The sequence below is a fragment of the Solanum lycopersicum genome, chromosome 5, assembly GCF_036512215.1.
Source record: "Solanum lycopersicum chromosome 5, SLM_r2.1".
Classification (NCBI taxonomy): Eukaryota; Viridiplantae; Streptophyta; class Magnoliopsida; order Solanales; family Solanaceae; genus Solanum; species Solanum lycopersicum.
Window position 1 is genome coordinate 63,915,381 of NC_090804.1, and position 144,179 is coordinate 64,059,559.

At 33.2% G+C, this 144,179-nt stretch overlaps 10 protein-coding genes, 1 long non-coding RNA gene and 1 other non-coding gene across 19 annotated transcripts in view; 6 read left to right on the forward strand and 6 right to left on the reverse strand.

The window, feature by feature from the left end:
• The first annotated feature begins 24,837 nt into the window (after positions 1-24,837).
• Positions 24,838-27,618, forward strand: LOC101247327 (transcription factor MTB2). The gene has a single exon (XM_010323205.4). The coding sequence runs from the start codon at positions 25,626-25,628 to the stop codon at positions 27,363-27,365; it is 1,740 nt and encodes a 579-aa protein (XP_010321507.1). The 5' UTR covers positions 24,838-25,625; the 3' UTR covers positions 27,366-27,618.
• Positions 27,619-31,216: 3,598 nt separating this feature from the next.
• Positions 31,217-33,487, forward strand: LOC138348612 (uncharacterized). Its single transcript, XR_011221404.1, has 2 exons — positions 31,217-32,794; positions 32,911-33,487. It is a non-coding gene; the product is annotated as an uncharacterized lncRNA (long non-coding RNA).
• A 1,513-nt stretch (positions 33,488-35,000) lies between these two features.
• Positions 35,001-35,417, forward strand: LOC138348977 (uncharacterized mitochondrial protein AtMg00810-like). The gene has a single exon (XM_069298599.1). It carries the CDS (start codon positions 35,001-35,003, stop codon positions 35,415-35,417), a length of 417 nt encoding a protein of 138 aa, XP_069154700.1.
• A 9,280-nt stretch (positions 35,418-44,697) lies between these two features.
• TRNAQ-CUG (transfer RNA glutamine (anticodon CUG)) lies at positions 44,698-44,769 on the reverse strand. The gene has a single exon. It is a non-coding gene; the product is annotated as a tRNA-Gln (tRNA).
• Positions 44,770-45,987: 1,218 nt separating this feature from the next.
• LOC101247025 (cyclic pyranopterin monophosphate synthase, mitochondrial) lies at positions 45,988-48,562 on the forward strand. Its single transcript, XM_004240023.5, has 3 exons — positions 45,988-46,212; positions 46,401-46,546; positions 47,688-48,562. The coding sequence occupies exons 2-3, from the start codon at positions 46,433-46,435 to the stop codon at positions 48,282-48,284; spliced, it is 711 nt and encodes a 236-aa protein (XP_004240071.1). The 5' UTR covers positions 45,988-46,212; positions 46,401-46,432; the 3' UTR covers positions 48,285-48,562.
• A 4,127-nt stretch (positions 48,563-52,689) lies between these two features.
• Positions 52,690-57,420, forward strand: LOC101246723 (E3 ubiquitin ligase SINA3). The gene is made up of 3 exons (XM_004240022.5): positions 52,690-53,243; positions 55,873-56,259; positions 56,689-57,420. The coding sequence occupies exons 1-3, from the start codon at positions 52,998-53,000 to the stop codon at positions 57,049-57,051; spliced, it is 996 nt and encodes a 331-aa protein (XP_004240070.1). The 5' UTR covers positions 52,690-52,997; the 3' UTR covers positions 57,052-57,420.
• Positions 57,421-58,306: 886 nt separating this feature from the next.
• Positions 58,307-61,429, reverse strand: LOC101246431 (phosphatidylinositol 4-kinase gamma 4-like). Its single transcript, XM_004240021.5, has 2 exons — positions 59,742-61,429; positions 58,307-59,003 (listed from the first exon to the last, which is right to left on the reverse strand). Exons 1-2 carry the CDS (start codon positions 61,071-61,073, stop codon positions 58,629-58,631), a joined length of 1,707 nt encoding a protein of 568 aa, XP_004240069.2. The 5' UTR covers positions 61,074-61,429; the 3' UTR covers positions 58,307-58,628.
• A 4,801-nt stretch (positions 61,430-66,230) lies between these two features.
• On the forward strand, positions 66,231-77,517 carry LOC101246142 (dynamin-related protein 5A). The gene is made up of 16 exons (XM_004240020.5): positions 66,231-66,697; positions 68,038-68,101; positions 68,176-68,280; positions 68,467-68,568; positions 69,181-69,231; positions 69,397-69,458; positions 69,668-69,758; positions 71,555-71,619; positions 74,008-74,202; positions 74,434-74,553; positions 74,722-74,792; positions 74,886-75,111; positions 76,253-76,303; positions 76,421-76,649; positions 76,813-76,952; positions 77,075-77,517. The coding sequence occupies exons 1-16, from the start codon at positions 66,569-66,571 to the stop codon at positions 77,201-77,203; spliced, it is 1,830 nt and encodes a 609-aa protein (XP_004240068.1). The 5' UTR covers positions 66,231-66,568; the 3' UTR covers positions 77,204-77,517.
• Positions 77,518-78,412: 895 nt separating this feature from the next.
• Positions 78,413-97,026, reverse strand: LOC101267609 (protein REDUCED CHLOROPLAST COVERAGE 1). Of its 5 annotated transcripts, none has more exons than XM_010323203.4 (25): positions 96,855-97,026; positions 96,383-96,460; positions 96,194-96,255; positions 95,287-95,379; positions 93,969-94,041; positions 93,572-93,889; positions 90,780-90,844; positions 90,504-90,635; positions 90,360-90,401; positions 89,714-90,238; positions 89,461-89,618; positions 88,175-88,676; positions 87,991-88,053; positions 87,801-87,902; positions 86,957-87,274; positions 86,210-86,302; positions 85,994-86,095; positions 85,713-85,817; positions 85,454-85,587; positions 84,638-84,821; positions 83,260-83,391; positions 82,785-82,897; positions 81,787-81,877; positions 78,705-81,045; positions 78,413-78,600 (listed from the first exon to the last, which is right to left on the reverse strand). In XM_010323203.4, exons 2-24 carry the CDS (start codon positions 96,444-96,446, stop codon positions 78,934-78,936), a joined length of 5,583 nt encoding a protein of 1,860 aa, XP_010321505.2. In that variant the 5' UTR covers positions 96,447-96,460; positions 96,855-97,026; the 3' UTR covers positions 78,413-78,600; positions 78,705-78,933. The 5 variants fall into 5 exon arrangements, with proteins under 5 accessions (XP_010321505.2, XP_010321501.2, XP_010321504.2 ...); XM_010323199.4 differs by having other exon boundaries at positions 90,360-90,419; positions 96,855-96,995; XM_010323202.4 differs by having other exon boundaries at positions 90,360-90,419; positions 96,383-96,469; positions 96,855-96,991.
• Positions 97,027-108,541: 11,515 nt separating this feature from the next.
• On the reverse strand, positions 108,542-110,316 carry LOC104647683 (serine/threonine-protein kinase BLUS1-like). Its single transcript, XM_010323315.4, has 2 exons — positions 109,305-110,316; positions 108,542-109,213 (listed from the first exon to the last, which is right to left on the reverse strand). The coding sequence occupies exons 1-2, from the start codon at positions 109,998-110,000 to the stop codon at positions 108,722-108,724; spliced, it is 1,188 nt and encodes a 395-aa protein (XP_010321617.1). The 5' UTR covers positions 110,001-110,316; the 3' UTR covers positions 108,542-108,721.
• Positions 110,317-111,908: 1,592 nt separating this feature from the next.
• LOC101245655 (putative casein kinase II subunit beta-4) lies at positions 111,909-121,168 on the reverse strand. 2 transcript variants are annotated; one of them, XM_004240018.5, is made up of 5 exons: positions 120,593-121,168; positions 118,886-119,104; positions 112,980-113,089; positions 112,684-112,849; positions 111,909-112,486 (listed from the first exon to the last, which is right to left on the reverse strand). In XM_004240018.5, exons 1-5 carry the CDS (start codon positions 120,837-120,839, stop codon positions 112,356-112,358), a joined length of 873 nt encoding a protein of 290 aa, XP_004240066.1. In that variant the 5' UTR covers positions 120,840-121,168; the 3' UTR covers positions 111,909-112,355. The 2 variants fall into 2 exon arrangements, with proteins under 2 accessions (XP_004240066.1, XP_004240067.1); XM_004240019.5 differs by having other exon boundaries at positions 112,980-113,074; positions 120,593-121,098.
• A 20,809-nt stretch (positions 121,169-141,977) lies between these two features.
• The window catches only part of LOC104647588 (uncharacterized), a 7,429-nt gene continuing 5,227 nt past the window's right edge, over positions 141,978-144,179 (reverse strand). For 2 of the 3 annotated variants that reach the window (XM_010323198.4, XM_069298150.1), the window contains one exon: positions 144,015-144,179. This exon is cut by the window's right edge and continues 39 nt beyond it. In XM_010323198.4, the coding sequence (XP_010321500.1) occupies positions 144,161-144,179 (19 nt within the window). In that variant the 3' untranslated portion in view covers positions 144,015-144,160. Of the gene's footprint in view, positions 142,110-144,014 lie in introns of those variants that run through there. The other variant, XM_069298151.1, reaches the window with a different exon arrangement.

The following is a 144,179-nucleotide window of genomic DNA, read 5'->3' on the forward strand; positions in this document are numbered from 1 at the left end:
GTGAGAAAAAACCTAGTGAATGAAAAAGAGTACACACATCTCATAGTACACTTTGAATGTTGCCTCATTAAAAACCTTACTAGAAAAACCCAACTTGGGACAAAACCATAGTTAAGGAAAAGAATACAACGCATATTTCACTCCCCTTGATGAAAACTTTACTTGATATGACATTCCAATCTTGTATCTCAATTTCTCAGACGTTGATGTTGGCAATACCTTAGTGAATAAATCAGCAAGATTATCACTTCAACGGATTTGTTGAACTTCTATCTCACCATTTTGTTGAAGATCATGCGTGAAAAAGAGTTTTGCTGAAATATGCTTTGTCTGGTTTCCTTTGATGTATCCTCCTTTCAATTGAGTTATACATGCAGCATTATCTTCGTACATTGTGGTTGATATATTCTTTTTCAATGAAAAATCATACATTTCTTAAATATGGTGGATCATTGATCTCAATCAGACGCACTCTCGACTTGCTTCATGGATGACTATTATTTCTGCATGATTTGAACAAGTGGCTACGAACTTTTGCTTCTTTGATTGCCACGATACTGTCGTGTCTCCACATGTAAACAAACAGTGTATTTGTGATCGAGTTTTATGCGGATAAGATAATTACACTGCATCTGCATAACCAATCAGTTTTAACTTGGATTCATTGGAATAGAATAAACTCATGTCCATGGTCCCTCGAAGATATCGAAGTATGTGTTTAACACCATTCCGATGTCTTTTTGTTGGTGAGGAACTGAATCTTTCCAGTAGACTTACTGCAAAATAGATATCTGGTTATTAGTGCCCCGACTGTACTAAGGTAAGGAGTTTCATCACTAAGCAGCTCTTCATTCTTCTCTTGAGGTCGAAATGGATCTGTATTGATGTTAAGCGATCTTACCACCATTGGAGTACTCAATGGATGTGAGTTATCCATGTAAAAATGCTTTAATATCTTTTCTGTGTACGTTGATTAATGAACAAGTATTCCATTTGACAAATTCTCAATATGTAGGCCAAGACAAAATTTTGTCTTTCCAAGATCATTCATCTCAAATTCTCTTTTCAGACACTCAACAGCTTCTAAAAACTCTTTACGAGTGCCAATGATGTTCAAATCATCAACATACACAACTATTATAACAAATTCAAACTCCGATCGTTTAATGAAAATACAGTGAAAAATTGGGTCATTTTTGTACCCTTTCTTTAACAAATATTCACCCAGCTGATTGTACCACATCCTCCCTGATTGTTTCAATCCATATAGAGATTTCTGAAGCTTTATTGAAAAAGTTTCTCTTAAATCTTTGTATGCTTCACACACTTTGAATGCTTCAGAAATTTTCATGAAAATATTGTGGTATAATGAGTCATATAGATAGGTTGTGACAACGTCCATTAGACGCATTTTAAGTTTTTCATGAACTGCCAGATTTATGAGATATCTGAAGGTGATTGCATTTACCACAGGAAAATATGTCTCCATATAATCAATGTCAGGTCTTTGAAAAAAATCTTGAGTAACGAATCGGGCTTTATATCTCACAACTTCACCTTTCTCATTTCTTTTTCTTACAAAAATCCATTTGTACCCCACTGGCTTGATACCTTCAGGTGTTCGAATTATTGGTCCAGAAACTTCACGTTTTACTAGTAAAGTCAATTCTGCTTGAATTGCATCCTTCCATATTGGCCAATCATTTCTCTGTCTACATTTGTGAACAAATTTTGGCTCAAAATCTTCATCTTGTTGCATTATGTCAATAGCAACATTATAGGCAAATATGTTGTCAATTACAACATTATTTCGATTCTACAACTTTCTCGTCGAGACATAATTCATTGAAATTTCATTGTTATCAGAAGTTTAAACCTCCACGAATATTTCATCATGTGTTATGACTTGGATTTCATCTTGAGAAATTTTATTTCAACCATAATCATCTTGATCATTTATTTATTTTCTCTTTCAAGAATTTCTATCCTTGGAACCAATTGGTTTACCACGTTTTAAAAGTGGTCTAGACTCATTTATTTTAACAATTTGTTTCGTCGGAACATCAACTTGAATTGGAGCATTAGCAGATGAAATATGTGATTTAGTAATCCTTGGAAGATTAGTAAAAGCATCTGGCAGCTCATTCGCAATATTCTGTAAATAAATTATTCTTTGAACTTCTTGCTCACATTGATTTGTTCGAGGATCCAGATGAGATAGAGATAATAAATTCCAATATATCTCTTTTCCCAACTGCTTATGTTCTCCCCCTAATGTTGGGTATACTGATTCATCAAAATAACAATCAGCAAATCTTGCCTTAAACAAATCTCCAGTCATAGGCTCCAAATATTTTATGATTGAAGGAGATTCATACCCAAAATATATCTCCAACCTTCTTTGGGGCTCCTTCTTTGTGCCTTGTGGTGGATCGATTGGGACATACACCGCATATCCAAAAATTGTAAGATGAAAAATGTTTGGCTCTTGACCAAATGTCAATTGTAACGAGGATAATTCATGATAAATTGTTGGCTTTATGCGCACAAGTGTTGCTGCATGTAAAATAGCATGCCCCACATAGACACAAACAACTTTGTTATCATTAGCAATGACTTAACTTTTAATTGCAGACGTTTAATCAATGATTCTGCTAGACCGTTCTGAATATAAAAAATGCGCAACTGGATGTTCAATTGTTATACCAGTAGATATACAATAATCATTAAATGTCTGAGATGTAAACTCATCAGCATTATCTAGACGGATTGTCTTTATTCTATAGTCTGGAAATTGTGCTTTCAATCTTATTATTTGAGCCAACAATCTCGCAAAATTCATGTTGCGAGTTGATAATAAAGACACATGTGACCATCTTGTAGAAGCATCTATCAAGACCATATAATATTTAAAGGATCCACACGCAGGTTGAATTGATCCACATATATCATCCTATATACGTTCCTGAAATGCAGGGGATTCAATTTCAACCTTAAATGTTGATGGTTTAATGATAAACTTTCCTTGAGAACAAGCACCATAAGAGAATTCTTTTGATTAAAGGATATTTGGGCTCTTTAAGGTGTGCCCATGTGAATTTTCAATGATTTTACGCATCATATTAAATCCGGGATGGCCCAACTGGTCATGTCAAATAATAAAATCATTAAAATTAGTAAACCTTTTGTTTACTATGGCATGTTATTCAACTGTACTTATACTTGTATAGTACAACCCAGAACAAAGTGCAGGTAATTTTTCATGCACAATTTTCTTCTCTACATTAATTGTAGTAATCTAAAGGTATTCAACCTTTCCATCATTAGCCGTCTCAACATGATAGTCATTTTGATGAATAACTTTGAAACTTAATAATTTTCTTTGAGACTTACTACAATATAATGCATTATCAATGACCAATATTGTCCCTCCAGGTAGTAATAAGGTCGTTCTTCCAGAGCCCTCAATTAATTTTGTACTACATGATATTGTGTTGACATATGTCATTTTCATAACCAAATTAGAAAAGTATTTCTTTTCTTTTAATATTTTATGCGCTGTAGCACTATCAAGAAGGCATACATCTCCATTACTCATCTTGAATCCAACTGACAATTGGAGATTTCTATTAATTTTCATTAAAATAAAAATGCATTAAAAGAAGTACGAAAAAAAACTAACAACGAAAATTTAAATACCTCAACATGAAGAACATGATAATTAAAAACACATAATAAAATATTGAGTAAAATATTAACAGGCTTCATTTCCCAGCTAAAAGATTAAACATCATTTTCGATCTTCAAAGAAGTCATCAACTTCCATATGAGTAATGTCACCAAGGCCATCAAAAACATTATCCTTTAAAGCCAAATTTGCTTCAACATACTTATCATATTTCTAAGATGTTCTCGACTTATCATCATCTTTAAGAGTCATATGTGACTCATCTCGAGCATTGAAAGAGAAAGCACCACTGTTATTTTTTTTAAAGGAATTTTGGTAGAGATTAACAAAATGCTCATGTGTGCACATTCATTCTTACAATGGGCTTTCATGTCACAAGACGACAATTACTTTTTGATGGGTTCTTTTGAGAACTCATGTTGTTCTCCCGTATGACCACCACCTCGACGATTGGTGTATCGCCTCTTTTCTTTGTCACATCCCGGTGCATTATTATAGCCCCAATGATTATCTCTTTTTACTTCAAATTGATCACGTGCTTCCACCATATTTGCTTCCGGTAATGGAGCAGTTCCAGTGGGACGAGCTTCATGATTTTTAATTAAAAAACATTATGTTGCTCAGCCACCAGGAGACATGAGATCAGTTCAGAGTATTTCTAAAAACTCTTTTCATGATATTGTTGCTGCAATATCACATTTGAGTCATGGAAAGTAGTAAGTGACTTTTCCATGTGTCCTCATCTTTTATAAATTTCCCACATAATTTCAATTGGGAGGTTATCCTGAATACAACAGAGTTGTATTGAATTACGATCTTAAAATCTTGAAACCTTAAATGCATCCACTCATAATGAGCTCTTAGCAACATTGTTGCCTTCAGGTGGTCATATCTCCCTTTGAATCAATCCACAATTGAAGTGGACATTTTACCATCAGATATTCAATCTTCAAGGCCCTCATCAAGATGATGACGAAGGAAAATCATAGTCTTCGCCTTATCTTGGCTTGATATTTCATTTCCCTGAGTAATGGTGACATCAAGACCTTTAGTAGCTAAGTTAATCTTAGCATCGAGTACCCATGAAAGATAATTCTTTCCAGAAATATCAAATGCCACAAACTCAAGTTTGGATAAATTCGACATAATGAGATTATGAGAGAATATGTGAATTAAATAAAAATATTTATATAATACCTTTGCAAGTAGAAACTTCGTTCTGATAACGTATTACAAAAGAAGCTCAGAATAATATAATGTAATAAGAAGAAAAAGACAAGAAGCATAAGATGGAGGACAGAACTTTTATTATTCAAGTGTGTGTTAAAAATGGTGAGTGATTCTCTATTTATAGTGTTGAGATATCACTTCAAAAGTCATCTAATTAATAGATACATAGTTATCTTGGAAGTTCTTATTACCTTGGAAGCACTTATACATAAATCCAATAAATATAGATAAATCTAATGGATAATCCACATATACTATACAATGAATTTATAACATTAGCAATAATATTATATAAGCAGAAGTTAATGTCTTAAGGAAATTTGAAATTATATTAACAAGTATCACCACTCATTTTTGTATGTGTGTGTGTGTGTGTATCTGTGTGTGTGTGTGTGTCTGTGTGTGTATAACAGCAACTCATACTTCGAAAGAGATCTTCACCATAAAATATAACAGCAACTCGACCTAAACTATATTCCTGAATGGACACTCGAGATTCTTTTAGAATATCTCATAAAAACAAATGAAATATGTAGATTGACTTAAGACCACATTTTCAATTTGTTGGAATAACACCTATCCTGGTTGCCATAATGGAATTTTTATCGTGGTCAAACTTTATAACTTGCTTAAAACTCAAAATATCAAGACCTAAATCACTCTCAAACACCTAGAGATCAGCATGAATCCTGAAGGAATATTGATTGTATTGAAGAGTTAACCTAATAAGGGAATACATGGGAGATATATATAGGAGATATAGGAAGGAGTACTAATCCTAATAGGACTAGGATTAAGGAGTACTAATCCTAATAGGACTAGGATTAGTACACAATAAATACTAATATTATTTAATACTATTTATTTAATACTATCTGTTATTATCCCCCCTCAAGCTGAGCTGAGCGGAAGCGAACGGAAGCTTGGAACTGAGGTATGTGCTATCGGCTCGAGAGAGGCTTGGTGAGAATATCAGCCGGTTGTTCTTCAGTGGGTACATACTGCACAGTTATGGTGCCGGCCTGAACTTCATCATGAACAAAGAGACAATCGGTATCAACATGCTTCATTCTGCTGTGTAGGACGGAATTTTTGGCCACACAGATGGTTGATTTATTGTCACAATAGAAAGCAGGAACAGTGTGAGTGGTGCGGAGTTCGCGAAGAATATATGTGACCCACATGGTCTCAGCAGCAAGAAGAGCAAGGGCGCGGTATTCAGCTTCAGTCGAGGACCGAGAGACCTTGGGTTGTTTTTTTGTACACCAGGAGATCAGGTTCGGCCCCAAAAAACGAGAGACCCCGATGTAGATTTTCTGTCATTTTTATCATTCGCACAATCTGAATTTGAGAAACCCCGAAGCTCCAAGTCCCCGGGTCGAATGAGTAAACCATGACCAAGAGTGCCAAAAATGTATCTGAGAATGCGTTTTAGACAATGGTAATCATGTTCACTTGGTTTATGCATGCGCTGAGCAACTCGGTTGACAGCAAACTGGATTTCAGGACGGGTAATGGCCAGATACTGTAGAGCCCCAATGAGGCTGCGGAAGTGGGTTATATCGGCAAAGGGGGTGTCGGCTCCATTCATAGATGAAGAGACTGCCATCGGTGTTGGTTGACTGGTGCATTTTTCCAGTCCAGCTTTCTGCAACAGATCTCGAGCATATTTTGACTGATGAAGAAACAAGCCGCTGCCTGTCCGAGAAACCTCCATTCCCAGAAAATAATGTAACGGGCCAAGGTCCTTCATTTTGAAGGCAGTATGCATAGCTCGAGTGACATCCTGAATGAGAGCTGCAGTAGAGCCTGTAATAATGATATCATCTACATAGACAAGAAGAATGACTGTACCGTGTGCTGAATGTCAAGTAAACAGACTCGTGTCGTGTACGCAACACGTGAAGTCGAGTTGCTGGAGGAATATTTTCAGACGTGTGTACCAAGCACGGGGGGCTTGCTTGAGCCCATACAGAGACTTCTGGAGTTTGCAAACATATTGAGGGAAGCGGGGATCAACATAGCCCGGTGGTTGCGTCATGTAGATAGTTTCATCAAGCATGCCATGAAGAAAAGCATTGGAAACATCCAACTGATTGATGAGCCAATTATTGCGCACGGCGAGTGACAGTACCAGGCGAATGGTTTCCTGCCGAATAACAGGACTGAATGTCTCGGAGTAATCAAGCCCATACTCCTGATTGTAGCCTTTAGCAACCAAACGATCCTTGTACCTGGAAATACTGTCATCTGCATTGTGTTTAATTTTGTACACCCATTTACAGCCCACTAGGTGTCGCCCATGGGGCTTAGGTATAAGAACCCAAGTTTTCTAATCAGTCAAAGCCTTAAACTCGTCATCCATAGCATGATGCCAATAAGCATTTTTTGAGGCAACAGAGTAGGTTGTTGGTTCACTATCGGGAAGGGGTGTATTTGGTAGTATGGTAGCCTGAAAGGTTTTGGGTTTAAAGATATCGGCTTTGCCACGGGTTAACATGGGATGAGTATTGGGAGGTGGCACGGGCGGTGGTGATTTGGGGGTAGCCGGGAAGGACCCAAAACGGATCGGGCTGGAGATGTTGTGGGTATGGGGTGGTTCGGGTTGGTTGTGAGTGTGGGTGGTGGTTGCGGGTGTATTGTGGGTGACGGTCGAAAGGGTGATGAGGGGTGGTTAGGTAGTGGGTGGAGGTGTGGGGAAAGGTGGTGAGGGACCTTGTGAGTATGTTGGAAAAAGGAGAAGGACGCCAATGAATGATGTATTTGTGGATGAGGAAATAGACTTGTAGGGAAACTCATTTTCGACAAATTTGACATGACGAGATATGTAGACTTTATGAGTTTGTGGGTCAAGACAGCGATAACCCTTGGAGGTAGGATGATAGCCCAAAAAAATACAAGGACGGGATCAGGGTTGTAATTTGTGAGTAATATGAGGGCGTAGCCAAGGGTAGGCAAGACACCCAAAGACGCGGAGGATGGTATAATTGGGAAGTTCTTGGTAAAGGAGTTGATAGGGTGATTTGTTGGAGAGGGTGTGACTGGGCATTCTGTCAATGAGGTAGTTTGCGGTGGCTAGAGCTTCTACCCAAAAGAAGACAGGGAGATGAGATTGATGTAGAAGAGTAACCACCGTTTCAATGAGATGGCGATGCTTACGCTCATCCACCCCATTCTGTTCGGAGTGTATTGACAGGAGGTTTGATGTATAATTCCCAGGGATTGCAGAAACTGGCCAAAGATGTTATTTACATATTCCTTTCCATTGTCACTTAGAAAAAGTTTAACATGAGAATTGAATTGTGTTTTGACCATTTTTTCAAAAGTGACAAAGGTGGTGTATGCCTGTGATTTGTGTTTTAGTAAGTACAACCAAGTGTATTTTGTAGAATCATCCACAAAACAAATATAATAACGAAAACCAGTAAATGAAGGAACAGCAGTAGGACCCCATAGGTCAGAATGAATAAGTTGAAAAGGTGCAGTTGTACGCTTCTCAGATAAAGTAAAAGGTAATTTATGAGATTTAGCAATTGAACAGGAGTCACAATTGTTTACATGAATGGAAGAAAAAACTAATTGAGACATTAAAGAATTTATTATTTAGGTAGACGGGTGACCCAGACGACTGTGCCACAACAGACTGTGACCATCAGCCGAAAGAGCCACCGGAGCCACAGGAACGCTTTCTGAAACTGGGTAGGCAGACGAACTTGTACCAGGAAGAACGTACAGATCATGCTCACAGGGGCCCTGAAAAATCACCCTCTTGGGAGTATTGTCTAGGATCTGAAAATCATTAGAGGTGAACAAGAGTGAGCAATTATTGTCTTTTGTGAATTGGTGAACTGAAAGGAGATTGGTTTTAATAGAAGGGACGTGGGTAAGGTTACCTAGGTGAAAGATAGCGGTGGGGGTTTTAATGGTACCCGTGCCAGTGTGAGAAATATTAAGGGACTCACCGTTGCCAACAGTAATACCATTGGAGCCATGATATGGATTTGGAGCGTTAAGCTTGGATAGATCAGAAGTAACGTGCATGTTGGCCCCAGTATCCAACAGCCATTCAGAGGAAGGCCGGCTTGAGATGCATAATTGGCACGGTTATCACTATTTCGGCTCTCCTCATACTGAAACCAGCAACGAACAGCGGTGTGTCCTGTTTTCTGACAGATTTGACAAGTTGGATGATCTCGCTCGTAAGTGCTCTGCCCGCCGCTGGAAGATGATTGCCCGCCGCTGCCGAAGGAGTGCAGGCTGTTGTTGCTGCCGTGCTGCTAACCGTCGTACGGCGGACGACTGCCCTGCCGACCGCCGCGCCCGCGGCCTTCGCTGTTTCTGCCGTAGCCGCCGCGGCTCCCCTGCCGGCCGCCATCATGCCCCCCGCGATAGTTCTGGCTTGCGGTGAGGGCGGTGGCCGGCTCCATAACAACGGCTTCTCAGAGAAAAAGTTTGATCTCTAGATCTACGTTGATTTCTTCACTTTTTAGCCACGAGAAGAGAGTATCCAGGTCAACGGGCGTTGGACTGATGCGAACCGCCTGTTTAATGGAGGAGTAAGCTGATGGGAGCCCCCGAACAACGCACATGACGAGATCTTTTTTGGGAATGATTTCGTTCACGGTGTCGAGGGCTGTGATGATGGTAGAGACCTCGTCTAAATACTCCGCCATAGTTTTCGTGCCTTTGGTAATTGTGTGGAGACGATCACGCAATTGAAAAATATGAGAGTGGGAAATTGATGCATAGCATGTTGCGAGGGCCGTCCACAGGGCTGAAGCAGTTGTGTAGGATCGAACGTGTTTCTGAACCGTGGGAAAGATGACCACAATCAAACATGATCGGATCTGGCCATCCACGGCTTTCCAGGCAGCATGGGCCGGATTGGTTTTTTCTGATTTGTCCGTGGCGGTGATGACTGCCGGCGGCGGTTCTGTGCTTCCATCGATGTATTTGAGAAGGTAATTGGCCTCAATGGCTGTAAGAACGGTGATTTTCCATGTAGGGTAATTTATGTCTGATAATTTTTTGGGAATCAGGGCATGAAGATGCCTGAGAAGGAGTTTAACGCCAGAAGGAAGTGAATCGAGAGGATCCACCTCGGTTGTCATGGCTGCCGCCGCCCAAGAGAAGAGAGGGAACGATCGGTGCCCTAAAGAGAGAAAAAAAACCTAGAGAAAAGAAGATCTAGGTTTTCTGGCTCTTGATACCATGAAGGAATATTGATTGTATTGAAGAGTTAACCTAATAAGGGAATACATGGGAGATATATATAGGAGATATAGGAAGGATAACTAATCCTAATAGGACTAGGATTAAGGAGTATTAATTCTAATAGGACTAGGATTAGTACACAGTAAATACTAATATTATTTAATATTATTTATTTAATACTATCTGTTATTAAATCCTTCAATTCAGCCTAAAATCACCTTCTGAACTGTCAAAATTCAAATTCAAGCTCGTTAACCTAGAAAATTGACTTTGATCAAACATTCCAATTTTAAAACTTAAAAACTCACCCAATACTCTTATGCCAAGACTCATGCCACCCAAATTTGTGTTAGATATATGAAAATGACTTGTGATAAGATATCAACAAGCATGGCTTTTAGGTGGAGTCACAAAATTCTGCAACCAAAGAGGTGGTCGACTAGCCTGGTTGATCTCCTAACTGGCACAACCACATTAGATTGAGTTGAAGGCAAGACATCAAAAACTTCTGGGACAACTTCTGTAGGGAGAGAAGCATCATGTATAGGCAAGTCAGATGCTGGAGATGGAGGTTTAGAGGAGCAAGGACCATAGTCAAAGCCTTGTGAACTAAATTCAATCACTGGAGCTATAAGATTAGCAGAAACATGCATGTCTTTGGAGGGAAATATATATTCTTTGAAATACTACATGTCTGTTGACAAAGAAGTGTTGAGCATGTATGTCATAAATAATGTAGCCCTTTTGAGTGGAGGAATAACCCATAAACACTGCAGGTACAGCCTTGGGTGAAAATTTATCACTGACTTTGGGACTAGAAACATAATATAAGCACCCAAACACTCTAATGTATGATAGGGAAGGAGAGTGCAAATAAAGTTTTTCATATGGAGTTTTGTGAGCAAGTATTTTGGATAGAAGCCTGTTAAGAATGTAAACAGCAGTGCCCTGGCCATGTTCAAGATAATTTTATGTTTCCTCTCAGCAATGTCATTCTGCTGAGGAGTATATACACACGAACTATGATGAGTGATGCCCATATTACTTAGTAAAGATTGTACCGCAGTGTTAAAGAATTCACCACCATTATGAGTTCTTAAGGTTTTGACATTAGTAGAGAACATATTCTGTACATTCTTGAGAAAATGTTTAAGTACAATCACAATGTCAACTTTAGAAGCAACCAGAAAAATCCAAGCATATCTACTATAATCATCCACAATGGTGACAAAGAAACTTTTATTATTATGAGTGGGCACTCTATATGTTCCCCAAAGATCACATGCACTAGTTCAAATACATGTTTTGACACATGATTTCTCTGAGTAAAAGGAAGTTTTGTATGTTTAGCTAGAGGACAGACAGGGCAATGAAATACATCCTTACTAGTTAAAGTGCTAACACCATCATGCTTCTTGATGACATCAACTGAAGCATGACCTAGTCTTCTGTGCCATACATCAATAGACTCAAACTTTTTTACTGAGTTAACAGAACTAACAGACTTAACAGAATACTTGACAGTCGACTCTAAAGCATGACTACCACTTCTATTGACCAGCTATTTTAGAGCTTGATTTGATCCTTCTTGTAGTATATAGAGTCCATGCTCTTATTTACCAATCCCCTTCACCTTACCAGTTTAAAGGTCCTGAAACAAACAGAAGTTAGGGAAAAAACCTACCATACAGTTCAATTCTTTAGTAATCTTTGACACAGACAATAGATTAATATTGAAGTCAGGTAAGAATAGGAAATTAGAAATAGGTTTGTTGTCAAGTACACAAGTGCTTCCAATATGTGACAGTTACATCTTTACCATTAGGTAAGTGAACCTTATTTGCAGTATGAGCTGGAGATACATTAGCCTTGTCTAAACTGTCCAAGGAGGATGTAATATGATGTGTTGCTCCAGTATCTATTATCCACTATCTACCTCTATAATCACAAGAAAAAACTTTGAGAAAGCTACCTGCATTAGTTACAGAGGTTACATTTGTAGAAGAGACTCCCTTGTATTGTTACCACCAGGTTTGGACAGTAGTTGTAATATCTATTTTTATTGATTTTGAGTGAAGAATGTACAATGATGAGAACCTGTTCCTGTGATTGCATAATTCCGATTATTAGTCCTCTAACCTCTTGTCCAAGGTCAACCTGATTAGCGTACATACGCTTTCTTTTAGACTGAATGTCAGCAGGATATCCAACAATTTTGTAACACTAATTCTTTGAATGACCTTTACAACCACAATGTTCGCAAACAAGAACAATTTTTTAGGCTTTGTAACCAGCTCTAGTAGCATTATATCCTCTTCCTCCTCTAGACACAATAGTGTTACCTCCATTATAATCATTACTAGATGATGAACCAACACAATCACCAGATCATTTTGAAGTGCTAGCACCAGTACTATAAGTACTATTTTTGTGAAAGTACATAACGGTGCCTTCTATTACTCCTGAACTAACAAAAATCACCAAGTTCCTTTGACTCTCTTGATCAATTAAGAGAGCATATGCTTTGTTAAGTGTAGGAATATGACTCATCATGAGAATCTGACTCCTAGAAGGAGAATCTGACTCATTTAACCCCATGAGAAACTATAACAACCTCTGATAATCACAATGTTCATCAAATTTCTTTGTTTCGGGATATGGACAACTAGGACAAGGCATGAGAGCATCATATTAAAGCCATAGATCTCTTAGTCATGAATGATAATCAACAATAGACGATGTACCCTAAACTAGAGTATGAATCTCTCTATGCAGTTGAAAGATCCTAGAATACTGTATCAAACCTCTATGCAGTTGAAAGATCCTAGAACCATTCACTGTATCAAACCTTTCCTTTAGATCTAACCAAACTTTTTGTATATCAGAGGCATAAACAACAGAGCTAAGAAGCCCGGTCGGACAACATTCATAATCCAACTCAACACTATACCATTGCATTTCTCCCACTAATCATGTAATGCAGGCTCAAAAATAGACTTAGAAAACCTGACATCAACAAATACTAGTTTGTTGCGACCTACTAAGCCAATTTAAAGGAACGTTTCCATAAAGCATAATTCTCTGATCCATTCAATTGTAAGGAGATGAGAGAACTACCTGGAGCTTCAGTATGCTGAAGGAAAAGAGGATGATTATGATCGATCAGTGGAAACAGGGTAGAACTTGAGATGTTACTAGTCTGTGCTGATGGATCTCCATCAACTGCCATTGCTGCTTTCTAGAATTGGAGTTATCGTCTTTCGATTCATCTTTACACCTGATGAATCTGAACACATCACAGAACAGAGAAAGCTCCTACAATCAGAAGCTCTAATACCATGTAAACTCCATGATAGGAGAGTAATTGCAGCACTCTTTGAGAGAGAATTTTAGAAAAGAAGAGAAGAGAGAATTGTATTGAATGAATCTGTGTTACATTGAATGTGGACATATTGCTCTATTTATAGTAGTCACACACAACTGACTTTTGTAACTAACTATATGACAACTGACTAATTCTAACAAACTCAGAATATTAGCTAACTAACCAACTTATACAGTCAACTAACTAATCAACCAACAAATTTTTTTAATCATTTTCATATATCTAACACTCCTCCTCAAGCTTATGGTTGAAATATGTTCTTCATTCCAAGTTGACTTAACAATTGATTATGTTGTGCCTTTCCCAGACTCTTGGTGAGTAGATCAGCTAGCTGATGTTTCGTGTTGATATGCCTAGTCTTCAATATGCCCTGACAATTTTATTTTTTTTTTTAAAAAAGAAAATAATATTTGTACTGCATTCTGAAACTACAATATTTGACTATTGATTTCTAATCACATTCACAAAGTTAACTCAATTTTTTATCTCCAAAAGTTAGGGTTTTTAACATTTATTGTTGATCTAATTGTTGCTATCCAATATCAGGCCTCCTTTGTGTACTCTTTTCTCTCCCTTTTCATTTTTTCCTATTTGTTTTCTTATTCATTTTTGGTGAATTAAATACTTATATTTGTTCGTTAATTTGATAATTGTTACTTTAAGTTAAAATCGTTTTTCTTTTTAAAATTTCAGAACCCACTGACATGAAATTTTGACTCTGCATCTAAAGATAGAGGAAGTTTTTTTTTGTTTCAATTTCTACTTATTTTACATTATTTATTATATTTTAATTTATGTGATACCATTTGACTAGACACATTCCAAAGAAAATATCTTAAATTTATGATCTAATATAAAGTTCAGACATTTATATGATTATAAATTATTTTTTATTTAATTATATTTTATTGTAAAAATATGACATGTTTTAAAATAAATTAGAAAGAAAAAATATGTCACACCAAATAAAATTTGGGCCCTCTTTGGTGTTATGGCAACATTGGATTCTAAAGGATCCTACGGAATGGTATCTCAAGCTCTTATGTACCATTTTTCCTTACACTTTTGTCTCTTCAAATATTGACAAAAATTTAAGCCACACTTTTGCTGATGAATAGTCACTTCAAAAAATTTGGCGAGGTCATAGATTTTAAATATTTTTTATTTTAATTCGATATTTATATATTTAAAATTATAAAATAATTTTATACACGTTTTTATATTACAAAATGAAGTAATTGCAATAGGCATTATAGAGAGGATAAAATATGTACTTCCAGAATCTTTGTAGTATGATGGACCCCGGTGAAGGTAGGGAACCATATTTTCGATAAAAGAAATATAATTCGATAAAAAATTACTTTAATTCGATGTGTAAGATTCTTGAATCAAATCATGACTATCAAAATATTATATACTTAATTAATCATTCTAACTTCAAAAGTTATATTGAATTGAAAAAATAAGTATAAGATGTTTTCTAATTTTGAAATATAACTTTTTAGCTGAATTTAAAATTTTCATGACAAAATAATAATTTTCACATAAAATGTAAAAGGAATAATTTTTATGGCAAAACAGGTCCTTAAATCTATGTTTGACATTTACTTGAAAACGCAGAACAACTTGTAAATAATAATGGTATATAACTATATATAATTTACAAATAAAAGTTCTGATTATAAGTTTTTGATTTTTACTAAGTAGCCAAAAACTTTATTTGTAAAAAATACAATATATTTTTTAATACTAAGAAAAATAATGACTCAAATGAAAATAAAGAAAATAAATTTCACCATCATATTTCATATTAATTGGGTTCTTTCCATCTTTATAACACATTAGTTAACGAACATAAAGAAATATACATTTTAAAATTCACTTCTTTTACTTTAAAAAAAATATTAGCCTAGTACGGAATCCACTCTAGATTCTCATTAATTTCCTATTTAGCGCATTAATAGGTACGTAATCCATCCTATAATTGCAAAGACAAATAATCCATATAGATAATGAAGTAAAAAATTTCCAAAGTTAGTATTCATTTAATTATAATTATAAAATAAAATCACTAAGCAGTAGTATATTTCCTATTTTAAAGACAGTAAAATTATGGGTGGTAAAAAGGTTTTAAGCTAAATTTAAGCGAATTAAAATGAATTGAATGAAAATAATTATAAATAAGTGGATTATTGACCTACTCAACAATTATTTGGTCAAAAACATATATCATAATTTTTATACATGCAATGAAGAACAACTTCTATATATTACTGCTTAAACAAGAAAAAAACAATTTGATAATCTTATTTAACGATTAATTACAATAAATTCTTAAGAAAAATCGTTATTTTATATAAATTACTCAGAGATGAATTTTCATTTCTTTTTCAGTGCTTAAGAAAATAAAATAGCATATGACTGAAGTTTTACAACTATATATATATGTACTCGTTTTTCATCTTAGGTTATATATTGATGTTTTTTGAATTTTGAGATTCAAACGAATTTATTTTTAAGCACAAATTTTTCATATGTCATTCGAATATTCAAAACTGTAATCTATTGATCATGACTTATAATACTTATTACATAGTTTTCAAATATATGTAAATCTTACTTCTAAAATTATATTAAAAGAAAAGGACAAAAGACAGAAATCATATACTTTTAAGATAAAATTATCATTTGTCCCTAATAAGTTTATAATTACAAAATCCCTCAAATTGATAATATAATATAAGCGCTAATACATTAACCTGATACGCGAGATACATTAATCGTTAAGTAAGATGCATTACATTTTATAAATGATACACTAATCTAATGTACATTTTATACGTGATACACTAATCTGATGCGTGAGATACATTAATCTGATGCAGTGAAATACATTAATTTGATGTACTGATACATTAATTGATGCGTGAAAATGAAGAATTTATAAAACTAACAGGGGATAATGGTAATAAAAGAACTTAAAGGTGAGATTTTTATCCTTTTTCGGATGGTGGTGATTTTACTTGCTCCATTATTGAAAAGGAACAAGTGTTTTTTTTTTTTGGTTGAAGTGCTTTAAATATATATTTACCTTTGCATGACAAATTTTGTTTTGTATTTTTACGAAATTAATTTGTGGTCATGTGATAGAATGGAAATGTTGAACACTACCACTCGTAGATGATATACGTGAAAGCTACCTGCGATGCTGATAAAATGAGTTCATATTTATTTAATTTGATCATTTTTTTATAGGTCGAATAAATGAATAGATGGATGCTATTTATAAGCGTAAAAATATGTATATTCTTTAATAAATAATAATTACATTTATGGATAAATTAACCATGAGTGAGATTATATTTGTTATATAAGATTAAGTAAAGGTTATAAATACTGATGATTTAGTAAACATGAGTATTTTTTTTTTAACATTAAGTCCGCAAAGATAGAGAAGATCAAGATATATAGCCTAATGAATTATCTTGTTTATTTTGCATGTATTGCTTGTATTATAAATGATAATAATAATGAATCATTAAACTTGACACAAGTTATTAGTTGCACACTTAAATTATTAACCTTAAACTTGCTTAAAGATAGCTCCGCTCTTCACCCAAACATAACATTAGAAATAATCGAAGGATCAGAACATCACAAGTTTGAACTATATAATATTTTGCAAAAATATAAGATAAAATTGTGTATAACAAAACTTTGCGACGGAAGCAAAGTGCTCAGTCTTGTTCACCCTTTCAGCTAAGTATCCCACTTTTTTCTTGAAGGAAACCGAGATTCTAATATATTCCTTTTTCAACTCAAACATATAGCAAAAACTTAATAAATCAAACTATCTTTTTTTCATAAAGAGGAAGGAGTGGACTATATGCAAAATTGTATTGAATTGAATGGGGCTGCGTGTAGAGATTTGGAGGGTCATTTTCTGGTAGGGGTGTGCATCGGTCGGTTCGGTTCGATTTTACATATAATCGGTTCGGTTAATCAATTTTTGGTTTTAAAATATGCTAACCCAATAACAAATCAATAAGAAATTTTTTATCGGTTTTTGATGTTATCGGTTCGGTTTCGGTTAACCCAATAAGAGAATGTCGATCAAATAAAATATAATAGTACGTATGTTATTAGTTACATGTTACCAACTTACCGCCAAAACATAATAGAAAATTTTGAATGTTGATCAAATTACTAACATTCACAAACTTGCAAAAGTTATCGCCTACAATTACGAACTAGAATTAAAACTAAAATAAAATATTTCAATGAGACAATCTTGAACAGTTGCTTGATCCACCAGATAATCAACAAAGTTCTCACCAATTTCCTAACCAAAAAATCACATAGCCTGAAAAGCTAATATTGAATCTATTTATGTATTAAATTATGTATATTTAATATTGAGGAAGGGTAAAGTAGTAAATTACCATCGTCTTATTGGGTTATCGGTTTACCCAATAACCCAATAGGAAAAATCAAAACCGACCCAATAACCCAATAATTATTTTTTCTTAACTCATTAAAAACCCAATAACCCAATAACATTTTATCGGTTCGATTTATTGGTCGGTTCGATTTTTGCACACCCCTATTTTCTGGGACAAAATATTATAACACCACAAACCTTTTCCTGTACGAACTCATAATCTATATAATCATAGTACGTATTCAAAATTTAAAATTTATATATAATATTTTATAATTTAATATTATAATAGTAATTGAGTATATAACACTAAATATTCATAAACATTCAGTAAATTTCCTTATATATATAAGATAAAAACAAAAGCTAAGCTATTGAATTTACGTAAATCTATTAGCAGTAAATTACATTTAATCCACCCTGTTTTATCTGGTCCCATTATAGATAAAATATTGTTGGTGTTAAGGGGAGGTTCACATGTGGGTGTTAACACGAGATGCAAGTGACCTACTTTGTTGTTTTATGGTTTTTTATAGTAACATAAATCACTTTACTACTAGCTAGCTATAAGTCTTTGAGATCAAAGGCGAAGCTAGAATGTAGAGTGTTGGTTCGATCGAATTCAATAATATTAATTCTAATCCTATATTAATGATAAACGTTTATTGAATATATACAAATTGTTAATTTGAAATGAGAAACTTGCAAAAAATTTACTAGGTTAGAAGCTAATTATTTAGATATATTTTAGTTTGCAATAGATGCATCCAGATTCATGTATATCATGAAATACACGAGGTTAATAGTTTTTTTAAGCGTAAATATATATCTATTTACAACTTAAATTAAAGGTAAATTTTAAGATATTTATTAACCTGTCATGGTCTTTGTGGAAAGGGCGTGGAACACATGATTTCTTTAGATGTATTAATTCACTTGTTGCAAAATATGACCACTAACTGCTTTTCCAAAGTTAATTTTACTATTCTTCGAGGTTAGATTAGGTTAGACGACCAATTCGATATTTTATATATTTTTTAGGAAAAATTACATAAATTGATACATTTTAATAAATAATTACTGACTTTAGCAATACTTTTTATTTATTACCATTTATAGCAATACCATGTTAAATAGTTAATATGAATCAAAAGTGAATTATGTATGCAGTATACATGAATTATAATTGCTTTTTGAAATATATTATGTTTGTTTGGTAAAAATTTGCCACAATGTATAAGTATATTAAAATGTGTGATAAATGTATTACCCATCATTAAAACTTGTATATGTAAATAAAAAAAGTGTTCTTTGTAATATGTACTAAACTTGTATTATAAATGAATTAAAAGTGACAAAGTAAAAAAAAAAAGTTATTGCTAGAAATGATAAATATTTATTTATTTTAGTATATTTATGTAAGTTTCCCTTTTTTTTTATATTCAAACACTATATGAAAAATACTACAAATCACAACTTTTATCATGCCAATTCAATAGAAAAAAATATATTTTAAAATGTTAATCAAAATTCATATAACTGGACTCTTGAAAAATAAAACATGACAACGAATTTAAAGCAAAGTAAATAACCAGTTGGGGTATCTCTTTCCCCCCCCCTTAAAGTACCAAACAAGGTATATTGCATGTCTTAAAGTTAGACTTGCCTTGAAAAAAAAAAAAGCAAATATAATTGAATTTAAAGATTTAACCTAAGCTAATTTAGATATATATTTATGCATTTTTCTCTTAGATTTATATATAAGAGTTTATGGGCCTTGTAGTACCCAACTATTATTCTTCTTTAATGGCTATGAACTTAAAACTTGAGCTATGCCAATTCCAAATATTTAAATGTGAATGGTTAATGACTTATTAACTAGAATAGTAGCTCACTTATGTCCATTTTAATTTAACCCCATTTTCAAGGGCTTCTTACGTAATTGTACATGTGACAAAAGTTCTCTCAACAAAAATGATTGTACGTATATGTAATGTATATGTGTGTATCAATATTTTACAAGTAGTTATGTAATGTATCATTGTTGTATAAATAGTTATGTAATGTATCAATATTGTATAAATAGGGTATAATCATGTGCATATGATGTACAACTATATATGTGTATACATTCATATACAATATTTACTTACACATTAATATCAAATTTTAAAGTAATATCATCATTGTGAGTTGCCCAATGTGAAGTCTGTGTATTAAAAATTAGTGAGGAGTTTTATCTTGATATAGAAGATAAGTTTAGTGTATACAATTCAATTCCCATTTATATCATCTAATAAAATTTATACCTTTATTCTTAAAAATATTATCTTTTTATTTAAAAAACATGCAAATTTTAATCATTTTTTAATATTGAAAGACATCGATTCTTTAATTTTGTTGTCATTTCAAAATTGAGGTGAAGTCAATATATAGTAGGAGCATGATACACACTCACACATAGGTGCAACTAATCATTTAACTTCAAATAGTAGAAACATGATACACACTAATATTGACTCATGATAAACACACCTCAATTAATAAGAATCATTCTTCTCTTTCCCTCTTTATTATTGTAGTTTGTGATTAATTGCTTTGCATTATTATCAAATTATTTTTTTAATTTTTGTATAATCAAAAAATCAATTAGACTTTAATTAATTATTTTACTTGGGATCCCAATCCTATAAGTATTTGGTTAACCTAGAAAATAAATTTAAGGTTAGATAACATCCCTAGGAGTTTGTTTTGTTGCCAAATTAACAGTAATAATTATCAACTAAAAATTATCTTTGAAATTTAAAGATATAAATTACTTTTTAGTTGCATATTATAATAAAAATGTGGTGCAATGGAGCGAATTATTTTTTTTTCTTAATCAGAATTCTTAGTTTCGAGCTCTGGTGTAAGAAAAATCTTGGTGGGGTTCGTTTTCCTCGAATATACCCTTCACAATAAGAATCTAATTAATTCAGTTCTAATATGAGTATCAGATATTGAATGAAAAATTGAGTTAATTAAGAATGAATGAAAAAACTTTCATTTATTTATTTATTATCTCTATTGCACCAAATGATTTATGGTTACATATAAAATTATATATTATTTATTGCAAAATTAATTTTTGTCGTACAATTCTAGTATAATTAGATCGTAGAGGGTAGAGTAAATGACCTTTACATATTTTAGGTGGAAAAGCATGTTTAATCTGAATTGAAAAACATTTATTTGATCAATTTTCAAAATAAAAATTTTAGATTTTTATATTTGAATTACAAAATGTGATTTTGAAATTTGAATCAATAATTTTTTTTAAAAAAATAAAAAGTTGACCATTTTGATTAAAAGTGGGTCAATTAGTATTTGGACATGCATCTCACTTAGAAAAAAAATATTAAGTTCAGTGAGAGAAAGTCTCAAAAATTATTCTGAGCCTAAATTTTTAAATTTAAAATATTTGTAGATCAAATTTTAGAAGTCTTCAAAAATTGAGCCATAATTTATTGTCAAATTATGTCACGCTCCAACTCATCGGGTCATGCGGACAATCCCTCTAATACCTAGATAAACATTAAGACCATGGAAGTAAGCAAAATTCAATTTATCACCTTATTTTAAATACAAAATAATTCTTAATTCTTATAACAATAAAATATCTCTGAAAATACACAGAATCCTTCTTAGCACTAGTCTAAACAGGTATAAGAGTTTCTAATAGAATGCAATATCTGAAAACAATAAGACACAAACCCAACTCTAGAGAGACGTAAAAATTGTCGGAGAGCGTCATTTTCTACCCTTAAGAAATCTTACTAATACTGTAATCAATTTATGACAAGTGTCTTAATAAGTGTAGTATAGAACAAAAAACACGTAATGATAAGCATCATCGATCGACATAAATTCACCATCTAATATTATGTAAATAATCGAAGAAAACGTGAAACTTGAAAATATAACCACCCTTACTATTACGTAATATTACCTTTGAATTCATATATTCTAACTCAAGTCAACAATAATTACTCTATAATTTTTTCAATTAGTTTGTACTATCCAAGAATCCCTAAAATATCACTACGATGTTTTTCACATAAGCCTTTTCAGACATTTAAACACAAAATTTTGAGCATTCATGGATCAACATTTAACATATATATTATGAAGTGTAAAATTATGCTCACTCGTAGAACGAACACATGTGAACAATCAAACATGTACCACTTGTGGCATCCAATTTAATCAATATATTGTAGATAGTCATATCCTAATCAATGGATATATAAATATGCCACATCAGACATGGTATTCGAGTCAATTGATAATATGTACCACGCGTAATATCTGAGTCAATCAAGAGATATCATGTACCATGCGTGGTAATTGAGCCAATCAATAATATGTACTAGGTGTCGCACCTGACTCAGTCGAGAGATATTTTGTGCTAGATATGGTATACGAACCAAATAATAATATGTACCGGTTGTGGTACCCGAGTCAACCGAGTATCACGCGTCACATAATCACAATGAGTACGATCACATTTTTAAAACACCATCAAACAGGACAATTTTATAATATGAGATCGCAACAAGATATCATTTTAATTTAATCCTTCTCATCTCCCTAATAACCACGTATTGTACAAGTAATACCAATGAAACTGTAAACTAAAAATAAAATCGATCATCATCTACCCGAAACAAGTCTTCTTATACAATTTTCATTTCATAGTCTAGTTACCCATAGATTACCAGCCCTAGAACAATACCTAATAATTATCATAAGGTCAAAATGGTACAATCTTAGTCTTCACAAGAGCCCTTCAAACACTTAAACACAAAATTCTTGCCATGGATCAACATGTAACAATTACATTATGAAGAGTAAAATCCGATTCACTCATAGATTGAACACACAGATGAACAATCAACATATAACAAACATAAAATCTAGCAAATTGTTATATTACATATATCATGAGTTGTATCTGAGTCAATTGATAAATATCTTGTAACTGACGTGATACCTGAATCAATCGATAATATGTATCATGTGTGATATTTGAGCCAATTAATAATATGTATCAGATATTGTACCTGAGATAACCTAGAGACCTCTTGTTATAAGCATGGTACTCGAGCCAATCGATAATATGTACCAGGCATGGTACTCAATCCAACCAAGAATCACACATCACATTATCACAATCACAATGAATACAATCACACTTGTAAAACACTACAAATATGACAAGTTCACTATATGAGATTGACAATACGATAACATTTCAATTTCATTCTTTTCATTTCTCATAACCACATGTTGTAAAAGTAATACTATCGAAATAATTAACATGCACATATAACGTAAATGAGAAACAAATTCAACCATCACCTACTTGAGGTGACTCTTCCTATATGATTCTTTTTCAACTGAACAAAAGAGTAAAATAATAAAACGTGTGTTTTCTACTACAACAGAGGTGCCATAACTAAAAAATGTTCGATATGATGAATGATATTGAGGTCGGATCAAATTCAAATTTTAAAATTTTCGTCATATCATCTTAAATTTAATTTGACAGTATATTTCAAAAAAATTTATAATTACATACCAAGTTGTTTTTTATTAACGACATAATATATAGTTACAAACACCAAGTACATGGCTCGAATTTGATTGAAGAGTTGCTCGAAGAAGAAAAATGCACATGTCACTCAAATCTATCAAAGAGATTTTTAAAGATAAAGTATTTAAATATTGATTCATGACATATAATCACTAATCAAGCAACTCGAATTTGATTGAAAAGTTCCTCAAAAAGTAACATGCACGCTTGGTTCAAATCTAATCAAATTTAATGATCAAATAAATTTTAAATAAAAATCTTTAAAATTTGAACAAATTTATGATCAAACTTTAAAGTCTAATTCTTAACCCTATAGTTACCTATCAAATAACTCATACTTGATTAAATAGTTGCTCAAAGAAGGAAATACACATACCATACAAATTTAATCAAATATAATTGTCATATTTAAAAGCTATTTTCTTTTCTTTTTTTAAAAAAAAAACAGATAAAATATAATGATTGTATTTTTTTTAGAAAATAAGTTAAAAAAATCAAATATATTATAAAAACTAAATTAAATATAACGGTCATACTTAAAGCTTTTTTCTTAAAAAAAAACTAAAAAAAAAACTTATCAAATATAATGATCAAATGTATTTCAGAAACCAATAATCACTAAGTAAATGACTCAAATTAATCGAAGAGTTGCTCAAACGATTAACTTAAAATCAAATATATTATAAAAAATTAATCAAATATAATGGTCATATTTAAAAGCTTTTTTTTTCTTTTAAAAGACAAAAAAGATTAATCAAATATAATGATCGAATGTATTTTAGAAAATAAGTTAAAGAAACACTAAATAAATGACTCAAATATAATTGAACAAATTATTCAAATTTGATCAAATAAATTTTAAGAAAGTAAATCTTTAAAATATAATCAAATTTTATATCCAAAATCATTTTAAGAATAAGTCTTAAAATCACTAACCAAACTCGAATTCTATTGAAAAATTGCTCCAAAAAAATAAAAAATGCACATTATTCAAATATGATCAACTTTAAAAATATTAGAACCAATTTAATTAAATATATTTTAAATAAATAAAATATAAATTTAACCCATAAATCTAATTATCACTAATTAAATAAAAAGTTTAATTCCCAAAAAGTAAAATACACACGCCATAAATGTGGGTGCACATGTTTGTGTCATCCCATCTTACAAAACGTGTCAAAGTGAAACTTCCCTTTTTCCTCATTCAATAAAATCCCTTTTTAAAAATAAATACTCACACAAAAGGCATGCCGACTGTTTCTCATATATATATTTAAAAAATTAAAAATAAGTTAAAACTTATATGACTTAAACCTTGTTTGATTTAATTTATGTAAATTTAAGTACTTTAACAAATTTATTTCAAAATAACAAAGAATTATAAATTTAGAATTGTAAGTCACGAGTGTTATGCTTATAAGTCACGAGTTATAAGCCTATCGAAAATAGATTCTTACTACAAGCCCAACCATGGTTATCTATTTAACCCTTTAAAAACCTAAAACCATAGTTTATACAAAACATGCAGTTTGGATTTAGAAGAGACATACCCTTAATGCCCTCTTCTCCAATCTCCTATCTTCCCTCTTTTCTTTGCAAAGATGAAAAAAAAAAGTTGATGTTTGAGCAAAAATTTGAATTTTTTGGTTTGAGGATTTCAAATTCCTCACAAGGGTGATAAGAGTTTTTGCTTGCTCTACTGCTTCTTGAACTGCAAAAACTGGTTTGTTTCTCTTTTTATGTTCATTTTTATATCGAAGTTTATATGATATTTTGTCTTTATATAGTTAATTGTTACTTGGGGTTTCAAGATTTTGAGATCTGAATGTGGGGTTGTTGAATTTTGGGTATTTAAAGAAGAAAGATTGAATCTTTTTGAGGTTGAGGGGCGAGATAGATTTTGTTTTGGATTTGATTGAAAAGGATTGTGTGTGTGTGTTTTTTTTTTGAAATATTTTGTGGGGTTTATATCAAATTGGAGGAGAGTTGAAGTTTTTAGCATCTGGGGTTTTGTTAATATTTGTTAGAAATGACTATGTTGTGGAGTGATGAGGATAAGACTATGGTGGCAGCGGTATTAGGAACAAAAGCTTTTGATTACTTGATGTCTAGTTTAGTTTCTGCTGAATGTTCTTTAATGGCAATGGGGAGTGATGAGAATTTGCAGAATATGCTATCAGATCTTGTGGAACGTCCGAATGCAAGTAATTTTAGTTGGAATTATGCAATTTTTTGGCAGATTTCGCGGTCTAAGTTGGGGGAGTTGGTGTTAGGATGGGGAGATGGTTGTTGTAGGGAAGCTAGGGAAGGAGAGGAATCTGAACTTACTAGGATTCTCAATATACGCCTCGCGGATGAGGCTCAACAAAGGATGAGGAAGAGGGTTCTTCAGAAGTTGCATATGTTTTTTGGTGGAACAGATGAAGATAACTATGTGTCTGGATTGGATAAAGTCACTGATACTGAAATGTTCTTTCTTGCTTCAATGTACTTTTCGTTTCCTCGAGGGCAAGGTGGTCCGGGGAAATGTTTTACTGCTGGTAAACATGTGTGGTTATCGGATGTTATGAGGTCGTCTGTAGATTATTGTTCTAGGTCTTTTCTGATGAAGTCTGCTGGTATGCAAACAGTTGTTTTGATCCCAACTGATATAGGGGTTATGGAATTGGGATCTGTACGAACTATACCAGAAAGCTTGGAGCTTGTACATTCAATAAAATCTTGCTTCTCGTCGTTTTTGGCTCAAGTTAGGGCTAAGCAAGCGGCACCTTTAGCAGCAGTTGTAGCTGAGAAAAAGAATGGAAACAATTCTGTGTTTCCCAGCTCTTTTCCTTTTGATCAGTCAAAGGAAAATCCGAAGATCTTTGGGCAGAATTTAGAATCTGGTTCTACCGAGTTTAGGGAAAAACTTGCTCTCAGGAAACCGGTGGATGGGCCACTGGAAATGTATAGAAATGGAAACAGGGCTCCCATCATAAATACACAAAATGGTGTACGCCCCGTATCATGGGCTTCATTTGGTAATGTAAAGCCAGGGAACTCGGTGGATCTCTATAGTCCTCAGGCACCACCAAACAACTTACGAGAGTTTGTCAATGGTGGAAGAGAAGAGCTCCGGTTAAATAGCCTCCAGCATCAAAAGCCTGGTGGAATGCAAATAGATTTCACCAACTCAAGACCCGTTGTTTCTCCAGTGCCCACTGTTGAATCGGAGCATTCAGATGTTGAAGTTTCATGCAAGGAAAAACATGCAGGACCAGCTGATGAAAGGAGGCCTCGAAAGCGTGGAAGAAAACCAGCCAATGGAAGGGAAGAGCCCCTCAATCATGTAGAAGCTGAGAGGCAACGGAGGGAGAAGCTGAACCAGCGGTTTTATGCATTACGAGCTGTTGTTCCAAATATTTCCAAAATGGACAAAGCTTCCCTCTTAGGAGATGCCATTGCTCACATCACTGACATGCAGAAGAGGATCAGGGACGCGGAATATAAGCTGGAAAAGCGAGGAAGCACCTCTGTGGATGCAGCTGATATCAACATTGAAGCCGCCAGTGATGAAGTCATCGTAAGAGCTAGATGCCCACTGGGAACCCATCCTGTAGCAAAAGTCGTTGAAGCGTTCAAAGAGACACAGGTCAGCGTTGTTGAGTCAAAACTTGCCGTGGGAAATGATACAGTATATCATACATTTGTGGTCAAGTCCAGTGGACCCGAACAGCTAACGAAGGAAAAGCTAATGGCTGCATTTGCTGGTGAATCAAACTCTCTCTAGACATTCTCATCGCTTCGTAGGATAACAAAGGCAGCACTATCATTTTAGTCTACATTCCATATCTTTGTTTCTGCAAAGGTTTTGTTATACAACAGTTCAGTCTAGGAATAGAGAAAATAACTAGCTATTGACAAAGTAGCGGCAATTCTTTCCTATATCTGTTTATAGTATACATGCTTGTCAAAAGAAAGCTGGATGAATCGCTCTGTAAGCTTAAATCTCTTTTGCTTATGCTAGTTTTTTCATATTTTTACTTGGTGTTGTTACTTGTTGAGTTAATTACTTCTCTAGAATCTTAAGTCTAGTTTTTTTTTTTGCAAGTCTAGCATGAAGCTAATCAAGTATAACATGTTATGTTGCTTCACTCTTCAAAAATATCGACAGTTGCATGTCAGATCTTTCAAAAGATAAGTGTTTTTTTCTTTTGGAGAATTTGAGTGACATTCATGTGCCTAGAGATCTTGAACCTTATATATATCCTTTTTGAGAAATGTTGGTCTTATGATTCTTGATGATATAAAAAGAATGGTACTATTGGAACTTGCTTGAACACGAATAACTTCCTTTGTTTCATTTGTTTAAGTCTGATGGATATTTGTGTGGGGGAAGAATATAGTCGAGATGTTCTATGTACCCCTTACGGGATCCGATGTATTCTCAGTTGTTTAAGTCTTGATAGATATTTGCGTTGGTGAAAAATATAGCCGAGATGTGTGGAAGCTAGTTTTGGCCCCCACCATTAGAAGAAGAAGAAGATTTTTTTTTTTTTTTTTTTTTGTAATTTAGGGTGGAGAAGCAAGTGGCTAATAAATGGTTTCATTAAACATGCCAAAAACATGTGAAAGTGTGGGTGGTGGAAGTTGGAAAAAATAAATTAGAGTTTTTTCAACGAGGAAAAAGTGATAAAGTAATTTCATAAACGTTTAGAATATGACCATAATTAGTATAGTTTTGGCATTTATAGTCCATCTTTAATTATTAAATTACTACTGTTTGTGTGCGTTTTTCAAACTTTTTTATTGTGAGTTTTCTTTTAATGACAGATTTAATAGTACCATATGCCGGCTGGTTAAATGTTTTACTAGATTCAGACGTGACATTTCAAATTTATTATCTCCTCATCATTCATTTAAGGTCCTTTAACCTAGTAAAACATTTTCCTTTATATCGTACACACCCTTAAGGCTCATTTGGTTAGGAACAAATTATTTCGAGATAAGTTATTCTATCATGTATATGAGATAACTAATTTCATCACTATGACAAAAATGGTGTGACAATTAAATAATTCAATGACTATATATTTGAAAGAGAGGCATATCTTCTAAAATCTAAATAGCATGCATGCAATAATACAAAAAATAATAATAGAAAAACAAAGAGATTCATGTGAGTTTCTTCTTCTAGTGCTATATTCATTCAGATTCCTAATTGGACATTAGTACAATAGCTATATACCTAATCTAAGAAAGCAACAAAAGGAAAATAATGTTCTCATTTGATGAGATAGAGAGTGGGGCCATGGCCCATGGGGGTAAGGGCTACTTTGTTCATTGATTAACTATATATTACTAGGAACTATTAAAGGTTTGGTAATTAGTTTTTTGTATAAATTTGTTTTCGAGGCGAAGTTTTGAAGTAATGATAAAGTTATCTTTATGTGACCTATAAATCAGAAGTTGTTAGCCACTAAATGAATACATGTGTTAAAGATAGAGTCCTTAAATCACACTCTAGGGTGTATGTTGGTTCAAGCGATGAAATTAATCGTTAATGTTTGTGTTTAGATAATCTGTTCAAATCATATTTCATGAGATGTATCTTTGCCAAGAACGTGGGGTTGATACTTATATGAAAATAGCATGTCTAAATTATACTTTTTAAAATACAGTTTTTACTCAGAGTTATGTTTAAACATGAAATACTTTATGTATCGGAAGCTGACAATTATGTCTTTCATGCTATTCCAATATGTTAGGTTATCAATCTGTTTTTGCCCATAAAGTTTGTTGAGGTATATCTTAACATATATGGTTAAAAAAATCAGAACAAAAAAAATAAGCATGTGGCAATAAAATTCCTATTTTTTCTAACTTAATTAATCCAATTAAAATATCTATAAAAATAATTGCTAGACTTTTTTCAACGAAAAATTTAATATTTTTTCCATAGTGACAATGCATTGAGTGATGAAAATTGACTATTCAAGTTTGACAATACACAATTGAGGCCTAGCTATAAATAACTACCATAATTTCTTTTCATTTTTTATTTTTTGAGGATCAACATCAATAAAAGTACTTGCATATTTTTTTTTTCTAATTTTTAAATTTACATCCAATAGTAATTTTGCCCAAAGCAATAGATTTAGAGATCATGATCTAAATTAATCATCAAAGGAATTTTTCTTATGTCAATAGGAATTTGAACGAATTGATTTGTTTGTTTTGTATCAACGTAGATTTAATTTGGTTGAATATTGTTCTTAAGAATATGTTTTTATTTCTCACACAGAAATATTAAGTATAATTTAAATTCAAAAGTTAGTTAAAATATTTAGAATAATTCAAACCACATTAAAAAGGTCACTCATTTATATAGGAATGATACATGTTAGGACTCTTCATGCATGTATTAGACTAAATCGGATTTCACGTTAAAGTCTCACGCTAAATTCGCTTTTTATAAAAGTAAATTTTATATTTAAAGCTCAAATTTAAAATCTATATTTAAAGATGAATGAATATTTATTATCGCATCATTACTCTAGTTACTATATCAAAAATGATATTTTGCTATAATTAACAAATGACAATAGTTTAATTGTCATTAAAATATATTTTTAGCAGTAACTAACGATCTTTGTATTGACCCTGAAACTATTAGATCTAATGACAATCAATTAATATTGATAAAAATTATATCAGTATATTTTTACCGCTAAAAATTATTTTTATTTTGGTGAGTTGGTTATGAAGTTGTACCCCTATTTCGTGTAGAACGTTTTACATCCAATGATTATATATATATATATATATCTGTCTACACACTTCTATTGACTGATGTGATAACTCAACTCCACCACCAAATCAATCCCTTATAATTAGCCTTTTGTTGGTTAAATATTATCCCACTTGTTTCATTCTTATATTATATTATATAATAATTAAATAATTCATTGCTTTTGGGGTTCAAAACGACACTATCCAACGAATTAATTTTTTTGCAAAAATTATTTACTAACAATAATATAATATTATTGATATATTATATTTGCTGATAATAAGTAATATAATATAAATATTTATGATTCGCATTTTATATAAACAACGGTAAAAAATATTAATCGAATTTTGCATTTCCAAGACGAGAGAACAATTCTATTTCTAAGTTTAGGAAGGCACATATAATGCCATATTTCCTATTAAATAACCTACAATTGCACGGTTAGGTAGAATAGTAAGTGTTTGTTTATTCTAAATTAGATATTTTAATTTGAGGTTTGTGGAATCAAGAGTTTTTATATCTATACTTTTTGATGTGCGAGACTTTTCAATGTAAATTCAAATTTGATGAGACTTCAATTACCATGATAGAAACTGCTTATGTATGATTTGATTACATATGAATCATGAATTGTTTGAATATATTAATTAAGAAGAAATTGAAAGTCAAATATGTATGGTGGTGATGAGATATAAGTGTGAGGTAGTTGAGAAGTTAGTTAAGTCACAAAATAATCAAGGTTAGTATAGACCTTTTGTATTGTTTGTTGTGAGTAATTTCTTTCACTTAGTTAGATTGTTAGAAGCTAGATTCTATAAATAGTATTTTGCAGCATTGGAATAGTTAGTCTTTGAGCTCAAACAATGAGAGATTCTCTCCTTCTTTCTTAGCTTCTTGTTAATGGAGTTTTGGGTTACTTTCATCTATTGATTTTTTGTTCATGGTATCAGAGCCACACACAGTGATTACTGTGATGGACGATTTCAATTGAGAATCATATAATCAAGTCACAGATTCATCAGTTTGTTAGTTGATTTACAGTTTTCAACACAATTTTAGGGTGAAATCTGTAGGTGATTGATGAGTGATTACCAAACAATTGTTGATCAACAGCAAATCAGGATAACAAATGGAAGAACAGTTGCAGATTCAATTCAAGACAACAATGGAGAAAACACATGTGTATCAATTTCAATACCCAATTCTGTAATTGGCCAAGGTATTGACTATAATCATCCTCTTTTCCTTAGTCCTACAGATTTGAGTGGAGTGAGTCGTATTTCGTTTCAATAACTTGGAATTGAGAACTACTCTCTATGGAATAGATCAATTACAGTAGAACTGATAAGACACAATAAGTTGGGGTTACTTGATGGAACCTGTAGTAAAGAGATGTTCAATGAAGAATTATGGGGACAATGGGAGAAAGTAAATGATGTAGTACTGTCCTGGCTGATGAACTCAGTGTCAAAGATTTTACTAAGTGGAATTGTGTTTGCTACAAGTGCTTCTCATGTTTGGAGTGATTTAAAGGAAAGGTTTGATAAAGTAGATTGGTCAAGAACCTATAGTCTTCATAAAGACATTGTGTCAATACAACAGGGGATCGTTTCTGTTTCTGTGTACTATACAAGGCTTAAGACATTGTGGGATGAATTTGAAGCTGTTGTTCCTTCTCCTAGATGCAATTGTGCTAAATCGAAAGAGTTTATTATTCATTTGAGTAACACAAGTTGTATCAGATTTTAATAGGGCTTAATGAGACCTATCACCAGGCTAGAAGTCAAATTTTAATATGAGTCCCTTACCAACTATTAAACATGCTTATGCTATGATAATAGGAGATGAGAGTCAAAAGGCTGTAATTTCACAAATTAGCAACATGAGTCGGAGTTTTGAAAGTGTTTGATTTTATGGCTACGTACTCTAAAGCTGGTGCTAGTTCTACTTCAGGAGTAAATCAAAGGTTTAACAGAAACACTCTTCTCATTTGTGATTTTTGTAAATGTAAGGGTCATAGTAAAGAATTTTGCTACAAAATTGTGGGATATCCACCTGACTTCAAGTCAAAAAGGAAGGTTCAAGTTTTCTTTCAGGATACAACAATTCTAGTACAGATGGTGTTTCTTCAGGATACAACAATTCTAGTCATGCCAGGATCATTTTTCTTATGGCTTAAACACTAATGTGCATGAAGCAGGATGGGAACTGAAGTCATCTACTACTGCACAAAGTGAGCATGCTAGAAAGGATAGTAACAGTACTTCCAAAAGCAGTAAGTAAAGCAGAAATGGATGTGAAACAATTACTGAAGGGTTGTGCATTCACAAAAAAACAATATGATCATATTCTTAGAGGTCTCACATAAAATCAAGGCACTGCATCATCTGATAACAATACCAATTTTGCTGCTCACACTGGAGGTAAATCCTTGTTTGTTTCTGAGAATAACGAAGTATGGATTGTAGATTCTGGTGCAACAAATCATATGGTTTCTAATATGAATATATTTATAAAAGGATCTGTGTCAAAATTGCAGATTCCTAAAATTGTATATCTGCCTAATGGAGGTACTACTCAGGTTACTCATGTTGGTTCTTGTGCATTAACAGATAGGAGTGTTATCTCCAATGTGTTTTATTTACCTGATTTCAAGTATAACTTGATGCTGTGAGTAAGTTGACAAAGGAACTTGGTTGTTCAGTTACATGATTCCCTAATTTTTGTGTTCTTCGGGAACTTTACAATGGGAAGGTGAGAGTGGTTGGTAAAGAAGCAGGTTGTTTATATACTCAAAATTCTGGAAGTGATGAAAAGAATATTCTATTGACAGTAACTCAAGTTTCATCTAATATGGAGTTGTGGGACCAAAGGCTTGGACACGTGTCATCTGTAGTACTAGCTAAAATGTTTGATTTGAATATCAATAGTATGTGTAAGGTTTCAAATGTTTAGTTTGTCCTTTTGCAAAACAGACTAGATTTACCTTTCCTTTTAGTAGTATCAAAAGTGTTAATAGCTTTGACTTGATTCACGTTGATGTTTGGGGTCCATACAATACATCAACTTTTGATGGCAACAAATATTTTCCTACCATTGTTGATGATTTTTCAAGGATGACTTGACTCTTCTTACTTGAACACAAGTTTGATGTGACACTTTACTAGAAGTGACATGGGCATTAAAATTTCAGGAAAAAATTTCATTGAAGTATTGAGGACATTGTGTTCTAGCTGCAGTCTATCTCATCAATAAAATTCCTAGTAGTGTGCTGAACTATGAAAGTCCTTATGAAAGGTTATATGGAAGTCAACCTAGATTGACACACTTGAGAACTATTGGGTGTCTGTTTTTTTGCCAAAATCTAGTTGAACATGACAAAATGATGACAAGGTCTAAGTCTACAGTTCATATGGGGTATTCAAAGACACAAAAAGGTTGTGTTTTGTTTGATCTTACTACCAAGATATTCTTTATTAGCAGAGATGTTATATTTAGAGAGGATATTTTTCCTTTCTCACAGATCAAGATGCCAGAAAGACATATCTTATTTCAAAATCCACTCCCAAATTCATCTGTTCTATTTGATAACTTCACTAATCAAGTTTTCAAAACACTTAGTTCTATCAATAATGAACCATCTTGTCTTGAAGATACATTTGTGCTACCAGATGTTGAGAATACTCTATGAGATGTTTCTGATCCAATTGAAGAACCAGTTCCAATAGTCACAGAAACTCTTATACCAGTTAATATAAGAAGATCTACAAGAATCAAGCATACTCATGCATGGCTCAAAGATTTGTTTCCTCAAAGTTACATTCAGAAGTGCAATATCCTGTGTGCAATTATATTAGTTATAATCATCTTTCTCCTACTTATCGGTCATACATTGCTGCTACATCTTCAGTTAGAGAACCTACTACCTATTCAGAGGCTGTGACAGATACTAGGTGGATAGATGCTATGAAGACTGAGATTCAAGCTCTTGAAGATAATAAGACTTGGGAGATAACTGACCTACCACCAGGAAAGAAACCTATTGGCTGCAGGTGGGTTTACAAGGTTGAGTACAAGTCCACAGGTAAAATAGAAAGATTTAAAGCAAGACTAGTTGCTAAGGGGTATAGTTAGCTAGAAGGTATAGACTATCAAGAAACTGTTTCACCAGTTGTGAAGATGGTGACTGTGAGAACTGTGGTGTCTTTTGCTGATTCAAGACACTGGCACATTCATCAAATGGATGTGTTTAATGCCTTCTTGCAGGGTGATCTTGAAGATGAAATTTATATGCAGCTTCGTCAAGGCTTTGTTAGTCAAGGGGAGAAAGCATGCAACATTATATGGGCTTAAGCAGGCTCCAAGACAGTGGAACCATAAGTTGACTGAAGCTCTTACTACTCTCAACTTTAAACAAAGTCAATATGATCATTCTTTATTTGTCAATAAGTCAGAAGTAGGTATGATTATGGTGTTAGTATATGTGGATGATATGATGATTACAGACAGCAGTTTGGAGTTAATAGAAAAGACAAAGTTGAAATTGCAGCAGGCTTTTAAAATGAAGGACTTAGTGAACTGAAATATTTTCTGGGCATTGAGTTTACTAGGTCAGCAGAGGGTATATTGATGCATCATAGAAAGTATGCTTTGGAACTTATAGCTGAGGTTGGGATGTCAGCAGCTAAACCTGCAGGTACTCCTATTGATGTTAATGTTAAACTAACTTCAAAACAGTATGATCAAGATGTGAAAAATCATGGAGCTTCTGAAGATCCTCTAGTAGATCAGACAATGTATCAAAGATTAATTGGCAAATTGTTGTATCTGAACATGACAAGACCAAACTTGTCTTTTAGCACACAAAACCTAAGCCAGCTCATACAACAGCCAAAGAAATCTCACATGGATGCAACCTTAAGAGTAGTGAGATATCTGAAAACACATCATGTACAGGGGCTATTATTTTCTAGCTCTTCTGATGAAATAGTCACTGCATTTGTGATGCAGATTGGACATCTTGACCACTTACCAGAAGATCAGTAACAGATTATGTTGTCAAGATAGGGAACTCTTTGGTGTCTTGGAAGGCAAAGAAGCAAACTATAGTTTCCAAGAGCTCAGCTGAAGCTGAATACAGGAGCCTTGCCTCCACAGTGTCAGAATTAATTTGGTTACTTGGATTAGTTAGAGAAATAGAAGTTGAAGTACAACTACCAGTTCAAGTATATAGTGACAGTAAAGCTGCCATACAGATTGTTGTGAATCTAGTATATCATGAGAGGACAAAACACATTTAATTCGATTGTCATTTTATAAGGAAAGACTACAACAAGGTTTGATCAAGGTTAACTACCTTCTTACACAAGAGCAGCCTGCAGATGTATTGACAAAAGGACTATCAAAGTATCAACATGAATATCTCTTATCCAAATTAGGTGTCTTAAACATCTTTTGAACCACCTAACTTGAAGGGGAGTGATGAGATAGAAGTGTGAGGTAGTTGAGAAGTTAGTTAAGTCACAAAATAATCAAGGGTAGTATAGACCTTTTGTATTGTTTGTTGTAACTAATTTCTTTCAACTTAGTTAGATTGTTAGAAGCTAGATTCTATAAATAGTATTTTACAGCATTGTAATAGTTAGTCTTTGAGCTCAAACAATGAAAGATTCTCTCCTTCTTTCTTAGCTTCTTGTTAATGGAATTTTGGGTTAATTTCATCTATTGATTTTTTGTTCAGCTGGCCTTCTAATTATTTGATAGTATGTATATGGACTTAAAGAAATTCCACAAGTGGTCAAGAGGTGTTAAACAAAAAAATAAGAGCCAATGATAGTTACTAGTAAACACTGCGTTTACCATGCATTAATTTATTAATTTGATATAATTAACGAGCTAACACATTAATATTTAGTGCGTGGAGAAATCTTTCTACACGTATCACGAATACTCTCATCAGTTATCACAAATATTAAATTTCCAATTATATAAAGAATTTCTAATTTGTTCAAAATAAAAGTAGGAAAACAATTTAGTAGTAGTGATCAATTGCACATGACAAAAACATATGGTGAGCTTAGAAAATAGAGTTTTCAAGGTAGAGAAAGTGATGAAGAAAATTCATAAACATTTTTCAAACTATATGGAGTAGTTTATAGCCTATGGACCTAGCTAGCAATATATGTTGTGCTATAAGAAAAATAGAGTTTTCAAGTAATGCATGTACTCTTTATTGACTTATATATAGTAAGTAATACTAGTATTATTGAATATGAAAAAAAAAAAAAAACATGTGAAGAAAAGTATATGGTTGTGATGTACGAAGGGTACATTGACTGAGTTTTAGGATGATAAATTTCTGAAAATATGACAACATTTTAGGCGAATCACATAACAAAGTATTTAATTAAAATTTTATAAATATCAAACATCGAATCAGACTAAAAAAATAAAAAGCTTCCCTATCATATCATATCATGATTCATGTTATAATATGCAAGTTGATACAAAAGTGGGCACATTGGATTAAGATTAGTCTAATTGAGTAGAAATTACTAATGTATGATTTGATAACATGTGTAGCATGAATTTTATGACTAGTACTCTTAACTTTCACATAAATTATTCATAAAAATAATGAAAATTCCCCAAGTCAATATGCTTTAGAGCTTATGGTCCCCTCCCTTTATTGAAAATTGTCATTTACAAATGGAAAGCACGAGTTGGTTGAATGTTAAGAAAAAAAAACTAAAAGTCAAATATGTATGGTGGCCTCTTTACTTGATATAGTACTTATATGGACTTAATTAAGAGATTAGTGGTCAAGAGGATTAAAAAAATAACAAACGTGAGTGGCTCAAACAAAGAAAATTAAGGAAGTATTAGTTCATACGATTTGTAAATAGTTACTTGCATTCTATGGTTTGTATGTATATATAATTTAAAATAAGAAATTTAACTTTACATTAGCGATAACAAATTAAACGAAAGTTCATATCACTTATTCAAAATCGAGTTATATGTGTATATATGGAAATACATGTGTTTAAAAATCTAAATATAACATTTACTGATTAATATATTTGTCAAATAAATTATAAATATTGAGCATTTAGGTTCACAAGTTGACATTTAACATTGAAAATAAAAGTAGAAAAACTTTTGAGATTAAAAAGAAAGTGATTTGTGGATGTATTTAGTTGGCTAGTAGTAGTAGTAATGGTCTATTGAACATGACAAGAAAATGTGAACTAAAGTATGGTTGTGACACTCCTAACGGGAGGCGGACTGATAAGAGTGGATCAAGTACAAAGACTGTTTTAGGTAGACAACGAATTACATATCAAAATTAGATATGCACGTGAAAAGTTAATTTATAAGACATATTTAATTAAGTTCACATGATACGTACGTATATTTTAGGCTCGATATAATATAGTTTGAAAATTAACACATCTTATTCAACCTTTCTAGTAAAATTTTAGAGGGTCGTTTTGCAGGCATTTGGTTACATTGACTTTCACATTAATTACGTAAATATAAGCTTTATTGACTTTGTTTACTTGATTTTGATTTTAAGTTCAAAATATAATTGACAAAATCAAATCGATTGTATAAATATTTATTTTGCACATCCTAATCTTCTACGCTCTTGATTCATAACATCGTTAACATCGATGAGTTACTCTATTATTAGATATTCAAATAATATTAGTTAATTGTGATTAAGATATACATTAAGGTAAAATTATTACGACAAATTATACAAATATATATCTTTTATTTCAATTATTTCCATTAGCCCCTATTACTTTTGAAAATCTACAAATCTCTTATTTCTTTAAGGGAAAAGGACATAAAATGCACTCAAAGTATTGGAAATGGTACAAAATTACCCTCCATCCAGCTATTGACTCAAAAATATCCATCCCACCCACCTATTGGCTCCAAAATACCGTTGTTATCCACCTTTTGGTTTAAAATTGACCACTTATTTAACGGTTTTAAATTTAAACTATTTAAATATTTTTTTTAAATACGTGGCGCTTATAATTTAATTTATTAGTATAATTTATAAATCAATCCACTACCCACCCATTACTAATTAAACCTCTTCAAATTAATAAATCCGTCACATTATTAATGCAACAACAGAAAAGTTACTACCAATTGAAATTTTTTAAAATTTGAGGTGAAAATATCTATAGATTTAAATTATCATAAATTCAAGTTTCTAAATAAAAATTACCGATAAACTTAAAGTCTGACTATGTTCATCTTAATTATTCTTACGTCTCAATTATGTGATGTTACTTCATAGGTAAATTTTTTCAAAATAATATATTAAAGGTTTTAAAACAAATCATAAATATTTATCCTATTGAAAGTGTCCTCCTAAATAAGCGGCTTAACCTAAATTTAATTGGGGCTTCAATTTGGACATGAATAAATGGATTTCATTTTTCAGGAATCTATAATTTCATCGTGTTTTAGTAGTGCTTATGGCGATTTTGATATTATAATTGGATTATTAATTGGGTGGGGTTTAGTTAGTAATGAGTGGGTAGTGAATTGGTTTATAAATTATATTAATAAATTAAATTATAACAATAGTTGAATGCCAAGCATTTTAAAAAATATTTAAAGAGTTTAATTTTAAAACCATTAAATAAGTGGTCGATTTTGAACTCAAAGGTGATGACTAGGGTATTTTGAGCCAATAGGTAGATAGAAGGGCATTTTGGAGTCAATAGGTGGATTAAGAGTAATTTTATACTATTTTCAATATTTCAAGGGTATTTTAGGCTCTTTTCCGTTTCTTTAGTATATTCGAGTTGCATATTAATATATCCGAGCTACATATTATATATCTGGGCTAGTTTTTGATGTATTTGAACTACATATTACTGTCGATTCAGTATTTAATATATCTTAGCTACATTTATGTAATTGAGCTAGTTTTTATTATATTCGAGCTACATATGAATGTATCCGAGCTTCAATTATTGTATCCGATTTTTTAAATTTTTAAGGAATTAATATAATTATAAACTTATTAGGGATAAATTATAATTTCGTACTAAAACTATGGTATTTATGTAATATACACAAATTATTAACTATGCTTAAATGATAAAATAGGAGTATTTAAAAGACATATCTTATATACATTCATTAGATACACACTATATACATGTATTTGGTGTAATTTTTATATACATCGAACACTAGATACATGAGCGAGATATAAGAGTGGCTAGCGAGATAGGAGGAAAGTGAGCAAGATTTGACTATTTATCTCAGGTACATAAAATCACACTAGGTACACACTATATACATATATCTGGTGTGATTTGTATGCATGTATCTGAGATACCATATATGAGAGTGGGAGCGAGGTGGGCACTAGGGAGACAAGTGGGATTTATCTATGTATTCCAGATAAATGTGAATCAACCTGAATAGATGTATCTAGAATAAATTATATTTAATTTTAATTGAGATACATATATTTAGAAAAATCTAAACACACTAAAATATGATAAGATTATAGAATATTATGTAACTAATTAAGTGATCAGTTCATAAACTACTAATATTTATGTAACTTACCCATTATTCTTTTATTTTTTGGTGTAGTTTTTCTTATCAGTATTGGAATTTGCTGTTATTCTTTCGTGTTTTTTTTTTTTTTGTCTATTTCAAGTAAAATATAATTGTAGTGCAAATAGTGAATTGGACAATTAAAGTTTCAATAGTATAATAGTGATTATTGCATTTGAGTGGAAAATTAATTAGTCATGTGATGTACTTTTTCTGTTTGTATTTTTAATTAAAACTCTTCCTTGCTGATCAGTTCTCATGTGATAATTTATTTATGAATTTTAATACGTCATGGATAACGACCACTTTATCTTTAAATAATGTTTGGTTTTGGAAAAAAAAAATGATTTGTGGCAGCACCTGATATTTTTTAATGTATGAACAAGATTTGGCATCCTGAAAAAATATACATTAACGAAAAATGTTAAAATTATTTTAACAATTTAAATTTAATATCGTTAAAGGTTTTAAGAATATTTACGGATAATATTAATTGTTATTAAAAATTATATTTAATTATAATTACACAGTTATAGTTAATTAATTCTTTTTTCACTTCTTTAATCTCTCCCTAATTTTATTTCATAATCTTATCCGTAACAATTTTCATATCAATTTGATTTACAAAAGAATTCTCTCTCCACTAAATCAAATTTAAACTACTCAATAATTGTCTTGTTCAATTTTATTTTTTTTCTTCTTTATTTCCTGATATAGTGTGTCACCTCCATAGTTGTCTTCTTCAATTTTGTACTTTTTTCTTCTTATTTCTTGACACATACGAATTAAGATTCTTATTTTAGTATTATAATTAGTCAACCAGTCGAAGAAAGATGCATCTAGGACTGTCTAAATAGATTGTGGAAAAAATGCTCAAGAAGACGGAAAAATTGATTTACTGGTAGCTTTGGTAAGAACTTTGGATCGATATCCATGAATGACGTTTATGTTAATAGTTAAAAAATAAAGATACGAAGGTAAATGTAGAAAAAAATGGAAGTACATTTATCTTCCAAAGTGAATGTTGAAAAGGAAAAGTTGAAATACATGAAATTGTTGATTTTCTTGTTCATCTTTTTCTGATATAAATGGGTTCAGATTTTTAATGTATCCTGTTGTTTTTGTTTCTTAAATTAATTTATAATACCTTCATTTCAACTTTATGATACATTACAATTTCATCATGTACAGTGTCTCGTGTTTAAATATTATTTTATCTTATGATTATAGTTTGGGATACATTGACTGATTTTAAATGTATTTAGTTAACTTTGTTTCTCAAATTAATGTATAATGTCTTTGTTTCAACACTACGATACATTACGATTTTATCATGCACGATATATTGTGTGCAAATATTAATTTTGATGCATAAACTTAATTAGTTTTCATACTTGATACAAACCTTATACGAAATGTATCATATATATAAGTGTTGCTATGTATCTTCTATCCTGTTCAAATTTAAAAGGATATGTATCTGTACACAATACATGATACATGAAAGTGTCACACAAGTATGTATGAATTCATAAATGGTGATACATAAATGTTATAATCAAAAGTTTTTTTAGTTTGAGGCAATATAGAGGATCCTGAAGATCATGTACACAATATTTTGTCATTTAAATAGTGATAATATCAAATACACTTTTATCATACACAACTGTACAAATTATGAGTTGATACACAATAGAACATAATATTACATCTATTAAATCATATTACTGATACATGATACTTTATATTGTATCGGATACACAACATTCTATTTTTGCATGAGCGAATATACAATTTTTTAGACGTGATACGTAAAATTGAATTTATACTAATGGTATCTAATATGTATAAACTACCACAAAGTAATGTGTTGGTCTCAAACCTAACATTTGTCTAGACAACAATTACTTATTTAATTGTATCTAGTAGAAATATAACATTTATCAATTTAAACAAGATACATAAATAGTAATGTATTTATAAATCTATCCATATCGAAAACAAAATTCAAAAAAATGACTACGTAACATTACAAATGGTATGAATGATCAATCAAAGTGATGCCTCTCTTTAGCATTTGTGGTTGTTGTATCAATGCATAATGAATACATTGAAAATTCCAACTCATGTTTCTTCACCTCAACGATGTATTAGATCTTTAAATTTTTCAACTACTTATTGCAATGTTTGACTTGAGATTCATAAATCAATATTTTGTCCAACAACAATTTCATCACTTTTGTATCATTCGTACCTCACCTCACTTTCTCATATTTTGAAATGTCTCAACAAGATCGACAGGTTTATGTTGTATCAGTGCAATTTGTCGACAAGTTTAATTAAAAAAATTGAGATTTTTTTAGAAAGAATCAGAAGAAGAATTTTGGGATACATTAACTAGATTTTAATGTATTTTGAAATACAAATTGAAATGGTCAGTAACTTTTTTGATTAGCTCCTACTATGATGCCCACGATCGAGATCGGATGAAGAGGAGGCCAAGCAACATAATTAACATTTTCCTATGATTTCCTTCTGCTATATATCGGATTTTCATGTTTTTCCTCATCTCATCTATATACTGCAATGGTGAATTTGAGATTCACACAAAATTATTTGTCCAACTAGTATTCATTATGCATCTTATCAAATTTTTGACAAATTTGAATGATTATTTGATGAACATGAGACGATGAATAGAAAAAAAAATTTGAATTTGTTGATTCTGAAAGAATTTGCATCTGACTAAATATTTAGAAGGGAATTGATGGAAGAAAATTTGAATTTTGAATTGATTGAAGTTGTTACCATTTGAGAGAGATTAACATCAAATTGATTAGCGTGATTTGGGAAACTCACATTCAAAATAAATTCTCTTTCCGTATAACTGAATTTGTTTTAATGTATTGAAATTTATGTATCCAGCTCGTTTGCTTATGTATCCGGATGACACTTATATTGAGAGCTTTTTTAAAATTAAAAAATAGTAGGAATAGAATGTAATTTAGGTCATTACACTATGAAATTTAGGTAAGTTATACTTAAAATGATAGTCCATATCACTGGACCAATTACCCTATACTCAATATTGGAAAAAATTATACAATAATGTAAATTTTTTCTTTGTATTTGTTATGTGTAACTATAATTTAAAAATTATATTACATAATTATACTTAAAGATTGTATAGTAATTCTCTCCTTTTATGCTCTTTAGTCTTGCTTACTTGTCCCTTTTCCTCTCTCTAAATTTCTTACTCTCTTTATCTCTCTGTGTATTTATATTGATATTTTATGGTACGATATAAAATTTGATGCCTTATTATATATGGGTAATTTTTTTGTTCTTCTTCCGAAGTGATCAATAAAGATAATTAGGAGTCTTTAAAAATCTAATCTTATGGGCAACATTTAAGTGTAGGAGCTTGTTCAATTAAGAAATTGTGTTCCTTCATCTTAACATATTGTGTTTGATACATATGATTGCAAAGGTTGATATAAATTGATACTCCACAATTGTATTAGTTGATACACGTTATACATAATGAATACATAAGGAATACATAAGGAATAGATACATTGGATAAAGCATAGTGAATACACAAGAAATAGATATACTTGATATAATTGTATTTGTTGATACAACCTCATATAACTACATTCGTTGGACTATTAAAAAGTTATTATTTTTCCACCCAAAAATTCCCACCAGAAAAACCTTTAGTTGTTATTACGATAAATATTTTGATTTATTCGGTAAGAAGAAAAAATAATAATGGTTTCATACAATAAAATCAAGAAATCTTTCACTATTTCAGTGAGAATCTATAGAGTAATTAGAATAAAGAGAAATGACTAGATATTTGATATCTGAGAAGCTAATAGCTATGTTATTCAATCTTAAAAAAATGTCGTGTATGTGAAATCTTTTAAAAATAGTGCATTTCTTGAAAATTCAACTTGAATTACTAACACTTTTGAAAAGTCTGAGCAAAATATCTTTTAAATGTTTCTTGAAAACACCCAAAAAAAATGATTGATGACACCTTACTCTATAGAAAGTTTAGAAGAAAAAAGATATGACACGATATCTGGTATGTAAGAAGTTAATAGTTATGTTGCTCGATCTTAACAACAATGTCATGCATGTTAAATCTTAAAGGAAATGTCGTGTATGTGAAATCTTTTAAAAGTAGTACATTTCTTGAAAATTCAACTTGAATACACTAACACTTTTTAAAAGTCTGAGCAAAATATCCTTTAAATGTTTCTTGAAAACACCCAAAAAATGATTGATGACACCTTACTCTATAGAAAGTTTAGAAGAAAAGAGATATGACACGATATCTGATATGTAAGAAGTTTATAGTTATGTTGCTCGATCTTAACAACAATGTCATACATGTTGAATCTTTAAAAGTAGTACATTTCTGGAGGACTCGATTTGAATTTGCTAATACTTTTGAGTCCGAGTAAGATATCCTTTAAATGTTTCTTAAACAAAAAAAATGATTGAGGGCACCCTACTCTAGAGAAGTCTAGAAGAAAGAAAAATGACAAAATATTTGGTATCCGAGAAGCTAATTGCTATATTGGTCGGTCTTACTAAAAATGCCATACAAGTTCAATATTTCAAAAATAATGCATTTCTAGAGAATCCAACTTGAACAAACTAATACAAAATATCCTTTAAATATTTCATAAACACAAAAGAAAAAAAAGGAAGGTTCTACCGAGATTTGAACTCGGGTTACTGGATTCAGAGTCCAATGTCCTGACCACTAGACCATAGAACCATTTGTGTTAAAATAACTGTCCTAAAAGTTAATATATGTTATTCATGTCTTGAGCAAAATATTAATCCCAAATTTATAAAGCCAAATACATAGAGCCTTTTGAATCAAAATAGTTTATTTAAAGTAATTTTATAGTGTTTGAGTAATACAAAAAATATAATAATTTTTGTTTCTAATTTTTATGCTATATTTTTAATTATGACTTAATTTCTTTAGATAATTTTTATTATATTTTAAAAAAATATCTACTAAGTTCAATATTATCTAATTTAATTATAAATTTTTATATAAATTCATGTCCTACGAGGAATAAATTAAATTTAATGAAGTATATATTAAAATAAAATATTTAAATTAGTGAGCTAAATTTATATCTTAAATTATTTTTTTTTTGGAAAATTGTATATAATAGCAAACTAATAATCTAAAATAAATGGAGTAGCTAGGGTTTGATTTAATTGTGCTCCATAGCAAACGTTTGCAAAAAATTGTTAGGCGCCTCTCTCTCAAATATCTCACTCGCCACTCTCCTCCACTTTCTCACTCGCTTCCTCACTTTCTATACAAACACAAGTGTATAAAAATTGTATAAATACATACATTTTTGTTACCTTCTCTCCCCTCTTCCAGATCTCGCTCGCCACTCTCTCAAATCTCGCTCGCTACCCTCGTCTTTCTCACTTATACAAATAGAAGCGAAATGTATAAATTGTGTTTCTGTTTGTATAAAGCGTGAGAAGATTGTATATACACATGCAAGTTTTCGTCCTATACACTTATAATTATACAATAAAAATACTCCACTGCCCAGTTTCTTTTGCCTTTCTCTCTTTCTCGTTTTATACAATTTTCAAAAAATACTCCCCTGATTGGTTCTTTTGCCTTTCTCTCTTCTCGTTTTAAACAATTCGATTCAATTGTATATTCCTTGTCAAGTCTCTTTTGTCTTTCTCTCTTTCTCATTTTATACAAATTCAAATTGTATATAATCCTTCTATACACTTATAATAATATAATAATACAATTCGTTTTATACACTTCGTTTTTATACAGTTTTCTACCCAAGTGTCTTTCTCTTTCTTATTTTATATACTTCGTTTTATACAATTTGCTTTAACCGTATATGCATAGCGATTTATACAGTTTCTATATTTGATATGAAGCGCAATTATGCAAACTTTATTTTAGCATACAAATATAAATTTTTTAGGCGTTAGTGAAAGTTGCCCTTTATTTTATTTTTTTTAACTTCTATACTTAGAATTCCATTAAATATAAATTTATGTGGCAACGTTTTCTATTTTGATACTCATAACACGAAATCACTTGATATTCAATACTGAAATTCAAAACATCATACTAATTCTCCGGCTTCTCTATTTTTATATTGGTACTTTCCGGCAACTCGATCTCACCATTTCTCGACGACCGGCACTAGCTCAGGTTAATTTTTCTCTGTACTTACTGGTTTCTACATTAACCCCAAGAATCATTTCGAGCTTGTATGGAGTAGTTGTCTTGTATTACAAAGTATTGTACGTAGTCAAAGTGTTTGTGAAAATGCCTCAATGAAAGTTGATATCTTTATGTCAAAATGTGACTTTGCTCTTTGTGGTTTTGTGTAATTGCAGTTAAGGATTTTTGTTGGAGCAGTTGAATAGTCATGTTTTCTCCTCGCGGAGTTGGATTAAGAACAGCATTACCTTTATCAAGAAGGTTATTTAGTAATAGTGGTAGTAGCCATGATATGTCTAAAGCTATTTCCGAGCTCAATCAGGTATACCATAAGCAACTTCTTAGCTAGCGTTTAACAATACATTTATTGGGAAAAAGTTGAACTTTGATTGAAATTACTGTTAACAATTTCAAACTTTGGCAAGACTTATTAACCCTGCACTATTTAATAGTGTATTTTAAAGATATATAAGTGTTATTTGGACAAATTACTATATATCGCAGCAATTTCGGTTGAAGTCGAACCCTTTTCCCTACATTTATCTTCAAATATTTGTTGGTAATGAAATTTAATCGGTTTCAAGAATACTTTCCAGGTTTCCAAAATCTGTCTTAGATCAGTTTTTGGAGTGTTGGGCTTTTGCTCACAAAACTTGAAATCTTTTCTGAGTAAAATGTATGTCCAAATACCACTTCAAATTCTAAAAATCGCAACTTTAAAAACTCAAAGTTGCGAGTTTCAACTTCAAAGATATGGTCAAACGGAAGCTAATAAAGTTTTGTTTCAACACTTTCTCAATTTTCTTTTGAGACTTTAGGCTTGTGCTTACTTATTACATGAATGTTATGGTTCATTAACAGTATAGAGAACTGGTAGTTCAATCTTTAAAGGCTTGAGATCTTTCTGATGAAAACATTTTAAAATTCAATCAGCTGATTGATTTAGATAATCTATCCGGAATCTCATCATGTGTACCATTGGGCAACTAACGGGTTGAATGTGTTGGTATCAATGATAGAGGGCCAATTACCTCTTGTCAGCTTTTATAGAATAAACCTCAGAGTTTGTGCATGAAACATTTATGTTAGTTGGTCAAAATGTTTGCTTATTTGCAGCCAGAGTTTTGAGAATGAGTAAATCTGCAGAGTGTAAAAGAAGAGACTTGAAAATTTACCAGAATTCATACTAAGAAAAGTGGGAAAGGGAAGGATATTTAATTCTGGCCTTATATTTTGCAAAAGAAGTTAAGTTTTTAATCTCATATTCTAATTGATTATTGCTCATGACTCACGAGGGAGATATAGCATTAGCCCTCAAACCTGAAACAACTTTTATGAGCTGTCTCAGTAGTGACCGACTTTATTTTATTAACGGTAGTTATTTGCTTTCTTGCTTGAGTCTTGTAAAATGGCGTTGGATGCTTTCTGGAGCTTCCTGAAAAATTTGCTCATCTCCTTACTAGGAAATGGAATCTGTATTTGGTGAACCTCCTCCCTCTAGCCTTTCTGGTTCCATTGACAATCAAAGTATGACACAAGACTTGAAGCTTAGTACTGTAGAAATGGATGATAAAAAATCGTTTGCTGGATTGACACATATTGGCAGCAAAGGTGAAGCCCAAATGGTGGATGTATCTCTTAAAGATATTAGCAAGAGAGTGGCCGTTGCACGTGGCAAGGTTATTTTAGGACAGAAGGTATTTGATCTGGTTTCAGCCAATCAAATGGGAAAAGGAGATGTCCTGAGTGTGGCAAAATTAGCTGGAATTTGTGGAGCGAAGCAAACAAGCAATCTCATCCCACTATGTCACAACATCAACTTGACACATGTTCGAGTGGACTTGGCTTTGAACCCTGAAGAATTCAGTGTTGAAATTGAAGGGGAAGCTGCCTCTGATGGAAAAACTGGCGTCGAGATGGAAGCCTTGACAGCAGTAACTGTTGCTAGTCTAACAGTGTATGACATGTGCAAGGCCGCTTCGAAGAATATCCAGATTACAGATATCAGGCTTGAACGTAAAACTGGAGGTAAAAGTGGGGACTGGTCCAGGGACAAATGATCACAATCTAAAGACATGAGAAGGCAAGTGCATTAACAGCATGAAAGTCAGTGCTTGCGGTAATGATGTATGTCACTTCCATCAAATGTCCCTTTTGCTATAAAATGTGGTAATTCTGCATTAGGATATAAGTAGATAGCTAGTGAAAACACGGTCCGTCCATAAACATAAAATCGTGATACTTCTGAAGTTGATTTTACCTAGGATCTGTTAAGTGTACGACATTTGTTTGAGAACATTTTCCTTGCACTCCTATCTATTGACTACTCTACTAATTATATTGTTGTGGTTAATTAGATTTAGTTACAGGAGCATAAAAAACTTCCACTATGTTAGTTCTTTAAGTACCGCAAGAGCAACGTCAAGGCTTTCCTTCGACTGTGTTGGTAGTATTTACTGTGTTATCATATGTCACTGAAAGTATTTGATACTGTTACTGTGATATCATGATATGTCGCTGAAGTATTTGAAGTTGTATGTTTTATTTGTCTGTCAATGTATAGCGCATAGCTAAGGTCAATGAAGTATTTGAATAGAACAGTGGGAATACAATAAAGAGTTGATGGCTCAAGTATGTGTTACACACAACCAATTGTTGATTTATCAAATGCTTTTACTGTCAACTTTCTTTCTTGGCAATTATAAGAATGAATTCTTGTGCATTTATCCAAGTGAGAATTTTCATCACAGTTATGTGCTGTACTCTCCACCCATCTTTTTACATATTGTGTTCCTTCTTTTTTCTGGATTCTCTTTGTCATCTCCTTTCATTTTCAGTAGAGTGAAGATGGAACCCGTGCTGCGTAATCTGCTTACCTTTGAAGGAACTTCTTTTAATTTCTTTTTCCAGGAATAGTACTTGATACCTTAAGAAACTAGCTTGTCATTTACTTCTACCTCCACGAGGTAAGGAGTAACGTCTGCATACACTCTACCCTTCTTAAAATCCACTTGTAGGATTTCAGTGAGTATGTTATTGTTCGTTACATCTATGATTCATTGATGTTGCTTTATGACTCTTTTTTTGCATCCTTTTCTATGACAATTATGGTTGGTAGGTGTAGGATTCATCATCTGTATTTTAAGTAGTGTGTATAATCTGATGGAAAGAAAAGAAAGAGACTTGGTCTTGAGAGGATAAGGAGTGCAAGGGGTCCTTTCCGTCGAAAAAGTACGTGGTATATTTAAGGTCAATATATTTATTCACGTTGCTACACTACTTTTTGTATTGAAAGTGCTTCCGAGATGATTATAGTTGGTTCTTGGAAAGATCTATATTATATTAGATTCGCTCTTCAATGTAGATCTGATTACATCATTTCTTCTACTTTTTAAAAAAAAAAATTATTACCTACTCTTCATCTTTACTAAAATTATTTACATCGTTATAGATACTAATAAAAGAAAAATCATTTTTTTGGAGATGGAATCTACACTTAAATTGCTTGTTTTCTAATTCTTTTTTGTCATTATTATTATTTGAATAAGTCCCCATCTTGGCCGTCTATTTACTTGTTATTTTTATTTTACGTTTTGACATTTTCTAATAAAAACAAGTCAATACTCTTGATTTTACGATAGGATAAAATGTCAGAGGCAGAATTTAAGCTAAAAAGTATTACTTGGAATACACTACAAGTGGAAGGGATATTGACTAAGTCTTTCACAATTAAATGCGTTTGAGAAAATTATTTTTTTTTAAAATTGTGAGTAGATATTCAAATTTTAATAATTATGTAAAAAAATCATTACTACTTTTCAAATAATCTTAAATCTTAATTTTTCTATCATACTATTACTCCACGAGTAATTATTGTCTTAAAAAGTTACTTTATTAAATAATTTGAGATTTTAAACTATGTGTTATTTAATATTAATATTTTAAATAGTCTATTCTACCTAATATTAATTAAAACTCGAATTCTTTTCCTTTATTTAAAAAAAAGACTCGAAGGTCTCTTTTAATTTAAAACTCCAAGTTGAAAAATATAGACAGGACTGACTATTAATTTTGAAATTATTTGGACAGACTAATTAAAATCCAATTGACTATTGACTCAAAAGAAAAAATTCATGAAAACTATTTAATCATATATAAATATATCGTGAATATTATTATTTTTGCGAATTCACTTAGTTGAAATGTTCTTTATTTTCCGCTAGGACAAAAAAAACATGTGAAATTTTACACTACTTAATTATCTTTTTATCATAGACTTTTAGTTATTAATTTACATATAAGTGAAGTTTGTAAAAAATATTTCTTATACAAATTTTGTGTTCAAATAAACACTTTTACGTAAAATAAAACGAAATAGTATATACTTAATGAATATCAATTCACACACAATACTTAATAATTAAATATAAATAAATAAATATGTGTATTATATTTATTTGTTTATTTAATATAAATATAGAATATAATTTATTTATTTATTTATAATAGTGACATAAGTGAAAATTGTTGAGGTTGGCCATAGAACGTGAGCAGCAGTTCGAAAAAAGGAAGAAGGAAAATGTGTGGTGACGTGTCGCATTTTGATTCGTGGTGTCCAAAATGAGGCAATAATGATGCCTTCCTGTTTAGTGGGAAGGTAATGATTGCATGGTTCGGGTCGGAATCGGATCGGATCGAATCGATTCAATAAAATTACAATTTGACTAGTCTGAGGACCAAGTTGGTCAGTGAAATGGAGATATCATCGATTTTGATTGATTTGGTTTCATTGATCTAAATTCAATCTATGTAAAATCGAGTTATATTGAGTTTAATTGAAATTAGAGTTAGTTTCAATATAGCATATGTATACAAGATAACAGATTTATGTTAGATTGTCATAACGAGGGTTCTACAACTTATATGAGATCAATGTATATAATTAAAGAATGTGATGTATTTTAAATATTATTTTATTTTATATAATAAATACTTGAGAATATATGTAAATATTTTCTCAATATTTAAATTAAGTATGTCTAACAAATACATATCGTCATATATTCAAATCCTCAATTGAAATAAATTATCGTTTAAATATTTAAATAAAAAATTTATTATTATTACTAATAAATTTAAATATAATTTTATATTTTATATTTAGGGGAATTTTACTTGAATTCACGAAGTTTAAGATTTTTATTTTTTTGATTTTAAATAAGTCAAATATCATTGTTCACTAATCAAAGAAAAAAGTCTCTTTCAACCTAAAGAAAAATCTTAATTTCTGTTTTAATTGAAATTGAACAATCCTCTATAACCAACTCACCATTCTTTATTATGATGTACTTCCTCAAACAAAATAAAATGGCTTAATGTGAAAATTTTCAATAAATTTTATTTAGACATTTGAATTATGATTTAATTATTTTTATTAGATATTTTTAATTTAAATTTTGATTATTTTTTAGTGTGTTTAAGTGTCTACTATATAAATAAAATTAACCACTTATATATGTCACCTTCTTTAATTATGTGTATTTGTCTTAGTGAATCGTAATATTGATACACGTAGGAGGCCACGTAGGAGACAAAATATTCATGGAGGGTGTCACGTACAAAGAATGTGCCTATTTACTCAAATTTATATCAAGTTAAGTGTCTACTTGTGCACATCCAAATTAAACATCATAGTTATCAACTGATGTCAAGTTGAGAGTTATACTTATGTATTATATCTTCCAATTGATACTCATGCAATAATTAAAAGAGACTATGTATGTTATGAGGTTAATTTACTATTCAATAAATGCTCGAAATTTATTAAGATTTTAATAAAAAAAATGTCTATATCTTGGTTAGATGGTTGTTAGTTTTGTTTCATAATATATCCTAACGTATTCAGAAAAATACAATGAGATAATTTATGAACAATGACAGAACCAAGATTTTCATTGAGGAGGTTAAAAGAAAATATGCTAAATAATGTTGTACCATATTTCAAGCTTTAGCATTGAAAAATATTGCTAGTCAGATTTGAACTTGTGCATCTACTAGTTTCTAAACTCCATAGCTGCCGAACAAAACTTTTTACTTAAATTGACAAGATTCAGTATTAAATATATAGACATAAAATATAGTTTTGATCCTATATAACATAATATAATTTTTCAATTCAGAGGTTTCAAATGAACTCCTGAAATTTAAGTAAATTCGCCTTTAATTAGTTAAGATAATGATATGATCATATCAAATTAGTCATTATATAAAAAAAAAAAAGAAGACTTTTCATTATTATTTATTAAATAACATAAGCAATACAATAGAATAAAAATGGGGTAAGAATCATAAAGTGTAAATAGAAATAATTTAATAATTTATCAAGCTCAATGAAAATATAGCAAATGAAATGTGGAAATTAAAATTTAGGAGGATATTTATGTATTAAGGCAAAATAGAATAAATATCTATAATGTTTTAAAGCAAACAAAAATAGGAAAGCAAACAATTAAAGTGGAAAAAAGCACCATTCTTTCCTCCAAGCAGAAGCTTAAAGGTTTCTGTCTCTCTTCTTTTGTCTCTTCAATCTCTGAATCAAAAACAATGATTTGAAAAAGAAAATGAAGATTGATGGAAACCCATCAACAAATTCCCTCAAAAACCCAGAAATTCATCACATCTGAACACAGAGAGTGTTGAATTTGAAAAAAAAAATTAAAAAATCATACATTCTTGATTTTACTGAATAAAGAATTGATCTTTTTGTGTCAAGAATGGAGTTGGATAGCATTGAATGTGTATCATCTTCAGATGGTATGATAGATGATGATGAGATCCCTTTACATCACCCACATATTATTCATTCTCAATATTCATCTTCAAAGACATCCAACAACAACAATATTAACAATAGCAGCAGCAATAATGATGGGATTGCTGCAATTCATTCTACAACAAGTGTTCATGAGCTTCTTGAATGCCCTGTTTGTACAAATTCTATGTACCCTCCAATCCATCAGGTTTGTTCTCTTTCTATCTAAACTTTTGGACCCCTTTATTGCTTTGATTGAGGAAAGATTGAATTTTGATTGTTGGGGTTATGCTATTTTTTGATGTATAGATTTATTAAGTTTCTTGAAATGATATGTTGGCTAGTTTTGTGGATCTATCTACCTGTTTAACTGCTTTTGTTGCTAGAAGATTGTAATATTGGAAGCTTCAATTTGTTTCCTCTGGTGAATTATCAGCAAGACTTTTAATTTCCTTTTCCTTTTTCTGTTTTATGGATTTGGTGAGTTGAGTAGTGAGGTGTTGTGTGAGCCAGGGAGTTTGTTTGTGGTTTGTGAATGAATTAAATTTGGTTTAGCTTTCAAGCTTCTGGAACCTGGCTTATTAGGTGAGATTTGCTTCAGCATAGGACTATTGATGCATTGGGTGGAGTTAGCTTGATTGATTGTTATTTGTTTTAGTGCTCTATTTCTTCCTTGTTTGTTGAATCAATTCCAATTGCAAGAAGAGTTTGCGGTGTAGTGGTTTGTTTGTCCCTTTGCTCATGAGAGGTCTTATGTCCAAAACTCGAAGTCAATTCATTGCGGACAGTCTTTTCCTTTTTGCACCTATGGATGTGTCCTAATGGTCAATTAAGAGAGGAGAATCATGAGGTCTCACGCTCAAAATCTCAGTGGAGGCAAAAAAAAATATTTTACCTTTCTGAATGATATTGTTGTGCAGCCAAGAGGTAGCCTAGTGTTTAATGAAGCGTCTGCACAACTTGGAGACCAGGTTCAAATCCTAGCAGAGAAGAAAACACTAGGTGATTTCTTCCCATCTACATAAGCCTCGGTAGCCAATGTTACCCAATACAAGAGGAGAGACGAAACACTAAAATTGACTTAGTTGAACTCTTCTCCAGTTTAATATGGAAATAAACTCCAGCTCCGTTGCAACTTGCAACTATAGCAAAGATTGGTTATTCTTGGCTCGACTTGATCTGGGCCAGTATTGATTCTCTCATCTTGACGTGCAGGGTGCTACTTGGGAATTGGCAGGAATAGATAGTAAGACAATAACATTTCTTTTGAGCCTAGGGTCTATAAGAAACAACCTCTCTACCTCATTAAGGTAGGGGTAAGGACTAAGGTCTACGTACATCCTACCCTCCCTAGTCCCTACTTGTGGGATTACACTGGGTATGTTGTTCTAGATAGTGAGACAATAAGAATCTTACAACCTGTTGTAAAGGTTTGAAAAACAAAAGAAGCTAATCTTATTCCACTGCAGGAATGAAATTTATTAAGGTGTCCATTTTTCAATTACTCCGAAGCTGTCTATTGCAGATCTGGCCTTTTTTATACAGCCCCATAGTGAAACACTAATTCAATTGTAATATTCCAACAAGATATTTTGATTATGGCATACCACGTAAGTATTGAATAGTGAGATGTGAACATCCTTGACAAGATTCATATATTATTACCTGTAACTGTGCTTGAATCATGAAGCCTCTAATTTTGAAATTGAATGCTAAAACTTTTCAGTCAACTCCTTTGCTTTCTCCCTGTTCGTGTTTTACCTTGCCATCCAACAGTGGCATGAATTTTGATTCGGGCAGCGTAATACCCTATGATCCACAGCTATTGCTTATCAATCAATGAATTTTGTTCGTAATTATGGCTTAAACTGACATGGGGTTTAGTTTATGAATTAGTTGAGCTTATCTATTATGAGTGTTGGGTGGCGTATGTAGGGCTCAAGTGGATGATCTTGAATGACAGTGGCATGAATTTTGATTGCGGGCAGCGTAATACCCTATGATCCATAGCTATTGCTTACGAATCAATGAATTTTGTTCGTTATTATGGCTTAAACTGACATGAGGTTTAGTTTATGAATAAGTTGAGCTTATCTATTATGAGAATTGGGTGGCGTATGTAGGGCTCAAGTGGATGATCTTGAATGAAGGTTCCTCCATTAACATTGTTGTTCATACTGAGCAAAACCGATGCTTTTGAGATGTGTTCAGTCTTCTAGTTTATATTGTCACGGGAATTCTCACCTCATAGGCTTTTTGGATCGAGTTACGTCTAAGGTCCATTTCCTTCACATGGTATCTGAGCTAGCTTTTGGATCTAAGATATACCAAGTCCATTTTCTTGCAAAGTTATGAACGTTTTTAAGACAGATATCCCTACATACCTTTTATCTGTCCGTACTGGCATTAGGAGGCTTTCTGGTGTCTTTTTAATTACTTGTGTGGATGGAAATGATGCCTTAGCTTTTTCTCTAATTATTTGCTAGGAGCCATTTATAAGCTGCAAGCTAGTCCATTCAGTTATCTGATATGCTACTTAGCTGACTCTACCACCCAATGTATGGTGTACCAAATCATTGTTCCAGACAAGGAAGCTAAAAGTGAATACACTTAATCATAACCCTGAATAGTAATGAATTTAGTAATGCCCTCTGCAACTCCATTTCTTGTTAATAAACTTATGGCACGTTTGTTTTGCTGTATTAGCAAATGTCATGGTACAAAAACAAGCATTGTTTGGTTACTAATTTTAATTTCAACATTTCTAATACTGGTAAAACTTATTTCTAAACCAAACAACCCTATAATGTATCATTTTCTGTCTGTTATTGCTGCAGTGTCACAATGGACACACAATCTGTTCGACATGTAAAGCGAGGGCTCACAACCGATGTCCCACTTGTAGACAGGAGCTTGGAGATATCAGATGTTTAGCTCTGGAAAAGGTGGCTGAATCGCTTGAGCTCCCTTGCAAATATGGCTCTGTTGGCTGTCCTGAAATATTTCCTTATTACAGTAAGCTAAAACATGAGTCAGTTTGCAACTTTAGACCATACAGCTGCCCGTATGCTGGGTCTGAGTGCTCAGTTGTTGGTGATATTCCTTACTTGGTTACTCATTTGAGGGATGATCACAAGGTAGACATGCACTCAGGATGCACTTTCAACCATCGGTATGTCAAATCTAATCCCCGAGAAGTAGAAAATGCGACGTGGATGTTGACAGTAAGTCAGAAATCTCCTTTTTGTTTTATTCTCAGTATGTAAATTAAAAGGATAGTATTAGCCTTGTGTTTTGAGTTAACATGTTCTTCAAAATTTGAGCATCTGATATCATATCAAGGCTCTCAATATTTAGAAGGTGCTTAGTCACCATTCAATGTGTCTACTCTCATGTAAACCTTTAGCATTCATCTGCTTCATTTTTTCTCTTTACACTTGATAAAATGGCGTGCCATATCTGCACCTTAGTTTTTCTTGTGGGAAGATTCTTATCAAGAATCACACTCCTGCTTCTGCTATTGAAATTTCGAGTTATTATTTCCTACCGCGTATGATTTGCTTGTTTTACTCCTTTAGGAACTATTTTAAATTTATCCCACAAGAAGTTTATCTAAAGCTAGAGTGCTATATGTACTTTTACTTCCTTTCCAGGTTTTCAATTGTTTTGGTCAGTGTTTCTGTCTCCATTTTGAAGCCTTTCAGCTGGGAACAGCTCCTGTATACATGGCGTTTCTTCGGTTTATGGGAGATGAGATGGAGGCTCGAAACTATAGCTACAGCCTGGAAGTTGGAGGTAATGGAAGAAAACTTACTTGGGAGGGTACGCCCAGAAGTATAAGAGACAGTCACAGAAAAGTAAGGGATAGTCATGATGGGCTCGTCATACAACGTAACATGGCCCTTTTCTTTTCTGGAGGGGAGAGAAAGGAGCTTAAGTTACGAGTAACTGGAAGGATATGGAAGGAACAGCAGAATCTTGACGGAGGAGCATGTATGCCCAACCTCTGTACTTAATGCTGGTTTTGAACTCAAACACCTACTGTTCTTGCTGTCCCCTGTACTGATTTTTCAAAACATAAACAGATTCAGACATTGAAGATTGTTCGAAAAATGTGTGGAAAGTTCTGTTCATATGTATGAACTGACCAGTGTATTTTTGTTATTAACGCTTGGAAGAGCTTGTACCATAAACATTTTTAACTTATTTTCTCCTAACAACACCTACTTGTGTGCCTGCATTGTTGCAAATCTGGCTTCATTCTATGGTAGTGTACTAAAATTCTCACTTGGCTCATCATCACTAACATTTTGTTTGGATGGTTGTTACCGATTGTTTCATAATGTATCGTATTGTATTGGTTTAATGAATACAATGTTTGAATAGATTGTATTGTTCTCCATCCTTGTGTAATGATATACTTGAACAATTTGAATAATAAAACTATAAGAAAAGTAAAGTATAAGGTAGAGCTACTATGAAAAAGTAAGGTAAAAGATAAAAATAGGATTATCAAATAATAATAATAAACACAGAATGAGAAGAAAATACCAAGGTAAAGATGTGATGACATTGAATTGGTGGTTAATAAAATGAGACTTTTTTGTTGTTGCATGGCAATAATTTTAACGATATGATACAATTTAAGTAACAATCAAAACAGAGTAGGATTTAACTTATACTATACGTAAGTGGTATACAATTTCTGTCAATATATAGTAGTTAAATTCCGCTAAATAATGAGAATTTGTTGAAAAATAACCTCCAAGAAATTGAGCCAGTCATCAAAAAGATTCAATAGGGTTTAGAAACAAATACATTGGTAGCAAAGTATCTGACAAGACATCAACTGATCTAGGTGGTCCGAAGAGGGTTCATCTGAACACTTTATGTCGAAAAATTATTAAGGATCAAAATTTTATTTTATTTGCATTAGATGTTGAAACCCCTTCGTACAAACTAAAAGCTTTGACTAAATGGTAAAGGTGGTTCAAATTCTCTTTACATGATATGATGTAGGTTCGATTTATGCTACCCCCAATTTCTAATGTTTTTTAGCTTTTCGCATGCATGTTTCTTTAGTTTTTGAATCCCCTTAGCAAAAGTCCTGGCTTTTGGCACGAGCAGCTGACATTACGACATGCACCTCTTACTTAAGAACTCGAAGGTCACCTTTAAATGTTGAGAAATGGTGGACATTAATCAAAAACTTCATCTAAAAATTCATAGTCACAAGTGATAGAAGTAATTTTCTTTAAAGCTTATATGAGATAGATTGTAACTTGCAGTGTATCATAATATATTATGTCTTTTTAGTTTTATCCATAACCCAAATATGAGTAAAAAAAACTTCACAGTATTTCTACAATTTATACTGACAAAGAACTTGCTTAAAAGCCTAGCAAGATCATTTCCAGTAAACTGCAAAAATATCTAAGGTTATCTGTTGTGTTTTTGTTTCTTGTTTTTTGTTTTTACTTTTGATAAGTAAGAAACAAGATAGTCTCTTGAAATTGATGTTGGCAAAGTAAGGGTGTCCTCAGACCTCCTATGTACACCACCCCCCATATACCAACTCTTGAGTGAAATGTCGTCAGGCGATCTCATCAAGACGACGATCCATTACATGGGAGACGGATACAAGGAATGAATCTTCACTTGAGCCAAGGGGCTTAGAGTCCAACGCTTCTTGAAGAATCTCCTCGATCATGGATTCCTTGTTCAAGGTTTCCCTGCACATGATGTTCCCTATGGTAAATGGTGTGAGGCCCCTCTCTGCACCTTTCTTCAAAAGCATGGTGGAGATGCGTAGTGTGCGAGCACTTTCCAAAGGTATGTCCCACCCATATAACTTCAATAAGCCTATGTCTTCCTCAGCGTCAAGTGATTTAATGTACTCAATGGTCTCGGAGCTAAAAGGTTGATGAGCTTGTGGCCAGTAGAGCCAGTCAAATGTGACATCTTCAAACTGCATCATTGTTTAGGTAGTAAGGACTCAAAAGTCGGGATGACTAAACAACATAATAAAACCATAAAACAAGCATTCACAAATCTACGCACTCTCTGCCTATTCGTCTTGGAATATGTCGTCAATCTTAAATCAAAAAGAGGTACGTAACTAAAGAACTTGAAAGCCATGAACAAGCTGAGTGCTTTGCTGCCCTTCAGGTACAGATCATAGCAGCTCTTCCAACAAGGCAAAGGAAAGAGGGGCTCCGATTGTAAAGATAGAAGCCTCTCAACTACTCTTTCGCAAACTATATCCTATTTATACTAAAACATGATATTCCTTTTCGCCCAACAGCCTATAATAGGCACATGCCCCCTATCTTAAGGGCTTGCAATTATATGAAAAATCCTAATAAATAGTTCATATAGAATTTGAAGCTACATCACAATTACTTCCTAAAATTATAAAAGAAAAAATAATTCTCTTGGTTATAAGGACTTGCAGAGAATAAACAAAATAAAAAGAAAGATTACTGACATGATAGAAGAGTTATTCAATATATGAAGGCCAAAATGAGGAACATCAAAAATATGCACAGATGCAACACGAATTATCAAACAAATAACAGCATCACAGATTCACATTTTTGTTTTTTGATGACAAGGGAACCCACAACAGCTATCCTCAAGGGTGTGCACAATAACAACATCACATTATATCACCAAATGGACAGGAAAACAAAAGATGAAGACTTACACTATCGGGCAAGCAGTAGCCATGATCAATTGGAATGAGCTCAATCTGGCCATCTTCACCTTTGCTCATTAAAATATTACCTGCATGCCTATCTGCATTTGCCAGCCTCATATCTAATACAGCAACTTTATGCACCTCCTCGACAGGGAAAGAACTAGGACCTAAATCCTCACAACTGCCATTATTCTCTATGAATTTCTGCAAGGACCCCAGCTTAACTGTAATGCCATCAGGATGGTTGAAACCCTTATGAAGGCACCTCACAAAAGTAGTTGGAGGAACACCAGCAAAGCCTTTCAGCTCACCTGAAAGTGAGCGTCGTCCACTCTTTGGATGATCCAAAATGTAGGCAGCGCATTCCCTGAAACCACCTTCTCCAACTTTTGTTCCTTTCTTCAAGCCCTCGCCATTAACTGACAGAGGCAACCCTTGGGGATTGTTCACAGCCATAGGCTCCTCATCAATTGGCTTAAACACAGCAACAAACTTATTCACTGATGCATCACGCATAAAATATGCTCCTCCCGTGCCTTCAGTTGATCTAATAGGATAATTTCCTCTATCTAAGCCTTCAAATGCAGAAACAATCATATCCCTAAGTACCACAGGAATTTCAATCCTTGGATTAACAATTACAGGTTCCAAATATATTTCCCTATCAGGAGGCTTCCTCGGGACCAAAACTTTGTGATCTGTTTCAGTCCCACTCCTGTTTTCTCTAACCACATCATTCTGGTGTGGTGCCACAATGGACAACTCAAAATTCTTGTCCAATGGTCTAGCCCTAATTTTCGCATTTTTACGCACAAACAAATGAATCACCCCATCATTATTCTTGCAAAGATCATATATGATCCTCCGATCTTCAACATATTCACCTCTACACAACACTTCCTGTTCATCAATATCACCTAAACCAACCTGCTTTTCAGCAAGTTGACGTTTAACATATCCAACATCCCGACTCCTCTCTACATTAAATGTAAACTCTTCACCAGAAGAAGTTGTCACATTAATAACTTGAAGATCAGATAACCTAAGGACTAAATGAAGAACATTCCCATCAGAAACTCCATAATCCCTGATAAGTGAATCTTTCCTAGCCAATTCACGACCCCCACAAACCAATTTTTGATTTTTCACCACAAACCCTTTACAACTCTGAATCTGTACCTTCACAGATTCAATTGAATCATACTCCAAAACCCTTAATGGCATCAACGAACCCGACATAGCTACGTAAATCAAAATCGATTCTTGACCATGTACAAGCGGAATTACCATATTCTTTATACAAATTGGACTAATTGCAACCACCCCAGCAGATGACATTTTCCTCTATAGAAAATTTGTTCCAAACCCTATATTCACAAATCAACCTACAAATTATCAAAGACCCTAAACAAGTGAAAAATGTGTTGTGGGTTTCAACACATTTTTCACAATGCAATTTGTACAGATATTACTTACAAATGAAACAATAATTAAGAAAAAAAAAAGATAAAAAATAAAACTTCTCCCAAAGCCCCAGAGATTCAAGATTGGTTCTTTACTTGAATAAATGTTATAGTTAACCAAAAAAAAATATGAATTTTGGGAGCTTTGGGAAAAAAAATTTAAAAAACTGGTTTGGGGGTCGGGGAAAATGGAATAACTACAGATAGGGGAATTGAAAGGCAAAGAATAGAGGACGGATTCTTACAGAAGGAGGAGAAGAATCGAAGGAAAAATGGATATCTTGAAGGATGATATACCGAGAATTTTTGAACGGTTCCGGCGACTTTTTCGGTGAATGAACAGAGAAAAAACGTACAGTTGGAGAAGAATATTACTCAACCACAAATCAGTATTACTTCAATATTTTAGCCGTTTCAACTTTGAAATTGCCTTTGAATAAAATAATTACAAAATTTGTCATTCAAACTTTAAATTTAATATCACTGTAGAAATAGAAGCTGAAATAGATTATACATAAAATATAAAATATTTTTTTGGGAAAAAAAAATTGAGTTCACTAAATTACAAGGTATATTAAGAAAATTATTTATTTCAAGTATATAAGATAAATAAAATATATCCTATTACGATAGAACGATCTTACTCACAAATATTCTGATAGTAAAATACACTATAATTTGTTTATATATATATAAAAAAAAAAGTTCTAAAGTTTAGAAAATTTATTATTGATTTGAAAAATAAGAAAAAAATATTTATTTATTGACAATAAATGATAGTATAAACATGTGTTAATTATGCCTGATTGGAACTGTTACAATTTTTTTGAAAAGTCAAAGGTCATAACCGTTTGTAAATGTTATAACCTTAAAAAAAAAAATTTCATAAAAGTCGCAATTCTTCATAAAAGTCGCAATTCTTCATAAAAGTTACGACTTTTCATAAAATCGTAATTTTTCATAAAAGTCGCAATTTTTCATAAAAATCACGACTTTTTTTTTATAAAAAATGCAATTCTTCATAGAAGTCACAACTTGTCATAAAAGTCGCAAATTTTCGTAAAGTCACATTTTTCATAGAAGCCGTAACTTTTTAGAAAAAGTCAGAACTCTTACAAAAAAAGACACAATTTTCATAAAAGTCATGATTATTCATAAAAGTCGCAATTCTTCATAAAAGTCACGACTTTTTATAAAAATCGTAATTTTTCATAAAAATCGCAATTCTTCATTAAAATCACGACTTTTCATAAAAATCAATTCTTCATAAAAGTCACAACTTGTCATAAAAGTCACAATTTTTCGTATGAAATGAAAAATATGATGGTGAAGAATATGATGGTGAAGAAAACAGAGAGTCAATTTTTGAAAGACTTTCGGCTCAAGTACAAGTCAGAGTAAGTATGAAATGAAAAATATGATGGTGAAGAAAATGTAATAATTACTATAATAATAATAATAATAATAAAATAGTGTAATAACTAAAACACCATAAAAGCATATGGTGATAGAACGAAAGCAAAACGAAGACACTAAAATAATAAAGTAAATACTACAACAGACACCACCGAGCCTAAAATATATCAATAAGCAAGAGAATACTTCACTAATCTCCTACGTAAAATCGTGTCTTCAATATATTGAAATTGTGTTATGTCTTATCTATTAGCCTCTCTCTTATATATTTTCGACCTACATCTATTTTCTCATACTCACTTTATTCAATCTCTCACGTATCCATATAAAAACATGTCAATAATTAAAAAAAAATCTTACAAAATATTCTAAAAAAAAAAGATTATAACAGTTAAGAATTAATGTGATAACTGAAATAAATACTATTTTAATCTTCTAAACACAATATATGAACAAACGGCTAGTCTATTCTCCCAACGTATAAACAATTTTTATATTTAAAATATTTCAGTTAATTTCAATTTATCGTTGCACTTTTTGATTATTGTCCATATCTTTTTGTTGAAACAATAATTGAACATTTCACTTCTGATACAATGTCATTTTAAGTAATTAGAATTGATTTTAATTTATTTTAAAATAAAAATAATATTTACATGTCAATAATCTAATTTCAATATGCTAAGGAATAGTACACACTATTGATACTCTAATAAACTAGCGTTTGACCACAGATTTTCAAATATTCTTGGCAAATATTATTTGAGTGAAAATTTGGGTGAAATTTCACCATGTGTTAGGCCATAAAATTTGGGAAATATATTTTACCTTTTTAGAAAAATATGATTTATACACACAAGTTTTAAAAACTATCAAAACTAACTAAAAGTTTGTATTACAAGTCAATTGAATGTTAGTTACAACAATAACAAATAATGTCCATGACACTGAAGCAATATGGTAATTTGGAGTGAGTGCAACAAGAATTATTCCATACATCGTGAAGTAGATAAAGTACATGACTTTGTTACCTAAGGCCAATTTTTAATAATTTTCATCAACAATCATATCATTATTTAATATTCACTAAATATTTCATCACTATTTTGGTGTTCACGTAAAAAATGATGTAATTCAACGCAAGCAAATACTAGAGAGAGTGTTTTTGTAAAAGATAAAAGATTGGGGTAAAATTTTAATTTTAAAATATCCCAAATAATGATATTTGGCCCAAATACTAGAAAAAACTAGTATTTGGAAATTTGGGATATTTGCTAAAAATATTTGCCAAATAATGACAAATTGTATGGACAAACATTATTTGCCAAATTTTTTCCAAATATTATTTAGAAAATTTATGGCCAAACGGGCCCTTAAATGGAGATTCATAGTTATGGAGAATTTGATTTAGTCACGATGTAATGATATGTTATCAGATTGATCGTTATTTTCAAGATTTTGATATTAATTATTCAATCTAATTATTAAGTATATTTTTTTTTATTTTATAACTATTTAATAGGTTTGAATAAGTATGAAAGACATTAAGATGTCTATATAAAAAATTCTACAAAAAATAATATTTCATCGCTACTTCATCTCTTTCACTCATCACCTACAACTTCCACCACCATCTACACTATCTACAATCATCATCTTCAATCCAACCACAATCACCGCTAATATCAATTATCTCAATCAATTGTCATCATCATTAGTAATCATTTGCAATCATTTCTATCAACCATTATTACATTCACTAATCATTAAGATAATTATCATAATTAATTAATATATATCGCTCACTGTCAACATTATTCACCTCCAATATTATTCTACTACTAACAACCAGTGATGGAGTGACATATTTTTATAGTTAAAGTGGAATAATATTTATCATTTAAATGTAAATTATTATTTTTTTGTCAAGATGACATATTTATCCATGTGAAGTGTTTTTTTTATATAAGAGAAAGAGTGCATTATACACATCATGATAAGACTGTTATAAAAATATTAAATAGAGAGACGTGTTTCTCAAACTAATAAACAGTCTCAATAGTTTAGATATGAAACACACTCTCTCAATAGTTTAGATGTGTTTTTGACACGTATGTTATCATTTAAAAAAGAGAAGAAAGGCTATCTAGGAAGAATTGTTCCCTACTCTTCACTTTGATAATCGTAGAAATTAAAAGATGTGAGATAATTCTTTTTGTAAATATTTTTCTTTTAATTTTATTATAACAATAATAACATATCTAATAATTTATTTAAATAAAGTCTAGAAAAAATAAAGTTTACACAAATTTAATTCGTATCTCAAAAAGATAAAAGAAAAAACTTTTAATGCTATATCAAATCAGTAGTGAGGTCCAAACCAAAATCCAACATATAAGAATATAGGAACTAGGTTATTTGCATATGCAAATACAACATAGAAATATTTCTATTAGTTAATTAAATAACCCAAATAAATGAATTAATTTATAAAAATATAAGAGTGCATTACTTGTTTAATGTAAGGTAAGTAGGTAAATTTAATAATATTATAACAAAAATACTTATAAGTAATTTAGGAAACAAACACTATTGAAAAATCACGCATGAAATGTGGTTATCAAGAAGGGAGGTTACAACATTGAAAGAGAAAAGATAAAAGAACTTTGTCATTTATAATGCTTGTTATCTTATTCTAATTAAAGGAATAGATTTTCTAATTTTTAAAATATCAAATCAATCAAATATAAAAAATTGATTTTTTGCCAAAAAAAAATCATATACAAGCACACCAATTATTATCATATTTTCCTTAAGTTTTTGAGGATTTAGTTTTTCCCCATTAATTGTTTTAAATTTATTTTAGTGTAATTCTAACTAACTATACCAATATCAATTTATACAATTTTCAAAACTAGATTTAGTTATAGCTTTGATCAAATTAGTGATTACTTAATAGACAATCATAGTGATCCCATACCTATCTCGTTACTTTGTGCACCAACTTTCGTGTGCCCTCGTGACTCAACATCTATTATTTTCCACGTGTTTTGGTATTCGATGTTTAAATTTGAATTTCGACTAAATTTAAATTAGGCATAGGACTCTTTTGGAGACTTTCTTCACTATAACTCATGACAGACATATGCTTATGCTACTCTACGTTGCAGTGCTAAATTAAGTACAGAGGCGGAACCAGTATTAGGAGTTAGGAAGTTTTAAATCAATTTGTTTGGAGGTTCATAAGTTAAATATATATATATATTTTCTTTTAATTCTCTAATGCAAATATGTGATTTACAAAAAAACCCAGTAAATTCATCCAAACTCATGAACTCCACCTAGCTCCCCCTAATTAAGTAAAGAAATATTTTGATTGAATTGAAATAATTATTCATGATTTACTAGTTTAATATTTAGATTATATAATAATATTGCTATACTTTGAACTATAATATTTTTTTATTTAAGTGAGTGTTTGATTATAGTATAAAACTAACAACAGATAAATTTTAAATATTTCATGATCAAACAATTAAATTCTTACTAAATGACATGAAAAATAATCTTAAATTCGAATATAAAAAAGGACTACCCTATGGTATTTTCAATCTTTGTTTTGTCTGATACTATTTTTTATTTTTCAGAAATCAATTTTAAATAATTTTTAAAATATTCAAAAATAATAATTTTTCTCATATCATCAATATACATATAATATATTAACTTTAGAATTTCAAAAAAACACAAATATATTAATTAAGACTGAAAAAGGGTCTGGGTATTTTCTTCAAGCAGTTCTCCATTCAAAAAGCTTTCTAATTTCAAAATCTTAGCTCTCTCTCTCACACACACACAAATTGCGAAAAGCCTCTTTTCTTCTTCTCTCCAATATCTCTTCATCTTCTTACACTTGTTGACTATCAAGTCGCCGGATCTTTGACTCCGATTGAAATGGAGAATCTCATAGCATTAGTTAACAGATTACAGAGAGCTTGTACTGCACTTGGAGATCATGGTGAGGAAAGTTCGTTACCTACTCTATGGGATGCTTTGCCTACTATCGCTGTTGTCGGTGGACAGGTTTTGATACCTCTACTTTTTTTTTCTGTTTCGTTGCTGTATTGTGAAGCAATCTTTTAAATTGTGTTTTATTGCGGTGTTTTATGTATGAATCTGGAAGTGTTAGCTGGCGATTGGAATTTTGAAAGGTGTTACTTCGTTTGAATAGTCGTGTTCGTATTTATTGAGGTTGAGTTTTTTAATTTGCGTGTTCATTGAAGTCGGTCAGATCTGCGGTTTGTATTGTGTTTTTTGGTACTTGTATGCTCATAGTTTCTGTAAGTAGTTGTTGTTTGTGGCAATATCTCCGTTGCTTCCATTTTTGGTCATTTCCTTGCCTTATTTTACCTGAAGGTCTTGTAGTGGATTGATTTCTCCGGCTCTTTTTACTTGGCTAAGATTGATTTTTTGGTTAAGTTACTTGCCTCAGCTTGATCCTATAACATTAGTCATGAAAAATGCTAATATATGCAGGTTTCACATTTGTTAATATCTTTTTTTGTATAGCACAGTTGGAATTTCGAGATTCAAATTTCTAAACTTTTGGCTTGAATTTGGACATAGAAGTTTTAAGTTTTTCGAAATAAAATTTATATATTTGAAAACTGCGTAAAAAAGTACTATAAATCACAATTTTTTAAATTTTTAGAAGCCACATAAAAGAATTTCAGTAGAAAACTTGGTTCACTCTTGAAATTCCAACTGTCAATTTAGAAGTTCCGAAATTGAATAGTTAAATGAATTTGAATTCTTGAGAGTTGTAAAGTTCAATAGACATAACAGTTTGTAATGTCTCAAATGGGATTGAAGGGGGCCGGATCTACCGAGCTAGTATGTATGTTATTTGAATTATTCAGGACCAAGTTTTTCTAGCTTTATTTGGGTTGAGATTTTGAGAATTTTGGTTCATATTAGGCACATGGGAAGAGGCAATCTAGTACCATAGTTTCTGTATTTAAATGTAGAAGCTGAATGTATTTATGTAATATGCGGTATATGTTTATCATCTTGAAGACGGTTTTATGAGCTGCTTGACATCAATGCAATGAACGTGCTGTTACATAGCTTGATATGTTTCTGAGTGTGCATTCTAAGCTAATATACAATGACTGTTGTGGAGAATGGATGTTTGGGTCCATAAGTGAGTGATCCTATGCCCTTTTTGCTCAACTAAAACTTAGGTACATGCTAATAGTTTTCTAATGGTGGAGTGCATGACCTGTATCATGTATCATGTGTCTCCTCTGTGATAATCTATCTTATATTGTGTACTTAATGTCTTCAAAAACTATTGATTCCGTAGATTTGTAGGTTTATTTTGCATTTATGTTGCTTAACTCCATCTTTTGGATGACTTGTAGAGTTCTGGGAAATCTTCGGTGCTTGAGAGCATTGTTGGAAAAGACTTTTTGCCTCGTGGATCAGGTAATAATTTCATCAATTGGAATCATAGATGCAAAACTTTTAACAATACCAGAATTCTCACATATCATGTACAGGAATTGTCACCCGCCGCCCCCTTGTCCTACAGCTTCATCGGATAGAAGAAGGTAGAGAATATGCAGAATTTGGACACCTACCAAGAAAGAGGTTTACTGATTTTGGTGAGTTTTTGACATGCAATTCTACTGTATTATTTGCTCAATTCTACTTTTCATCTTCTGCATGTAGCACCTGTGTTGTGCGTTCTTGTCTTCATTATCTTCTGGGACTTCATTAGCAAACTTTTCCTCAACATTTACTTAAGTCTGTTGTTGTTTTTGCTTCTAAGTCTTATATGTGTCTTTCAGCTGCTGTGAGGAAGGAGATTGCTGATGAGACTGATCGAGAAACTGGCCGCAGCAAACAGATTTCTAGTGTGCCAATTTATCTCAGTATATATTCTCCAAATGGTATGAAGAACTGTTTGTTTTCTATTTGTGCTATTCAATTGTCTGCAATGGTGTATTTCCAAGTCCATTTGAGGTTTTTGATTTTTTCCGGACAAAGGTTGTTGATGATGTATTTGTTTTGAGTAAGCAGGATATTGAAATTTGTAGAATGAGGATGAATTTTATTACAAAAAAAAAATGTATTTGACTGAAGTCTGGTGTTAAATGTTTCTCTCCCAATTAATGCATTCAGTTACTAGCAACTAAAAAGTTGTTGCTTCTGATAGCTGTCTGTTCAATTGCATTTAAAATCACCACTCACATATAGTGGATAGTTATCTGGTGAATTCCTTTGTTGTGTATGCTTTACTATTGCTAATATGGCCTTTTCAGTTATACATTCACTCGTCAGAATCCATTTGGTGTAGAAATCAGTGTTTTTTGGTAATCTGTTTCCGGCTTGGTGTAGACTTCTAATTTTACTTGCCTCAGTTGCAGCATTTTTTGTAGCACCAATACATTGTATAGTTATCCAATAATCTGAGAAAAGATTTTCTACTCATATCATTCTAATTTTACATTGCCTCGATATTTACTACTTCATCTACTTATTTTGGGTTTATTTCATGGCAGTTGTTAACTTGACTCTGATCGATCTTCCTGGGCTTACAAAAGTAGCAGTTGGTAAGTATAGTGTTTCTGTTCATTTGTGCCATTAATTTCAAATGGAGAAAAATGTATGTTGAGGATTCATATAATGGATCCGAACATGTTTGCATGATACATAACTTTTGTTTTGAAAATGAAAACTGTTGCCAAATTGATATTCTGTCCATTGAATTTATGTAGAGGGGCAGCCTGACAGCATTGTATTGGACATCGAAAACATGGTTCGGTCTTATATTGAGAAGGTCAGTTATACTAGTTTTCTATCCAAGAGAAAGTGTTCCAGTATGTAGTGTTAACACTTTGAAAAACAATAATACTACAGTTCTCAAGTATTGTAGTAGTTTGCTATGCTTGCTCTAATATGTCAGGAAACATCTAATTGTGTTTGAAGATCTCAATATACTCTTAATACTTGTGAAAGTCATTGCTTTCTGTTTTCTTGACATTGCAGCCCAATTGTATTATTCTTGCAATTTCCCCTGCGAATCAAGATCTCGCAACATCGGATGCAATCAAGATTTCTCGTGAAGTAGACCCTAAAGGTCAGATTCTGGGAATTTACTTCATATAATTTTCCTTCCTTCTAGCTCTAGATTGTTCTGAATGCGTTAATGGACATGTTCTTTTATTGGTGGGAAGTATTTGTATCTAGTTTATTATAGTTGGTTTAGTTAATTACTGTTAGGCAAATTATACACTTTAACAAAGCTGCTACATGCATTATAGATGTGCCACTTGATTAATGAAATTGCTTACCTTATAAAAGACTGACAACTTTAGTGTAGACTGTAGACATGAAAAACTTTATCCAACTTCTCTACTTCTCTGTGAAACCTATCTTTAGCATCACAAAGTTCAAAAAGTTCCAATTCATGTGTTCATTCACATTCTCTAGATCTAACTAGCTTTCAAGAAGCCACTGCCTCATTTTCCACCAATCCTGCATGTATAATTTATCTGCTCTCCACAGATACAAACACATTCTAAGAGAGACACTGTATCACCAAGACCTTTATTAGTATACCTAAGACCATCTTAAATTTGATCTTGTTGATGTTTCCTCCTAGACTAATAGGTCCACATTCCCCAATATTTGAGGTTCCCTCCTCCTTTTCGGTGATGCAATGAATGCAGTGGGGCTCTTCTCAAACTTTTCTGATTTCTGGAATGATGTAGCAGTCTTCATGTTGTCTTCCTTCATGACACTCCCAACATTGCTAGAAAAAAGTTGGAGTGAAGTCTTCCAGTCTGATGGTTTATCTCCCACACAATTCTATAGTCTCCCTCAACTCCTCTCCTCTTCCACACTCCAACCACTCTTTATCTTCTCTCATATTTGGTTAAACTCTATCCTCCCAAATTCAGTCTCTATTCTTCCTTTTCTATGTACAATAGGGAATAAAAACTGCAATTGACTTGACCTCTTCCTCATCTTCATAAACCATTTACCCCACTTCTATTCACTTCACTAAGAACTTTTTATTGGACCCTCCTCTTTCAAACAAAGTGTTCCATTTATTTTGTTTTCAGCTGGTCTCCCAAGCTAATGGCTCATCTTTTCTCATTTTTCTGCCTTGTTTAGCCTCCCCCCCCCCCCCCCCCCCCCTTTCCCCCTCTCACATACACCCCACCACCAGACACACTAGATCTCCCGATTCATTCATTTCCTCCTGCATCTTCACCTGTACCCTTCGAAAGATGTCCCTATTCCACTCCTTGTCCTGTTTAATAGTATCTTACCCAAGCAAAGTGTATTTTCACTTAATCTAAATTAGAATTCCGAGGATATTTCACTTTATCTAAATTACGAGTGCATTTTATTTACTATGTTGCTTGTACTCTTCATAAATGTCAACGGGTGCGTCTCAAATTCTCCAAAAGTAGTGTATTTTTGGAGAATCCGACACAGTTGCAAAATTGAAAGTGAAGAGTCCGCTCAACTTAAACCCTAGGTTTATTGATTATGAATAAAAGATAATTTCGTGCAACTTTTTTTTTTGTTGATAAAGAAGATTAAGTCATACAACTTTTATACCTTCTTTAAGAAAATTGAAGTTTCTTTATCCTTTATTGATTTCCCAGTTTTCACATTCTTCAAGGTGAACAAGAGTTGGGAAACTTAATACAACAAAGACCTTCAATGTGCTTAACATTTTTTGATTGAGCAAATAATGTAGTTTAAGTTTTATATAGGTTTATAATTCTTGTGTGGTAATGTGCTAGCTCGATGCTAGTTTTACAATATGGTTCATTCTTGGTCAAGATTATGCATACTCATATCAAGAACTATTACATCTTTTAAGATTCTTTTGACTCAGTATCTGAACACTTGTCTCAGGAGAAAGGACATTTGGAGTTCTGACGAAGATTGATCTCATGGATAAGGGTACCGATGCTGTTGATGTAAGCTTTTATTTGGTTGATAATAGTTACTGCTATGCTTGTTTGAAAATGCATTTTTACTTGATGTGTAGCTTCAATTGAACATATGTGAGTATGGACCTCATATATTTTTGTATCCTTCAGATAAAACTAGAGAAGAGTTGCTTTTAGTCTTTTATTACCCTTTGGATCACAAACTTTTGCCATAAGTTGATTTTTAAGTTTGATAGTTAACCATACATAACGAAAATAACCTCGCTACCTCGGAAAGGTAGGGGTAAGGTCGCGTGTACCCACCCTCCTCAGACTCCATTTGGGGTAATATTTAAGGTATGTTTTTGTTCTTGTAGTTAACCGTACATTGGTCTTTCGGAAACAAACTCTCTATCCTGCAAAGGTAGGGGTAAGGTCTGCGGAGTTTCTACCCTCTCCAAACCTTATTTGTGGGAATAAGGGTATGTTTTTTTTGTAGTTAACTGCACATACATGTAGCATTTCAAAATTAATGCCATTAAATGTACTCCATCTGTTCAAGTTTTGTGGTGATGCTTACTTGACACGAAGTTTACGGAAGAAAAAGGAAGGCCAAGGCTTTTCTTGTAAGTTGTACCTGTGATATTTTTGTGACAATAAATGCATGTCATTAAAGTTAAATGAGAAATTTAAAGTTCAAGTGTTGCCTTGTATAGAAATGTGGGAAATAATGCCACATTAAATGTGTTAAATTAGGTCTTTGGCCTAACTCACACCCCAAAAGCTAGCTCAAAGGAAGGGAGATTGCTCAAAGGAAGGGAGATTGCTCAAGCCTTATAAGGAGTCCCCCCATCTCATTAACCACCAATGTTGGACTTTTGTCATTCTTTAACACCCCGCCTCACACCCAGTGCTTGACATTTGGTGTGTGGGCAGTTTTGATTTAGGGGGCCCCAACATCGGGTGAGATGGACCTTACTTACTAAAGTACGGGAAAGAAATAGCTTACAAGAACAAGTAAGAGAGTTGACTTACTTTAACAAGGGAATTGGGGTTGCTTACTAATGTAAGGGATTGTTGAGCCTTTAAAATCTTGTTTGTACCCATGGGGCAAGCTGTGAGAGAGAGCATACTTTTATTTATTTGATTATGTTAGAATAGTAATAGGTATATACAATCCTAGTAGAATAGGATGAGGCTTATACAATCCTATTAGAATAGGTTGAGGCTTATGCAATCCTATTAGAATGTTAAGTTTATACAGTCCTATTAGAAAAGGCATAGGTTATTACAATCCTATTTAGAATCGAAATAGGAATACAAATAGAGATATGATTAATAAATAGTATCCTACTTTGTAAATGATTGTATGCTAATGTCTATAAATAGGGTCTCAATATAATAGTGTAGAAACAACAACAATTCCATGATATTTTTATTTTCCTATATATCTCACGTGGTATCAGTGCTAGGTCCATCCCTGTTTGGACCGATCCACGCTCCAATTGGGCCTAGGCGTGAAGGGGGGTGTTAGAATGGGTAAAAGTCCCACATTGGTTGGGGAATTAATTGGTGGTCTGGACTTGGGCAATCCTCCCCTCATGAGCTAGCTTTTGAGGTTGAGTTAGGCCCATGTGTCATATCTTTACTGATTATATTTTCAACAAAATGGAACAGAGGGACGAGTATCTTTTATATAAAGCGAAATACCGAAGCTTCCTTGAAGAGATAAAGGAACCTCTGTACATAAAATGGAACAGGGGGATAGTTTTTGGAGAACTTATGTATTATGAGTTTTGATTGGGTTAAGGTGATCATAGTTTCTTATTCTAGTTTGATAAAGTCCTAATATCAATATTTTGTTGATTGTTGTTGTAGACTTGTATTAGATTAGTAGTAGTAGTTGTATCTTAGTGAATACTTATTGTCATATTGGGTGAAGAGTTGTTTGAACAGATCTTGTGATAATTACCTTAGGACAGTTAGGAGATACTATTTGAGTGTGCTTTATTAAGAAATCAAGGCAATGCACATGACATGACATGATGTAGAGGATGAATGTTCTGATTTTGCAATCACTCTACTTGAGTACTCTTCTTTTAAATTTATGATTCTGGACATTGAAAGCTTATCCTTGCGTTCTTAGTCTGAGCATCTCAAAATACTACCTATTGGAATAGACAAAGGCACTTCTTCATGCCCTCTTGAAATTTATAGGAGCACAAGTGGTAATCATATCTTTATTTGTTTCTGCAAATGTGTTTGTCAGTACTGACTATTTAATTCACAGTCCTATGATTTTATGCTTTCTGATTGAAATTTCTGCTGCCATCAATAAGTCTGTCAACATTTACAAGAATAATTTATATTGGTTCTTATTTACTTACAAATATTATCAATTGTTGATTATTCTAAATCATTTTCTTGGATTTCCAGATGTTGGAAGGAAAATCATATAAGCTACAGTTTCCATGGATTGGTGTTGTCAATCGTTCACAAGCTGATATCAACAAAAATGTGGATATGATTGCTGCTAGGCGTAGGGAGAGAGAGTACTTTTCTAGTACCCCTGAGTACCGGCATCTTGCTAACAGAATGGGTTCAGAACATCTTGGGAAAGTTCTGTCAAAAGTATGTCATATTCTTTCTAATCAAATATTTAGGGGTTGAACTTTTTATCTTTTTAAAACTAGAGCCCTGTTCATCTTATTTTACTTTTCTGCGTTCAATGAAATTCCTCTTGGTGCTCTAAATGAAGCCTTTAAGGTCTTTTATGCTTTTCCTATTTGATGTAGACTTGTAGTTGTGGTTTATGTTGGATAGCTAACTGTTTTTCTTTGATTTTCTTTCTACATTTTTTAGCATTTGGAGTCTGTTATCAAGTCTCGGATTCCAGGTCTCCAGTCTCTTATCAACAAAACTATAATTGAGCTAGAAACTGAGTTGAGCCGTCTTGGAAAGCCCATTGCCACGGATGCGGGAGTAAGTATCCTATTTAAATGTCTACCTTTCTGTTGTATTGGTTATAAAAACCTGTGAGGCAATTTACTATCTTTGTACTTCCATTAATTTGTAGAATATGAGTCTGCTTTTGTTGCTTTTCTGAGCGTGAATCATATGTCTTGCCCTTGTTTTGCATGTTCTGATCAGGGAAAATTGTACATGATAATGGAAATCTGTCGTAGTTTTGATGGAAATTTCAAAGAACATCTTGATGGAGTGTAAGTGTTCCACGTTTATTTTTTGTTAACATATCCAAGTAAACTATATTTTTATGTTGTCTAAGCTTGTTTTCTGATGTCTGAATGTCACAGTCGACCAGGAGGTGATAAAATATATTATGTCTTTGATAATCAGCTCCCAGCTGCATTAAAAAGACTGCAATTTGACAAGCAACTTTCAATGGAAAATGTAAGGAAACTTATAACTGAAGCGGATGGATATCAACCACATTTGATAGCTCCTGAACAAGGATACCGTCGTCTCATTGAATCTTCCATAGTTTCTATGAAGGGTCCTGCTGAAGCAGCTGTTGATGCGGTATGGATTTTTGCCCTTGTTGTATATGTACCTAAAATATACTATTATCAGTTGCACTGTGTATAATGGTTTCAGCTAGCTTTACATCTTTCCAGAATGGGTCAGATGCCTTTTCTTCAGCGTTTTTTTTGATGAATTCTCTTTTCATCAGCCATTGATTCTTCTTTGCCCTTTTTTGGGATTTCCACTCTAGTATTCTGACTCAAATTATTGAGAATTGGAATAAAACAGGCCCCCAAATGGAGCAAGCTGAATTCTTGTAGCTGACCCACCTAAATTGAAATTGAGGCTTAATTGTTGTTGTTTACTATTTTTTGTTGATTTACATTTCAGGCTTCTTTATGGAGTAGTCAGGTGTGTAGTAGCTGGGGAAGGAATTTCACTAAGGGATTCTAAAAAAGAAAAAAGAGAGGTCAAAATGCAGAATTAGGAGTTGAACCTGCAACCTAGGACATTTCTTAAACCTCCTTTGCCACTATACTGATGCTCTCCTTCAGGGGATTCAACACTATATATATATATATATATATATATATATATATATATATATATATATATATATATAAATTTTTGTGCCAGGTCACTACATGGCTGTTGTTTTAATCTTGTCATGTTACATAAATAATAGCAATGACTTGAAGCTTTGCAATGTAATATGAGTAGATTGGGTGTTTTATGACATCGGGACGAGTACGACGTTCATTCTCAGAATGCCAGTTTCTTTCTCACTGTTGCAGCTTTTGGAACTTTGATAATATGTGACTTCTCAAAGTTGGCTTTACTGGGAAAATTACAAACTACTAAACAAAATGATATTAGGAAATAATTTTTGAGTCTTCTGGTTGGGGATCACTTTGTCAATTATGTCAACCGAAGTAGATATTTGTAATTTGACTTGCGGTGTGTGATTTTTTATTGACTTGTTCCTACCTAAATCTTATAAGTTCCTTTCTTAAAATTTAATCAGCTAATCTGACTATTCTGACTGTAATTAGATGCTACCAATATTAGGAAATATTGTCTGAGTTGTTTTCTGCTTAGTATGGGAGGTTTTTCTCCATCATTATGGGCAAAAATCTTGTACAGTTGAGCAAACAAATCGCGGAGTATTAATAAGTTGCTTTCTTTGTGATGATTGCAGGTTCATGCTATACTGAAGGAACTGATTCACAAGGCAATCAGTGAGACTGCGGCAAGTTCCCTTTCGTTTCTAGTTACTTTTTGAAGTTGATGATACATAAATTGTTATAATTATTATTCTGGTGTGTTAAGGGTCTAACAATTGGACGCATGCTTCTTACCTGTGCAGGAGCTAAAGCAGTACCCCTCCCTACGAGTAGAGGTCAGCAATGCAGCTGTTGAATCACTAGAAAGGATGAGGGATGAAAGCAAAAAAGCAACTCTTCAGCTGGTTGAAATGGAGTGTAGTTACCTGACCGTAGATTTCTTCCGAAAGCTTCCTCAAGATATTGAGAAGGGAGGGAATCCGACACATTCTATTTTTGACCGTTATAATGATTCCTATCTTCGAAGGATAGGTAAGTTGTGAACTTCCAAACTCCCCTTAATTTTTTGATTCTCCAAAGTATTTTGATAAATGCATTAAAAAAAATTCTGCTAATTACTCGTACAATAGTCATGTAAGATTTTTCCCTTGCAACGTTTTTTGGGGTTATCCTCTTAAGTGCCATTTGTGAACAGGGTCAAATGTCTTGTCTTATGTCAATATGGTTTGTGCAACTTTGAGGAATTCAATTCCGAAGTCTGTAGTTTATGGTCAAGTACGGGAGGCCAAACGCAGCTTGCTTGATCATTTCTTCACTGATTTAGGCAAGAAGGAGGTGAGACTCTTTCATATTTGTTAATCTAACTGAAACTTTTTTCTGGGTGAGAGGAGTGCAGCAATGGTATGACTTAAAACGGATAATAATGTTCACATAGCGCCCCCCTTTTTCTTTTGCAGGGGAAACAGCTAGGTACTTTGTTGGATGAGGATCCAGCAATTATGCAGCGTCGTCTCTCTCTGGCAAAGAGACTTGAGTTATACAGAGCTGCTCAAGCTGAGATTGATTCAGTAGCATGGTCTAAGTAAACACAACTACACAAACTTCCATTTTTCATCACTTCTCGTTCACCACGATTTGCGTATAGAGATAGGTGACCAGTGATTCTTTGCCTCGATTTGTATTTCTTATTGTAGTAGTTATAAGTAGTGATTAGGTTAAAACTGCGGTTGCGTAGCTAGTCTCATCGACAGTACTAAAAGCCATTGTATGGACTTGATATTGCTATTACATCTTTGCTTGTAGAGTATATATTGAATGTGATGTGTTGCCATTTCATACACATTTTGACAGGATCAATGCGTCTTATAATAACCAATCACATCTGATTGATTTTGTGAGACCTTTCCTCTTTTGTCCACTCTGATTACTACTAAGCCATTGTATTGTACGAAGCTCAGTTGGTCGAACTCAGTTAGTTCCAGTCGACTTAATACTATTTGCAGAATGTAGTTAGGAAACATAAGCCTTGTGGTGGCTTCTGCTTTGCGGGTTTTCGGTGTTGAGCCATCTCCAAGGGTGTGTTCGGGGCGTAAGCAAAATGTATTGGTATAAAAGCATCCTTATAGAAGCGAAAAAAAAATTTAAATTGCTACTTCACAAGAAAAGGATTGTCCAAATTTATTAAAGTCTAAATTTTCCTCAGCCCACTAATGTAATGTGAGACTTAACATCCCGCCTCATGTCCAACACTGTACATTTTGGTGCGTGGATAATTTAATCATTATAATATTTCCAGCTGATAATTAAAAAAAGTGGAATGAGTTTGACTCTTTTACTGTTTCACCAACCATAAAAACACTTTTGCAAAATTAACCCTGAAATTAGTCTTGAGCTAACTTACGTTTCGAAAATTAGCTCATAGGGAGGATTTTCCAAGTCTATATAAGGAGTTCAAATTTTTCTCGTCCCACTGTTGTGAGGCTTAACAGGGGTGGGGGTGTGAGGTGGGAAGGGAAGGAGGCTACACTGAGGACAACACAATATGGAATGTTTTTTTTTTCAGTCTGCCTTCCTGCATTTTTCAGCAGTATATAATCTGTATACTAGCAAACCACACTTCTTCTCAATTAGTAACAGATATTTAAAAATTAAAATCAAAGAAAATTTTGGAGTTCCAAATGTTTGTATAACTTAATTGAAGAGAGGTATTCCATACGTCTCAATTTATATGACACTTTTTTTCATTTTGCACGGGTATATACTCTAAGCATAAACTCAGAATGTATACGAGTATATCATCGGAAGCTATCTAGATTAGATGCAAATACACTTCCGCTAGAGGTGTCAAAAGAATAATTTTGCTTCGTATACAAAATAATGAAATCAATGAGTAGCATTTGAGGAAAAAATGGAATAATTGTCACTGGTGAACTAAACAGTGAATACTGCTCCTTAATGCCAAAAAGTATGTGATCAAACAAATCTGCACTAAAAAAAACACTCATTAGAAGGACCATCTTTTTCCTCAGGTTGCAGAGGGTTGGATAGGATTAACAGTAATATTTGTCTTCGTTTGAAAGAACTAACCTTCAAATCAAGTTGATGCTGCATAACAAAACGCAAACAATATCGAACTGCGAGTACTACCAGTGCTTTTAATCAACACCTCAGCAGTCTTAGCATGTGAGCAACAAAAAACGTGTACTCAGCTTGACTGCCCATCCTTCTACTGTTATCTTGTGAAAGCTGTAAAACTACCTCAAGGAGTTATCTCTATGCTAGTTCCATTTGGATCAGAACTGGTAGACTGGGAACCTCAGTCTCTTATTACCCTGCAACATACAGCTTTGAAGGGCTGAGAAGTATATGGTCTCTTAAGCAAACTCATCGGCATTCTCAGAATTTGTTTGCGGTTCCTCCTACCTCTTATTAAAATGTTGAAAGTCTTCTCATCATCAGTCTTACAAGGGTGTCTCTGTATGTAATTATCACAGGATCCAGCATTCTCATTTGGAGCGTCACCCTTCTGTGATTGATTGTCCGACAAGGTAATGTACTCTGAAGCCAATGTGTTCATTGCTCTCACTTTTTCTGATCCAACCTCAGCTATATCATTCAAAATTTCCACGGCATCTGGTGCTGGAAGATTTGCTTCTGCCTTAACCTCATCCCCAGAGATGAGATCAACAGGAAAGCTTGGTACCGGACTCGAGCGCTCAGAATTATCAGATGACTCTTTTGTGACCGAAACCAAAGTTGACTCAGTAATTGGTTCAACCACAGGTAGCGAGACAGAAAACTCTATTGGATGGCAGCCAGACCAAACTGAGCCAGGAACATAATCTGATGCTTTAGGAGTCATATTGCACTGCCAAGCATAATGATTGGGATGGAAAGCGCTGCTGTTTACTGGGAATGTAGTTGGAGGTAACATCTGGGGTTGAGAATAGGGAGGGTACATAAAGGGCAAACAGTTCATCATGTTTGGGGTGGGCGGAGGTGAATGATATGAGTGATGAGGGGAGGAGCACATTGGGTTGGGCAAAATAGTGGGTGTTCCTGGATGAACACTCATATTCATTGGCCAAAGACCTACTGGTGGTAGTCTTCCAGGACCAGAAGGGTGATTAATGTTCATAGGCAGTGGCACTATACGAGCAACGGCTGGGAATGGGCTGAAGGGTGCCGCTGATGCAGATAACTGTTTATTGGACATATCTCGACTAATATCACTTGAATAAGATACTGAAGCTTTTACCTCTGGGTACTCCATCTCTTGTAACGTAACATTTGAATTACCATTTGAATCAAAATTGTCAGAAATACACATGTTGCGAGTGTTGAGACCTTCCTCTTCCATTGGACTAACATCAACATGGCTGGATTGAACTGAAGGCATGACTGGACATGTGACATCTGAAATTTCACCTCCTCCCAAATAACTCAAAGAAATTCCTTCTTTGTTGTCAGTAGCTACTGTTTCATCATTTATATTACCAGCATCATCTGCAATAAGATGCTGAACGTCCCCCAGCTTGATGGATTCTGCATTACTTTTCATTAGCTCAAAATTTTGTTCCTCTCCATTGGCTTCTTCTCCAAGTTCCAGAACTTTTGGACTATCAGGAACTTCGTCTTGAGAAAAGCTCTTCTGCAACATATAGATGGTACCTGGTGGGGCAACTGCTACATCCTTGTAGGAAGGAGATATTCCTAAGCTTACTATGGAACTCCTCTTTGGCATTGGTCCAGCCTCTTTTACTGCACAGACTTGAATCTGCTCCACTGAAGAACTTAATAACTCACCTCCGGTATTAGAGGTCAAAGCAACAACATCTCTGACAGACGATGTCACGGACTTGACCCGATACATGACAGCTTTGGCAACTCTTCGACCAAGTTTGGTACTGGGAGATGGACCCTTTGCTACATAATAATCTGCATTATTTCCATCTGATGTCTTTTTCTTTAAGACAAAATATCTACCAGCTTGATAGTTATTCTTCAATCTAGCATGGCCAACTTTAGAAATTGAGTCTTCATTCTGAAAATCAGTGACCTTGCTGATGGTTTGCCACCTCTGTCTTAGTTTTTGGCCATAAATACCAGCTGATCTTGGTTTCTGTACTGGCTGCCATCCATCACCTGCTTCTGCATAAGGTTCAGATAAGACAGCGCCATTAACACACTTCTCCAACGAAGTGTCTTTCACCAAGGGTCTAGGTTCAATGGGTTTGTTGTTCTCTGAAATTCTTCGGTCTGCATTCAGATTAGACATAACTACTATGTCAAAGGGTTCCTCATTCTTCTGGGAATCATTATCATCTTTGCAAATTAGTTTCTGATCATCTTGCTTCACTTCCAGGACATCTTTAGGAGTGACAGAGTTTGCTGAGGCACAATTGGTCTGATCAGATTTTCCCTTTACCTGAGAAATAAAAGCATGAAGCATAAAGAGGGCAGAAGCATTACGGAGGCTTATGCTATGCAAGCCTCAAACTTCAAGCTAAATCTAATTTCACATAAATGTGGAACAAGCAAACGGTAAGAGTTCTTGAGACATAAAAAATAGCATACTGTAATATTTGAATTTCACAGCAACGCGTTTGCATTAACATATAGCAGGAAGGCATACAGACCTTTGGAAGCATCTACCTAGAACCAAAGTTTCCTTCTAAGCTAATTCAATCTTTTATCTGTAGGCTTGTGCTGGCATTATGGACGGTAGACCTTTCCAACAAAACAGCTCAAGCTAGACAGTTTAATCTATGACATCCTCCAGCCATTTTCACTTACTCGAAGTTTAATATGATAATTATTGATAGTTGACGAAAATATTACAGTATTCGTTGAAAGTTTGATAGGGAACATCATATCAAAATTTAAAATTTGAATAGTTAAACGAATTTGAGATTGAAAGATGTAAATGTTGCACAGTATAACCTTTTAGTAAGCTAGTGTTACAAATTTTTTGAAACGTCCTAAATGGAAAGATTGTCGTATAAATTATTTGCATTTTGCATCAACATTTTTCTTTGATAAAGAACATATTTGCATTAGCATATACAACTTTGTCCCAAATTACAATTTCTTACCCCTTCCTGCAGATTAATATTTGCAACATATAAGGAAAAAAACAAAATATAGAAACATCATGAGCATCCTGTACCTTTGAGGCAAAGCCTTTTCTTTTTGCTAACATAGCATTTCTCCCTTTGGCATCAGAACCAGGATTGATATAGTCGAGCAAATCCGACACACTGTCCATCAAGATAGTATGTCATAGCAAGATCAAAACCCAAGTGTTTCACTTATCAGTCTCTAGAGTAAAGCTCTGTCGAAGCATTCTTTTGAGAAGTTATTGTGCAAGTAAAGCAATTAAAAGATCTTCATGTAACATCTAAAAGTTTTACATTAAAACATTGTCACTTCCTAAACAGATTCATAGTCTAACGACTTAGCTTCTCAAAATAAGCAAAATATACCACATAGGATCTCATATCACATAACAAACTCAAATGCAAGTATGTGGATTGAAGGTGTTGAGAAACATGAAGACAGGACCTAACTTAACCCCAACAGTTAGCTCATAAAGTGAGGATCATTCAAAATGATACAGAGGAACTACAACTCATCCTCAATCAGTGAGATTCTAACATTCCCCTCCCTGGCACAACTGGAGCTAGACATCTGAAACGTGAATAACAAAACATGGGTCCAACATAGAGTAACCCAACATAAGATATGGGTCTAGCTTTTATACCATGTTTAAAAACTGGTCCTTGCTCTAACTAAATCCAAAAAGCAAGCTCATGACGTCAAAATTGACAGAGATCATATGAAGAGACTCATTGTATCTTCATTCAACCTGTGACTCTAACAATAAGACTCTGATTTAACAAAAGAACCAACAAACCTTAAGCATAAGTCAGAGGAAAGTAACATAGTAATGTCCTAAGAAATTTCAAAGGAGAAGGACAAAGGCAGCAGTCAAAGGGATGGCTAGCATAATGATCACTTGAACAATGGGAACTCAAGCCCTCCAATTATCACGTCAGCTAGCCATGAAATTAGATGTAAGACAAATTGAGACAAATTCTTCTTGGCTGATTATGCCTAACAGTATCCAATCCAAATAAATTTAAGAAAGTAAAAGTGCTAATATACCTTAAATGGCCCTTGCTGGCTATTGATGCATCTGGCTTCCTAGTCCCATTTCGAGCAGCTTCTTGCTGTTCAAAAGCCTTGGACTCGAAATACTCAAGCCAAGCAGCAGCATCCTGCAGAATTCAGTAACAGTTGAGGTTAAAACAAGCAAGCCATAGAAATTGCCGTAAAGAACTTTATCATATTTCAACAGTCTCATCGCTCATTAAATGTCAGAATATGAAAGAAAAAGATAGTCACATAAAGACTAACTATTTGCATGCATACTTACAGTAGATGAAACTCTGCGTACATATTTTTTAATTAAACTGGACTGTTATTTTGTCAGTATTATTTGTTAAATAAAAAAAGTAAAAGAAACAGACAAATACTCAAGTAGTAAAGTGACAGAAATTGTAATTCTTTATACAGCCCCACTCTGGGAAGAGAGTGCATTTGTTCGTGCCTGTATACATGTGCATGAGACAGAAGGTACCTGTGTGCGAAGGTCATCTGGACCAAGCTTCTTTTTGAGTATCTGCAAGGTTGTTTGCTCATGTTGAACACTCAAAGCATAAGCTTCCATCAAAGAGAGAGCAATTGCTATAGCATGGTAACTCGCAGCAGTCTGGCAGAGAAAGTGTAGCATATCAGAGAGATGCAGGCACGAATTTGATACTTTTTTTCCACGCACATTAGTTTAAAACATGTCTAACTGTTGTATAAGAAAGACAGTTCCCCAGAAATTCTGGTTTGAGCACTACTAGGGATTTCACACGGTCATCAAGTTCAAAAATTTATAGCACCATGCTCTAAAGAGAGATTTTTTCAGTTATATGGCCAGAGACATAAAAATAAGTCGAACTGAAGAGGTTAATCAGGTCTCTTGACAGAACAAAATGACTTATTACAAATTCCATTACAGAAGAAACTAGTAACTGTCATCAGCTCAGTCATAATTATCATTCCACAAGAAAAACTTCCATGATAACCCCTTCTGTTAAGAATTAGGAATCGCTAATATGGTAAGAGTTCATTCCTTGTTTATATAGGAAATGTTTAGAATCTCTATACTGTGTAAATAGGAATTGCAATTAATAGAAATTGCTTCCCGTCCCATTTTAGGATTACTTGCATACTTTGCTGTCTTTTGGGGGATTATTTGTATTTGTAAACACTATATAAACTCCAACATGCTAGAGGAACAATCGAGATATTCATTCCCATCATCTCTTCTTTTCTCATTCATCACACCTTTCCTTGTCAGGCTGTTGGGATGATGTGCTAGTAAATAGTACTGTCTTTAAATCACAAACCTAGAACCAAAAGGCTGAAGTAAGCTCGTCTGTCAATGATAGCACTTGAAGCAAAAATAGAAAAGAAATGATGCACACTATTTGGAATATGAATGAACTTTGAGTCCAGCACTGTTAGTCAGCATTTCCTGCTGATTTTGAGGTAGATAATTGATTACCCTGGAAACTCAAAAACCCTGGCACTATAGCAAACAAAGAGAACCGGAAAAAAATCTATTTCAAATAGAGATTGACACTGGAGACCTAAACCCTTCACTCAAGCCTACAAAATCACTTGAATGGCATGACTACTTGTTTTTGCCATGGAAATGAAGCACACAATAGAAATTGGAAATGAAATAACAAATTATTCTTATGGCACATCCTTTGAGAGGGAAATCATCCTTCATTCTACCCTTTGGTAAATCAGCAAATTAATACATAGCTTGTAAAATAGGAAATAAGAAACTGCAGAGTGCCGATGAAAGCCAGTTTGTCCAGACATGCATGGATGTAAGCAGAAAGTTGTGAATGCTAAAACCAAAACAATATATACTCATAACATCAGTCAAAGAGAACCTGAATATGGTCAGGCCCGAGTAACCTTTGATTGCACTTCAGAGCTTTATGGAGATATCTGAGGGCAACATGCACATTACCAAGCCCTTCTTCCATCATAGCCACATTTATGTATGTTGCGGCAGTGTTTGGATGTGAGGGGCCACATGTGAGATGCAATTGATAAAGAGCTCGCTTTACATAACTGAATAATGGGAAGGTAAGTTGTCAATAAGGAATGAATAGAGCAGTTAAAATTACACCATAAACAATTGCAGGGTTAAACAGGATTAAGTTGAAAAGGTAAGGAGCAAATATGAGTGGTTTAGATTTTTAAATCATGGGGGCATAAAGGTGCGCAGTTGGTGTTTATTTAGTTCATAGTAAAACTAAAAGCTTGTCCTTCATAAGCTTACAAGGTCATTATGTCAACTGTGCAAATTTGTTATTTGAATTGTCTCAAGATCATATTCACAGCAAGTTTTTGAGCTATTATATCCATTCCCAAGCTGTTAACTATGCAAACTCATCATTTGAATTGTTTCTAAAGATCATTCTTTACCAAGTTTCAAGCTGTTATTTCCATACTCCAGACTCATTATTTTATCTTCCCACTATAAATTTTGGATCTAACTCAACCTCAGAAGCTAGCTCATTAAAAGAGGGTTGGTCAAGATCATATAAGGAGATAATAGTCATTTCCCTCGATCAAACTGGGACAACTTTAACGCCCCATAGTGTAACAAAGAATTGGGATGGGTCTTGTAACACATATCGTCACAATTATCACCAGCACAAAAATTTTAAAATACTTGGCCATCTTAGAGAACTACATACTTGAGAGCCAACTCTGTGTGTTGAAGTCGGTAATAGAAAACTGCAAGATCCCCGTAACTTTTCATGGTATCTGGGTGATCAAGCCCTAACTCTCTTTCATTGATGTCCAGGGCTTTCTGCTGATAGACAGTTGCCTGGCATTGAAACACTAGTATTAACATACTAGAAAGTATAAAAGGACAAAAGGCCACATATTTCAAATATACAGGAAAAAACATGATTTTGCAGAAACCCTAAGCTAATGAGTCTTGAAGAATACCTGATTAAAATCACCGGTGTGATACAAAACAACAGCTAAAAGGCTATATGCTCCAGCTGTCATTCTATGGTAGGGACCACATACTGCAACAAGCTTAGCAAGAGCCTGAAAGCACCATAAATTGCACTATTGACCAAATGGTGTACAAAAATTTAATAATTTGTTACCAAATGCATGCCTAAAGACAACAAGAAGCTATAGAAAATCGATGGTTTCAATATGAAGAAGGGAGAACGTAATGCAAAGAAACTTTCTTTATTTCTATTTTTAATATTAGTTACCTTAGTCCCATAGCTGACAGCATCTTCGAGTTTACCCTTATCCAGAGCCGTCTTTGATGATTCCAAAAGCTGTCGTCCATCTGCAGAAGAGCAAACAGCTTGCTGCAGAGTATAAAACACACAGATCCAACGGAAAGTGGGAAAAAATTAGTGACTCAAAAAAAATGCATGGGTGACTCTAATTATCACATATGATAGCAGGGTTTGCATTGTCACCTTATGCACAGGTACTAGGCTGACAATGTCTTCCTTTCTAAAAGGATTTGGAGAATTCACATCATAATCTCTCGGAACAAGTTCGATTCCCACCTAAATTAGACAAAATATACTCTTCATTGCTCTTTTCCGTTCAATATTACAATATACGAAACAAGATCGTGTACCCAAAAAAATAATATACACCAAGATCGTGGAATGATGAATCAAATGAATATCGAATCACTGAGGCTATGCACCAATCACTAAATCGACAACATAAGTGACACACAACAATTATGTGCCTATTTGCATTGATCTAAAAACAGGTCAAGCTAGTCAATAGTTCTTTGGTTCTATCACCAATTTAACGAAAACAATTTTCAATTATTCTAATTGGCTTCTTGATACATGTTACTAATAATGTCAACATAGTCAAGATGTAGAGTCAATTGGGGTCCCTAGAATAAGTTTGGTATTTCCTGGAAAAGAAAAGGCATATATTCCTTTATCATTAAATCATTTCATATAATTCTATGTATCTAGTGATCCATCAAATGTGACCACATAATTATACATGTTGGACATATAATGAAAGACGAAATAAAGAGTATTCCTGCTTTTCCGTGCTTTGATAAAAAACCTGGAGTTCGTCACTGCTTCCTTTTATTTCACTTGGACAATATTTATCATTCCGAACACAATTGATGCATGCATACTGCCAGGATTATGTTTATTCCTAATTGACCAAGATTTTTTTTGTAATACCTTAAGGCATAAACCGCGAAGAATTGTGATTTTCCTCACATCCTTGTAATTTAAAATGCCAGTCTCCCATTCATATCGATTCTTCAAAAATAACTCCAGCCATCTCCACACAAGTGGGTCTATGCCATGGGGTTCATTTTGTTCATCATTTTCAGGAAACCCAAGCATCATGTTTAATGTAGCAGCAATTACTGCAGCCAGATCTTCTATCTCAACGACCGAAGCAATAACAGCTTGCAGAATATGCTTAAAAGCTCGTATTATCATCTCGTGTATACATAGAGATTGCACATGAGATAATTTGTCTGAAAGTTTTATCTGCCAAAAAGAGAAAACATAGAAAGGGTTCATACGAAAAAATGATCAGCATAATATTTTCTCACAGTTGCAACTGTATTCATTCATAATGACCTCCTACCAGATCAATGTAGAGGCAACATGTAGGAGATGAAAAATGTGAAGTTAGAAGTTCAGATTATTTTGGGATACTTTCCATATCACTTACCAGTAACAAACTTGCAACGTTATTATACGAGAATCTAGTGGTGCTTTAATTTCTTATGCATAGTAGTATTATGATTGGGACACCAATATAGGTTTTTAAATAGCATGACAGTGCGGACATTCAAGATACATGATAATAAAAGAAGAAAGCTTACACAAATAAAGGTTCTTTATGGACGGCGAAAAAACAAATTTCTCAGTAGATAGTAAATTAGATTTAGAAAATGGACTGTGCTTTTTTTCTTGGCAATTGAGGGGAAAAAAAGAATATCATAGGGACACTATAGATATACAAGAAATTCCTAAGGGTATAAAAATCAAAATGATCACGAAGACTTACAATGTGTCCAAGAGAACGCATTCGCAGACCTCTGGTATGCATGAAATCAGTTAAGGTTCGACCATCAACTGGTGAGAGTTCCAGAGATCCAAAATCTGCAACCTGTAATACATTTATCAATTAAGACACAGTTAAGAGACCAATTTTTTCATTTATAATTCATCTCTATACAGTAATTAACTACGGTTACCAGTTTTGGAAGGGCAACTTCATTGTAGTACTTCTGTGACATATCAATCAGCTCTTCCACAGACTATCAAAGCAAGGAGGATGTTAGAAAATGGATTTCAACTAAATCTATCTTGTACCCTGTCACTGAACATTATTTGATGAAGTAACCTGTCAATAAATAATAAAGACTTGCTAGTTGCCACCTTAACGTGAAGTCCGGTCTCCGACTCTTTCAGACGAGTAAAACCATCATCCGACAGCAATGACTTCAGTATGAGCTGATTTTGATTGGCATCAGTCTCACGTTGAGAATCCTCTGATGGAATGACATCTTCTTCTGATCTCCCATCTACACTATCTGCCACAGGTTTGAAGCTTTCAGACTGGGGTTCGTTCTGCTTTCTGTTCTTAAGGGATTTCAGATGTATTCCAAGTCCCTCAACCTTGATCTCATCTTTTGTCTTCATTGTATGAGGTTTTTTATCTTTCTCTGATTTCTTTAGATCCCGTAAGTGTTGTATCCAGCAAGCTCCAAGTTCCCATCTGATAAAAGAGTCACCTTCTATATTCTGTTCTTGAAGCTTGATAAGACTCTCTTTTAGGATTCTCTTCACAAATGCCCGAGAGGAACTGATCTCTTCAGATTTTGAGGGTTTTGAATGCATTACCTTGTTGTCATCTTTCGCATGAAGCAAATACCTTAAACTGCAAGATATAGTGTTTAAGCAGGATGCATAGATAATAAAAGACTTGAGGAGATCAAGGGAAACACAGCCCCACTAGAAAACTATCCTACAAATATCAGAATCAGTAGTTGGTTTATCATCAGACTGCAAAAAGTTGGAAAATAACGATAATGAACCTTACGTAAAGGACAAAATAACTGATAGGGACTAGGAGGTTGTAAACAACCAAGATGATACAGGAGTATTTAGAAAATTCAGGGATCTTGCATAACATTTTCCATGTTTTCAGAAGTTCTAGAAGCTCCTAAATTTTAACCACCACCACAACCCCCCCTTCTTTGTTCTTGTGGTATCAAGATTCTTTTCAATATCAATATATACTTTTGCATCAGATAATATCAGTATAATAATTTCTGGTGATCACTTTTAGCATTTCTGAGGGCATATCTTTGACATACATGTTTAGCAATCAGAATGAGGTGAACTTCTGACATGTCATCTCGGAATTAGTTCCTAGTTGAATTCATTTTCTCCATAACAATTTTTTCCTCCTACAAGTCTCTTCTTTAAATGCTGAACCAAATTGAGCATACAGAGTTAATGAATTTATAGTTCTTTCTGCAAGTAAGTCATAACATAAGTTTATTGTTTGTTTTAACTTAACATGGAAAAGAATGAAAGAAAAACCTATATCTTTTGTTTCATGAAACTACCATGGAAGATAAACTAACATGTACTTATTTTGGCTCTGTAATGCATACTTACTAGAAAATTCAATGTACTTATGAGGAAACATGCAATACCTGTTGATATTAAGCGCATTTGCACCACCATCAGGCTGATCAGCAAGTTCAATGCTTTCCGATGGAAATCCCACTTTGTCACTCTCTTTCCCTTGAACTTTTACAGTCGCAATATAACCACAATGCCTTACATTCAAAACACCTAAACTGGCAATATCCTGAACTCAAAGTCCAGCAATTTTCATTTAAACAAAATGCAAAACTTCAGACAGTAAGTAGTAGATCAACATCATTCTCTTTAGTATATACTTACATGGGCAGCAGTATTTTCATCAGCAGTAATCCCCTTGAGTAGATGCCTTTCAATCAGATTTTTCTTAGCTATTCCAGTTGTTTGACATCCATCAATTTTGGTATCGATTTTGCAGCTACCATCCGCCACATCTTTGGTGACAAATATGCTCAAGTCCCCAACTCTCTCATTATAAATGATTTCTCTGTTTGCATCAGAATGAGCTGGTTTAACTTTCTCCATTACATGTCGCACAGCTGAGATGGCCCGAGAAATTGCAACATCAACAAATAAACTATGAAGAAGAAAAGCCCTTCTATCTCGAACCTGCCTCTCCTCTGTTGTCTTACAAGGCATATATGCAATAAACAAAAGTTCACTTGCATAAGGTAATAAATCACTTTTTCCATCTCGGCCTAGACCACCTCCATTTCCTCCCCACTTTTCATCCTCCACAGGCAGAGAAGGAAAGATTGACGGCATCTGTGCAGCCACGGGGGGAACAAGCCATGTGTTGGCTCTGAGACCATAAGGAAGATTCCCAAACTGTAGCAAAAAGAAAAAAAATTACATCCTTTGTGTACATGAGTCTCAAAAGGAAGAGGATATCTTTTTCACTATAAGCACTCGTTTTAGAATTCAACGTGGCCAAAAATATTGACGGCACCTTGTTACGCTCCAGAAATCCTTTCATGAGTTCATTGTAGGCCTGAAAAAGAGGAATCATCTATGCTAAGAGTTCAGTGTACATACCCTGGCAAGCAATTGCTCACACTTTATCTGAAGAAGAAAAAAAATCTACAGAACTCACATTGTCAAATGCTCTGCTTAGTTGTCTCAACAAATCTACAAGATTGTGACAAAGTATCCCATGCTTTCCAGTGTTATGAAAACCTTTTCTGCAAGCTTCAACCGAAACCAACTTCCCGTTGAAGAGTTTCACCTGCAAACAGTTAGAGATGCCCATTAATAGAATATTTCATGGTTAAACCACATCTAAAATTTTACATCAAAATACATCTGAAACTGCATTAGTCAAATTATTGGAACCAGGCACAAGAAAGAAGCTAGTTGGAGAGAGGCTTACTTCAAGTGAGAAAAGATAATCATTTGGTAGAACTTCATCAACCTTTCTTGTTTCCCTTCTTATAACTGCAATAAATATGGTTAATTTAGTTAGTGCACAGCTATATAGCAAGAATCTGCACCTATGATGATGAGAAATGAATCCCCTCCCTAAGAGAAAAGGATGAAAGGCAGATCTTAAAAGGGATAATTTGGCATCTAAATTGTTTCTTATATCCTTTCTCAAGATGTATTTGATGCTACGAAAAGAAACTTGGTGTCAATTGGTATTGCTCATTACACAATCTAATCTTGGTTGAGTTCTAAAGATTAAGGGAACATTTATGAAGTTACTGGAATTAATTTGTTTGAGATTTGTCAAAGAGAACATACTGAACTTATGATATGAAGGAAAAAGAATATAAACACCAACTGGGATGCGATGAGTCACACACACACAAATAAGATGAAGCTGATTAACATATTTTCATCAGTAAAGACAGATGGTGTATCTTCACATCAGACCTTTATTTGCATTATATTTTTAGCTTTAGGCATTAAATTGCATACCAAAGACAAGATTGATCTTTTCTACTTTTAGTTATGTCATATTGACTAGGTAATTATTTCTTTTCTATTAATATTTCTACATTTTTTTAGGTGAAACTGCTCAAAAATATAGAGTAAAAAGAATAATTTGCATACACCACGAATAAAATACATGCTCACTTAACAATAATAATAAAAGAGAAATGCATGCACCCAATGTTTATACCAAGATAATTTATTTAATCCTAGGAGTCAATATTAAGTAATTACGAAAGGCTTGTTAATATGATAACATCCAACATTTTTAGCAAATCCTAGAATTCCGTCTGTTTTCTGGGTTTGGAAAAGCGTGGATTTTCAAGAACGAGAATCATATGATATGTTGGGAATCTCTTACGATAATCATCCACGCTTGAAACGCATTTTAATGCCATATTTTTTATAGTGGTTAAACATTCATTTTCATGGTTTATGATTCAAAATTCATTTGGTTTTTTTGTTCATCATGAAATTTAATACATATCTTAATTCTCAAAGTAGTTTAGTCTATTATTTGAAATTCTCTTCAATTTTTATTTAACCTGAGCATTGTTACAACAACATACACAGTGGGGTCTGAGACGAGTAAAGTGTACGGACACCTTACCCTTACCTTGGAGATAGAGAGACTGTTTCGATAAACCCTCAGCTCAAGGAACAACAATCAAAAGCAGTCCAAAAAGAAGTAATGAAATTGAAAGCATAAAAAACATTTCTCAGTTAGGTGTTGTGTTAACTATGCATAACTGAGAAAATTGTAAGGTAAATAAGTACTGTACATTCCTTAGTTGGATGTGTACATTTTTTATGGATATATTGTTTTCATTTATGAAGTTAATTTGGAATTCCATTTTCATGAATGATTTGTTCATGCAATTCAAGACAAACTGGGAAGTAATACTTAGGGCCCGTTTGGATGGGCTTAATAAAAACATCTTTAAAAAATACTTTTGAAAGTGCTGAAACTTATTTTTAAAATAAACAGTTATGCGTTTGGATAAAAGTGCTGAAGTTAAAAAAAATTGTTGATGTGTTTGACAAATAAGTGCTGATAAACAGCTTTTTAAATCAAAAAGTCTGAAATACCCTTAAAAGCTGTTAACATAATAAAAGTTAATTAATTTATATTTTACAGTCATAAATAATTATATTTTGCTATCATTCACATATTTCTTTCTCATCACAAATTATTTATAAGAAGAATATAAACTAATTATAGATTTTAAAGATATATAATTTGAATAAATTAAAGAACGATTTATAATTTTATTTTAGTTTCATCCATAGGTAATAATAATTGTCTATCATTCACATATTTCTTTATTATCATAAATTATTTATAAGAGGAATATAAATTTTTATTTAAGTTATATGTGCAACTTATTTTACATTTTAATAATAAATAATTTGAATATATCACTTGAAAGATTTAAGATTTATTTTATTTTCATTTTCATTCATTAGTAATAGTAATTGTCTATCATCCACACGTGAAAAGAGAAAAATAGAAGAAAGAGATGTTAGGTTATGTGGGTAATTTGGAGATTGTATAAAAATATTAAGGGCAAAAAGGTAAAAATGTGGCCAACTTAAAACAGCTTATAAGCTGGAAAAAAAAAGCACCCCTACCCCAGCTTTTAACTTTTGGCTTAAAATAAGTTTTTTTTAACTTAAAATAAGTTATTTTGAGTATTGCCAAACAGCTAAATAAGTCAAAAACCAGCTTTTAAGTCAGTTTGACCAGCTTTTAAACTGAGTCAAACAGGCTCTTACTCCCATAAACCAAAGGAAGAAAAAAACAATCTTTTTACTTTTTTACGAGTTAATATCTTTTTAGAACCTAAAAATAATGAAACGAGTTAATAAATATTTATAGCCATTCAAATATCCAATATTTGTTTCACCTTGAATTCCACATATTTTTTTAAATTTCACACTCCTTTTTTAGTTTTACTTATCATATTTTTCTTCGCGGGAATCAATTTAATAATCTTCAAAGTTAAATTGTACTACTATAATTTTTAAATTTTAAATTCAGATAGTGAAAAACTATGAAACATTACACAAGTTACTATATTTCTCATATAAATTAATCTGATTAAAAAATATATATCTTAAAATTTATGTTAAAGTTGACACAGTTAACTCAAAATTGAAATGTGAAAAAGTAAAAATCAAATCTAACATAATACAGAGAGAGAAAAAGAGCAAAATTAAGAAGCTTACACTGAAGAGGTGGTGTGAGATGAGAAAGTGAGAAGAATTCGTAGAAGCTACCAAGCTTCGGGCAGGAATTACTCATTTCTCCGTCTTCATCCACCACCATCGCCGTCACCGTCGCCGCCGCACCCTCCGGCGGTGAAGGAGATCGCTTATCCTTTCCATTTCTCCGCTGCTTACTCGATTTCTTAACGCTCTTCGATTCATTTGTAGCTTCAGAATTCCCGCCGGAATCTCTAACAGACGGCCCAAAACACGTCGTACAGGCGACGATATCCAGCAATCGTTTAACGTGACTCGTCGCGCTCTCTTCGTCGTAGTCCTCTGCAAAAGAAATAATCAAAAACTTTGAGGGTAAAAATGGTAGTGCAAATTTTCAGTACGGCGTCATATAATATTTCACCTTCTATGAGTGTGAGGACGCATGGCTTCAAGGCGGAAATGTCCACCGTGTCCTTTAAACGTGGGCCCCTTACCTGTTCAAACAATAATTTATTTTTTATTTTATAATGAATATTTTTAAAATAAAAATTTATAATTTAACACACTTAAATATAATAATTAAAATGAATCACCACAACTTTTCCAATACAAAAGAGAAAAAACGCAAGGAGATAAGTTTCTATTATTATTTAGATCAAAAAGAGAAATCAAGTTTAGAAAAAAAAAAACTCCTTGCATAGTTGCATACACGGGTGTACATAATCGGATTAATTCAATTTTTTAAATGTTAAATCAAATAATTTATCTCAAATTTTTTAACTTATAAACCAAATCAAAATCAATAAAACTCGGATTTTTCAACTTCGAGTTTTTTCGGACTTTTTTTGAGTTTTTTGAATTTTTTCAATAAAGTATTCATACAAATATATAATTTGCTTGTACTTCAAATATTTCTTTAGTCCTACCAAAATGTAACTATCTAAGTTATTTATCAAAAAAATAACAAAAATATGATATAGTTAATGACACTAAAATATCCAACAAAAATAATAATAATAGAATCGCTTAAAACAAATATTAACAAATTAAAAAGTCATAATATAATTGATCATAATTTAAAGTACTAAATCATGCTAAAATAAGTTTAGTAAGTATTAGTTACATGACTAAATATTAAAAGAAAGTAAAGTTAGATCATGTATTTTAATTATCTAAATCTATGTAAAACTAAAAAACAAATATTCAATATTATTGTGTTGAATTAATTTTCTTTTTGCATTAGTATTAATTTGATTTTTATTTAAACTTTATTATAACATGTATGAATTATTATCTTTATTAGATCATTAAGAATTCAAACATCCAAACATGAAACAAATATATTAAAAGATTAAAATTATGAAAAAATATAAGAGATATTTCAAAATTATATCAAAGTAAGTATTTTACGTATAAAATAAAATTTTAAAATTATATATATAATGTCGGGTTGTTTTTTTTTTTAGTTGAAACCAAACCAACCCAAATATAGTCGAATTTTTTTATCCAACACCAAACAAAGTCAACCAAATCACTAATCGTTTTTTTCCCAGTTTAACTCGATTTGCGATTTGGTTCGATTTTAAACACCCCTAGTTGCATATACCTAATATAATTTATTTTAGAAAAAAATATTCGATTGATCATTCTTTATTATATATCCGTAGATTAAAAATAAGAAGGCAAAAAGGAAAAAAAATTGACATATGCAAAATTGGAATTTAGTCCTAATTAGTTACCTCATGAGATAATGAAAAATTGGTGATATTACACGTTGCTGTGTTCACTGATAATAATCGACGAACATCGATTATTCTATCCGTTGATATTCCCTGCCAAAGCAAAAACATAAATAAATTATTTTCTTGAAATGTGTAAAAATGCTGTAAAATAATTTACACGCAATTAATAAAAAGAAAATAATTGGAATTCAGCTCTAAATTGGGGCGAATTATTACTGACTATTTCAAATAATGGACGGTCTTAAAAATATCTATTTTATTATTTGATTAATTAAATTTAAATATACTTCAAATCTAACAATATGAATAAAATACATCATAATTTTTCGTTAAATTTAAGGGTGTTTTCAACACTTCAACTTTTATGAAAAGTTTCATTCTTCTATAAAAGTCTGAAATCAATTGTTATGTCACGTGATATATCAAAGATGTATCCAAGTTTAATTAATCAAGTAGATAATGTTTTTTAAAGTCTGTCAACCATTCAGAGACGGAACAAGGTGTATCCATATTTAATTAATCAAGTAGATGATGTTTTTAAGTCTGTCAACCATTTAGAGACAGAACAAGGTGTATCTAAATTTAATTAATCAGATAGATAATATTTTTACATCTGTCAACCATTTAGAGACGGAACAAATGACTGCTCCAACTTTTAGAAACATTTTCAATACTTCTCAAATTAATATACAGTAAATGATTTTATGACCATTTATAAATTGAGTAGAAGAAACTTATAAATAAATATATATATATATATATATATATATAAAAACTATAAGCAATTTTATAAAAGACGATAAAATCAAATTGCCTATTTCCTTAAACATTTCAATAATATTTCTAATATTGAAAATTTAGCATTAATTGATTATAGCCTTATCTAATAAAAATAATGACAAACCTTTAGAATAATATGAGTCTCATCCTTTAGATTTACTGTTATATCCATAGCAACGGGAATAACTGCAAAAGATAAAAAAAAAAATACCAAAAAGAAATTAACAATATTAATTATAATTATATGTTTAGTCTTCAAAAATATAAAAATAAAAATAAAAATTAGTAGCTCTTAAATAAAATTTTAAAAAACCTTTTTCTTCCTTCTTCTTCTTGTCTCCTTTTGTCTTGCCACGACCATTCTTGTTTGGTGCCATTTTTCCAACTAAACCTGAAATTACTTCAAATTTTCTAAATGTAAAATAATTAAAAAAATTTCAGTTCACGTAAAAAAATAAATATCCAATAGCTATTTTTAAAAAATATTTTAATTAAAATCAGTGAAAAAAATAAATAATATTTATACATAAAAAAAACAGAAAATTACATATCAATCTCTTATATGTGGAAACAAGGAAATTTAAAAAATAATTCAAAATTATAATAATAAAACAAATTCTAAATCACATTTGTCGGTACAAGAAAGATTAAATTTTTTTTCTTTTTAAATTGCAACTAAGGGAATTCAATAGAAGAAACACCAATAACAAGTAAAACAATATTTGAAGTGTATATTTGATAAGTTAACAATTTAATATGAGACTGTACGAAAATCTTATCCTTACCTTTATCTCACAGAAGAGATTGTTTTCGATAGACAGTCGACTCTGAGAATTATAATTAGTGTTTTCTATGTATTTTATATGACTATATGATGGGTTTAAGGGTTTTAAATTGAGAATGGATTGTCAACAAGTAGCTAGAATGAAGAAGAAGAGAAGAGAAGAGAGGGTAGTTAAATTAGTGGGGATTTTAGTATATAGTGAGATATAAAAAGGATGATAAGAAATGAAGGGTGGAGATTTAAATCTCAGAAATTTTAATGGCTCTATATATCTGCATTACTTTTTTATTTTTAATTTAGAGGATATTTTTATATGTATTATTATATATCAAAAAGAAAAAAGATTCAAAATGGATTGTTATACACATAGATAGACTTTTTACCAATTTTTATAATGGACAAGAGTTGGAAATGTTTTTAATGTATTGTAAATAGGTTTAAAATGTCTTTTTTATATTTATTATTAGGTCTAAAAATGTTTTTAATAGCAATTTAAAGCCAAATCAAATTATATATGGATTTAAAATTCTCCAGGCTCCATGTTAACTATAATGGTAAGGCGTTTATTTGTAAAATTAAAAGTAAATAAATAATAGATACGAGTGCTTTCATTTTTAATGTTTAGAAATACTATTATCAACGGAATTTTTATATAAAAAAAAGAGGTGGCAAATATAATTATTTATTTTTGGTACATACTGGAAAAAGTTATATTACTTTATATTTGCTTCATAGTGTTTGTGGTCAAACAATAAAATATATTAAAAATAAATTATTTATTTTAACTTATTTAATTAATAAAATCAACGGTACAATATATTTATTTAGTTTTTAATATAAATTTATTTTATATTTAAAAATGATAATATCGCCACTCTATTAATTCTCTCTAAAAAATTATATCACATCAAATACTGAATAAATAAAATAAATAAAGATTATGTGTAAATTACTTAATTGGCTTTAATAAATTATTTGTGAGGCGCACTATCAACATGGAATTAAATGGGGCGGTATCAGATTATGTTCTAGTACTTCTTTACTTGTCTAGAGGTTGAACACTTAAAAATATTATTTTTTTTTTAAAAAAAAGTACATTAGTGTGGAAGATACATATTCGAATACACAAATAAATTTAGAATTTAAAATTTATAATTATTATAATAATTTTTAAGTTATTATTATAATAATAATAATAATAAAATTCGTAATCATAATAAATTTCTTGATTATTGAATTACATGAATCAACATGCAGACTTGCTTGAACATAAGTTAATCCAAATATTATTTGTTAATTGTGGTACTTTTATCAAATTATTGGGAAATTAATTAGGGGGTTTATCTAACCTAGAAATGTCATGCACGAATCATTATGCAATCGAAAAAAATATTGTAAAATAATTTGATTTTCTTTAGTTGGAGCTCCACCAAAACTATATTCTAATTAAATAAATCATAAATGGAATTTGTTCAAATAAGAAAGGTATGATTGGTGTGGGATAACGAATGAAATAATCATCAGAATTTTTTATTTTTTTTTTAACTTTTTTCAATTTTTGGCCCAAAGTGAAATACTACCCACATTTTCTTCCAATAATATATCAAAAAGAAAAGAAATTCATATTAATAAAAAACTCATTAACATTTTAGATTTGGAAAATATAATACCCCCTCTTCACATACCCTTTAATCACAAAATAAGTGTTTTAAATTATTGCATATATTTTAAAAATGTCAAAAAACTATTAAAAACAAGAGAGTTAGATATTTATTTAAGGCATAATACATAAATGTGCCCTTTAATTTGACTTCAAATCACATTTATGCCCTTCAACTTTGGATGTGCACAAATAGACACTTAAACTTGCATAAAGTTGAACAAATAGACACACATGACTTTCTACATGTCATTTTTTATCCTACGTGGTGTCCTACGTGTATTGTGCCATGTAGGACTCATGTGTTTATTTATTTAAAAGTTGGATAGTTAAAGTGTCTGTTTGTGCATTGTGAAAATTAGAGGTCAAAGTTAAAATTTGAAATCAAGTTTAGGGTCCAATATATGTATTATGCCTCACATATGTTATATATCATATTGTTCGCACAAACAAATGATTTATTACCTATACAAAATAATATCCATACGATAACTTTAGACCAACTTTCAAACTTAATGAATCATTTATATCATTTTGCTATTTAGTCCACTTAAGTTAGCAGTTAGTAAAAATTAATCAAGTGGTTAGTTAGTTAATTAGAATGTAGTTAGTTGTGGCTGTTAAATGAGCTGAAACTTAAGACTCTGCATAAACAGATTACTGTCATATTACTAGCTCAGATAACAGCAAAATGGACACCGTCTCTTTGATGTTACTGTGCATATTCTGTTAGATGAAACGCGGAGAACTACAATGAATAATGCTAGCGCATACGCGTGCAAGTTGAGATCAGCAGAATCGAGGTACGAAGACGATGATATCAGCAAATTCAAGTAAAAGAAAAAACACAAGAGGTTCTAAAAGTAAAACTTACATCTTCATACCTATTAGTCCTGCCATACTTCTCTGTTACATCCCACAAGCCAACGTGCTCTACATTCCCGTTCACCAAACCTTTGTCTATGTTCATGGACTAATTAATGTGCATATTCTGTTAGGTGAACTACAATGACTAGCGCTAGAGCATACACTTGGTTACTAAAATTCAACTACAAAGAAAATTCAGATAAGTAGAATCGAGGTTTCAAGAACTATACAAAAAGAACTTTTGGAGATCAAACAGCTCGAGTTATCACAAGACATTCAAGATTGTATAACCATACATTGAAGCACTAACATCTCTTCGAATAACAGAAATGTCAGCCAATCTTTTCTTGCAAATACAAGTACATATTAACAAAGATAATTCTTGAATCATTTACAGAATTTCAACATAAAACTTGGAAAAACAAGTAGATCATCGTAGCCAGATATTCGTACTCTATTTTACAGAACTATGATCCAATTTCTTGATTCGTTTACATAATATCCCAATTTCTACAAATGAATCAACCGCATTTTTTTATTAAGTAATTTGAACATAAAATTTGAACATCTAGGATCCCAAAACAGCCCAATTTCATCATCGACCCCCAATTTGTTATTGTTGAACAATTCAATGCACGAAAGAGCATAGTCATCGTTGCACAACTTCCATAAGTAAACATGCTCACCTTCATACTTGTTAGGAGCATTATCCTCCGTTACATCCCACACTTGAACATACACCCCGCACCCGTTCACCAGAATTTTAGCCATGTCCAGTGTCCAGTATCGAATAATGTACTCAAACGTCTCGATATATGGAATCAAGAGGGCTCCTGCCTTAATCTCATAACTGGTGATCTTTATCTTGATCTGCCATGGGTTTTCCAGATCAATTTTGGGGGGAGGATATATATCCCTAATCTCAATTAGCTCTTGAGTCACTACGTATGGAGTGTTGTTACGTTTGCAAGCTTCTTTTGATGGAAAAAAGTTGTAAAAAAAGGTCTTCTTAAGGCTATGCAAAGGTTTTACAAGAGCATATACTTCCTTTTCACTCATTTTGTTGACGATCAACAATTTTAGTCGGAAATTGAAGAAGAAGAGGGAAATTTATAGGATAAACAGAGGCCGTTACAAATGGCGGGGCGTAACCAGTTTTCAGTTTTCAGTTTTTTTTTTTCTTTTTTCCCTTTCACTTTTTCTAAATTACTTTTTTTTATGCTGGAACTGAATTATTTTTTTAATCATCAACAATGTTATGGTTTGTATTAAATAATAAGAATAATATTCAATATCATGAATTGGTAATGTTGAAGCTACTTAGAGATTAATTATGATTGAATTAACTTTTTTTTTTATCAACTGTACTGTTTGTGTTAAATGAATAAAAATAGTATTGGATACGATATATTTGAATTGAAATAGTAAATCTAGTTCTACTAACCTACAAGGTTGATTTCGGTCAAATATGAGTTGAATTTAGAATATAAGACATAATATGTTCATGTCAATTTAGGTACTAATATTTTTAAAACAGAAAAATATCATGTTTTAGATACTAATATTATGTATCTCCCACGTTTTTCAATTGCGTGGAGTCACATAGTATGCCGTGTAAGACAAAAGGTGAATAAAATTACAAAAAAAAAAAGTTCAGGGATGATAAAATCTTAGTTTAATTAAGGTGTGTTTCTGAAATTTTAATTATAACCTAGAAAGTACTTGTGCATTTCCCAATATTTAATAACAATAAGTTCTTTTTCCGCGGCAATAATTATTGTCATAAAATTATTTAGTGACAATTGAGTTAATGTCATTATATTCAGAGTCACTAAAGCGTTAAACGAGATTAAAATTAGACGTTGGCTTAGCCGCTGAGGTTCAAAACTCACCTCGAGTTCCTAAAATTAGAGAAATATAGTCGAATGTATTTTCATGGATTGTAATGGTATGATCGAAAAAACGTAAAAGTAAAATACTATTTTTGAATCTTATCGGTGGAAGTAATAACTGTTTGTTTTTTTCCAGTAATTAGTTTTATTATATAATAACTGTTATTATTTGTTAACCACCATCTTCTTCTTCAGTCACTTCATATTCGAGAAAAACTGCATAATCTGCTCAATTTTTCTCTCTGTTTTGATGTTCTCTGCCAAAAAAAGAAGAAGATGTTCCTGCAATTGGACGTAAGCGAATACGTACCGAAGAAGAAGAAGGCCAAAAAGAGCTTAATTGACAGAATGGCAATCCAAAATCTGATAAAAAGGAGGGAGGGAAAACAGAGGGATTGGATGAAGAAGAAGCTGGAGGGAATCGATTAGGACGAAAAAGAAAACGCCACGATGATGAAAATGGCGACGAAAGAAAAAGAAGAGAGACAAAAGGGAAATAGCGTCAATCATAGAAATTCTAAACAAAATGAGTGTGGAAATTAAGAATCAGGAGGAGATGCTGCTGAAAAAGGAAAACAACCTATGATGCGTGAATTTATTGATTTTGAACATCTAAAACACATAGCGATATTGATGATCATCGAGATTTGTCGATTTTAAAATCCATGTGGAATTTCAAGAACATCCTCCCCAAGATAAACTACTCAATTACATCCTCAAATGGATGGTGATAATCCCGATATGAACCGGCCTATTGATAGAAAAACTTTCCACTTGAGTAAGCTACTATGGGGTAATCAGCAGCAACAACAAGGCAGTATTCAGCAACAGCGACTAAGGGAGACAATCTTAGTACAGGTTTCATAATTTTGAGATCAACGTTGCTTTTGTGAGTCAATCTGATGTATCGTTTGCTATTAATAAGCAACTTCACACGCTAAATTGATAACACGTCATACAAATTTAACTGTATCGTTTTCCTGGTAACAATAACAATTACTAAAATTCAAATACAAAGAAATTCAGATAATCAAATACAAAGAGGTTCTATCAAACGAATGGGCTTGCTGTAAGGCCTTTCATAATCAAATTAATACTAACAGAAAAGACTACGGTATGTTGTTTTTGGTCCTAAATTCTACGAGAAAGTAATTTGAACATAAAATTTGAACATCTCGGATCCCAAAACAGCCCAATTTCATCACCGACCCCCAATCTGTTATTGTTGAACAATTCAATGCACGAAAGAGCATACTCATCATTGCACAGCTTCCATAAGTAAACACGCTCACCTTCATACTTGTTAGGAGCATTATCCTCCGTTACATCCCACACTTGAACATACACCCCGCACCCGTTCACCAAAATTTTGGCGAGGTCCAATGTCCAGTACCGAATAATGTACTCAAACGTCTCGATATATGGAATCATGAGGGCTCCTGCCTCAACCTCATAACTGGTAATCTTTATCTTGATCTGCCATGGGTTTTGTAGATCGATTTTGGGAGGAGGGTACATATCCCTAATCTCAATTAGTTCTCGAGTCACTACATATGGAGTGTTGTTACGTTTGCAAGCTTCTTCTTCTTCTTTTGATGGAAAAAAATTGTAAAAGAAGGTCTTCTTAAGGCTAAGGAATATCTTTTGATCAGACATTGAAGAAACAATACAATTCACCAAAAAAGTATTACGCACAGAGAGATAGAGAGAGGCAGGAAATTAAGCTTGATTTTATAAGAGTAAACTCTAGGTTTTAAATTATTTTCCTACTTTGAGAGGGAAACAGAAAAAAATACTCCTTATTTTTGGTGTGAAATTTTTAAAATTATTCTATTTTTTCCAATTTGTTTGTATTTTGACTTAGTATGGAATTTAAGAAGATATAGAAAAATTTTAAATCTCGCGGTCTTAATTGGCATTTGACCAAAAATCCTGAATTAAATTTTAAAAAAATTGTGTTCCAACTTTTATTTTACCATAAATTAGATTGTCTTTAAGAAAAAACCCTTATCTACACTGGTTCTCGAGTTGCTAATCATGGTGTGTGTTAAGTCTAAGACTAATTTCAAATGATATCATAGCAGGGCCTATCTCGCCCGATGTTGGGACCTCCAAAATAAAATATTGTCCACGCACTAAATGCTAAGCACTGAGCGTGAGGTGGGGTGTTAAAGAATTACAAAAGTTCTACATCGGTGGTTACTGAGATGGGTCGACTCTTGGATAATCCTCCTCCCTTTGAGCTAGCTTTTGGGGTGTGAGCTAGACTTAAAAGACCTAATTAACAGTATATTGCTATAATTGCCTCAAAAAACAGTATGTCATTTTTGATGGAGAAGATTTCGACATGTTAATACGTTGATCTTTTACTTGTTATCAAGAAGAGAATGTCATCACGATGTTAAATCGTGCAAATAAGAAATTCGACTTCCAGGAGATGAGTTTATACTTGCAGCGGTCAAATGCAGGTACTTGCACAGCAGTTCCCTTATGTTAGCAGTTAGTTAGTTGATATTAATCAAGTGGTTAGTTAGTTGTGGCTGTAAAATTAGCTGAGTCTATGTAAACAGATTAGTGGACACCGTCTCTATGACGTTATTCTGCATACACTTGCAAGTTGAGATCAGCAGAATTGAGGTACGAAGACGATGATATCAGCAAATTCAAGTAAAAGTAAAAACTTTCTACAAGCCCCTAATCAATCAATACAGCCCTACTCATTAATATGAACAAAAACTTTGAAACAATAGGATTCCACCATAGCTAAATTAATCCACGATTATTGATCAATGCCATGCACGATAAAGAGTAGTCCATCACTACACAGCTTCCTAGAAGTAAAACTTACGTCTTCATACATATTATCCCTGCCGTACTTTTCATCAGTTACATCCCACACCCCAACACGCTTCACGTTCCCATTCACCAAACTTTTGGCCTCGTCTAACTTCCAGTATGGAAGAATGCACTCAGATGTCTCGAAAGATGAAGTCTCCAGTGTTCCTTGAGCGATATTTTGATGGGTTATAATGTGTTTCCTCAAGTACCTTCTGCATATGCTATTCATATAAAATTGAATGGGAGGGTATGTCGTCTCTTTTAGCTCTTGAGCTGTGTTAGAGAATATCTTCTTCTGACAAACCTCTGAAATTAATTTGAATATAAACTTTGAAACAACAGGATTCCAACATAGTAAATTTGATCACCAGCACCTAATCCGCGACAATTGATCAATGCCATGCACGATAGAGAGTAGTCATCACTACACAGCTTCCTAAAAGTAAAACTTACATCTTCATACCTATTAGTCCTGCCATATTTTTCCTCTGTTACATCCCATACTCCAACACGCTTCAATGTTTGGTGGAATATGAACACTGCCAACAGTGTGCATAAAATGGTACAACAAATCACTCCCATGTGTATAGCATGGGAAATCTGGAAAAACTGGACATCTTGTAGATACGGAGATCAGACCAAATATTTGATATCTAAAATGGAAATGCAAATCCTATGGAACACTAAAGCAGCTATTTGTGTTGCCTTCTCAACTTGTGACTTATCAAACGAACTGTCAACGCATTATCAAACCAACTGTCAACGCTATGGAAGGGGCAGAAGTGAGCATCTCACATTGTTATAGACAAGCCAACCAAGTGGCTGACTTCCTAGACAAATTGGCTCCATCGAGTGGAAATGGTACCTTCTACTTCTCTTATCAACAGCTCCCCAAAGAAGCGAAGGGACTCTTTCAATTGGACAGATGGCAACTACCTTGTATAAGAAGAAGATATGACGAATGTAATTTTTTAATTAGTTGGATCGTGTATTTTGCTTGACTGGAAGGTTATAAGTCGGTTGCCTTCCCTTTTTTTATGTCCTAATTTCCACTTTTTTAATTTTTGCCAGAGGCTAGGTTTAACTTATGCTTCAAAAAAAAAAAAAAGACTACTGTAGTTATTAGTTTTAACTTATGCTTCAAAAAACTGCAGAGCAAACTGAGCGTTCCCCTCGAGAATATGTTGGCCGAACTAGCATGAAGAGCATTCTATGGTAATGTATGTCATCATTTTAGTTTTGATTTTATAGCTATTAGCTAGGATTTTTCAGAAACAGTTGAGCAGCCAGCAACTTTGATTATGCAGAAAAAAATGGAAATAAAGACTTTATATATATATACTTGCACAGCAGTTCCCTTCTGTTAGCAGTTAGTTAGTTAATATTAATCAAGTGTTTAGTTAGCTTAATTGAGGTTACGAAGACGATGATATCAGCACATTCAAGTAAAAGAAAAAACACAAGAGGTTCTATGAGAACAGATCAGTGCACTCACTACCAGGCAAAATGGACACCGTCTCTTTGATGAAGTACAATGACTAATGCTAGCGCATACACTTGCTAGTTCAGATCAGCAGAATTGAGGTATGAAGACGATGATATCAGTAAGAAGAAAAAAACATAAGAGGTTCTATCAAAAGAATGTGATTGTTGTAAGACACGATAATACAACCATCTCTAACTAAAGAAATAAAACAGTTTGAACTATCACATCTTTCATCAAAACATTCAAACTTGTATAACAGATGAATTGAAACTCGTATATTTTCTTGCAAATAAACACAAGTAGACAAAATTCCAAACACAAGTACAAAAAACAGATTAAATTTGAGAAAAGAATCATCCATCATATATTCATGTTTCAATTCTTCAATCATTTACACAATTTGAACATAAAACTTGAATTTGTACAAGCCCCTAATCAATCAAGACAGCCCTACTTATTAATTTGAATTCAAACTTTGAAATAATAGGATTCCAACATAGCCCTATTTCATCACCAACAACCAATCCGCGATCATTGATCAATGTCATGCACGATAGAGAGTATTTAAGATCATCCAGCTTCCTAAAAGCAATACTTCCATCTTCATACATATTATTCCTGCCATACTTTTCATCAGTTATATCCCACACCCCAACACGCTCCACGTTCCCATTCACCAAACTTTTGGCCTCGTCCAACTTCCAGTATGGAAGAATGTACTCAGACGTCTCGGAAGATGAAATCTCCAGTATACCTTGAGTGATATTTTGATGGGTGATGTGTTTCCTCAAGTACCTTCTGCATATGCTACTCATATAAAATTGAATGGGAGGGTCTGTCGTCTCTTTTAGCTCTTGAGCTGTGTTAGAGAATATCTTCTTCCGACAAACCTTTGAAATTACTTTGAATATAAACTTCAAAATAATAGGATTCCAACATAGCCAAATTTCATCACCAACACCTAATCCGCGATCATTGATCAGTACCATGAATGATAGAGAGTATTTAAGATCATTCGTCTGCCTAAAAGTAAAACTTACATCTTCATACCTATTAGTCCTGCCATACATTTCCTCTGTTACATCCCACACTCCAACACGCTCCATGTTCCCATTCACCAAACTTTTGACCTTGTCCAACTTCCAGTATGGAAGAATGTACTCAGACGTCTGGGACAATGAAATCTCCAGTGTACCTTGAGTGATATTTTGATGGGTGATGTGTTTCCCGATGTACGTTATGTTACTCGAATCAAATATTGTGGGAAGGTCTGTCGTCACTGTTGGCTCTCGAGTCATTACCCCTGGTATGTTAGCGAATATCTTCTTCCGACAAACCTTTGAAATTAATTTGAATATAAACTTTGAAACAATAGGATTCCAACATAGCCAAATTTCATCACCAACACCTAATCCGCGATCATTGATCAATGCCATGAATGATAGAGAGTATGTAAGATCATCCAGCTTCCTAAAAGTAAAACTTACACCTTTATACCTATTAGTCCTGCCATATTTCGTCTCTGTTAAGTCCCACAAGCCAACAATCACCGGCGTCCCATTCACCAAACTTCTTGCCTGCTCCAAGTTCCAGTATGGAAGAATGTAGTCAAACATATCGAAAGATGAAATCTGCAGCTCTCCAGAAGCAATATCTTGACTGGTAATCTTTTTCGTCATGTGCTTCAAGTTATTTGAATGGATTGTCTGGACAGGATCTGTCTCTATTAGGTCTCCAAGAAAAAATGTCTTCTTCTTACAAACCTTAGAAAGTATTGTGAACATAAACATTTGAAATCTAGGATCCCAATATAGCCCAATTTTATCACCAACACCCAATCGGTGAATGTTGAACAATTCCTTGACGGATAGAGAATAGTCATCATGATTAGGCAGCTTCCGAAAAATAAAACCTGCATCTTCATTACGCTTAGTCCCATTGATTACATCCCCCATAGCAACACGCTTCATTTCCCCGTTCACCAATTGTTTGGCATGCTCCAAGCTCCAATATGGAAGAATGTAGTCAAACGTCTCCGAATGTGAAATCACCAGATTTCCTTCCTCGAGAACATGACTGGTAATCTCTTTCTTGATCTTCCATGGGTTGTTACAATCGAATTTCAGGGGAGATCCTATCTCTACTAGTTCTCGAGTCTTTACCGGTGATGTGTTGTTAACTCTGCAGGCTTCTTCTTCTTCAGTGAATATCTTCTTCTTCCAAACGGGCGCTTCTTCGTTAGCCATTTGATGATCAAGAATTGGAGAATTTCAGCGGGAAACAGAGAAAAAATGGTAACTGATTTCTCAACTTCTGGTGTATTTATAGTTGGAGGAGTCTCCTCTCCAGTTGACACGTGTCCATCTGTTTTAAGTTATACAAAACCAATGAAACAAACTTTGCAAATTTGAAAAATATTATTCAGAATTTGTAGTTCGAAAGTTGATGATTTACAATCAGAAGATTCAATTCATTACGACCATGCGGGGTTGCACCCGTTCTCAAACTTTGCCATGTCCAAAGTCCAGTATCGGAGAATGTACTCAAACGTCTTGAAAAAGTGCAACCACAATCATTCCTACAATAATATCTTTTTCTTGATCTGCCACCGGTTTTCCAAATCTATTTTAGGGGCAGGGTATAAGTCCCTTATATCCACTAGCTCTTGAGTCGCTAACCATGGAGTGTTGTTAACTTTGCATGCTTCTTATTCCGCTTTTGATGGAAAGAAATCACTACCCATGGAGTGTTGTTAACTTGGTACGTACTCTTTATATTTGATTGCTCACACCAGAAGAAAGTTTCGATTTATTAGGGAAAAGGGTATTCGGAGAAGAATGTTGCCCTGATGAACTATTCGTTGCTTGAAGTTTACGATAACATTGAAGCATAGAAGCTTCATATACAGAGCTCCTTTACTCATACTCTAATTCTTTATTTATTGATTGCACAATATTCAACTACTAATAAGCAACTTTACACACTAAATTGATACTACAATTCTGATATAATTATAATGGAGAACCAACAGAAGAAATGTAATTCCCTTTTCAACAATTAAGTGTCTAAAAACATGAACTACTACACTACAACACGATTTCTATGTAATCGTTCATCATCAGATATCAGCAATAAGCCATTGGATTCTTTGCATACAACACGCGGCGTTGAAACCATTGCAAGTTCTTAGCATTCCGAAAAAATGGTCTCTGCAATAGATCTCCAACTGATGGCCTCTTTGATTCTTTGCTAGAAAGACAATCCAACACCAACTCCTCAAACTCTTTCGAAAACTTTCTTTTACCTTTCACACACTTCAGTTTGTCGTTAAGATATACCAAAACTTTCTTCATTTTCCCTTTCCCTTTCCCTTCTTCTACATTAATCTCCTCAAGCACATCTTCCAACTTATCCGGCAATCTCCTCGACCTCTTTATCTTCTTGATCATTGCCTCAAATTCTTCGTGATCGCTTATTCTTAAATTTCCATATGCTAATTCCAATGCTGCTACACCGACTAACCAGATATCGGAATGAACAGTGTGGGCATCATCACATGGTGAATAGAACACCTCCGGCGCAGCAGCCCATCTGTACAACTCGCCTAGTTCTAGATTCTGTTGAAAATTCATAAACACAAGTAAAATTATCGACTAATAACACAATTGATTTCAACACCTTAATTTAACTAAACAAATTGTTAATTACCGGATGTCCAGGAGGATCATCTTGTAGATCGGTAACAGTTGAATCAACGCCAAGTTCTGTTCCGTGACTAACAAAAAGAGGAGATTCCAACTCTGAATCGTAAATCGTTGCTGCAAATCCCAATTTGATTTCTACATTCGATTTGAAATTAACATAGATATTCCCAGCACTGAAACACTTATGAATCAGACCCAAATTATGAAGAACAAACAAACCCCGAAGCGCTTGTTTAAGAGCAATAGCAATACAATCCTCTGGTAATCCGTTGTGAAATCGAGTTGACAGAATGTAACGGAGCGATCCTTCTGACATATAAGGCAATGCAACACAGTATCCTCCGTGGTATTTCTGAATAGCCCATTTTTCGACGTTAATAATGTTTGGATCAGGAATTGGTTGTTCCTCCGCCAGCTTGCTCCTAAGGACTTCTGGTCCGCCTCGGATGAACTTGATAGTGGCATAACCGGAAGGAAGGAAATTGTCGTTGTCGACCCAATCGGATGTGTAGTAACAAGCTTTGTAAATGAGATCGGAAGTGTTGTGGTCGTTTGTATGCAGCAGTTGGAGGTAATTAATTCCGATTATTTCCAGGAGAACGTACTTAGTTCTGGCGTTTCGTTCGATGAAGACATAGCCGGGTCGAGGATCGTAGGTGAATTCGGGTGTGAAGCGGGGAAACAAGGGATGTGCAGCCATTTTTTTTTCTTGATGAAGAAGAAGATGAAGTTTACAGAGTAAAACAAATTGGGGCTAAAAAGCCGTTACAAATGGCGCGCACCTAACCATTTTCCAGTTTTCTGTTTTTATATCTTTCTTTTTCTTTTCTTTTTGTAAATTAAGTAATTAACAAATAAGTAAGTTATTGTGCTGAATAGATCAATAAAATGGATATTCATATTGATGTTTGATGCTCGTATTGGAGTAGTGATCAGACGAGATGATTATTAAACCATTATTATTACATAATAAATAACTATAATTTATTAAGAGGTTGGAAGGAATAAAATTTTAGTGAAAATGAAAATGGTTAAAATGAACTCTTACTTACTGGATGATGATGTTAATTATAAGATATTAATACTCTATATATTGAAAGGTCTTAATACGGACATAAAAAGAACAATTTATAATAAATTATTAACATATGAAGTAATAGAAATAACAACCCAAGGTTGGGCAGAATTCACTTCTTATACACTATTAAAAAATCGTTTACAATGGCTTGTTTTAAGTGTTTTTTTTTTTTTGATGTTTGGAAAAGATAACAAATGCTTAAAAATAAATTACTTTTAGACCAGAAAGTGTAAAAATAAGCTAAATACTAAAACTTACATATGGCCAGATTTTTTACTTTTAACTTTTGGTTATTATTTTTATAAGGGAAATTGGCATGATATACTTTTGAACTTTGTCATTTCGAGTTGAAAAACGCCTAGTAAATAAAGCAATTCAAGAATATACCTCTACCGCTATAAAATTGGATCACATATACTCCTTACCTTATAAAATGGTTGTATATACTCATACCGTTATAAAAGTGATAAAATTAATTTTTTTTATTTTTAATATTTTAAAAAATAATATATTTGATCCTTTTCACATATAAATTATTTTTTAACTTCTTTAATTATTGTTGAGTTTCTTTATTCTCATTTCATTTTCTCTCTCATTCTTTAGTGTAAAAATAAGAGAAAATAAAAAAAGTGTGAATGAACAAAAGAGAAAAAAAGTTTAAAACTAATTTCGAACAATTGCTATTCGATATATGGAACTTACCTCAATTCTGCATATTGATCAAGATATACAAATTTTTGGAATGTATAAAAGCTATTACGGTAAGTTTTATTCATCAATAAGCATAAGCTAAAACTACTCGAGTAATCGATTTTGACTCTTGTGTTAAGCAAATCATGAAACTAGACTAGAAACAATTTTGTTGAACACATCCAAAGATTTTCTTTGATAATAAGCGCAACCATCGAATAGTCGATTTATATGAATTTGGAATTCATGCATACAATATATAGATTCTTGTAGTCTAGCTTTTCTCCGAACTCCCAGAGCTTAGCTGCAGTTTTCTCTTTCTGTCGGAAAACGAGCTTCGCTTCTGGCAAAACATCGGGAGGGAGTGCTACTGCTTCCTTAATTCATCAATTCCCATCTATGAAAGGGATCCAATTCGGTATCTTGCGTACGAATTCATGTTGTCAACGAGGATCTTAGCCCCTTTCCTTCTCTCCCCTTCCCGGGCCGAGGCCCCCCTCAATGGGTTCTAATTCTAAGAAGGGGGGCCCACGGAGCGGTGCCGGTGCGCTAGCTTAAGGAAAGCAGTTCGTTCAGGATGTTAAACTTCGTATTCAATCGGGGGGCTGCTTCTGCGCTGGCTTTGCTAGCTTGCATGACGGTGCACCAAACTACTTATTTTTAGAAAATAGAGGTATTGCAAACTGAATGCCTACTCTAGTAATTAGACCATTTAAACATATTTACAAGCAAATGATGAATAATTTCTTGTTTGGTAAACACTCACTTATTTAGTTTAATATCAATCATTCATATACCCTTGTGCAAGTTCTTCGCACTTCACATTACCATTATCACTAGTTTTAAGGAAATAACATATTTAGCTTTGATATAACCATTTAATATACCATCACACATCATTACAACTGGAAATTGTCCTAAAAAAGGAAGGGTTATATACCCTAGTCTATGATCCTGATGGTAGGAGTAAATACTGAAGAGAGATGAAAAGACCATTAGAGTGGCCACGAAAACTGGTCGTCGAGAAGGAAATATAAATCAATTCTCAAACTGGTGTGATGAAACAAGCTTTACAAATGCTGTCATGGCAATATTCTGGGAATAAATTTCACCTGACAGATTGGCCCAAGTTGCCTTTCATCAATGAAGAAGAATGTTTCATAATTATCACCAACTCATCTGCTTCACCTGTCTCTACCATAACCAATTGTACATCAAAGCTACCTAGCAATAATCATTACTGGCAGAAAATTTGATCTGTTTACAACATCATAACGGGCTTTACTGTCAAGTCTTGTGGATCTTGAAGCCAAACACCCTGGGGACAAAGTTTTGCGTTGGTTTTTGCGGTTTGAGGTGTCCATAAGTCATCAAGAAGAGATGAGGAAATGTCGTCCCAAAGTAAGCTCCATCAATATCTTGAGCAGTTAAAGAAATCATAACCAAGAACAAAAAATAGGCTACTCAAGCAGGCAACAAAGAGTAATATGAAATTTATGAGTAGAGACCTAATCTCAAAATCGATATGAGATTTGCAAGTGTGTGTGTGTGTGAGCGCGCGCATGTAGAGAGAGAGAGAGAGAACATATAAAAAATTAGTAGCAGAAAAGGATACTGCCTTGGTACTTCGATCGAGGGTAATAGATGTCCTCACACTTCGGACAGTATATTTTTACAGTACTTGCACGCGGAATATCTGATTGACCAACGGGAAGACAAGGCTGTCCACTGCAGTAAACTCGTGGGCATCTTCCAAAGTCGTAGTTTTTGTACTTCTCCAACTGAAAGGTTTGTCCCAGATATTAGGCACCACCACCGTCTCATGGACAGGGTTAAATGAAACATAGTAAAACAACACATCAAAAGGAGGAAAATATGAAACTATACAAGAGAATGTGGACAAGCAATTACCATAGCGGCTATTCCCTTGCTAGTCAAAATGTACCGAACATGAATCAAACCATACAACATCTCTGCCGCCGATTCAACCAATTCATTCTGCTCTTCTGTGAACATATCACCTATTCAAAGCAGGAAAAATTTGACAAACTGCAATTGTCTTGATATGAAAGATGATGCAGCATTTTGATCTAGGACAGTATTCTTGGTCTCATAAAGACACAGACGGGGAAGTTTTACTTTAGATTATAAAGGAGGATGTGTTTCTAACTTGAAACATAAAACAAAAAATGAATGAATCGTTAAGCTTGGCCTGCCCCAAAGTCCAAGGATGTACTGGTAACAAAGACATTTTCAACTTGAACATAAAAGTAGATTCAAGACTTGCAACAAATTGATAGCTTGTTAGATCATGCAACAGAAATTATTCAGAAACGTCACATATATCATTTTTCCAAAACATCAGAATTAGTTAAGAACCATGTTAACAGATTAACCCCCAACCTCACCCACCAATGCAAAGAAAAATAAAAGGATAACTCGTAATGTTTTACACCAAGAGATGGAACTGCTAAGGAAAATAGAATTTTTGACATCAAATAATTAGGAAAAAATACAAGATTATTTAAAACTCACAGCAAAAGAACCCTAAAACCTGAAATATCTGGCCATGGAAGCAGATTTGGCGGATAAGAGTTCCCCACAAAGTATCAATTTTTGTATGGTTACTAGCAAAGGAGACCACTTTAACAGCGTACAGCTTGATGAGCAGAGGTATGACACTGCTCAAAATGCTTTCTGTGTAACGGAACAGATGAGACAGTCAACCATCTATTTCTGCATTGTCCATACACAGCTCATTTGTGGAGAATCACCTAAACCTTAAAGGCTTAGCATGGACAATGCCAGGCAAGATAAAAGAAGCTCTAGCAGCTGGGAGGTAACATGTTCACATGCTTAAAATAGGAGTAGATGCAGAATTCTCCCAGTTGACAATCTGGAAGCAGAGAAATTCCAGATGTTTTGAGAGCTTAGAGATATATGCAGAAGATCAAGATGAACTTCATCTTACTGCTATGTTTTTGGTGTAATCAGATTTACGCTAATGATACTGGGTCTCCATCTTTTGACACCATCAAACAAGCGAATACATGAAAGAGAAGGGAGTTAAAAACAGCAGACAAAAGAATATACCAATGTTTATTGCAACACATGCCATAATTCCAGAAGAAAACTGAACTCTTGATTGAAAAGAAGCAGCTCCTTTTAAGTTTTATCAGCAGTTAGCAGAGGTAAACAGGAATTTCTCCCCTTTCCATCCCATCTTTTGATTTTTAGCAAGGACAGTTGGTTTCCTTTTTTACTTTCCAATGAGATGTGAGATAGAATACAATACACGATTAGCCATAGGGGCACCACAATTTCAATATATCAAGGTTTACTGGCTTAAATTTGCTGCATTGTGGCAAGAAGGTCTCATCAAACATGGACAATGAGAGACAAAGGAGATGCTCTCAGTGTAATCACAGGCGCGCTTAATCCCTAAAGCGAGGCTCAAAACGTGTTGAGCTATTCTCGTCGCTTAATGTGCGCTTCAGTATCGTCATCAAAGCTCTAAAGCATACTTTTCCTTGCCAATGAGCCTCTTCTGAAGAGGTGACACCAAACCATTGATAATTCAGTTTTTCGTAAAAAGAATTTCAATTTCTTTGTTCATAAATTTGACATTCATACTCTAATCGTTAGTCTTTGACTTGACATATATATATTTGTATTTTTCTCCCTTTGCGTCTTTTTTCACTAAAGCCCACACTTTATTTGCACTAAAACTCCTATGGATCTTACAACTTTTTTGCACTATTTGTTTTTGATAACACTGGACATTCCTCCAAAACCTTACTACTCCCTCTGTCCCAATTTATGTGAATGTGTTTGACTAGCCACCAAGTTTAACAATGAAAGGAAGACTTTGAAACTGCAGTTTAAAATAAGCCATAAATATTTAAAATCATCTCATTAAGTGTGAAGTATTCAATTATCCTTCAGGGTGGCCCAATCGTTTGGAATTGGGACTTCCATATTGGAGGTTTCAAGTATGAAACCCCTTGCCAGCGAAAGCACCGGGTTTGCCTTTTAGATCGAGCTCGTCGCACCGGGCTTGCCTAGTGCGGGTTACTCTCTTATGTGGTTTGCGAGCTATTGCATAGGAGCGGCGGTTTTACCCTGTGCGCACCAAAAGGGTAGCAGCTGCGGGTTTCCCTTGTCAAAAAAAAAGTGTGAAGTATACAATTTAAATGTTACAAAAAGAAAAGAGTGTGACATAAATTGGAGCAGAGGGAGAACTAGATAAGAACTTTACTTCAAATGACTTAAAAATCATATGAACATAAAGACTTAAAATGACTTAAAAAATACAATTGCTCACCTATGGGCATTTCTACACATTATGATGGTACAGCTTACACCAGTTGACTGAACCTGGAAGAGTGACTGAAAAAGTACAACAACCAGACTCTAAATTCTAAGTTTTAGCACCCTGTTTTAGGATCTAAGACTTTATACAAGTCAAAAAACCATTTGGGACTTGCTTGAGGGGTTTGGGTTGGGACACAAAGGGACAACCCACAAATAGACTGCAGATTTTTTCTGGTATTGTTTGCTTCACAACACGATCACAGCAGGGGAATTTTTGTCATCGCAATCGCATAGGGCAGTGTAACAGGTATAAAAGCTAAAGTTTTTTATTTCATTTCAAGACATTTTAGGGGTGCTCTGCACTCGGTTGGTGCAATTTTTGGAGAGGAAATCATCAACTGAGTTTGGATAAGTTTCTTAGACTAGTATTAGTGCCTGTTTGGATAGACTTATTTTAGGTGTTTTTAAGCCAAAATAGCTTTTTGTTACCAAGCAAGTCAAAAAAAAAAGCCAAAATAGCTTTTAAGCAGTTTGAAGTGTTTGGATAAAGTTAAAAAGTACTTATAAGCACTTATTTTAAAGCCAAAATAACAAAAATAAGCCAAAAGCCATAAGTTAGAAATCCTAACTTATGACTTATAAACCAAAAGCCAATCCAAACAGGCTCTTAGTTATTATATGTCAGGACCATGAGATTCAAAGCTTCAATCATTGATTTTGAAGTGTCCAATGGAGGGATGTTGTCCTAGATTCTAGAATGTGCATTTTAGGATTTGAAGGTATGTCGAATTGGGAATCTAATTACAGATTTGAACTCGGGAACTTCCGGGCAACTAATTTTCAAATAAATTTTGGATTTTGACCCTGAGGGTTGAGTTCAAATTTTATTAACTTTAATTTAGACCATGTACTAAATTATGGGAATAGATTCTTATCTTTGTTTGACGTTGTTGAACATTCTTTTGGCTAGAGTTGAGCCATTTGGACATGTTTGGGTGTGGAAAGGAGGTCATAAAAGGCTGAAAGCTTGCTTTAATCGAGTTAAGTCGAGCCATTTTTGTCAATAGGGTAATAATTCCCAATTTATGTGTCATTCATGACTTGTAATGTGTAGCGATAATTTATGCATGGCATGACACGTATATATACAACTATCAGTTGTAAAAGGGGATACTTGAAATGCTAGGCTTTTGCTTTCGTACCCATACCCACATTTTGATGAGTTGAGCATTATATATATATATATATATATGTCATGTTGAAGTTGGGCTAGTTAAATACTAGTAAAGCGCTCCCAAGGCCTAGCTCGAGCGGCAAAAGGTGGAGGATCTGTGACTTAGGTTGCAAGTTCAAGCCCCACACCATGCAAAGTGAAGCCAATGGTAGAGGGCCAAGCCCATTATCCACCGAGTTTAGAAGGTTGTGATTGGTCAAAAGGGTGGGTCACAAACGAATTTCTCGGTTATGCAAAAAAACACTAGAAAAGCATGTTCTAACTTCTATCTTCATATCTGTTGAAATTCATGCTTTATCTATGTAGTGTACACTGATTTCCTTTTCAGCTCCTAATATGAAATTGATACAGTTGTACAACTTACTTGTGACAAATTAGGGACCATGTGATGTGGGGACTATTGAGTTTGGATTGTGAAAGTAACATGAAGGACTATTTGGGTATGTAAGATCGTTTGATATGATCATTTAGTTTCACAAAAAAAATCATTGATATGATCATATGTGTGTGGATATGAATCTGTCGCTTATGAATCAACGACTTGGTACTTCCCTAGGGGTGTACACGCTAACCATGAAAGAGTTAGCCAACTGAGTTGAGAAGTAAATTATGTGATAAAGATTTTACCTTTACCGCCTTCTTTGACTATTTAACTTTGTTTGATTCCGTTATATGTATCGAACATTTCTATTCTGTTGGTTTGAATTGCGATAAATGCTTAAATGTTGTTAATTGGCTATTCATGCCTATATTCTTGTTAATTGCTCATTCCCTTATATGTCCCACCTAAATTGCATAAACTAAAGGTAAAGGTGTCTTTTTAAGTAATATTTCTCATACTCTGTGGGAGCAGTCAATGAGACTTATTGGGTATACATTGATTTTCACACGCAAGCTACACTTCCTACACTTTTTGGTACAAGTTCGGATCACATTACCAACATGGTACGCGAGTGAGTTCCAGTTGTGATCCAGTTTTTCAGTAGTGTATCGTTTGCCTTCTACCACAGTGGTCATGACATGCTTTCATGTCATTATGTTGTTGACTTCTCTATTTTCGAACTATGTACTAGTTGAGAAAATTGTACCTTTCTCTTCAGTTTGCTCATGAGTCATGACAATGTAACATTAGTTCAAGAAAATTTAATTATGTGCTTTTAATTTGGCTTCCATGTTGTATTAAATCTCTCATTTATGACTTTGTCGATTGTTAGCTTTTATTAGTAATGCTTCCGCATAATTAGATTTTGGGTAATAAATGTTTTGATTTGCCTAGACTCGGATAGTCAATCATAGCTAAGGGAGGGTTTGGATCGTGATAGGAAGTTACTCATTTTATTCAATTTTATTATTTTTGAGAGCATGAACTTGACCCAAAATTAACTTTCAATAATTTCTCCCAGCCTATATAAGAACCAGTGTTTTGGACAGCGAGAGGCGACAAGGGCCTGCCTCACCACGCGGCGAGGCGCTCGCCTTTTTGAATCGAGGCGCCAATTAATACCAAAAATTAAAAACATTTAATTGCACATATAAAATTCAAAATTTCAATAGCAATTACATATATTACAAATACTATAATAATTATAATAGAAGAATTAATTTTTTTTCAAAAAAATAATGGACAGCAGTCACAACACAGTGAAAGCAGAAAGCATTTTACAATAATCCGGGACAAAACAAAGAGTGAAGAAAACAGAGGAAAAAAAGAGTAGTGAAGGCAAGGACAGCGAAGAGTGAAAGAGAAAGAGACGAATGGAGCAGCAACTTGAGGGAAAGAGACGAAGAAGCGAGCAGCGACTGAGGAAGAGAAGAAGAGGAATACACGAAAGTCTGATGAAAGTTTGAAAATAGAAAAAAAAAACTAATATTATTAAGTTAAAACTTTTTTAAAAAAATCAAAACGGTGACGCCATTTACGTCGTCATTGGGTCGCCTCACCTCAGTGGATAATGGTGACACAACCTCGCCATTCGCCAAAGGCGCTATGGCGAGCGCCTTTCACAACACTGATAAGAACTTGTCATCCTAATCAACCTAGAAGCTAGAACATATCAAGTAAAACTAACTAGTTTTCCGCATCTTCCATTCACTAGGTACTAATTTGTGGATATAGTCCATAAGAAACCAAAAAAAATAAAAATAAACCCAATAGTTTCAAAGACGAGAAAATTATCCTTCAATATAATGTAAAGATAAGTCCAAAATTAATTCTCTGGAATTTCATAACAAAATATGAAGTAATCTAAATAAGAGAAAAAATATGTACCATGGGAGGATTCAACATCAAGGATGAGGTCAAGTGCATAGTCGTAGTAGGGAACTTGACTGCTCAATCCACATAGGTTAAAATCATCCTGAATGTAATCATCATCAACTTCACAGAAGAACTCGTTACCACGCAGGTTACAAAACCAAGAAATCCATGAAGTATCATCCCCATCAGAACCACTAACATCAGACTCTTCACTGTCCGTTTCAGATTCCTCTACAAAGTAGATAAAAATGAGATTATACTCTTGTAGATTTTGAAATTCAATGGTAGTGCATTATGGGTTGGCATAGTATGTCACACTATACCCCACGAAAAAGTAGCACCTCGAGAAGACTAAATTACGTATTTTATTGAGAAAAAAAAAGTTGTGACATGCTTTCCACAACCCAACACAAGAACCAACTATAAGTAAAAGATCAAGTTATTCTACTTGAAAGGCTAAAGGTTTTTAACAATCAAAACATTAAGCCTGACTTGAAACAGGATAAATAATACAGATAGTGTTAATTAGCAAGGGCAATATACCATATAAAAATATCAATTTTAACTTCATAACTTCTATCCCAGAGTACAATTGACTGATACTACAGCAATATATATTGACAAGTACTAGCATAAAATGACCACAAAAGTCTGGCCTGAACTTATGATTGCACATCACAACACAAACTATTTTAGAAAAAAGAACTCAACTTTGTAAGCCACTAACAAGTATTGACAATGTACAACCAAGCAAATTACATATGATTCCACAAGGATAATCTGCATTTCTTCATGTTGAGAATCTGAGAATATCAGAAATTCAATTTGGAAACATCCACAAAGAACAAGCAACAAAATAAGCAGATTCGGGCCATACTCATTCATCCATGTTCACCCTTTAGCACTTGATAAAGCTTTATCTGAAATTCATTTCATGATACTTTTTGGATAAAAGGAACATTGCAATTACTTCCAAAGAATTGCATCATTAAAAAATAGGGGAAACCGGAAACGAAAGCAATTTTACTATAAGAACAACTAAAACACACCAAAGATGGATTAAGCTCTCATAAATTCTAATAATTTCATATCACTGCAAAGGCAAGTGGATTAAGCTCCAAAAATACTTTACAGCCAAAGCCGCAATAAAAGCAAATGATATATCTTTCCTGCTTCAAAGCATGACCAACAGCAGTTGAAAACCATTATATAAAAAAACATAAGAAGAAGAAGAAACTACATACTCCCCTGTTTTCATTTGCCTGTCTCGCTTTAACTTGGCATAGAGTTTAAGAAACTAAAGACAACTTTTTGTTAATCTTATAGTCTTAAACTAAAAATACATAGAAAGAACTCAAAATATAGTTTAATCTTGTCGTCTTAAACGTGTCATTTGAAATTAAAGATTAGACAAAAATGTTAACAGACAAGTTTCTGAAACGGACTTAAAAAGGAATGCAAGACAAACAAATTGAAGAAACAAGGAAGTAGCTAATCACAACTAAATCCTATTATGCTCATCTCCAGCAATTACTCCCAAAATCACATCTCTATTAAAACATGTTAAACCAAAACAGCTGGATCCTCTATTCTACCAGCAGCTGCAGAAATGATATCAATAGCTAATCACAAAATACTACAGTTTTAACCCGATAAAAACAAAATCCAATGCTTTCAAAAAATGGAAAATATTTAATGGCGAAAAAAGAAAATCCTAACCATCGGAGCACTTGTTTTTGTTGGTATTACGATGATCAAAATGCGATTTTCCAGCACCACCACCACCACCGGTTGACGTAGAGGGAACAGCTTTATCCTTCAAAGACCTAGATGTAGAAGGTGACAACTTCTCTAAGTGCTTATCCAACGCATCGTTGATTCTTTTCCGATCCAACGGTCCACCGATCATCTCCGACTTCGATGAACCACCACCTCCTCCTCCGCCACCTCCTCGATCTCTATACATTTCTATCAAGTATTTATCAAACCTTGCTACTATATATCTATATCTGCATTCAGGAGATTACAGAAAGTTAAGGAAAATTGGAGAGAAATTGAAACTGAGAAACGGTGAGTCGGGTTGAGGAAGATAATTAGGGTTTCAAAAGCGGAAAGTGATAGAAGAAGACACAGAGAACTTCTATGGGGTTCTCTCTCCTTTTTCTGATTTTGTTATTGTTAGATCTTTTGTTTTCTTTCTCCACCTTTGTTTTTTTCTTTTTGACGCTTAATACATCGATAATCTTTAAATTATAAGCAAATTTTATTTACAAAAAATCAATTTATTTTAATAGATTGTCGAAATGATTATTTTTTGACGCTTAATACATCGATAATTTTTAAATTATAAGTAAATTTTATTTACAGAAAATTGATTTATTTTAATTGATTGTTGAAACATATAATCATGTATTTCTATCAAATGTTTTTTGTTCAAGTTTTAATATAAAGAAAATTGTTATTGTGGTTTGCAGCTACGGCGAGTAAGGGTGGCGACGAAACCAGTATCAGGCGGACCAGACCGGTAATTGTTGAAACTGGCATGGAATCGGGATCGTTCAGCCGAAATTGTTCCGAAACTGGTAGGTCCGGTAGTTTCTGGTTGGAGCTGTCCCAGTCCACCAGGGAACCGGTAATATACCGGACCGGTTTCCGTGACAGGACGGGTTTTTTTAAAAAAAAATAATTAAAATTAATTAAAACTTAAAAAATTAGTTTTTTTTAATTGAATATAATTTATATTATAATAATTATAAACATAAAATTAATAATATATACCTTTAAAATTTATAAAATTTAAAATTCAAAGTTTAAAAGTTATAAAATTTAAAATTCAAAGTTTAAAAGTTATAAAATTTAAATTTTAAACTTTAAAAGTTATAAAATTTAAAATTTAAATTTCAAACTTTAAAAGTATAAATTTAATTTTCAAACTTTAAAAGTTGTAAAAATTTAAAATTCACAATATTAAAAATTAAATTTAATACACCAATAATAAAAAAAATGAAGGTGATTAGCCTATACTTCTATTAATATTTATTTGATATTACAATTTCATCTACAAAAATATTAGTAAAGTATTAAAAGATTTAATCTACAGAACACCTTCTAGGAAGGGTTCTATTTGAATTAAATCTCGAATTATCATACTTTTACTAATAGTCGGTGCTACGATATAGATTATTTCTTAAATCATTTAACATTTTTATAGTAACATGATCGGGGATTGGTTGAATAGATAAATCTTTTATTGATTCAATCTCGTCGTCACTATAATCTTGCATGATTTCATCAACGTCATTTTGAAATTTGGTCGGTAGTGTTTCACGACCCAAATTTCTTCTCTCGGCATTAATCCAATCTCTAAATAATACCGAATCTCCAAGCTATCTGCTGCTAGTGAATGCCAATGATCTTCAATTTGAAACCTTGCTTCAATAAAACAGCCTTCCAAAGCTACTGACAACGCTTGAATAGCTAATATATCTCGAGCCATCGGTTGTAGTTTTGGAAATCCTTTGCCGCGATTTCTCCACCATGCTAGAACATCTTCAATAGGCTATGTATTTTGATTGACATATGCATCAAAATCATTTCTATTATTGTGAGAAAGTTCAAGATAAGAATCTAAATAATCATCAATATTATCTTCATTAAGTCTACTCTTAGAACTTTGAGGTTCTTGTTCACTTGATAAATTTATATTAGAATTGTATAATTCATACAATTTTCTAGCTTCAAATTTTATATTATCTTTAACTTGTTGACAACTAGGAGTTTTATCTAATTCACTATCAATATCTAAGTTAAAATATATTTTATCAACCATTTTTTATGCACCTATATCTTTATAATGAGGGTTTAACAAACAAGCGGTTAAATAAATTTGAGAAATAGGAATATAATATTTTTAAAAAATTTCAATCATTTTTTGAATAGTTTCTTGAAATCTTGATTTATTTTTAAATTTATATAATTTAGAAGAAATCATACAAATATCAGGAAAAACAATACAAATTGATAGACTATAAAGTACAAATATTCTTTTGGCAGTTAAGTAAAAAACTTTTAGGAAATCTATAAGTTCATTTATGTCACATCAATCACTATCATCGAGTTTATATGACATATCTGAATTATGAGCATTCCAAACCATTTGTAAGGGTATTCTATATTCATAAGCGACTACAAGCGTTTCATATAAAGAATTCTATCTAGTAGACACTGTTTTTGGAATTTTTCTAGGTGGAAGATTATATTCTAAACAACGATTTTGAAAATCTTTACGCCTAAACTTAACTTGACATTTAAATATAAAATGACATGCATTTTCAACTTTCGTGCAACCGTTATCATACATCTGTATACCATCTCTAACAATCAAATTATATATGTGTACAATACACCTAATATGATAATCATCACCATAAATAGGACAAAGAGCAGGTTTTAACAATTCAACAGCAACATAATTATTTGAAGCATTATCTAAGGTTATACTACTTATTTTATCACTTATTCCATAACTTTGTAAAATATCTAAAATAATTTAAGCTATATAACAACTGGTTTTTTGCATTTGACAACATTTATAACCTATTTTTGCATCTGACAACATTTATAACCTATTTTTTTTAGCATATCCCAATTTTCATCAATCCAATGTGCAGTAACAGTCAAATAATCGTTACCTTTTATACTGCGACCCATATCAGAAGTAATAGCTATTTTACAATTATTATAATAAAATAAACAATGAAGATATTGAAAATGTTGTGCTTGATAATCAAATAAAGCATTTTCATTGTATTTCTAACAAAACCTTTAAAATGTGAATTATATACAATTTGAATATAATGTATAAACCGGGATTTTCAGCAAAACTAAATGGCAAATCCATAACAACTATCATTTTAGCTAGTTCTTCAAGATCTTTTTTCTCTACTATATGAACGGGGTAAACTAGAGCCAAAAACATTAGAAGGATATAATTGTGTTTGTACCATGTTAGAGCCGCCTACTCCTACATTTTCAGGAAGGGGGATACCGTTCTTTTTAGCTTCCGTTACCGCTTTAGCATGCAAAAATTCATATTACAACAAGACATCAAAATTACTACTCAAATGTCCCGTTCCACTAGATTTACCGACAATTTTATGATTTAATCTATGTTTACATTTATTACAAATAACTTGTGTTTTATCTTCATTTTGTGTCATAAATTGCCAAATAATCGATTTTTAGCACGTTCTACCTTAGACCTAGAATGTACGGGGGGAACAGGGGCAGGACAACGAAAGGGAGCGGGACTAGGAGTGGAAATGGGAGTATTAGTAGTCATAGGTGGCTCAGTTTCATTATCATCATCATCAAAAGTAGGTGTATAAGTATAATCATCAATGTCATTATCATTATCATAATCTCGACGGCAATTCCTCATTAAAATTACCAAAGCGACGTTGTAAATGTTCATGATAAGGATCTAATCCTGAATTACTATCAATATTAAAACAATATCATTAACATGTGTATAATCATCCGTATTCATTCTTACTATAGTATATTTTTTAGTTTTAGATCTAGAAGAACTACCGATAATGGATTAATGCTTTCCAAGTTCAATAAAAACCTAATGGGCTATCTAATTAGGCCACCATTTTTTGCCTAACTTAGCGAGATTTAATTGAAAATTACATATTGATCAAAACTATTATTGAATGATTAGTCAAGAAAGGCATTGGGGGACCTTTATGACTATGAGGAACCTAAATAGGTTAATCTAATGATTTGATGAATGCTGAATGGTTATGACCAAGAAGTCCAAATTAGTGCCTTATATTATTTCCCTCCGTTCATTTTTACTTTTTATGCTTAGATTTGACACTCATTAGAAAAAAAATTGATATGATTATTTTATCATATTTTTTCTTTTAATGCTAAAAGTAAAATATGAAAAAAATAATTATTTTTTTCTTGATAAGTTCAAATTGACAAATTAAAATGAAGAAAAAAAGAAAGTATAATTTTGTAGTTTGCAATATCAACAAATAGTCTATTAATAATTAATTATTCACTACTTTGCACAATTGTCATGAGACTCGTGAGCCGATTGGTAAATAATGCTGACACTATCGAGTATAAAGAGATACGATGAAATGATTGAAGTTTCTCTAATTCATTTTAATCAAAGGTTTCAATTTAAGCTCAAAATATGAAGAACTTTTAATATAGGGAGCACTTACCGGACACTAATTCAAATTAAGAACGATAAGTACTGCTTATATAAGCGATAATGATAATAGGTGACTAAAAATGTGGTGGATTTATAAATTTTGATGTCTTCTCCTACAAAATGATTTGTTTATGGTAACATTTTGACCGGAAAATAATGATCAAAGAAAAGAAATAACGTGCAAAACGAGAAACATTAAGGATGTGTTTGACAACGAATTAAGGAAATAAAATTTTTCATGGCCTATTAGTTAGAAAAACAACTTCATCAAAAATAAAAAAAATGGCTTGCTTAGTGGGATCGAGTTAGGAAAATATGTTCCAAAAGTAAAATTAATTTTTCATTGATTTTCTCCTCTTACCTCCAACACACCAATCCCCACCTCAACCCTTCACCAACCATAATATTATTTTAGATAATATATCGATATTCTTAGGACAATTACACTAAGAAATAAGTATAAAAATAACTTTTATATATATATATATATATATATATATATATATATATATATATATATATATATATATATTTCCTTAAAAATAGTTTGTTTCTGCCAAACACATACTCGGAGGTATAAACTCAATAAGAAGAAGTTATACTTAACCTTTGAAAAACTGATCTCACTTTTTTGTAGCACCTTGTGATTTATAAATCTGTATGAAAATAATTTTATTTATGTTTTGCCCACTAGTAGAAAACACTATTAAATCCTAATTAATTAACTTTCAATTTTCATCTTTAAGAATTAAATTTAAAATAAAGGTAAATCTACATGTTCAGTCACCGACCAGGGTCTTCTTCCCACATCGCTTATAAACAGTGGATTATTTATGTTTATATATAGAGATTAGAACCTACTCTATTGTCGGGCCTTGTAGCGAGGGCTTGTAACTTGAGTGGGGGCAATAATGTGGTGGAGTGTTGGGTTATTCCTGATGGTTGGGCTTTGGGTGGCTAATGTCTGGTCTGCCCTATCCAAGCACGGAGTTGAGCCATGTGGTTCAAACGAAAGTTTGGGCTATTTGGCTCTTAGAGTGGGGTGGAATGCGTGAGGCTAGTTTCACAGAGCAACTGTAACGACCTGTTTAGTCGTTTTGAGCAGCAGATTTTATTTCTGGAAAAACAGGCTGAGACGACGGAACCCACGACGGAACGTCATGGGCACGACGGACCGTCGAGGGTGTCTCGTCCCAAAACACTTAGAAATTATGAAATTTGGGTGCTGAAATCGACTCTTTGAACTCTGTGATGGACCTGCAGGACGGACCGTCACAGGCACGACGAACCGTCGTGATCCACCATTTCAAAACACTTAAACTCTTGAGAATTTGGTACAGGGAACGATTCTCTGAACGTCGTGACGGAAGTGCAGGACGGACCGTCGTAGGTACAACGGACCGTCACAGACTCCTTAAGGAAATCGAGTCTCTGACGAACCTGCATGACGGACCGTCGCAGGCGCGACGGGCCGTCACAGGTTGCGTAATCCCAGTTGAAGTTGGAATTCTGGTTAAGTTTTAAAGGGGCGTTTTGGACTATTCCTGCTATAATTATATATTTCGTGGGTCTATATTAATAACTCAATTTCTTGGGGGATAAAAGAGGTAACCTTAAGTTAATTAGTGGGCTATTATTGTCATCTTTTATTCTTAATTATATACTAATTAGGGTAAAAGAAAGAGGGTTTGAATAAAGAAAATAGAAAGAGAGAGAAGGGAATCGATAGAGAGAGAGACGATCGAGAAGGGGAAAAACACAAAGCTTTGGGAAAATTTGCTTGCTTGATCACGAATCTTCGTTGGAGGTAGGTTATGGTTTCTCTTACGATATTCGTAGTAAACTCTTAATAGAGAATGATATGTATTGATAATATTGTAAACCCTGCTATGTGCTGAATTGTATGTTTGCATGAAGGTAATTATATAATTGTGATTATATAAGCATGATGAAGTTATTGAATCCCAAATCTTGCAAAATCCTAATCTCTTTGTTAATAATGAGGCCTTGGTATAAAAGAAGGCGTGGTGAACTAAAATAATGGGATTGATGATGCCTTGGTAAGAAAGAAGGCTTGATGAATTGATGGAAGGAGATTAGGGGATCGGGTGTCACGAACCGACACGTAGAATTAGGGGATCGGGTGTCACGAATCGACACGTAGTATTAGGGGATCGGGTGTCACGAACCAACACGTAGAATTAGGGGATCGGGTGTCACGAACTGACACGTAGTATTAGGGGATCGGGTGTCACGAACCGACACGTAGTATTAGGGGATCGGGTGTCACGAACCGACACGTAGTATTAGGGGATCGGGTGTCACGAACCGACACGTAGATTTAGGGGATCGTGTGTCACGAACCGACACATAGATTTAGGGGATCGGGTGTCACGAACCGACACATAGATTTAGGGGATCGGAGTGTCACGTACCGACACAAGAGGATTAATGAATATTGAGGGAGCGGAGTGTCACGTACCGACACAAGAGAAATAAAGATAATGAATCTTGATGTTAATATACTCAATCTAATGAACATGATTCCCAAATGAGTATGGTATTGAGGCTTGAGTCCTCATGTGTGAACTTGACGGTAATTGTTAATGATATAGTATTTGTTGTTGCTACTTGTTGAGTATCACAGTTGATTTTATGATATTACTTGGTATATATTGATTTCTATTTTGAGTTGGCCGATGATATCTACTCAGTACCCGTGTTTTGTACTGACCCCTACTTTTATGTTTTCTTCTTGTTTATTTGTGGAGTGCAGCAAACGTGCCATCGTCTTCAACTCAACAGTAATTCAAGCCAGTCTTACTACATCGGAAATTCAGGGTGAGCTAATGCTTCTAGCTTGGACTGGATCTTCTTCTTCAAGTCTTGATGCCTTGAACTTCCGGCATGGACTAGCTTCTTATGTATTTTTAGCTTTTAGAATACTCTTAGTTTAGTCATTTGATCGTAGATGTTCTTGTGATGATGACTTCCAGATTTTGGGGAATAATAGATGTTGAATTTTAGAAGTTAATGAATTGGTCTTTATTTAATGAGTTTAAGTCTTCCGCATTACTTTCTGTTGATATTATATTGAAATGTTAAGGTTAGATTGGTTGGTTCGCTCACATAGGAGGGTAAGTGTGGGTGCCAGTCGCAACCCGGTTTGGGTCGTGACAGCAACGAACAGTCCCCACTTTGTGCAGTGAAAGGATAATGGATCAGTGCTCTCCAAGTTCAATAAAAACCTAATGGCCAATCTAATTAAACCACCATTTTTTGTCTAACTTAGCTAAATTTAATTGAGAATTGCATAACGATCAAAATTATTATTGAGTGATTAGTCAAGAAAGGCTTTGAGGACCTTTATGACTATGATTAACCTAAATAGGTTAATCTAATTTGAATGCTGAATGGTTATCATCAAGAAGTCCAAATTAGTGCCTTATATGGCAAACATTACTTTCCTCGGTTCATTTTCACTTGTTATGCTTAGATCTGACACACTCATAAAGAAAATAATAATTGACATGACTATTTTTTATCACACTTTTCTTTTAATTGTTATTTAATATATTAGGTTTTGAACAATAATTTAAAGAATAAGTAATTAATGCTAAAAGTAAAATATGAAAAAAAAATAAGGCTTAAGTCATCTGTAGCCCCTTAAAGTTGTTTACATAATTATTTAGACACCTCAACTGGGGCTAGTACCCATTGGACACTTTAACCTTAAAAAATTTATATCAATTAGACACAAAATGTCTATCACCAGAATTATAAAAATGAGTGAAGTACAAACGCGTATATATAACAAATGTGCCAATGAAACAATGATACGTGGCAATCAAGTTTAATTTTTTAAAAGTTCTTTTTGAAAATCCAAAAATAATTTTAAGAAATATAAAAATTAACTCTTTTAATTAACTACCCCACCCCCACCCTCTCGTCTTCTTGTTTACCCCATTTTGCCGGCGTTAACACGCTAATAGAACATCACCTCACTCTTTCATTTCGTTCTATCAACATCAACAATGCCTCCTACGCAATGCCTTCAGCTTCTTTCTATTGATAAATATTTATCACAGTTACAAGAAATAATAACATTTTTTTGTCAAAAAAAATTAATTCAGTTTTCTTTCATCGAAATAAATGGAGTTCAGTCAAAATATTTAAAACTTGTAAAAAAGAGGAAAAAATGGAAGAATAATTGGAAAGGGTGAGAGAAAGAGAGAGAAAGTTGGTGGCATGGGAGGGAGGTAACCATGGTGGATGGAAATCATTAGGGAGTAAGAAGACGTCTTTTTATTTTATATTTATTATTAGGTAATTGTTTTTGGTTTCTTTATTAATTAAGATGTCAAGTCAATAATGCAAAAAAAAAGTACCTTTCCAGAAAAAATTAAATAAAAAATGTTATTGAGCATCTTTAACGCGGTCATGGAAAGTGAAGTACAAATTGTTTATCATATCATTATTTTGTGCTTAATAGAGACACACTTTGCATATTTTAAGTGTTCAATAGATACTAGCTCTAGTAAAGGTGTCTAAATAAATTATACGAATAATTTTAAAAGGCTGTAGATGAATTGAGCCAAAAAATAATAATCTTTTTCGAGATAACTTTAAAATGACGAAAAAAAAGTAAGCAAAAGAGTATAATTTTGTAGGTTTGCAATATCAACGTATAGTCCATTAATAATTAATTAGACTTGTGGGCCGATTCGTGAATAATGCTTACACTATCGAGTACAAAAAGATACGATAAAATGATTGAAATCTCTATATATAATTTATTTTTAAGCAAAGGTTTTAATGTAAGCTTAAAATATGAAGAACTTTTGATATAGGGAGCACTTACCGGACACTAATTCAAATTAAGAATAACAAGTACAACTTATATAAGCGATAATGATAATAGGGGACAAAAAATCTGCGGTGCATTTATAAATTTTGATGTCTTCTCCTACAAATGATTTGTTTGTGGTAACATTTTGACCGGAAAATAATGATCAAAGCAAAGAAATAACATGTAAAAGGAGAAGAATAAAGGATGTGTTTGACAACGAAGGAAATAAATTTTTTCATAGTCGATTAGTTAGAAAAACAACTTCATCAAAAATTGAAAAAATAACTTGCTTAGAGGGATCGAGTTAGGAAAAATATGTTCCAAAAGTAAAATTAATTTTTCATTGATTTTCTCCTCTCACCCTGTTGACACCCAATTTTTGACTCGCGTTGGTATAAATTAATTATCGAACTTCGTGAGTTTTTTTAAAATTATTTAAAGTTAGTTAGTTTTATAAATCTTGCGAAAATAAAATATATGTACATATATACATATATGTATATACATATATGTATATGTATATATGTATATCTTAAACCCATTCCTTTATAAAAAAGAAAAAAAAAAACCCATTCCTTTACCCATCAGCCCACTCTTATTCCCAGGCCCAATTACCCCTCAACCCAACATTAACTTAATTCCTTTCAACTCAACACTGTCAAGCCCACTCCCAATTTCAGACAATTAGTTAATTTCCAAGCCCAAACTCTTAACAGCCCACTTCATTGCTTTTAAACAACAACCCAATCCAACTCCATTCCTCATCCAACCCAACACCAAACTTAAATAACCCACCCGCTGACCCGCCACCCGACCTGACCCAGACGACCCTTTCCCTTTCTTCTTCCCAAACGCTCACCTAATTCCCAGAAAGAAAACAGAAACCCATAATTCCCCAGAAATCACGCGAAAAACAGAGAAACGCCAGCAACCCCATCGCGTCTCTCCCCGCGTCTCCCTCACGTCCTCTCTCCTCTCCTTCCCTCTCTCCCGCGTCTCCCCCACGCTCGCTCTCTCCTTCCCCTCTCGACAGAAACCCAGAAAAACAGACCGACTCCTGCAAACGCCAACAACCCCACGCTCTTCTCCTTTCATCTTTCTCTTCGAGTGAACCAGACGGAAGCGCAGAGACCCATACGCTGTCGAGTAGGTCTGCGAGGTGTCAATTTCATCCTCTCCAACACGCCTGTGCCATGTGAAGTTTGACCGAAATGGGATTTAGTTTCGAATTCAAAAGGAGAAAAGGGGGGCTATTTCTTCTCCTCTATAGAGACCCCTTTTCTTCATCAGAAAAGGGATTGGAGATTTTTCATCGAAAATTCGGAAAAAGCAGAACTTGGGTCGGATATTTTTTTGGAAATTTGGTCGAAAGTTTAAGTTGAATCGTTGGTTGAAACTTTGTTAACATTTTAGCATAAGAATAGTCCAGTTCTTCAGCTTTCCTTACGCACTTCGGAAGAGTTGATCGATCCATCGGCTTCCTTCCCTCGCTTGGGTGTTCGAGTTGTCATTCGTGGCAGAAGCAGTTCGCACCTGCTCGTATCGTCTCAATTCGCTGCTCGTCGACAGGTAATTCCCTACTTCGCATAACTTTCTTGTTTCTTTTGTTTCGAAATGGCTTCTTCTGACGATTCGTTTAGTGATGACGATTATGAAATTTGAATACGAATGTATGTTACAACTGACTTGTTAGTTTTCTTATAGAGTCTATTCGCTGAGTGTTCCTTAAGTTGTTTATGCTTGTATATTTCATGATGCTCTTTTTTTTTTCATTCCCCTCGTCTTAGGTTTGTTAGTAAGTGTTAGTTATGGCGTTTGTTCCCCATGTTCTCTCGGTTTCTTGGTGTTTTCAGCTTGGTATGAATAATGTGCAGTGTCATGATTTTTCTCTCATGAGTTAACATGTATAGCTGCACCTGGTGTTCATTAATGTGAATTCGACTGTTCGGACAGTGCATTTTCAGTTTAGCTTATCTCCCATTCTGTCTTCACTTTAAGTTTTCTTTGTGTCCCCTGAAAAGTTCTCTTACTATTGCTTAATGTGTTGTCCCTTTGGAGTCGCTTGGCATGCCCTGTTTTAAGAGTTCTTTCATCAAATGCTGATTCTATGTGTACTCTAAGCATTAAGCGTGATTCATGTGATGATGGAGGTTGTTGTAACGTTATACATTGGTCGTTATAGGCCTCGGCTCGAGTTCGTATTTGTGAGGTTAATTAATGCGTTGTTTGGGGTTGTTGGTGTCCAATGTTTGTCTCTCTTGGTTGGTTCTCTTTAATAAGTTTCTTACGTGTCTTGAGCTTGTTATTCGAACTCAAAAAAAAAAATTGGTTAGGGAGTTTTGAGGTTTGCTTCAATAAGCCAAGGCACTGTTATTTGCTTCTTTTCTTAGGCTTGGGATGATATGTTGGTTTCATGTGGACAACTCTTCTTCTTTTGACTTCTACATCTTAATGAAAGCATGACTTCCCTTTGTTTCAAAGCATACTTTAGTTACAATAGTTTATGTGTTGTTGTCTATTGCTATCTTCGAATTTGCCGAAGGTTTCATACTTATGTATGTCTGAAAGTCTAAAGAACTCGTTCTTGGCTAATGCTTGCTTTGTTGAGGATCTTGTTTTAATGATAATATTTATGGCTGTTGTTAATCCTTTTCTTTTGTTTTTTTTATTACACGTGACATCGATTCGAGTCCGTTTCGGACTCCACTCCCGCATTCCTCCGAGTTAAAAGATCTTTGAGTCGGCCCATCTCAAGTCTAGGAGGTCTTAAGACCCATTTACAGGTCGAAATCCGGCATTGGAGAGCTGCTGGAAGTAGCAGTTTGCAGAATTTGACTGCATGTTTTTTTTGAAGCTGTAAACCAGCTATATTTATCTGATATACACTGGTATACATGTCGAAAATGCAAAGAAAATCCGAACTTGAAATCTGGGTTTGTGGCAGTGAGGATACGCTTCGGAAAAGGAGTTTCAACTTTCGAAAGTTGAAAAACAGGCAGAATTTTTGAGAGGGACTCAAAAATTCTCCAGAAGGAACCTTCTCTTCAGCGGATCAAACTAAAGACATTTCGAATTTCTGACTGGGACAGAATTTTTGAGAAGATCTCAAAAATTCCGAGATCTGTGCGATTACAATGGAAAGAGGAGCAAGATACTAAACTGGGACAGAAATTTTGAGGATAGCCTCAAAATTTTGTCATGGGACTTCCCTACAAGTTCGGAATGCCTCTGAAATTCATTCGACAAGCGTCGGACTCAAAGAAGCTCGTTAATCCTGACATGACATGACTTGGCAATGACTTTTTCGAGATACTATTTCTTAAAAAATTTCTTGCTTCTCTTAAAAGTTTCCCTTTTATATTTCATCTGTTTTGGCATAAGATATTTTCTAATCTATCAAGAGTCGGGAAATCGGAAAATCAACCGAGGACGTCAAGACAAGGAGCAAACAATCGAAGGGATCGACACAGATCAGTATGTTTAAAACTGACAATTTTTCTGTGGATGCAGGTTTATAGCTTCGCTTCGAAATCGGCCGAATTCTTCCGACTGATGAATACGGAGAAGGAGAAAACTATCTCCAAAGCCGGTGATTTTATTGAAAGCAAGAAGCATTTCATATCTTTATGCCAAGATGCTTGTGAATGGGTTTGTTTATTTCAAGCCATTCCCCAATACATGAAATTTACTAAGTGCCTGGCCAGATCCAAAGGTGAATCAAAAGGGAATCTCAGCGAAGATTTCACGATTGTTATAAGAAGACGCTATTTGCATTGCGTTATCAAAGCAAGATGATTATTGTCGATCAAGACAATGCATTACCTCAGAAGAGACAGCTATGCAATTATTATTTTTATCATTATCGATCAAGTCGATATATTATTTGGAGGTCGTCTTGCCGTTACTATTCACGGGGGCAATACAAAATTTATACATCGCGAGAAGAATTTATGCCTCGCTGGAAATCATGCATTGCGGAAATCATGCATCGCGAGTCAATAATTATGCATGACGAGAAGATCTCATGCCTCGTCAAAATTTATACATCGCGAGAAGAATTTATGCCTCGCTGGAAATCATGCATCGCGGAAATCATGCATCGCGAGTCAATAATCATGCATGACGAGAAGATTTCATGTCTCGTCAAAATTTACATCGCAAGAAGAATTTATGCCTCGCTGGAATTCATGCATCGCAGAATCATGCATCGCGAAAATCATGCATCGCGAGTCAATAATTATACATGACGAGAAGATTTCATGCCTCGTCAAAATTTACACACCGCGAGAAGAATTTATGCCTCGCTGGAATTCATGCATCGCGGAAATCATGCATCGCGAGTCAATAATTATGCATGACGATAAGATTTCATGCCTCGTCAAAATTTATACATCGCGAGAAGAATTTGTGCCTCGCTGGAAATCATGCATCGCGGAATCATGCATCGCGGAAATCATGCATCGCGAGTCAATAATTATGCATGACGAGAAGATTTCATGCCTCGTCACAATTTATACATCGCCGAGAAGAATTTATGCCTCGCTGGAAATCATGCATCGCGGAATCATGCATCGCGAGTCCATAATTATGCATGACGAGAAGATTTCATGCCTCGTCAAAATTTATACATCACGAGAAGAATTTATGCCTCACTGGAAATCATGCATCGCGGAATCATGCGTCACGGAAATCATGCATCGCGAGTCCATAATTATGCATGACGAGAAGATTTCATGCCTCGTCAAAATTTGCACATCGCGAGAAGATTTTATTCCTCGCTAATTGTTATGCATCGCGAGAAGATTCATTTCTCGCGGAAATTTACGTACCGCGGGAAGATATTCATGCCCCGCAAGAGGACGTACTTGAATAAAGAAAGAGCAATACTTATCCATTGGCCTCGACTGCATTCTGTTATTTCTTATAAAAATAAACATCATGGAGAGCATCGAAGATGACAACAAAAGAAACATCAATATCGCATCAGCGTTTATTTATTTACTTCGACATCAAGTATGGAATACATTGAAGATGATATTGCAAAACACAAGGCATAAGCTTTATTTGCTGGACGTCAGACCGATCGAGTCGACGTCGAACATGGAGGAGAACAATGAAGTGTCGACATGGTAAAAGACACTGTCTCCCATCCTAATTGCATTTTTAAGCTGACGAGTTTTATCTCAGTCTTTGTCGAAAGCATCCAAAAGGATGAATTCTCCAAAAACCACAGGTGCGGACGACATCAAAAAGGATGCAGCACAACGTGGAACTTTTCTTAGCAGCGAACTGGGACATAGTCCAAAGAGGAATGTCAAACTCTTAGGACGCGAGCAGAGGAGCGACTTCCACCACAATCGAACCACCCTCTCGAGGCTTACGGGTTTTCTCTAGTTCTGTCGGTTTCTGTCTCGCTTCCGAAAGTTTTGTTTCATCGGAAGCAAGTTTCCAATCTGAGTGACAATACGCCAAAAGATTTGGAAATTATGTCCGTGTAAGTTCTTAATTATGGGTGTGAAGCGCGCCACATTCATGGCTAAGAGGTTACAAGCCTCTTTTTCATACTCGTTTAATGTGTCACTCGTCCAAAATCGAAGGTTAGCTAGCATAATAGTTTTCCTTTTCCAACGATCGAGTCGAACTACACACAGCCTGATTTCGAAGGTTTAAGGGTATGTAGGCGGATTCAATGTTGAAAACTCGGCTGTATTCCAACATTCGCTCTCGAATTCTATTCTCGAGCATTTCGATACCTTCATAATTCGGTGTCGAGGTGGCTTTTGATTCTTTGAAATCGTGCGATAAATCAAGCTTAACGAACTACAAGTGGCCTGAATTCTCATATAGCCTGAGATATGTAGGAGACCCGTTTGCAAGGGTTCGGCCATAATTCCTAAACTCTTTGTCAAATCCTTCTTCTTAAAAGCGAATGGAGTTGGTCAAAATTGGTTCGGTCAACTTCATTTTCCTCGAGTTGCTTGCATCAACCCAAGTAAAATGAGGGACAGTTGTTGACACCCAATTTTTGACCCGCGTTGGTATAAATTAATTATCGAACTTCGTGAGTTTTTTTTTAAATTATTTAAAGTTAGTTAGTTTTATAAATCTTGCGAAAATAAAATATATGTACATATATACATATATGTATATACATATATGTATATGTATATATGTATATCTTAAACCCATTCCTTTACCCATCAGCCCACTCTTATTCCCAGGCCCAATTACCCCTCAACCCAACATTAACTTAATTCCTTTCAACTCAACACTGTCAAGCCCACTCCCAATTTCAGACAATTAGTTAATTTCCAAGCACAAACTCTTAACAGCCCACTTCATTGCTTTTAAACAACAACCCAATCCAACTCCATTCCTCATCCAACCCAACACCAAACTTAAATAACCCACCCGCTGACCCGCCACCCGACCCGACCCAGACGACCCTTTCCCTTTCTTCTTCCCAAACGCTCACCTAATTCCCAGAAAGAAAACAGAAACCCATAATTCCCCAGAAATCACGCGAAAAACAGAGAAACGCCAGCAACCCCATCGCGTCTCTCCCCGCGTCTCCCTCACGTCCTCTCTCCTCTCCTTCCCTCTCTCTCGCGTCTCCCCCACGCTCGCTCTCTCCTTCCCCTCTCGACAGAAACCCAGAAAAACAGACCGACTCCTGCAAACGCCAACAACCCCACGCTCTTCTCCTTCCATCTTTCTCTTCGCGTGAACCAGACGGAAGCGCAGAGACCCATACGCTGTCGAGTAGGTCTGCGAGGTGTCAATTTCATCCTCTCCAACACGCCTGTGCCATGTGAAGTTTGACCGAAATGGGATTTAGTTTCGAATTCAAAAGGAGAAAAGGGGGGCTATTTCTTCTCCTCTATAGAGACCCCTTTTCTTCATCAGAAAAGGGATTGGAGATTTTTCATCGAAAATTCGGAAAAAGCAGAACTTGGGTCGGATATTTTTTTGGAAATTTGGTCGAAAGTTTAAGTTGAATCGTTGGTTGAAACTTTGTTAACATTTTAGCATAAGAATAGTCCAGTTCTTCAGCTTTCCTTACGCACTTCGGAAGAGTTGATCGATCCATCGGCTTCCTTCCCTCGCTTGGGTGTTCGAGTTGTCATTCGTGGCAGAAGCAGTTCGCACCTGCTCGTATCATCTCAATTCGCTGCTCGTCGACAGGTAATCCCCTACTTCGCATAACTTTCTTGTTTCTTTCATTTCGAAATGGCTTCTTCTGACGATTCGTTTGGTGATGACGATTATGAAATTTGAATACGAATGTATGTTACAACTGACTTGTTAGTTTTCTTATAGAGTCTATTCGCTGAGTGTTCCTTAAGTTGTTTATGCTTGTATATTTCATGATGCTCTTTTTTTTTTCATTCCCCTCGTCTTAGGTTTGTTAGTAAGTGTTAGTTATGGCGTTTGTTCCCCATGTTCTCTCGGTTTCTTGGTGTTTTCAGCTTGGTATGAATAATGTGCAGTGTCATGATTTTTCTCTCATGAGTTAACATGTATAGCTGCACCTGGTGTTCATTAATGTGAATTCGACTGTTCGGACAGTGCATTTTCAGTTTAGCTTATCTCCCTTTCTGTCTTCACTTTAAGTTTTCTTTGTGTCCCCTGAAAAGTTCTCTTACTATTGCTTAATGTGCTGTCCCTTTGGAGTCGTTTGGCATGCCCTGTTTTAAGAGTTCTTTCATCAAATGTTGATTCTATGTGTACTCTAAGCATTAAGCGTGATTCATGTGATGATGGAGGTTGTTGTAACGTTATACATTGGTCGTTATAGGCCTCGGCTCGAGTTCGTATTTGTGAGGTTAATTAATGCGTTGTTTGGGGTTGTTGGTGTCCAATGTTTGTCTCTCTTGGTTGGTTCTCTTTAACAAGTTTCTTACATAGCTTGAGCTTGTTATTCGAACTCAAAAAAAAAAAAGAAAAAAAATTGGTTAGGGAGTTTTGAGGTTTGCTTCAATAAGCCAAGGCACTGTTATTTGCTTTTCTTTTCTTAGGCTTGGGATGATATGTTGGTTTCATGTGGACAACTCTTCTTCTTTTGACTTCTACATCTTAATGAAAGCATGACTTCCCTTTGTTTCAAAGCATACTTTAGTTACAATAGTTTATGTGTTGTTGTCTATTGCTATCTTCGAATTTGCCGAAGGTTTCATACTTATGTATGTCTGAAAGTCTAAAGAACTCGTTCTTGGCTAATGCTTGCTTTGTTGAGGATCTTGTTTTAATGATAATATTTATGGCTGTTGTTAATCCTTTTCTTTTGTTTTTTTTTATTACATGTGACATCGATTCGAGTCCGTTTCGGACTCCACTCCCGCATTCCTCCGAGTTAAAAGATCTTTGAGTCGGCCCATCTCAAGTCTAGGAGGTCTTAAGACCCATTTACAGGTCGAAATCCGGCATTGGAGAGCTGCTGGAAGTAGCAGTTTGCAGAATTTGACTGCATATTTTTTTTTGAAGCTGTAAACCAGCTATATACATCTGATATACACTGGTATGCATGTCGAAAATGCAAAGAAAATCCGAACTCGAAATCTGGGTTTGTGGCAGTGAGGATACGCTTCGGAAAAGGAGTTTCAACTTTCGAAAGTTGAAAAACAGGCAGATATACAGTCTGTATACACTGATATACAGACACGATATAATATAAATATGTGTAAAAAATGTGAATTGCAGGTTAACGTACGGGGACGCCGATTTTAAATGAAATACAGGACTAGGCAATGAATACGTACGTAGGGTGCAGCCCTTATACATTAGTATACATCTTTTGGGCGACGATATACAATTGTTAAACAAGTTTAAAAAATGATACAGGTAAATACGCAGAAACGATATGGGAAATACAGGGTAAATCATGAGAAATTGTATTCGAACAAATACAGGGATTAAAAGTCCAATACGGATTGGATATATACAGTATACCATCATTTTGTATATTTTAATTTCTTTTCAGGAGATGGGCCAGGGCAGCAGATTTTTTAATAGGCCCAAGGGGCTAAATTTTTTTTTTTGCAGGATTTTAATTGGTAAAAGGCCCAAATCTAAATTATTGGATTAGGACAGGTGGGCTAAAGCCCAATATAATGAATTTGGGCAATTAAGCCCAAGTTCAAATATTTTTCTCTTTGTTTAATATTTGATTGAATTGATTAGTATTTTGGTATAATTTAAATAATCTCCTAAAGGGTAGCCATGTTTTATTATTTTAAATTTTACTATTTTATTTACTTATTTCATTTCATTTACTTTTATCACAAATTAGTTTTTCTTAAATTAAATCCCTTTAAATAGCTCCTTTAGAAATAAAAAATAGTAATAATAATAATAAAAAATAAAATAATAAAATATTAAAATAAATTTTCTTTTTACTTAAAAAAGTCATTTAGTCAAATCGCCGGTCAACCGCAAGTTAGCGGACATCCCGAGGGCCTAATACCTTCTCGGGATGTACATTGAACTTCGAACCTTTGTTTTTCAATTGATTTTAATCTGTTTTAAATATTTTGAAATTTTTCTTGATTTTGTCAAAATCAAGTGGCGACTCCGTAATTCGAAAAGTCGATTTTTCTTAAATAATAAGATTAATTGATTTTTCGAAACCTAGTCAATATTTTTTCATTTTTAAACCAAAAAATAGTTAATAGTAATTTTTAAATAAAACACACCCTCCAGCTTCACCATCTAAATATTTCTCTAGATAATATATCGATATTCTTAGGACAATGTGTTTTGTTTGCGCAGCATACACTAAGAAATAATTAAAAAAATGATTTACTCTTTTTAGAAAATTATTTTTCGTGAAAAATATTTTTCTTTTCTGTCAAACACATACACAGAGGTATAAACTCAATAAGAAGTTATACTATACTTTTGAAAAATTGATTTCACTTTTTTTTTTTTTACCTTTTGTGATTTTATTTATGTTTTGTCCACTAGTAGAAAACACTATTAAATCCTAATTAACTTTCAATTTTCATGTTTAAGAATTATAAACTAAATTTAAAATAAAGGTAAATCTAAATGTTGAGTCACTAATCAAGGTCTTCTTTATCCCACATCGCTTATAAATAATGGGTTATTTATATTTATATATGGAGATGAGAACCTACTCTATTACCGAGCCTTGTAACGAGGGCTTGTAGCTCAAGTGGGGCAACAATGTGGTGGAATGTTGGGTTGTTCCTGATGGCTGGGCTTTGGTGGGCTAATGTCTGGTCTGCCCTATCCAAGCACCGAGTTGAGTCATGTGGTCCAAACGAAAGTTTGGGCTACTTGGCTCCTAGAGTGGGGCGGAATGCGTGAGGCTGGTTTCACAGAGCAACGAACAGTCTCCGCTCCGTGCAGTGGAAGGATAATGGATCAGTGCTCTCCAAGTTCAATAAAAAACTAATGGACAATCTAATTAGACCACCACTTTTTGTCTAGCTTAGCTAAAGTTGAGAGTTGTGTGTAATTTATAGATATCTTAAATCATTAGATATTAGTTATCAGTCTTTTTATCTAACTTAGCTAAAGTTGAGAGTTGTGTGTAATTTATACACATTTTAAATCGTTAGATATCAGTTATCAGTGTGTACCGATTGAAAAAAAATAAAAACTTATCAGCAATTGAGTCAAGACACACTTTTGGAAATCTTTATACATAAATTTTTATTTTAACCAAAAGGACAAAATCGCTGAAAGAGCAGCGATTTCGCTCGTTGGAAAAAGTAAAATCGCTGAAATAACAGCTATTTACAAAAATTATTTTTAAAAAAACAAATCGTTGCCTTGATAAAACTTTCCAAAATAATTTTTTTTAATGATTTGTTAATAAATCGCTGCCTAAGCAGCTATTTCTTTAAAAAAAAAATAATTTATTTGAAATTAAAAAAAAATTAAGAGCAAATCGCTGCAAGTCTCCAATTATTTTTTATTATTTTAATTTCTTAAAAAAAATTAATTTTTTTTAGAAATTTTAATTTTAAATTTTTTTTACTACTTATTCCAAAATAATTTTTTTAATGATTTTTTAAAATAAGTAGTAATCAAAGTTTTTAAAAAAAGGTTGAACAGAAACTTATTCTTGCCCCCTTCCCTTATGTTATTGAAAGACATTTTATTCTGCATGTCAAATTGAAACAAGGCCACCTTTTGATTTTTAAAAAAAATTGGAGACAAATTGCTGCACTTGCAGCGATTTGCTCTTAATTTCTCTTTTTTAAAAAAAAAAAATTAAAGAAATCGCTAAGTAGGCAGCGATTTATTAAAAAATCATTAAAAAAATTATTTTGAAAATCACTGCCTAAAAAACAATATATATATATATATATATATATATATATTGCAAATCGCTGATAGCAGCGATGTTGCTTTTTCTGGTGAGCAAAATCGCTGCTCTTCTAGCGATTTTGCCCTTTTGGTTAAAATAAAAATTTATGTATCGTTTTAAAATTTTTATTAACATTTTATATCCTTTAGACTCTAAACTCACTTTTAATATATGTCTGAAATCTAAACAGTTATGAAAAATTAAAAGTTTATTAAATGAGTTTACTAGATTTATTGTTATTTTGACAAAATAATAATTGAAAGTTGCTCTTTATGACATGAAACTTATATCTTAAATTTTAGTTTATTTAAATAATATTTGAATATTCAAATTTAAAAGTAAAAAAGCCAAAACGTCATACATGCATGACTAAATTTATATGTAAATTAAACACAAAATTTTAACTTTAATAATATACGTTTGAATTATTTTTAAAACAAATAAAATTTAAAAAAAATATTTATATTTAATATTTATATCAAATCAAATAATTTGACCTTGTAAAAACAATCAAAAAGTATTTTATTATTTACCTTAATAAGTGAATCGTTCTTTGGTAACAATATAACAAACATATGTGGGAGATAATTGATATCAAACAAATATCTCAAATTGTTACAATTATCTCAATTGATCATAAGTAATACATAGTTTAATTTATTTCAATTGTCACATAGTCACATTCTCCAACCTTCCGCGATACACGCACTCTCATCGTATTTTCAACTATTTTTTCATAAATCTCCTCTCTTCTGAAATTAATTTTCATCACGTGCATGATGACACTTTCACTTTATTTAGGATTTTCGAATTTCACCTACATTTTTAATAAATTCAATTATTAATACGTTTAGTCAAAAAGAGAAAATATTACAATAACAACAAGAAATTTGATCATTTTTAAATTACCAACAATTATTTAATTATTTTTTTTAAAAAAAAAGATTATTTCTGCTGCTGCAGATTTAGGCTATGCTTGTCAAACCATAAATAATTGCTTCTATGTTATGTTTTTTTAGTTGGACTCTGTTGAACATGTGGAGAATAATATATATGGGTAAATCTAATTGTTTTCCTCTATTTAATTATCATAGATTTTTTTTTTCATTTATCTTCGGTAAAGCTACACTAATCTACTGTGAACCCAATTATGGTACCAAATATTTTTACCGTCTCAATTTATGTAATTATTTTTAATTTTTTTGTCTCATAAAAAAAGAAAAATGCACAAGTATCCCTTAGAATATGACCGAAATCTCAGAGACACACCTTAACTAAACTAAGGTCCTATATTACCTCCTAAACTAATTTTCCTTATAATTTTGTGCACCTTTTTTATTTACGTGACATCCAAATATCATCTCCCACGCGCTTTAATCGCGTCGAATCACGGACCGTGCTACATAAGACAAAAGGTGTATAAAATTACGAAAAAAATAAATTCAGCGGGGTAATAGAACCTTAGTATAATTAAGGTGTGTTTCTGGAATTTTGGTTATAGTCTCGGGGGTACTTGTGCATTTTCCCCGTAAAAAAATGACAAATATATCTCTGAACTTTTACAAGTGCTATTTAGATATACCATCTGTTATACTTTTGGGACATTGCTGCCTTTGCCATTAAAATATTAGAGTATATATACTTTGTATACTAACGGATATATACGTGTCATAATCTTATTCACCGACTCGACATTTATTAAATATCAGATCGATGAATAAGATTGTGTCACGTGTCCCTATTTCGTCTTTTCACAGAGTGAAGGGCATATATGCTTTAATTTTTGGATGACAAGGACATCAATATCTCAAAAATATGACGAAGGATATCTATTTACCATTTACGTCAGTTAGGATATATTTATCCTTTTTCTCCAAAAAGATTAATATGTCACTTTTTTTTTTGTTAGAGATAATTTTCATTTTAAAATTTTTCATTAACCTTTCAGAAAGATTCGGCTATAAAAATTTAAAACACATACCAGCTGGTAAACCAAAATCACCTCAACTTTAATGAAATGTTATATAGGTCATACAAATATCTAATATTTGTTTTACAATCTAATATGTGTTTTACATGATAAATTTTATTAAAATATCTTTAAATTTTTAGTGTACTCAAATAATGCTAGATAAATTGAAACGGATAAAAGCAATAATAAATTAACAATATAATGTTACTTGGAAGGAACAAAGGAAACTAACGAGTGATATTTTTTGGACTACGGAGAGTTTGTAGCAATACCAGTTATATAATGATACAATAATTCAGATTCAAAATTTTATTCTTCTTTCATTTTTTTTAATTTGTTAATGTCTGCATATATTCAAACATCCCAAATCTTATTAAAAGATAAACTAGTCAAGGTCTATGTAAAGGTTAGGAAAAATTGTGCAAAATAGGAAATATTTAGTTCATATTAGGGTTTATAGCTACATTATTATAAAATTATATATCGTGGTTATAGTTTTTTCCAATTCTCTTACTATTTGTTTGATTGAATAATTTGTTTGATTTGTATAATGCGTTTGATTGTATAATTTGATTCTTAATTTGTATACGATTTAAAATTATTCTTTGACAAACGAAATATACAAACGAAGCTCTAAAAAATATTAAATGTATAAATATAGAATATGCATATACTTACCTTATTTGTATATTCTGCAAGCAAAATATATAAACAGACAAAAGTATACAAGTATAATTATTGAAACTATAATTATAGAGTCTTATTATGCCTCTTATATTAGCTATTTCTAAAGGAAACCGGAAGATAGTATTATGGATTGTTAATGTTGAAGTGAAACAACATGACCTTAACTTATAAATTGAAAATAAATAAATTAATGAAGATTAAAAACAAACCTATCGTGTGATAAAATGG

Bases quoted from the DNA above. Each gene is read 5' to 3' on its own strand.
- LOC101246431 (XM_004240021.5), bottom strand. From the start codon at position 61,073: ATGTCATCTGCTGGGGTGGTTGCAATTAGTCCAATTTGTATAAAGAAT. The intron at 59,004-59,741 runs GTAAGTCTTCAT...ACAATGATGCAG, and splicing joins GCTACTGCTTGCCCGATAGT to TTTGAAGATGTCACATTTGA.
- LOC101267609 (XM_010323199.4), bottom strand. From the start codon at position 96,446: ATGGCACCAAACAAGAATGGTCGTGGCAAGACAAAAGGAGACAAGAAG. The intron at 88,677-89,460 runs GTATTGCATGTT...TATATCTTGCAG, and splicing joins AATGCGCTTAATATCAACAG to TTTAAGGTATTTGCTTCATG. The intron at 87,275-87,800 runs GTAAGTCTTCGT...TCTTTTTGGCAG, and splicing joins TGCGTTCTCTTGGACACATT to ATAAAACTTTCAGACAAATT.
- LOC104647683 (XM_010323315.4), bottom strand. From the start codon at position 110,000: ATGGCTGCACATCCCTTGTTTCCCCGCTTCACACCCGAATTCACCTAC. The intron at 109,214-109,304 runs GTAATTAACAAT...AATTTTCAACAG, and splicing joins ATGATCCTCCTGGACATCCG to AATCTAGAACTAGGCGAGTT.
- LOC101245655 (XM_004240018.5), bottom strand. From the start codon at position 120,839: ATGTATAGAGATCGAGGAGGTGGCGGAGGAGGAGGTGGTGGTTCATCG. The intron at 119,105-120,592 runs GTTAGGATTTTC...TCTACTTTGTAG, and splicing joins CAAAAACAAGTGCTCCGATG to AGGAATCTGAAACGGACAGT. The intron at 113,090-118,885 runs GTACATATTTTT...TGCTTTGAATAG, and splicing joins TGATGTTGAATCCTCCCATG to GTGATATGTTCACAGAAGAG.
- LOC138348977 (XM_069298599.1), top strand. From the start codon at position 35,001: ATGCATCATAGAAAGTATGCTTTGGAACTTATAGCTGAGGTTGGGATG.
- LOC101246723 (XM_004240022.5), top strand. From the start codon at position 52,998: ATGGAGTTGGATAGCATTGAATGTGTATCATCTTCAGATGGTATGATA. The intron at 53,244-55,872 runs GTTTGTTCTCTT...TTATTGCTGCAG, and splicing joins TGTACCCTCCAATCCATCAG to TGTCACAATGGACACACAAT. The intron at 56,260-56,688 runs GTAAGTCAGAAA...CTTCCTTTCCAG, and splicing joins ATGCGACGTGGATGTTGACA to GTTTTCAATTGTTTTGGTCA.
- LOC101247025 (XM_004240023.5), top strand. From the start codon at position 46,433: ATGTTTTCTCCTCGCGGAGTTGGATTAAGAACAGCATTACCTTTATCA. The intron at 46,547-47,687 runs GTATACCATAAG...TCTCCTTACTAG, and splicing joins CTATTTCCGAGCTCAATCAG to GAAATGGAATCTGTATTTGG.
- LOC101246142 (XM_004240020.5), top strand. From the start codon at position 66,569: ATGGAGAATCTCATAGCATTAGTTAACAGATTACAGAGAGCTTGTACT. The intron at 68,569-69,180 runs GTATGAAGAACT...ATTTCATGGCAG, and splicing joins CAGTATATATTCTCCAAATG to TTGTTAACTTGACTCTGATC. The intron at 76,953-77,074 runs GTGAGACTCTTT...TTTCTTTTGCAG, and splicing joins CTGATTTAGGCAAGAAGGAG to GGGAAACAGCTAGGTACTTT.
- LOC101247327 (XM_010323205.4), top strand. From the start codon at position 25,626: ATGACTATGTTGTGGAGTGATGAGGATAAGACTATGGTGGCAGCGGTA.